The 144,179-nt window shown below is 38.0% G+C and overlaps 5 protein-coding genes and 1 long non-coding RNA gene across 11 annotated transcripts; 2 read left to right on the forward strand and 4 right to left on the reverse strand.

Moving 5' to 3' along the window:
- Window positions 1-10,452: 10,452 nt before the first annotated feature.
- On the reverse strand, window positions 10,453-44,293 carry CAPS2 (calcyphosine 2). 3 transcript variants are annotated; one of them, XM_081331037.1, is made up of 19 exons: window positions 44,202-44,293; window positions 42,584-42,673; window positions 40,206-40,252; window positions 38,867-38,912; window positions 36,743-36,820; window positions 35,592-35,624; window positions 35,122-35,310; window positions 33,519-33,641; window positions 32,311-32,378; window positions 30,453-30,572; window positions 22,932-23,006; window positions 22,129-22,224; window positions 21,939-22,032; window positions 18,175-18,293; window positions 15,420-15,496; window positions 14,847-15,001; window positions 13,942-14,061; window positions 13,284-13,380; window positions 10,453-11,149 (listed from the first exon to the last, which is right to left on the reverse strand). In XM_081331037.1, the coding sequence occupies exons 2-19, from the start codon at window positions 42,644-42,646 to the stop codon at window positions 10,974-10,976; spliced, it is 1,776 nt and encodes a 591-aa protein (XP_081187163.1). In that variant the 5' UTR covers window positions 42,647-42,673; window positions 44,202-44,293; the 3' UTR covers window positions 10,453-10,973. The 3 variants fall into 3 exon arrangements, with proteins under 3 accessions (XP_081187163.1, XP_081187161.1, XP_081187162.1); XM_081331035.1 differs by having other exon boundaries at window positions 36,695-36,820; XM_081331036.1 differs by lacking the exon at window positions 44,202-44,293 and adding an exon at window positions 43,276-43,468 and having other exon boundaries at window positions 36,695-36,820.
- A 2,690-nt stretch (window positions 44,294-46,983) lies between these two features.
- CCDC107 (coiled-coil domain containing 107) lies at window positions 46,984-54,001 on the reverse strand. 3 transcript variants are annotated; one of them, XM_081331039.1, is made up of 6 exons: window positions 53,751-54,001; window positions 52,649-52,848; window positions 51,773-51,839; window positions 49,199-49,289; window positions 48,131-48,240; window positions 46,984-47,380 (listed from the first exon to the last, which is right to left on the reverse strand). In XM_081331039.1, exons 1-6 carry the CDS (start codon window positions 53,902-53,904, stop codon window positions 47,106-47,108), a joined length of 897 nt encoding a protein of 298 aa, XP_081187165.1. In that variant the 5' UTR covers window positions 53,905-54,001; the 3' UTR covers window positions 46,984-47,105. The 3 variants fall into 3 exon arrangements, with proteins under 3 accessions (XP_081187165.1, XP_081187164.1, XP_081187166.1); XM_081331038.1 differs by having other exon boundaries at window positions 52,649-52,854; window positions 53,751-53,986; XM_081331040.1 differs by having other exon boundaries at window positions 52,649-52,854; window positions 53,881-53,981.
- A 6,787-nt stretch (window positions 54,002-60,788) lies between these two features.
- LOC308669473 (GLIPR1-like protein 1) lies at window positions 60,789-77,063 on the forward strand. Of its 2 annotated transcripts, XM_081330194.1 has the most exons (6): window positions 60,789-61,330; window positions 69,272-69,517; window positions 72,249-72,355; window positions 76,099-76,187; window positions 76,568-76,600; window positions 76,685-77,063. In XM_081330194.1, exons 1-6 carry the CDS (start codon window positions 61,145-61,147, stop codon window positions 76,837-76,839), a joined length of 816 nt encoding a protein of 271 aa, XP_081186320.1. In that variant the 5' UTR covers window positions 60,789-61,144; the 3' UTR covers window positions 76,840-77,063. The 2 variants fall into 2 exon arrangements, with proteins under 2 accessions (XP_081186320.1, XP_081186319.1); XM_081330193.1 differs by having other exon boundaries at window positions 76,568-77,063.
- On the reverse strand, window positions 70,501-73,145 carry LOC308669475. Its single transcript, XR_014026766.1, has 3 exons — window positions 72,830-73,145; window positions 72,220-72,292; window positions 70,501-70,511 (listed from the first exon to the last, which is right to left on the reverse strand). It is a non-coding gene; the product is annotated as an uncharacterized lncRNA (long non-coding RNA).
- Window positions 77,064-79,732: 2,669 nt separating the features above from the next.
- Window positions 79,733-90,624, forward strand: LOC308669474 (glioma pathogenesis-related protein 1-like; the record flags this gene model as incomplete). The annotated part of the gene is made up of 5 exons (XM_081330195.1): window positions 79,733-80,018; window positions 84,819-85,064; window positions 88,179-88,288; window positions 90,202-90,284; window positions 90,488-90,624. The coding sequence occupies exons 1-5, from the start codon at window positions 79,839-79,841 to the stop codon at window positions 90,622-90,624; spliced, it is 756 nt and encodes a 251-aa protein (XP_081186321.1). The 5' UTR covers window positions 79,733-79,838.
- KRR1 (KRR1 small subunit processome component homolog) lies at window positions 90,361-101,069 on the reverse strand. The gene is made up of 10 exons (XM_081330192.1): window positions 100,939-101,069; window positions 99,669-99,844; window positions 98,716-98,850; window positions 98,417-98,542; window positions 98,177-98,260; window positions 97,281-97,337; window positions 93,285-93,455; window positions 92,635-92,712; window positions 92,412-92,505; window positions 90,361-91,612 (listed from the first exon to the last, which is right to left on the reverse strand). Exons 1-10 carry the CDS (start codon window positions 101,015-101,017, stop codon window positions 91,467-91,469), a joined length of 1,146 nt encoding a protein of 381 aa, XP_081186318.1. The 5' UTR covers window positions 101,018-101,069; the 3' UTR covers window positions 90,361-91,466.
- Between the last annotated feature and the right edge of the window lie 43,110 nt (window positions 101,070-144,179).

Genomic DNA, 144,179 nt, shown 5'->3' on the forward strand with positions numbered 1-144,179 from the left:
GGCATATATCATCGGGCGTGCAGATCAAAGCTATGCAAAATTATTGAAAAACACGATGCCCACATGTTAGTGGTAAGTGAAGACCCCTTCCTCAAACCTTTAACATAGCCGTTCAGTCACCTTAGAGGGGAGATGGATGGCATATAAATTTAATAAATAAGATAAACATGGCCAAGTCCTTTCACACAGTTATTTTAAAGATTGTCACCAGCTGTCTATTTATTTATATAAGCACCATATTTCACTGATGTTTTAAGAAAAATGTTGGATCTGCATACAGGTTCATCTACAGATATCCAGGGAGAGTCTTTGAAGTAGAAATGCTTTCATGATGCTAAGATGCTCTGCGAAGCACTCCTGTATGTTTTGCACAGCCATAATGCAGATGTATTTACCAAAAATGGGGAAGTCTTTGTTATATTTCACTTAAGCATTTACAGCCCAAGGAATATGGTTCCTGCGTATGAACTGCTACTTATAATTCACTGGATTGTATCCCCTCCCCCACTACTGCATCTCTTCAGTTTTTTATTTCTTTATTTTTTGGTAGAAAAAGCTGCTTGTGTTTGAACTAAGCTGTCTACTGCCATGGAAACCGAACTATGCACAACAAAGGACCAGTGGTGAGATTGCTCTGCTTGTTTTCAAGGAGTACAGCATTTTCACAAAATTCTGAAAGGGAAGTTTAAGTGGTTTTCTGCCATACCCTATCAACTGGACATTTTGCTTTGCTACTGTATATAGAGAATAGTGGACTTCTGTTGTGTGAATTACAATTTATCATTTCTGGAAATATTACTTAGGAAAATCCAAAGAATTACATTTTCCATCCATGCTTTCTCTTTGCAGATACGACTACAAGATGAGGGAATAAGGGTTGCTGAGGCAGGGCCTCAACCTCATACTGGAATTTGTTTGCAACTAATGCAAAGCATAACCAGATGCATAGCTGTACCCACAATCTTTATATATTATTCAAAGTTCTCCAAAGGTTAAAATCACCTGTAAAAGAGGTACTTTTCTATTAATTAATAATTTATTTCTTAACTGGGCAATGTATGGCAATAGCAAACTACAGCATGTCTTCACACTTCACTATCAACATCACTTTGTCATTGACTACTCTTGCTCTCTCAGTTCCTGAACCTAATTTGCATCCTTCCATGTGTATGATCCTAATTACTACAGCATGGTATCTTCACGTGTTTCATTCTGGGACTATGAGGAACTGGTCAATTAACTAACTCTTACCTTATAGACTTCCCCATTCTACTTTGAGCAACAATATCTATCAAATTATTACCCAGTAATGTGAGTACGCATGGCTAGAATTTTGGAAACATGAAGTATTTGTTTAAGTTATTCAGGCTTTAAAATAAATATGCAAATCACAGCAATAAATTCAACCTCCGTTGATAGATTGTAACATTGTCTTGACACTGGCATTTGCATGCATAATTCAGATGTCTATGCTGAAAAGCTTTTTATATGTACATAGTCACTTGCATGTAAACATGAACTTGTACCTTGAACCTCACAAGTTGAAGACTTGTGAGAAAAGCAGGACATGTCCAGTTGTATACATAAATGCCTATTCTAGTAGAGAAATCTAGCAAATCTTCCTCAGTTATATTAATATGCATTTGTTCAAATCTGTAGTCAGCAAGCTGTAATCTACCTCAGTGGGAGAGCTAATGACAGTGCTGTTTGTACAGCTTTCATGGGGAGGAATTTAAAACCAGTGATTGGTGTATTGTTCTGCCTGTGTTTCTTCTCTCACCCTGTGCCACATCTGCTGGCAGGGAAAATAACCACTAATCACTGTCCTCAGTATTTGGTGGGATGAGCTTGAGGGACTCTGGAAAAGTGTCTGGGAGCAAGCTTTAACCATCATTCAAGTTCTCCAAGTGACAAGTTGGCATCATTGAACTTCTCTGCCCAATAACTTGTCACCTGAGCTATATCTGAACAGGACTTACAACGTTCTGGAAATCTGTTAGATCTGCCTAGTGAAAAAAAGTTTAAGGTTCCTTTAAAAAAACACTAAATGTGTGTTAAAAATACAGCTTAGTTGAAGATCTGAAATCCCCTTCAAAGAGAAACACTATTACAAAGTTAAACTTACCACCCATTGCTATGCAATCAGCTATGTTTCCTAATAGAATAGTTTGGCGGGTTTTCTAACCAAATGTTCTCACACACACCCATCTAACTGACAGAAATGACCTTGGTTCCCAAGAGACAGTGAAATGTTTAGACTAGCAAAAATCCTGTGGCAACCTAGAATGAGCAAGATGGCTGCAGCCAGATTCGTTGTGGAGTTGACATCTGCTTCTTCTACTGTTACAGTAGAAATAAAGCACAGGTATCAATTTAATGTTTCTTAATAGGCACCAAGAATTACATATACTATATTTTTATGTTATCACAGTAACTGTTCACTAAAAAGAGTTCTCTTGTTTTTAAATGTAATTGACTGGTGCTTTTTCCCATATCTTAGAAATAAACTAAATACTTAACTAATAATACATATTAAATCATTTAATGTTTAAGCAATAAATGATTGAATTTTAATTCATTTTTAAAAGTTAAACCATAGAACTATTTATAAGACAAGTTGTAAATTTTCTTAGAATATTTAGTTAAATGATCAGAATACAAACAGTGGAATTAGTAACACAATGTTTATTTATTTATTTATTGATGGGATTTATATCCCGCCCTATCTCCTGAAGGACTCAGGGAGGCTCACAATAAAACATATAATAAGTGCATAAATCAAGATAAATGAAATTGAGAACATCAGTGCAATAAAAAATTAGAGAATTTAAAAATGAATTAAAAATACTAAATATAAATTAATTAAGATGCCTGTCAGTCTAGGTCAGCTTGGTGGAACAGGTGTGTTTTGAGGCCGCGGCGAAAGGATTGGAGGTTTTGGGCTATCCGAAGCTCAGGGGGGAGCTGATTCCATAGGGTTGGTGCTCCCACAGAGAAGGCCCTCCCCCTGGGGGTCGCCAGCCGACATTGCCTAGCTGACGGTACCCTGAGGAGGCCTTCTCTGTGTGAGCGTACTGGACGATGGGAATTTGTTCCCGGCAGCAGATGGTCCTGCAAGTATCCCGGACCTAAGCCATGTAGGGCTTTAAAGGTAAGTACCAGCACCTTAAATCTCACCCGGAGGGCAACTGGTAGCCAATGCAGCTCCCGCAGGAGGGGTGTAATATGGGAGTATCGGGAAGCTCCCATCACAACCCGCGCAGCTGCATTCTGCACCAGCTGAAGCCTCCGGGTGGTCTTTAAGGGCAGCCCCATGTAGAGAGCATTACAGTAATCAATACGGGAGGTAACGAGTGCGTGGGTGACTGTACGTAGGGCATCTCGGTCCAAAAAGGGGCGTAATTGGTATATAAGACGAATCTGGGCAAATGCCCCCCTAGCCACGGTTCCAATGTGATCTTCAAAACTGAGTCGTGAATCTAGGAGGACGCCCAGATTGCGTGCTTTATCAATGGGAGGTAACATCTCTCCTCCTATAGTCAGAGATGGAACCTCTTGGACTAAACGAGATGACGGTATGTACAGCCACTCAGTCTTGGCCGGGTTGAGTCGAAGCCTGTTTTCTCCCATCCAAATCCGTACCGCTTCCAGACAACGGGACATCACATCGAGGGCATCACTGGGTTGGTTCGGGGTGGAGATGAATAGCTGGGTATCATCAGCATATTGATGATATTTCACCCCGAAGCTACGGATGATCTCTCCCAGCGGCTTCATATAGATGTTGAACAGGAGGGGCGAGAGCACCGAACCCTGAGGCACTCCACAATTAAGAGGCCTAGGGCTTGACCTCTGCCCTCCTGCCAACACCGTCTGCGAACGTTCCGAGAGGTAGGAGGAGAACCAACGCAGAACGGTGCCTCCCACTCCCAGCCCCTCAAGACGACGCAGTAAGATACCATGGTCGATGGTATCAAAAGCCGCTGATAGATCTAATAGGACCAGGACAGAAGAATAACCTCTATCTCGGGCCCGCCAGAGATCATTCACCAGCGCGACCAATGCCGTCTCCGTGCTGTGCCCCGGTCTGAAACCCGATTGGTACGGATCTAGATATTCAGCTTCCTCCAGGTTCAAAGGGAGCTGTCGTGCCACCACGCTCTCAACGACCTTCGCAAGGAAGCGAAGGTTGGAGACAGGACGGAAGTTGTTTAAAACAGCTGGGTCCAGTGCCGGTTTCTTGAGGAGGGGCCTTACCACCGCCTCTTTCAAGGCAGCAGGGAAGTACCCTTCACTCAGTGAGGCATTGATAACTGCTAGGAGCCAGCCTCGTGTAACCTCCCGAGAAGCATAGACTAGCCAGGAGGGACACGGGTCCAACAGACATGTGGCGGCACTTAGTTTCCCCATGATCTTGTCCACTTCATCCGGAGTCACAGGATCGAACTCTTCCCAAATGTACTTGGCCAACTTCATCGTTTTCCTCTCGTTAGATACTGCCCAGTCAGAGTCCAGACCAGCCCGAATCTGAGCAATTTTGTCCACCAGATATTTACTAAATTCCTCAGCCCGTCCATGTAGGGGGTCCTCTCCCGTCTCTTGACTTAAAAGGGAGCGGACCACTCTAAATAGGGCGGCCGGGCGATTATCTGCGGACGCAATGAGGGTGGTGAAGTAGGCGTGCTTTGCCACCCTCATTGCCACAAGATAGGATCTAGAAAAGGATCTTAACTGTGTTCGGTCAGACTCGGACCGACTGGCTCTCCAAATGCTCTCTAGGCCCCTTCTCTGGCGCTTCATCTCCCGCAGGTCCTTGGAGAACCAAGGAGCGAGTCGGGACTTGCGCCGGGTCAGAGGCCGCAAAGGGACAACGCGGTCGAGCGCCTCCGAAGCAGCCTGTTGCCAGGCATTAACTAAGGACTCGACCGGGTTGTGGGAGAGGGAGGTGGGAATCGGTCCAAGCGCCATCTGGAATTTATCTGGGTCCATCAGGCGCCTGGGGCGGAACCACCTGGTCGGTTCCGCTTCCTGACATCGGGGGGTGACGTGACGGAGGCCCAACCGCAGGAGGTAGTGGTCTGTCCATGAAAGGGGTTGTGATGTTGGAGTAACCCCACCCATCCCATTTAGCCACTGCCCAGAGACAAAAATTAGATCCGGCATGTTTCCTCCCTCGTGAGTTGGGTCCTGAGTAATTTGAGTAAGGTCCATGGCCGTCATGGAGGCCATGAACTCTCGGGCCACTTCTGATGCACTGCCCAGGGAAGGTAGATTAAAATCTCCCAGTACCATAAGCTTTGGAAATTCGACCGCCAATCCTGAGATGGCGTCAGGTAGCTTGGGTAGAACCGTTGCTGTGCAGCTTGGAGAGAGGTATACCAGAAGTAGGCCCAACTGACCACCAGGACCCCACCTTAAGAGGAGGGATTCACATCCGTCTATCTGAGGGGCAGTGGCCTCCCGCGGATGGAGGGTCTCTCTGATAACGATCGCCACGCCACCTCCCCTACCCTGAGCTCGAGGTTGATGTAGCACACGGAAACCTGGGGGGGATAAATCAGTCAGAGGGACCCCTCCCTCTGGGCCCAGCCAGGTTTCCGTGATGCATGCCAGGTCTGCGCCTTCCTCCTCGATCAAGTCATGGATGAGGGGAGCTTTATTCACAACAGACCTGGCATTAAAATAGATCAGCCTGAGCTCAGGAGTCAGACCTCCCTCTTCCCCAGGGCAGCAAGCGGGAGCCAGAGGGTCAGAGCGCGCCACAGCAAGAAGATAGCGTGGGCGTGATCTCAGAATACGATATGACCCTCTGCTCCTCCATCTGCTGCCATTCCCAATTACTGTGGGGATCGGTATCCCTGTCCCATCCCCCTGGTTTACAAGACTCTCCATGGCCCTCATATTGCCGCGACCATTGGCCAACTTAGGCTGAGACAGGTCCGGTGGGATCTTCCCCTCGATTTGCTGGGCCTGACCCTCCCCCCTCCCTAACCCTTCAAAAAATTTTAAAAGAAAACCCAAGAGCCTCTTCTTGGCGCCATGCCACCTCTCGGGGTCCCAGGACCCGTCATTAAGGAAACGGCGGCGTAGGTCTGATGGCCATCTCTGAGAGAGTGGGGAAGCTCTCAGGGCAAGTAGCTCACTTCTGGTGTAAGCCATCAGAGGTGGAAATAGGAGTAAAGGACGAGCTGGTAGGAACAACTGCATATCAAGACCACAGAGCTGAAGTAGTGGCTCCTGAGAACATGGTCACCCTCTCACAGTGATCAGGATCTCAGGGGGTCACCATCCAGCTCCGGGTAGGTCGCAGGAGGAGAGAGAGTCCGGTGAATGCTAGCATAGTCTGTTGGTGGATAACTTCGTAGCTCCGGTGATGAGCGGTGGTAGTTCATCTATCTCCATGCCTAAGATGTCATCGCGACCGAGGGGCTGTAGTCAGTCTCCGGTGAAAAAATGAAGGAGGGATTATCTGGACTTAAAGTTATGATCCCGAGAGGATAACTGCTATCTCGGGGGCCTTTCGGCACATCCCACCTCCAAATAAAGCTTCAGGTGGTCCCTGGTGAATTCTGCCCTCCAGACCAGATATAGGAGGGTTTTAAATGGCGCTCTAGCCTACAGACGGTGGCCATCATCCCACAGATCTCTGTCGTGGGGGGGGAGCGCGAAGATCTTATAGATGGGCAGATGGGGGGCAGTAGCCACCAATTCTGGAGCCTCGCCGTCCAGGCTACCTTTGTAGGCAGCCCCAGGTCGTTACAGCTCCTCCGCAGGTGGCTGCAGGGCCGGACCGTTTGTCTATCGAAGGGAGATCGATCAGGTCGTTGTATGTCCGTTGCAGGCTTCCGCATGCCGCGCATCCAAGCAGGCCGCTTAACAGCTGATTTGGAGGCCGCCGCAAGATCCCACCGGCAGCTGCCGGCTAGTATATGCTCTCTGCCGGTCTGAACGAGCCAGAAAAGGCTGGAAACTGCGCGTTGCAGCCCGCCCATCACCGGCCGCTTTACAGGCTGCCGCGGGGTGCCGCCGGTTACTCGCATCCAAGCTGGCCGCTTAACAGCTGATTTGGGGACCGCCGCAAGATCCCATCGGCAGCTGCCGGCTGGTATATGCTCTTTGCTGGTTTGAGCGAGCCAGAAAAGGCTGCAAACTGCACGTTGCAGCCCGACCATCCTCGGCCGCTTTACAGGTTGCCGTAGGGTGCCGCCGGTTGCTTTCGGCCGTTGTAATTCAACCGTCAGCCTGATCGAGCCGTTCCGCTTGGCCCCTTCGAGTCCGGGAGCCTTGCCTCCTTGCCGCTTCGCCATCCCTTTCCAATACCGCCCCGTTGTTACTACTGGCGCTCATTACGGGCTCCACCAAAGCCTCGGAGGGTCCTGTCGCCCATCCGGGCTAGGGAACAGCAGCCCCCTGCAGGGCTCCATGCCAAACTCGCATCCTTTGATCTCCGCGATCAGCTGCGAGCGGCCATCTTCCAGGAGGCGTGGCAAAAAAAAAAAAAAAAAAAAAAATGTCTCTCTTTTCAAGAATTATGGATTTTCCCCTTCAATTTTTCATCTGCCTTTGTATTCAAGAAAGAAAACTTAAGTAGTTTCTCTTAAAAGAAATATGTGTTCATTCTATATCTCATTAAAATAATTCCCAAAATAAAACTACAAATACCAAGAGTGCATTTTCATAATCAATCTTTAATATAGTCATTGCACAGTTGGACAGAAACACGATAAAAGAAGATAAAGTATTACACCGACATTAAAATAAAGTAAGTCAGCGTACAATATGCATGAAGTATTAAATACTGGGAAAATTTAAAAAGTAATTACTAGATCATTAAAACAAAATACTAGATTACGAACATGGTGAAATGCTGAAATACTACCCTACACATCCCTATCATCCTCATCCCCTTCTTCCTAGCTTTTCTTTTCTTCTGTTCCATTTCTGGATCATGGACCTGGTAGCAGATTACCACATAGAATTTTGTCTCTGGCCATGTAAGGTTGGAGTCGGGAGCCTGAAATAAATTTCGGATCATTGCAATTTCCAGAAAATGTAGTTTATACCTGTAAATTATGAAGCCAACATTGGAGCTTATCAGTCTAACAAGTCTGCCAACCTTATTTATTTTATTTATAAAATTTATAGGCCACCCATCTTACCTCAAGGTAACTCTTAAGCAGATTTCTGGTTTGGAAGCCCAGATATTAACATAAGAGCCAAGATGGAAGAAGGCCAAATCTTTCTGAGACCATTCTGTTCAAATTTCCTGCATATACCAGGTGGGTGAACTCCTCCCACTTTCCTATTGGGATAGGAGATCTCAAGTAAAAGAATATAGAAGGGCAAATACTATTTTACTATTTTTCAAATGGAAGAAGGATTGTTGAACTTCGCTGAAGTTAGTAAATGAATCAACTTAGTAAATGAATCAAGCCCTCCTCTATAGCTAGCTATGTTAGTTTGCAATCAGGTACTTGTACTATTAAGAAAAATAGAAATATCCAAGTTGATGTTTAGTTACAATTAGCACTGCATTATTCAGAGTTATTTTATATTTAACACCGTCCTTAATTATCTATGAACTGAAACCAGCTCACAAGGAATGCTCCAATTGAGGACTCTGAATCAATAGATGTTCCAAATTGTAAAATGTGCATCAAATTTAACATTTCTGTCATATTTGCATTAACTACCTTAAATGACAAGCAGTACCACATCTGCTTAAACTGCAGGATGAAAAACATATTTCTTGCCCTGTTTGATGGAGGCTTGAAGCTCATGACAGTAGTAAGCTTTCAATCAGCTTTCTACTATCTACAAATTAAAGTTGCAAATGACAGTCACATAACCCAGGGTAGTCATAGATGTACATGCTCCCCAAATAAATGCCCCTAGAAAATCTCCCTTAGTGACACTATTTAAAATAATCAGATCCAGTCTGCTGAAGACCTGCACTAAGTACAATTCAGCAGTTAGATAGTAGCATATTGAGAATGGCAAACAGCAAAGTGGAAAGATTCTGGAAGACATTGTGGAAATTCTTTGCATTACTCACCCACTTCTGACACTGAAATTACTGACATATCAATGATGATTAGTTTTAAGCAGATTCTCGGAGGAGGACGGATGATGCACAATAAGACTGCAGTGGCTGAATTTTATTAATGCTGCTATTGTAAAATTCAGTGGGACAAAACTGATTTCCAAAACTTAGAATCTAATAGAAATAAATATTATGAGCTCCTCACACTGTTGTATCTCCTGCCTTGACTCCCCTTTAGTATCAGAGAAGTCTAATAATATCCATTAAGATGAGTTCCTTCTTGCATCCAGGTCTTCTGAAAAATTATCACATTAAATTTGGCTAAATAAAAGGTAGATTCTGTTATTCTCATCCTCAGGCACTGAAAGCATACTGTACACTGAAGTAGGCTGCCAAGAGTACTACCAGGCACTATTTCTATAAGTATTGATTGCTTTGAAACCTCCCTCTACACGTCTTCTCCTCTGTTTTTCCTTATGTACCTTCTTGGTGGCTATCCCATCTGATCAATTAGAAAATTACATCTGAAGAATCCTCAATCCTGTCATACAGTAGTTTAGCCTCTTAACATAGGCCTATTTCCCTTCATCTTTTGTTAGTAGAAAGGCATCATTTTCCAATGGGATGGATGAGTCAATAAAGGTTGAAATAGTAATCCCTGGTCAGACTCCCAGGTTCTATTCAGATAATCCCTATATGCATCCTGATGAATGTATATACAGAAAGGCTCATTTTTTCCCCTTAGGTTGGAATATTAAATGTTCTGCAGACAAACAGAACATAGCTTTCAAACAACTCCAGCAACATTTGTCTGTTTTTGAGGTCTTCTGCTATGACTTGAATGAGCTTTTTTAATATCTTAGCCTACAGAGAATATATTTTGGCTCAATTAATGAAATGGTTTTAAAATAGCATGATTTTTTCCCCTCCCAACCACCCAAAGTGGTTGAAGGTGAAGACAAATACTACTGTTATGTGGCCTTGAGGATGTCTGAACAGCACAGATTATGTATGACTGATTCATGGTATTCTAAATGATAGATCTCCAAAAATCCATATCTGCATGTCCAGGATTTAGCAGAGGATAAAACTGCTCTTTGGTTCCGAAAAGCTTCTGGCAATATATTAGAGTTAAGATCAATTAAACTGTTAGTTAAATTGAATACTTTTGAGCAAAGATAACAAATTATGATCATCGTAGAACTACATACATACATACTGAAGTAATTCACTGTTTCTGAAATCAAAGTATTTTCAAAATGGTTTGTTTACAATATAAAATTAACATATACTAAATGTTAATATGTTAATTAACATATACTGAAATATTTATTTATTTTGATCAAAACAGAGAGGCTGCCTAATTCCTCTTCGTGGCTGGTAAAGGAATGAAGGCAACAACCAGGAAAGATGTCTTCCACCTTTTATACCTTTCCAGAACAAAAAGATCAGGTCTTTGTATCAGACATAAGATAGCACGAAGAAAGAATTCCAAGATGGTGACTCATACACAACAACCCAGGCTCCATTCGTAACTCCCCCTCCCCTTACTGAGCTCTTTTCATGTAAGCAATCTCCTGCATGTTTAATGTGAGACTTTTACTTTTCCAATATACATAAAGCATCTGCTCAGGCAATTATCTACAAAATAGTGATTACAAAATAACAAAACGATGATTACATAACACTACAGTTATCAATATAAAATGGTTACTATGTACAAAATAGCTGCTAGTATCAAACTTAAACATACTAAAATCATAAGCACAATGAAATCCCTTCAATACTTTCATGTTGCAGGAAGAAAAACAAGCCATGCTTAAAACATTACTATACCTTCAGATTATGAAGGCCAATTTATTAAAGCTATTTAGAAAGTTAACAAATGTTCAGTCTCTATTCCTAATTTTTACATTATATTTTTTTACTTCTAAATTCCCCAGGGATTCCTTAATACATTAATAAAATCGTCATCATCCAGAATGCCAATACTTAATCCTTCATAATAATCCTCAAATTCACCAAAGGAAACTTCACTGGGATTGCTGCAGGCATCCTCCAGTGTTTCAAGAAATGAAGATTTAATTTCTTCCTCAGTTGCATTACCTGTTAAAATATTACTTACTATTAAAATTGCTAGTGAGCAAATGAAAGCTTCAGTAAAACATTAAAAAATAAAAATTACACCTGTGTTCTACAGATGTTAAAAACATGCTATATATCTAACAAAAAAGATTTCCTAAGAAAAGCAAGTTAAAATAGAAAATTCAAAGGATATCTTAGTAAAAGTAACTTGTGTAGGAGTCCAGGAGGTAAAAGACAAAATGTCCATCACCATGTCACAATGCAAATCATTGTTACTTAAATATTTGCATGCAACATCAGAATGCAAATGCAAAACAGAGGAATTGGTTTGTTTTGTAATGCCACTGCACAGGTGCTCACAATAATTCAGTCTCCTACTTTAAGCCTACATTTATCCCAAACTTTGTAATGTCTTTCTCCAAATATAATGGACTACAATACACACCAAATGAAGGCCCTGGGTATGCTCAGGTTACAAAGATTTCCAAGGATGGTGAAAGAAACAGTATCATTCTGTTGGCAGCTAATTGAAAAATGAATCTGATCTTGTGTGTTCCTCTGATCAACATAGGAATGTTGTCTATTTTCTCAACATAACTGCATTCAGCAGACAAATATTTGAGACTGCATATGAATTAAATACCTCATACTGAAACATCTTGAGCTTTTTTAAAAAAAACATTCTTGTTTCTTTCCATTCTATTTTTATAATGTATTTTTATATTTTTTGAATAATCAAGCAACCTGAAAAAACAGAAGCTTGCAAATTCTTTAGTAACATTAAGCTGATCTAATGGAAACGTGTTATACATGTAAGGAATAGTCCTTATCTGCAGAAAAAAATAAGTAATGTCGGTCTGTCCGGAAAGCCATGCAGCTAAAGAAATGGCCATAAGGAATAGAGTTTCATGGTAAGGATCTTGAAGTCAAATAGTTTTAGAAGCTCAGAGGTAGAATATAAATTTGCTCCAAAAGACTGAAGATATATAAACGAAGACAGAGATTACCCAAGGCAGATATAATAAATTAAACTCTTTCTTAAACTGAATGACTATAATGACTATAATCTCCCTGCACCTAAGAAGTAGTAGCAATGCAAACCAATAATTAGTTTGTTATTAATTAGACAACTTGTGCCACATTGGGTCATCATTTCAGAGATATTTCCTTAGCAAAAGAGAAAAATAAAATGATCACGGGCAGGCAAAAAAACAGTGGGAGTGGCAGTGACTTCCAACTTCCTGCTGCCTTCCCTTGACTTTCCTTGTGGGAAACTGGTAGGGAGCATCAGAAATTGATCTTCCTTCCTTCCTTCCTTCCTCCCTTCTCCTTTCTTCACCCTTCCTATCATTCTATCATTTCCTTCCTTCCTCCCTCCCTCCTTTCCTAACTGTTCCCCCCTTTCCTCCCTCTCTTCCTGTCTTTTTACTTCCCTGCCTCCTTCTCTCCTTCCCTTCCCCCCTTCTTTCCTGCACACCCTATCATTCTGCTATTATCTTCCTTCCTCCCCCTGCCTTCCCTTGAACACTTGACAGCTTCCCATTTGCTTTGCTTGGGGGAAGCTTGCAGAGGAAAAGTCAGTGGGGAAGCCAGCAGAAGTTGCAAGATCAAGGGCAGTAATCTGGTAAGATGCTGCTGCCGGGAAGAGAGGATGCACAGGGGTGGGGGTCAGGATTGTACATGGGGTGTGTCAGAGATGCCACATAAGTTGGGAATGATATGTGGGTGTGTGTCATAGATGCCACATGGGTTGGGGAGGGTGCACAGGTGACTGTAGGTTGGAAAGGGTGGTCATGAGTGCACAAGAGGTGAGGGTGGGATGGATAGGGTCTGCGCAAAAGTGAAATAGGTCAAGAAATATGGAAGTAAGTGGCTGCTGCTGAGTGGGGGATAGAGCAAGGAATTGCAAAACTAGCTGGGAAAGTGTCATGGAACACTGACAATTAAGATCACATGACCACAGTAACAGCCAGTAGCACTGAAGCAACTACAACTTTCCCAAATTTTATTTCGTTGGGAGTTATGGGTCCCAGATTTTAGATCTGTAAATTAGCTGATTTGAGGTATCTAGATTCAAAAAATGTTGCCCTTCTAATGCACTGTTTCACCTAGTTAAAGGTCATGACAACAAAAGTTTTAGTAGTATATAGATTACCTGCTATAACTTGAGGATGTTTTCTAGCACAATAACATTTCTTGATATCTACCATAGGGACTCTGCCAATTTTATTGTAATCTAGCTTCATATAAGCCTAAAAATAATCAGAAAAAAAATGTGAGCATCAAATATATGGAAAAAATGTTTATATACATCTGGTATGTTTACATGAAAATGAAGTAATATTAGCAAAATTCAATCAACATGCTACATATAGAATTTATATTTGTGGAATACCTGACCTTACATAAATGTTTGGAAAAAGAGAGAAATTAAATAAGTAATTGGGTACACCTAACTGAAATTAACATCAGTGCAAGTAAGCTTTTAAAATTTCCTCAGGACAGTAGGTTTTATTCAGTCAGTATCTTATAACAATAAATATATTTTCTACTTAGAAATCTGAACGTATTTTTTTGTTAACAGTACCAATTTCTTAACACATTTTTCTCTGTTGCATAAACAGTAAAGAATTTTCTCACTGACTCATTTTCACACTGACAATTTTCTTCAAATGACACAGAAACAACTTTTCTCACAGTAAACCAAATCTTGACATTCTCCCACCAAAAAAACAACCAGTTAAGCATTAAACACATTAAGAGTATTCAACTTTTTAATACATGAATTATAGCCTTAAAATAAGATTACTTACTTTCCTAACAAATGCTTTTCTGTATTCATTCATTTCTCCAAGAATAGCACGAGTAAATTCAATGTAATCAATTTCACCATTATTGTCATCATGTAGAACTAACCATAAAGATTCAAATTCCTAAATTTAAAATACAAAGTCAAATTAAGTGCTGCATACCTAACTAACAAAATAAGTACCATGACATAAACATTAGCAAAACTCAAATTATGCAGGAATGGGGTTTTCAGAAACTGTAAGAACATTCTTTGAAGCTACTTCAAGAATGAAGGACACATAAAACCCAGAGTAGGCTCAGGTAGGCCAAAGGGGCCTGTCAACAGAAAGAAAATATGACCTAAAAGTAAGCAGAGAAAATAAGCAGTAAGCTGCTCCTGCCTATGGGGCAATTGTACTGTTCCCCAAGCTCAACAGTTAGTTTCCATAAACATCCAAGTAACTAAGATCCTATTAGTATTATATTTCTCATTTATGCATGCCCAAATTATAATTTTGTGTGTGATAGCATCAGATTGAAACACTTATGAAATAAGCAATAAACATAATGACTATAAAAGCACAACGCAAAATAGCCCCAAACCATGAAAGCCTTGTACTTTGGCCCTGGAGGGTATTATCAAGATCTTCTGCCTGGCTAGGTGGTCCACAGCCCATCCTGCAATATCATTGTTTTTGTTTCCTTATATGAAAACTCTAATTTGGAGTTTCTTAAGTTCCCAAACCTCTAAAAGCATACCTGTTCTTCATATACAATGCCATCTCATCCTCCCACTTTGTCTGGCCTATTCCTTTTCAGGAAATTGTATCTTTCAGTCTTTGCAAATTGCTCATGAATTACATACTACCATGTTGAAGTAATGCCTATTAAATTGTATCTACTCTCTTATATAAGGATTTTGACATACCTCTTCAGTCACTTCTAAATGAAATACTTTTAGAGCTTGTTTGTAGTCTGCTTTTGTAATATTTCCATTTTGCTTCTTGTCCAATTCACGAAAATGTTTTCCTAGTCCCGAAACAATACGAACTCCTCTTTTACTTAATTTTGGTCTCAAATTATCTAGTTAGGAATTTAAAATGGTTGGTTAAAATTATGCTTCTTTCTCTCAAGTACAGTAATTGTTTTCAAATATGTAAAAGTGTGACCTAATCTACCTCAATATTGCCTTTTAGTGATATAGTATGATAAACTGAAGAATTATTTTCTAATCCTGCTATACAAGGAAATTACTAGAGATGCTCAGAATTTATCCTAGGATATTCTACATATAAAGAATTATCCCATTCTGATAGAACATTGCTAATATCAAAGAAAATTCACACTATTTTCTCTGCATCAAAAAATTATATTACCTATAATCAAAAGCCTTTTCTGAAAGTGTACTGTAATACAATTACTATAAAGCACAATCTAGGTTCCATGAAAATATTTTATAGAACTCATAGACAAGAATTTCTAGCAAACAGAATATACAAACCTTGAATATTCCTCAAAGTTTTTTTCCAATCATCTTCTTCCTTGATAGGATGTTTCTCATTTTCCACATTATACATCCTATAATATATGCATTTGTTAAGCAGTCATAAATACAGGAGGTTACTTTCACAGATATATATTATATTTTACATATAAATTAGGAAAAACAGATTTTCTGAGTTGTAAAATATTTTATATGTATTTATAGTATCTAAAAACTTTGAAATAAACTTATTCAAAGGTTTGAAATGTTCCTCCCAAATCTAGCAAGACATGAAAGTATTTTATGCAGGAATACATCGTAGATGGCTTCATAGATGCAATGAAGAGACCTCTTTATTTACTCTTGAAAGGTGAGACAGCTTTTGAAATACAGACTCTTAGGGGTTATTTGCTTACCCAGTGCATGTGATTATTAAAACTCGCTCAGCTTGAACAAGGGATTGCCCAGATTGATGATTTATATGATGATGATGATGATGATGATAATAATAATAATAATAATAATAATAATAATAATAATAATAATAATAATAATAATAATAATAAGAAGAAGAAGAAGAAGAAGAAGAAGAAGAAGAAGAAGAAGAAGAAGAAGAAGAAGAAGAAGAAGAAGAAGAAGAATAAGTTGGAAGGGACCTTGGAGGTCATCTAGTCCAACCCCCTGCTCAGGCAGGAAACCCTATACCATTTCAGACAAGTGGCTGTCCAGTCTCTTCTTTAAAACTTCCAGTGTTGGAGCATTCACCACTTCTGGAGGCAGGTTGTTCCACTGGTTAATTGTTCTATATAATGGAGTACAGGCCCTTCTTTTGAACTTTGAAACTACGTTAACCAGATTAGTACACATGTAAAACAGTCCAGAAGATAAGTAATTTCACCTTATCAAAAGAGATAAATTCCAGTTTTTGAGTATACGTATTTTAAAAAACAAGTTCAGAAATATTCTGTTTCTTAAAGAATTAAAAGGAACAAAGTCTTAACTTGTTCAAGCTAAATCTTGAGAATTACGTCAAATCATCTCATTTGGGTATACTATGTTCTAGTCAGGGATAATAGAAGATATGAGACAGGAAGGGGATTTGAGTTATTACTGTGTGATAGCATCAAAGCTATATTATACTTTGCATTATATTAGGCTTTGTATCAAAGCCAGGTCCAGGTCCTTGATTTGTGTGTTTGGTTTTTCATTGTTTGTTTATTCTGGCATGCACTTTTGATTTCACCGGCCCCTCACTAGTACCAAGACAGCCTGGAACTGCTGTCAATCTTCTACACTGCATCACAGGGTTATTAATATGTGAATGCTGTAGGAAATTAAAGTGGCAGCTAAACATAGCCACATAGGACTCCAGACCAGAAAAAAATACATTAAATGGGGTTTCAGTCAGACATTACCTAAAAACATTTAATAAATCTATTAAATCTGCAAAGATTTTAAAAAAACCACTGTGCTTTTTAATCAGTAGTGCTAGAAATATCCCATTAGAAGGTACAGAATATATATGATCTTTCTCCATCTTACCACTTTTCACATTAGTAGCCACAATCTGTACAAACTATTTCTGAACTTTCTTTTAACAACAGACCCACAAAGAAATACTTGCAATCACTCATTCAAAATGTATCATGTCATGTCTAGCTGAGGCCACATCCATCTTCTTCTCTTTACTTCCTAGAAATCCATAATAGGCCAAGGATATTTCTCTGATAGACTGATTAATAGATTAGCAAGACTCCTAGCCAACACCCATTTTATATAAATCTTTAGTATTTTTGTTCCTACTTGCTGGCCCAATTCACAGACTGTCCAATTATGCATTATTGAATAAGCCACCATATGATAAGTACCTATGATATGCAAATATACTAAGCCAAAAATATGACTTACACCTTATAATTTACTACTCATAATCTCTAGATTCATAAAACGTATCAAGGCAAAGCCAAATAAACTACATTATATATCAAAATTATGTGTTATCTCAGTTACTATATCTTCTAATCTGCTATTTTTAAAGATTATAGCAAATAACTACCAAATAGTTACCCCAAATAACTACTGTTGATTTATTTCTAATCTCTTACATTTATTAGACTATCATTAAAGTTCTAGAAAGAGCTGCAAGAATCAGGGAAAGCATGAAATATCCATTACAATAATTTTTTCCCTCTATTTACAGGTTTTCCTTTATAAACAATAATGTAATTGCCAATTAATTCTCACTTTTGAAATGAAACTATTAAACTAGTCTTAAATAATCACGTTTTTCATGTGTTAAGAACTGATTTGGATTTCTTGGACATATAGTTTCAGTATTTCTGAAGGACCATGTAATTTCAATATTTCTGAGGGACCTACATTACATACAGTTCTGCAATTCTTTTTTGTTTTAATTATATAAAACTGCAATTTGAGCAGAAGATTAGCTTTTTTCATTAAAAGCAATGAAAAAAAAGTTACCATTTTTAATTGTATGGTATCTCTCTTCAAACAAATTCAAAATTGCACTTTTTAGAAACAGTAACTATAACATAAGTAATGTTAGATGTACTTACACATTTTTCTGTGTTCTGGAGGAGTTTCTGTCTTCTACAAACACCCAGTCATATAGTAACATTCTACTATGTGTACCTCTAATCAGGTATTAACATTTATGCTGGAGAAATACAAACAAATCCTCAAGCCAATAGATATAGAAAATATTTTTGATCAACAAAGAGGATTCATGAGCAGATACTCTAATTCCACTTACTTTAGAAAAGTTCTAGCCATTCCATCAATATTTGTGACACGGATTGTAAACACTGGTTTCTGTTTAACACTTTCAGGAAGGCCAGGATGCTGAAGGCTCAAAAAAGTTAGGTCTGCCCCCTGTGATCAATAATATAAGAATGATTTAAAACTCTATTCCATAAAATAACAGTACAATATTAAAGAGGTGAATTATTTCAAATATATCTGACTTTGAGAAACTAGAAAGCACGATGTCAAACCAGACCAAATCTGTTATCCATCCAGTTTTCTACAAGGACACTAATCTTAATGGACAGCATCTGTCTACTGTTCTGTCTTCAGTTATCTTTTCTGCTGCACACCTGCCCAATTATATATCAATATTTTGTTTATTCTCCCTCATTCTCCGAATGATCTTCTCTAAATAAGCCACTTTTCTCTCACAATGTTTTTGTTTACTAACAGATAACACCTAACTTCCATGATTTTGACTGTTGTACTTATTGCCTCTAGACTTAATATGGCACAGTTGAGAAGACTTGGAGTTCAGGATTATAAATTTCAAGACTAAAATATCCTTTTCAGATTCTGGGGAAGCAGAATTTATTCAGGATTAAGAGTTGAATTTCTTATCAGAATATATGAAAAGAACAATTTTGTTTCTCATATAACAGGGAAATATTTTAAGTCATTCAGTTCTTTTGTAGCTCATTTGATAAATTGAGTTGTTCCAGTTGTTTGCAGATGTGTTGCAACATCCTTTGTATAGAAAAAAAATATGTAATTCTGAGAAATCTATAATCTTCAGAGAATCAGGAACAAAATCCATATAGACATTTTCATATAGTAATTCCAGATGAATACCTCTTGCATTTTTTCTTTTAATTGGCTTATTTTTTTTCTCTTAATCAGCTGTATATATGAAGATGTTGACAAACATAAAATAAAATGCATAGTATGTGGACAGTATATTTTTCAGCCTATGAAAATCTACACAGATTCCCAACAAGTAAAAATAGTTGTCACGGGTTGCTAATCATGACTACAGATTCTTGCTATTATCACTTATAGCCACACCAGAGATTATATAACAGCATCCAATGTATGCATTTACTAAGGCATAAGTATTCTTCATTCTGATATTCATTGGATGATTGTATTAAGGATATAGAGCACTATGTTATCTGCTGTAGTTAACAGTTCTTCAGTTTAAAGTACAAATTCATACTCTCAAGATGCTATGCTGTAAATTCCAAATGTTCTAATATTGTTTTGTTATCCAAATTACTGTCAGGTTAATACAGTGACAAATAATTCTATGTACACATTCCGTTATAGAGGAATGTGCTGTTCCTCTAATGAACATCACTGCTATACTGTTATTAGTAATAATTTCTTGAATTCTAAAAAAGATATTTTGAAAAAAATTCCTTTGTTGGGCAAAGTTGAGCTTCAGGCTTTAGTCTCCATGGTCTATAAACTTAAATCCTAAAGCTCAATACTACCCAACAGAAACCAGCCATAGACGCCTATACCAGTAAATTTCTCAGTTTTTAGAAGTTCCAATACATACTTTTTGATTCTCAACACTCTGATAAAAATTTGGTTTATGTTTTACCAAATTAAATAAATAAGGATTAATCGCTTTAAGAAGCCATGCAATCCTATTCATTTAATCATAAAAGATAGTACACATTGTGCTCCGTAATCAACTGCCCGTCTGCCCTCTTGTGGCAAAGGGAAGATATGTAGCCTTAAAGCAATTTAAAAACAATTTTTTATTTAGCTTGCAACTAAAGAATTCGGGTGAGATCTTTCTGAATATTACTTTCGTTGTGGATCTGAGCAATGTTATCAGAATAAATGTCTGCCTGCATTCTCTGAATCCATTAAATCAGTTTGAAAAATCATATTAATAATCCATCTAACAATTAACACTGAAAATATTCAAGAAAGAAAAAGGAAAGCAACAATTGAAAATAAATTATCATTGCCTACCCATTATTGACAAACTCAAACCAGCCTGCAATGTTCTGGGAATCTTGTCTATGCCCTTTGAAACAAATTTAATTAGCAATTAGTAGAAGGAAGAAGCACAAGCTGGGTTTCAAAGTGGGAGAGAAACTAGAGATCAAATTGCCAACGTTTGCTGGATTATGGAGAAAGCAAGGAAGTTCCAGAAAAACAGCTACTTCTGCTTCATTGACTATGCTAAAGGCTTTGAGATGGGAATACCAGACCATCTTACCTGCCTCCCAAGAAGCCTGTATATGGGTCAAGAAGCAACAGTTAGAACTGGACATGAAACAACTGATTGCTTCAAAATAGGGAAAGGAGTATAACAAGTCTGCATATGCAGAGTACATTTTGCAAAAGGACAGGATGGATGAATCACAAGCCGGAATTAAGATTGCCGGGACAAAATCAACAACCTCAGATATGCAGACAGTACCATTCTTATGGCAGAAAGTGAAGAGGAACTAAAGAGCTTCCTGGCGGGGGTGAAACAGGAGACTGCAAAGGGTGGCTTGAAACTCAATATTAAAAGACTAAAATCATGACATCTGGTCCCATAACCTCCTGGGAAATAGAAGGGGAAGAAATGAAAGCAGTAACAGATTTTATTTTTATTTTATTTTTATTTTAATCCCATTTATATCCCGCCCTTCTCCGAAGACTCAGGGCGGCTTACAATTTAAGCACAAACCAATGTGCTTAACAATAGCCTTCATTCTATGTATATGCCTGCTTTTATTATTTTATTTTACTATTTTATTTTCTTGGACTCCAAGATCACTGCAGACTGTATCTGCAGCCATGAAATTAAAAGACACTTGCTCCTTGGGAGGAAAGCTATGGAAAACATAAGCAGCATATTAAAAAGCAGAGACATCACATTGCTGACAAAGGTTCATATAGTCAAAGCTATGATTCCCAATAGTGATGTAGGCTGTGAGAGTTGGACCATAAGAAAGGCTGAGCACCGAAGAATTGATGCTTTGAAATTATGGTGCTGGAGAAGATTCTTGAGTCCCTTGGACTGCAAGGAAATCAAATCAGTCAATCCTAAAGGAAATCAACCCTGACTGTACTTTGGAAGGACAGATACTGAAGCTGAAGCTCAAATATTTTGGCCAATTAATGAGAAGGGAGGACTTTTTGGAAAAGACCCTGATGTTGGGAAAGATTGAAGGCAAAGGGAGAAGGGGGACAATAGAAGATGAAATGGTTAGACAGTGCACTGATGCAATGAACATGAATTTGGGCAAATTCCAGCAGATAGTGGAGGACCGGGGAGCATGGTGTGCTATGGTCCACGGGGTAGTAAAGAGTTGGACACAACTTAGCAACTGAACAATAACAAGCGGGGAAAAGATACGTTCTAGCACAGGTAAAGTAGATTTTGGTCAGGATCACTGAAAATAAATAGCTCTTGACCTGTTCGTATTCAATTATTTCAAGCAGAAATAATTCTTAAGACCATCACATTTTCCTCCTGTTTACAGGGAAGGAACACCATCCTTCCTTAATCTGAGAAATGTTCTGTGCTTCTTCCAGCTCAAAAGGCCTCTAGAAACAAAACTGTACCAGTGATACGTAAGGCAATTCTAGCTTTTAAAAGTATTTTCTTCCCTTACTCCTGTAAAAACACTCTTATTTCTCTCCACCCTGTTTATTTGTTCATATACTTGCATGGCTCAAACCCATTACCCAGCAATCGTGCAGTTTCTGGACACAAAAAGTTGCTCATACTTTCCTCCTATTCAGATTTATAATACTTACAACAAAGAAATCATTAAGACTGTATTGTTTTCCTTTCTTCCGTCCACGCTGATGCATATAAATACCCTTCAGAATGAATGGTAGAGCATTTATTCTGTATGAAATTAAAACAAAAAAAACCCTTGAAGTGATTTTACTAAGTATTAATGGCTAAATAAAATTCTGAAGAGATTTTTACACACACACACACCTATTTTTACCAAACTTTCGATATTCATATATAGTTAAAGATTTGTCATAAGCAAAGTAAAATCCAATCAGTTCTCGACAAGCATCACGTCCATTCCTATAATAGAAAAAAAGTATTAGATTCTTAAAAATAAAGCAGAATGAATCCTTAACTGCCAATCAGACAGAAACAATATTACATTTTAAGCAAATCTCATGTCACTACAGTTTGTGTAATATAAATTTAACCAATGTGTTCTTCTGCTGAGAGTTCTCCACTAATCCTGATCAGAATGTGAGAATTGGGGGATGCATATTATTTCCAATTAGGCCCAGTATGTATAAATGCTCTACTTTCAGTGTCTCAAAGCTCCACCCAATTAACAGATCTAACGACCAAACATCACATATTTTAGTATTTAGTATTTAAGGTAAAAATAATTTTGATGAACAACTGCTGCAATAGATCATACTGCTGGACCATGACATAAGGGGAAAAGATTAATAGAGTAAATGATTATATTCACAAGATCCACAACAATTAGTTAAAGGACACCAATTCTATTTACTAGTTTATCCCTCCTGCATACATACACAGGGAAATCAGCATTTTATCATTAGTCTAGCACCTGATTATGCTTTCACAAAATGTGCATACAGCAGATCAACATGAAATATACATAACAATGGATAAAAGTCTAATATAAACTGTAATATTACTATGCTATTTTATTAGAAAGCAATTAGACTAAGATGTGGTTATGGAAGTAGCATACTCAGTAACTTCTGAATAGAAAACAAAATTTAAAAGTTTTGTAGGCATACCTTGATATTAATCTACCATCAAATCGTAATTTGTTAGAAAGCATATTTTCAGTCAATGCTGACCTAGTCTTAATTCTGTAAGAAAAATATATAATATTATATTCTATGCAAGTATGTCATTTTGCATGCCAGCTGCTTGTAGAATAGACATGTTTATGGATAGAGTTCAATAGAGTTATCGTGAAAAGATACAACAAAGACAAAACCTAAATGCTGATTACTGCCACTACAAGTAAGCTTAAAATATTATACAGGTTTATATATTTCACTGGAACTATAGAATTGTGTATATTTTCACTGCTTACGAGTGGTATCTTCAAGAATCTGAAGGCTTTTTAAGTTTTTCTAGCAGATATCAATACTAATCAAAATCTTACTAATGATTCAAACCGTGCACTTCAATACCATTAGCAGTAAAGTTGATTTTGCTTATTTCATAAAATATCTGTGCATATGTACCTGCATATAATAATTCATATTTCCAAGAAAATAAAAGTGATATTTTTACAAAATTAGTCACAGAAATCAATACATTCCTAGAACATTTTAGGGAAGCTTAGTTCTTGGTTGCCTGAACATACAGTTGAATGTACATAAGGGAGACATTACAAAACTAGTATATATTAAGAAGCAAACACCATTCAGTGTAGCCAGAAAAGAAACTGATGGAATATTTTATTCATTTATTTCAATTTATATCGTTGCCCATCTCAAACTCATGACTATAGGAAGCGACTAATAATTATTAAAATAGCAAAAAAGCACCCATAAAATCAACGAAAACAAAAATACAGATAGTCCTCGAGTTACGAGTGTAATTGAACCTGCACATTCCATTCGCAATTCTAAAACTTGTGGGAGTGAATCTAGTACCTTGAACAAGATCACTCCCTTGCTTGTTAAGACACACGCGGCTCATTAAGTGCACATGAGGTATCTCACAGTGGGGAAGGCCCTGGGGGGGGTAGTGATGGAACAGGCCCCCAAAGCCTCTTTGACCCACTGAGATACCTCATGCTTCCCCCTCCCTTCCTGCCGCGCCAGAGTCAATTTTTAAAAGCAGCTACTTTGATGTCATGTCAGGACCCACCTCAATCCACATCTTAGGAAATAAGAACTCTTGGATGCAAGTTTAGTCCAAAAGGAAAATATTTACTAGGATGGAATCGATTGTGGGAATACAAGACGGAATCTGACAAAAGTTACATTTCAATCCTATATAAACCATTCCCATTTCAGCCCCTCCCCTCATCCATTTGGTCAGGCTGTCGTCAGTTGCTAGGTGTCAGGTCCTTCCATGGGAAAGGGAACTCTCCTTGGTTTTATGGTTATTGCTTTTCTTTTCAGTTGTAAATGAAGATACAATCCAGACCTGTCTGTCCCCCTCCCTTCCCCCGTTAAAACATCCCCTGTTGTTTGAAAATCGCTTTAGTAACCATCCTCTCCCCCCCCCTCGGAGAGATGGCAGAATCCCCAGAAATAGCACGTTGTTCTACCTATACAATTATGAAATGTGATATAAATGGATTCTGACATTCGGCTCTCCTTTCAGAAAAAAGATGAGTCCATCTGTGGGGAAAGAAAACATATAAATGTTAGCCTGGTTTGTTTGGATATTCTGTATGAAACCTCTTAAGCAACTTTGGTGCTTTAACATGGAGTTTGTTAACCCACTCATTTTCTGAGGAGGGGAGGTGTTTCCATGCCACTAAATATTGTATCGTTCCAAGGTGTTTTCTGGAATCTAAGATTTCTTTCACTTCAAAATGTTGTTCTCCTTCCACCATGATGGGGGGTGGTGGTGGTGGGATTTTTTCTCGTAGTGGTGATTGTTGTTCTCTCTTTAATAGACTGCAGTGGAAGGTTGGGTGTATTCATCTAAGATTTTTGGGTAGTTCTAATTCAACTGTTACTGGGTTTATGATTCTTTTAATTGGAAAGGGTCCAATATATTTTGGTCCTAGTTTTTTACAGGGTTGGAGTGATTTCAGGTATTTTGTGGATAAATATACCATCTCTCCTACCCTAAATGGTGTGGGATCGGTTCTTTTTTTGTCTGCCTGTGTCTTGTATGCTTTTCTGGCATCTTCCAACGCTTTCCTAACGATTGGCCATGTATTTTGTAATTGAGCAATCCATTCCTTCAGATCAGGGATAACCGGTTCTTTTGGGGTTAGTTCTGGTATTGGGTTGAAACTCTGGCCTGTAGCTACTTGAAAAGGAGTGTAACCTGTGCTTGAGTGGACTGCAATATTATATGCTACTTCTGCAAAAGGCAGTAGGTCCGTCCAGTCGGACTGCTGAAAATTAATATAGCATCTCAGATATTGTTCAAGTATATTATTAAGTCTTTCAGAAGCTCCGTCTGTCTGAGGATGGTGACTAGATGACAGTGCTTGGGTGGTTCCTAAGAGGGATAAAAATTCTTTCCAAAATGCCGACGTAAATTGCACCCCTCTGTCAGATATGATGCGTTGTGGTACCCCGTGCAATCTGTAAATATGCTGTACAAAAAGTTTTGCTAATGCTTTTGCAGTCGGGATTTTTTGGCAAGGTATGAAATGTACTTGCTTAGAGAACAGATCTGTGACAGTCCAGACTACGGTGTTTCCATTACTTTCTGGCAGTTCTACGATAAAATCCATGGCTATTTCTTTCCATGGGGCTGAGGGGTTTGCCACCGGTTGTAACAGACCTGGCGGTTTCCCTTGCAGTCTTTTGGCCATCGCGCAAATTTGACAGCTACCCACATAGCTTTCTATGTCCTTTTTCATAGATGGCCACCAAAATTGCCTTTTAGTTAAGTGTAAGGTTTTTACAAAGCCAAAGTGTCCTGCTGATTTTGTATCATGGCACAGTTGCATGAAATTGATTCTCTGTGTGGCAGGTATATATAGCTTCTCCCCCACCCACGGCAGTCCATCTTTAATTGTGCACACATGTTTATTTTTCTGGAACCATTCATCACTTTCCAAAGATTTCCTGAATTCTATTCCAGTTTGGCTATCTACCTTCGGCTTCATTTTTCTTGTGCCCTGGTGGTGACTGGTGCTGCCAGTTGTTGTTCCGGTACAAGTGGTTTAAAGTCAGTAACTCTTGTGCTGTTATATTGGGGCATGCGGGATAATGCATCTGCCAGGAAGTTCTTTCCCCCCGGTAAGTGTTTGAGAGTGAAATTGAATCGGTGAAAATGTTGGGACCAGCGGGCTTGCTTAGGAGTGAGCTTTCTGGGCGTTTTTAGTGCTTCCAAATTTTTGTGGTCTGTCCAGACCTGGAAAGGTATTTTATTTCCTTCTAAAAATTGGCGCCATGTTAGTAATGCCCACCTCAACGAGAATGCCTCTTTTTCCCATATTGGCCAGCGTTGTTCTGTTTCTGTGAGTTTTCTGGATGTGTATGCGCATGGTTGCAATGTCCCCCCATCATTTTCTTGTAATAGTACGGCTCCTACCGCTACATCACTTGCATCTGCCTGTATTACAAAAGGTTTGTCGGGATCTGGGTGTTTTAGGACAGGTTCAGCAGAAAAAAGTCTCTTTAGCCTCTCAAATGCTGCTTGACATTCCATTGACCATTTCAGAGGCTGGCTGGGTTTCACGGGTGACCCCCCCCCCTTCGTTTTCAACAAATTTGTGAGGGGCATGGCTATTTGGCCAAATGCGGGGATGAATTGGCGGTAGAAGTTTGCAAACCCCAGGAAACTTTGCAATTGCTTCCGTGTGCGGGGGGGTGCCCACTCTAGTACTGCCCTGACCTTCTCAGGGTCCATTTCGATGCCCTCTGGAGATATGCGATATCCCAGGTAGTCGATTTTTTCCTGATGGAATTCACACTTCGATAATTTAGCATATAAGTGGGCAGCTCGCAACTTCTTCAGGACTGCTCTGACTAGTTTGATATGTTCCTCTTTGGTTTCTGTGAAGATAAGGATGTCATCGAGGTAAACCAGGACCCCCTTATATAGGTGCTCTCTCAGCACGTCATTAATTAATTGCATAAAGACTGCGGGGGCCCCTTGCAGTCCGAATGGCAATACTTTGAATTGATAGCACCCCATTGGGCAGTTGAATGCAGTCTTCCATTCGTCTCCTTCCTTAATCCTAATACGGTAGTATGCTTCCCTCAGGTCTAGTTTGGTAAAAATCTTTCCTTTCGATAGGTGGGATAACATATCCTTCATTAGGGGAAGGGGGTACAGATTACATTCACTAATTGTGTTCAAATTTCTATAGTCCACAACCAAATGAAAGGACCCATCCTTCTTCTCCTGAACAGAACCGGGGCGGCCACTTTGGGTTTGGCAGGCTCAATAAATCCTCTTTCTAAGTTTTTCTTTATGAATCTCTCCATTTCTGCCATTTCCCTTGGGCTCATGGCATACATCCTGGGTTTTGGGAGTTTTGCCCCAGGTTTGAATTCTATGGTGCAGTCTGTGGGGCGGTGGGGGGGAAGCTCATCTGCTCTTTCCTCACTGAAAACCTCAGCCAGGTCCCTGTATTCCTCCGGTATCTCTGGTAATCCCTTCTCTTTCCCCACTGCTGCTGTCTCCTCCCTCTGGGTTGGGGGGGTGCTTTTGGAGTCTAAGTTCTTCTGCCCCCCCTTTGGGAAATTGAGTTCTGCTGTCCTCCAGTTTATCCCGGGGTTCCATTTCTTCAGCCATTCCAGTCCTAGGATCATTGGGCATTCCATGCCTGGGGCCACTATAAACGTTATGTCCTCCTCATGGGGCCCCAGTGATAGGTGGATTGGTAAAGTGGCTAGGGTGGCTGGTCCTCCCCCTGCTATTGTCCCATCTAATTGACTAAAAGAGATTGGTTGTTTTAGCCTCCTCACTGGGATGCTCAATCTCTCCACCAGCGTTGGGCTGATAAGGCAGCGGATGCACCCAGAGTCTATCAGAGCTTTTATTTTGGCTGCTTCAGGCATAGGGGAAGCTAATATAGTCACTGTCTTAAGTATGGGTGGAAGGGGTCCACTTACCAATGGTTCTCCCTCTGAGCTGTCTTCCGAGTTGTCCACCGTCCCTGCGGTGCAGGCCGGAGTCCAGTCCCAGTTCCTGGCAGGAATTGTGGACTCTACAGCCTCTGTCCCCTTCATGGAAGATTCTTTTGTGTTGCCTTGGGGCTTCCCCGGCTTCTTGGAGGATGATGCCTCTGGTTTTCGTGGGGGGGCTTTTGAACGACATTCTGCAGCACGGTGGCCCTCTCTCCCGCAGTTGAAGCAACTTGTTGATTTTTTGGCTGTGGCTGGTGGTTTTTCCCCCTCGCGTGTTTGCTCGGGTGGCAGGCGGCCCCATGGTTTTCCTCTGCGGTGTCTCTTCAGTAGGTCTATTTCCACTTCCTCTGCCAGGATGTACCAGTCGTCGAGGTGGGGTGGGTCTCCTCGAGGCAGGCAAGCATCATACAGGTCGTAGTTCAGACCGTCTTTGAAGTGGCTAAGGAGGATGTCTTCTGGCCAGTTCAGCTTGCTGGAAATGGCTTGGAATTCTTGGGTATAATCAGCCACTGCTCGCCTGCCCTGCCTCACCGTTTTGATTCTCTCCCGGGCCTTACGGTCAGCCAAAGGATCCTCGAACTGTCGCCTCAAAGATGACATGAATCGGTTGAAGTCGTTGAGTTCTGGGGCGTTGGAGTCATGCAAGTTCACCACCCAGTCTGCAGCCGTCCCATCCAGGGCAGATTGCACAATTCGGATGCGTGTTTTGTCACTGGGGATGTCCCGTCCGTACTCTTCCATGTAGCTGAGGACTTGGGTTAGGAAAAATCCGTCGTGATGGCTCCCCCTTGAATTTGACTTCCAGGGGCGGGAGTCTTTGGCTGGAGCGTTGTCTGCGCCGTGGCCGGTATCGCTCCTCATCCTGGTCCCCATCTGTGGTTCTGGGGGGGGGGTGGGTACTGCTGAGGCAGCAATTCCTGTTCCATTGGATGGCCCCGGGGTTTCAGGTGTTGGATCCCCTCCGTTACCTTTCCAGTTGCGTCCCCAGGCGCTGCCTCGGTTGCGATTTTCAGCTCTCTCCTCCCTCAGTGAACTCAGGGTTGCTTTCATCAGATCAATGGCCTTTTCCAGGATCCGCTCCTCCTCGCTGGCGTGCAGGGAACTCTCCATCTCTTGCCTCCATTCCGGTTGGTGGTTACTACGCCTCAGGGTCGTTTCTCCCGAAGCCTTTTCCCACTCACTTTTCCTTCCAATGCCCATCGACCACCGGGGTTTTCGGTCGTACTGCTCCACCGCTTCTTCCCCGGGGGAATATGCTGCTTCAGCTTCCCATTGTCTCTGGGATTTCATTTGGGGCGAAGACTCCCCCTCCATGGGGCTTCCCTCCTCTCTTGCTTCGTCGCCAGACATTGTATTTGTTGCAAAGTCCCCCGGTAAGGTTTTCCCTTCCAGGTTGACTCTTAAAGCAGATTCCGTCTACTGTCAGGACCCACCTCAATCCACATCTTAGGAAATAAGAACTCTTGGATGCAAGTTTAGTCCAAAAGGAAAATGTTTACTAGGATGGAATCGATTGTGGGAATACAAGACGGAATCTGACAAAAGTTACATTTCAATCCTATATAAACCATTCCCATTTCAGCCCCTCCCCTCATCCATTTGGTCAGGCTGTCGTCAGTTGCTAGGTGTCAGGTCCTTCAATGGGAAAGGGAACTCTCCTTGGTTTTATGGTTATTGCTTTCCTTTTCAGTTGTAAATGAAGATACAATCCAGACCTGTCTGTCCCCCTCCCTTCCCCCGTTAAAACATCCCCTGTTGTTTGAAAATCGCTTTAGTAACCATCCTCTTCCCCCCCCCTCGGAGAGATGGCAGAATCCCCAGAAATAGCACGTTGTTCTACCTATACAATTATGAAATGTGACATAAATGGATTCTGACATGTCACATGACTAATAGCGATTTGACAGTCTTGTCATCTATGAATTTATTGTAAGTTGGAATCCATCATCTCATTATGTGGCAACTAATTTCACAGATGAACATCTGAAATATTCCTATTAAATACATCATTTTGACTATGCAGATCCCTCTTCATTCAGTGTGAGTGGATGACACCAGATTCTACTAGTAAATTGGGGGAAACCCACTACCTAGTTAATTTCATCATAGGTAAAGGTAAAGGTAAAGGTTCCCCCGCACATGTGTGCTAGTCGTTTCCAACTCTAGTGCTTTATAAACTTCTATCAGGTCTTCCTTTTCTATTTTTAATTAAAAAATGAATTGTATCCTAGTTGATTAAAATGCTCCAAAGTAACAGTAGATCTTTTACAAATGAATTGCATAAAGGCATGAGCCACAAATAATGAAACTAATATTAATCATAGGACTTCTTGGCTCATGGGAGCAATAATATACCAATTTACTTTAATTTATTTCAAAAAACAGATTTTATTTTAAAAAATATAGAGGTTCTCATTTATGGAGAATCAAAATATTTAGGTGCACAATCTAAAATTAATGAAAGCTTCATAATGAAATAATTTTGAGGACATTATCCATAAAGCAATATAGTGTAACATTTCTTACTTTGTTTCATGTAATGTTCTTTTTCTAAAGCGCAGAGGTGCTGTGCTTAACCCTGGAAGTACAGGATCCTTCTTATAAGTATCTGAATTTCCATTTTGCTCTGGATCACTTATCACAGCTCTAAAAAAATACGGAACTAATTTTATCAAATTAAGATATAAACCTATTTCATTTTTTCCCCAAGTTTTTTAAATTGTTAAATTTTACAAGTTAAATAAGTGTTGTACAATCAGAGAAATAACAATAAAATTACCAATACTTTTCATGTAACATAAAAGTGCTTAAATTGTACTATATACGTTGCAACTTTTCTAGATTGTACTGATAGAAGTATAAATACACTATACATTGTCAATACCCAAGTATTATGAATATTACATTTCATATAAATTATTGTCTATCTCATAAAATCTAACGTTGGAGTTCACAAAAACATTCAAGTGTCAGATACTACACAGATTTGCTTCTGATACAGTGAACACAGACATCCAGTACACTATGTGATGCTAATGTATAGGATTGCTCATGCACTGTGATTGTTCAAAATGTGAAGTCTAAATATTTTAATAAGATGCTTATAGCAGTCCCTTCACCTTTTTTCTTGACCTCATCCATCTGGGTCTCAGTTGAGCCAGCCCAGAGTAGTTGGCTGGTAGATCCCAGAGAGTAGTGAAAGCATGAGGAAGTGGTGGCACCCAATTGGTCTTTCCACTGCTGGATCCAAAGCATTTGCCAACTGCTGCTAAACTACAAATACCTTCTGGGCAAGGGAGGATGATAGTGGTGTGGATGTAGATGTTTTTGGATAACATCATTAGCTCAAACCCCTTCAATCTGAGTTCAGGCATAGTTTGGGGAAATAAGCAAGCAGCCATTCTGACAAATAACTCTCAGAAAAACAAAAAGACAAAAACATGTGATTCTTTTGATCCTGTGGCCATTGGGCCACAGAGAATGATACTGGGTGTTATATCTTAGTCTAAAGCTATGCTTGTTCTTCCCCCAAGATTGGGACAGAATGAGATTAGATGACCAGGAATGGTTCTTTCGGCTGTACTTGACAAGGATGATTGAGGCATAATTTTATTGGTTCTATTATTGTAATTTTGATTGTTGTTGTGAGCCACTTAGAGTTGTGTTTTAGGTCTTATAAATAAATAAACAAAATAAATAAACAAGTCACACAATTAACCAAACAGCATGTAGTAAGCAATACTGTAGCCTTTTAATTCCCCTTTATAACCAGATATTTGATCTTACAATTTAGTTCCACAAACCGGTCTCATATTCACTGATCCACTGAACTTTGATGTTCAGAGAACTATAAAGTAAATAAATCAGCATACAACAGATGACTTGTGGGAGGATGGGGAGAAATAGAACAAATCTTCCCAACATAGTTAACATCTTTTTTGCTCCTCCCCCTCCCATCCCCCAATCTGTTTGCCACTCAGCTACTGTGATATTTCTTGTGCATGGAAGCATGATTCTCTCTCTTCAAATACTGGGTTCACATATTGTATTAAATAACAATGACATTTGTTTAGGTTTGACTTTGTATATCAAGTAATTTCAAGTAACCCACTGTGGTTTGTAAATAATGGTTTATGGGTTAGCAGTGGTCATCTTATTTGCTTTATCTGCATAAACATCCAATATTTTTGCCAGCAAATTAACTATATATGTGAAGATGACCAGAAGCAACCACAATATTATGAGAAAAAAGGGGCTACTTTGATTCAACACAGTTTTGTATGTACTTTGTATGTACTAATTGTGAACGATCTTTTTCAAAGGAAATACATAGCCCTGCTATATATTAGTACTTTTTAGCTAATTAATTGGCATATTATCTTACCTACACAACTGATCTAACATCACTTGTTCTACCACAGCTTGTTTTTTTCTTTCTGCTGCTACTTCTTCCTGCAAAATAACCATTGAACAGAATAAAAGTACCTTTTAAATATTTTCAACAGTATTGTTAAAAGTGCAATAAACCAGAGGATTTAGCACTCTTAACAAGAAGCAGTGAGGACTGTTATTTTAAAAATACAACAGATATAAAATGCTACCTTGTTATAGATTTTACAAATAATTAACCCAGAAACTTAATCTATGAAAAAACATCCATTTTTATTGAACTGGATTTAATTTAAATAGCTACAATATGGGCAAACTTCATCAGAAAGAAATTCTAAAAATAGTATCACTTTTGTTTCAGATTGGGGTCAGACATAATTGCTTATCCTAAACTGTGACTATAGTAAAATTTACTCATTGTGTAGTTGTTAAAGAGTTGCACCAGGAGACTCAGGTTCTATTCTACCCACATACACAGAAACCCTCTGACTGACTTTGAGAGTTACTTTCTCTGAAAACCACCTGACAAAGCTGTTTGAAGAGAAATAAGACATTGCATTATGGACACTGCCTTGCTTTTCTGAATGAAAGGAGGGCTATAAATCTAATAAATAAACATTTTAATATCTATTCAGCCATCAACCTATGCATGAACCTGAATATGCTCACTGACATGAAACTGATTCTATGCCACCTTGATACATGTTAAACTCAGAGCTTCAAATTATTGAAGTAATGTTTTGTTTAAATTCTTAATGTAAAATAAAAATAATAAGGAACTGAAAATAGTTTCAATAGCAGTACCATTTTATTGATTGATTGATTGATTTTATTTGCATCCCACATTTATTATTTTTAAAATAACTCAAGAAGACAAATATCTAATACATCTTCCACCTCCTAATTTCCCCACAATAACAATCCTTTGAGGTGGGTTGGGCTGAGAGAGAGTGACTGGCCCAAAGTCACCCACCTGGCTTTCATGGTTAAAACGGGACTAGAACTCACAATATTACACTTTCTAACCTGGTGCCTTAACCACTATACCAATCTGGCTCCATTTCATTTGTGCACAATAAAAAATTATTATCTGTGTACTTAAACTAGAAGGGCACTATATCAAGTGATATTGAGTTAAATTTACTTATTGCTTAACAATATATGCTAATTTTCTAGCACTTTAATTTATCCTATTAAACTTACAACATCCAATTTTCTTATGCTATGCTGCATAGTGTATGGTTTGTTTGTATAACCTTGCTGTAAAAGGGCTTTCTCATCAAGAACTGTGAATTCATCCATTCTTGGATTTTCTGGTTGTGAATCCTATATGGGAACAAAACATAGTATTTGGATGAAATTCGTGATTCCAGTGAGTGTTACTACTATTATTTATTTCATTTTAATTCATTGCTGCTAAAATGTGTACAGGAAGTAACCTATATATATTTCCTATATCTAACCTCCCCTCTTCAAAAGAATATAAATACTGAGACATTCATAAGTCTTGTATACAGCAGTTGTTTCTACTAAAATAAATAAAAACTCATTATGCAAAACATTTTAATGTTATCTCTGACCTTACAGGAATTGCTAAATATTCACATAACTAAGAAATTACTACAACCATATGGAATCAGAATAGCACACAAGCCAACTAAAGCCTTTCAAAACATCCCAAGCAAACCAAAAGACCCAGAAGAAATAACAGGAGTCATCTACAACATACAATGTAATGACTGCAACAAACACTATGTAGGACAAACAGGCAGAAGACTGGCAGAACGCATCCACGAACACCAACTAGCAGTCAGAAGACATGCTGAAAGCTTTTTAATTTCACAAGACATGGACAGACTTAACCATAGTTTCAACTGGGAAACTGTGACCATCTTAGACCAAGCCAAGTCCAAAAACGCTAGGGATTGTCTAGAAGCCTGGCACCCTGACAAATTAGCCATCAATAGACACATAGACATAAACAATATAGACTATGCAAAAGAGACAATCAACAAGCTAAAAAGGGAACAAAAAGACCTAAGCACTTCACCAGCAATCAGCACCTAGATGAGCATAGATTATTTTCAAGATTATACTGCCAAACAAGCCAACAGTAACAGCCCAACCAAAGAACCTCTAAGACCACCCTACTAACACTGACAGGGCAAGGCACTGGAACATAAACTGAGAGCAAACCCAACTCCTTACTAGCATTGATGGTGTTACCTAGTTTGAGTAATAAAACATCTGCAAGAAAACAACCAAACCCAGAGAGCAACCCTCAGATCAAGGAATCAACCTGAAAGACTAAATAAGCAGCAGTAAGGTAAGATTCACAAAGCACCAAAGACAAAAATGAGAACAGCAAATTAGCCAGGGAACTATATCCAAATTAAAATGCAAAGAAATGGAACATGGAACTATAAAACAAAGAGGAAAATACGAGCTTCAAAGGGGAAAAATGTAGTTGAATAGGCAGATGTCGGAAAAAGCAAAATTTGAGGGGGCGGGGCTTAACTCCTACATTAGTCCTTAACAAAAATCTATCCTCTAGATCAGCGGTTCCCAACCTTTTCTTTACCCCGCACCCCTAGAACGCTTCTGATAAATTCTTGCACCCTTTACAAAAGTTTGAAATAACGGCAACAAATTTGCACCACCTGGAATATCGTCTCGCACCCCCAGGGGAACCCCTGCTCTAGATTGTCCATATTATGCCTTATGCACTACACTTGCTTTAGTGAAGCTAATCTCCCTACAATATTTTAGGTAGAGTGGCTATATATGGGTAATGTATGAATGTTACCTTTTTTTCAGCTATCTTGCCTGGAAGTTCATGAAACAGGTTATTATTTATTTTCTCTTTCACAGCTCTCTGAGAATACTGTTTATATCCCTCTTTCATTTCTGCTTCATATTGCAGATATTTCTGCTTGTATGGGTCTGTTGGGAGTGGTAGATTTTCCGGTATTGTTTTTTGCTCCTTTGAAGAAAGCTGAAAATAAATAATCAGAACAATAATAATGATATGGTATCTGAATAAATTAAACATAACATTTAAATATTTATCAATTGTCCAATTCAAGGCTGTTCAGCTTTGCAGAGATGCAAGATGTAGCTGCAAATGTGAAACAAAAAAATTTAAAATGTAGTTACATTTTTTACTAATAGGATTTGTTTCAGGGAAATAGAAGAAATATACAAGTATCGCAATCATCAATACAAAAAAGCTCATATTTGTTATTTAAAAATGTGATTCATTTACTTCTTATTTACCTCAATTTTCTTCAGCTCAGGTCTCCTTGCTGCCTATACAATAAAAAGGAAATAAAGTAGATATTTACACTACTCTCCCCTTTAAAAATTCATTATTTAAACTAATCAACAAAGTGTGATATGTTTTAATAATGAAGAACAAAATCAGAATATCTTAATATTAACAATATTAATTACAAATCCTATGTTTGCATTTAAAAGTAAACCTTATTATACAGGAAAAATTATTTTTAGGTAAGAATAACAGAACTATAGAACAAAATACAATTCTAACATACTGTGATTCAGAAATAACCAGGTAGCAAGATTTCTGTTTTTAAAGTCTGGTATCAAAATCTAGTAATCCAGGAGAAGGTAATTGTGGACCATTTTCATTGTGCCTGTTCACCCAGATATTTTATCATAATAAATGGTTCTTTCAAATAATGGCCTCTATTAACCATACTTATAAGAGGCTTAATACTTTTTATGGCAGACAGAGTTTCAAAATAGGATTCTGAAAGTGAATATAGTACATCAATAGCATAAATAAAACTCCATACTGGATCAAGATCTGGATTGGAACATATGTAGAACAACAACTAAGATCACACTATCCAAAATATTATTTTAAAATCAAGGATTTTTTTTAAAAAAATCAGCACATTTCAGTTATTTTCACTAATAAAAATACCAAAGAATGGTAACTGGTATTTCAAAATAAACAAATTAGGTACTCCAATACACAAAGTGCTTATACAACTCTCATTATGACTCAGGAATTTGAAGCACAAGAGCACCAAATTGAGCACCAAATAGAACACAAATTGAATCTATCCTATTTATCTTAAGACCATGACAGATCCCACAGCTGCAATGGAATCAATCTCTTTTTTTCTTCACAATATTTTCTCATTTTTACCATCTCATCTACTTAGGAATTCTGAAGGAATGAAAACCTATGCATTAGTCTGTTGTCATGTAACTGTTGACTATTATCTTTCTTTAAAAAATGCTAATAATTTTAAATACACTGATTCAGTTGAGTTACATACATTTAGATGTGATTTGTTTCTGGAAGAGTTATCATGCTTGAAAATATTTCCTTCAATAAGCCAACTTACCTGTTCTATATTATGATACAGTGTGTGGGTACTTTGTAATTGAGTGACCTCCCTAAAAGATGAAGATAGACGTGGAGGGCCAGTGTAAGGTCGTCCAGCATTGTAAAGTGAGCCATTATCTCCATCCTAAAACATAAGAAAGCATTTATTTAACTATAATCAAATAAACTGGACTTTCTTAGTTTTTTCTTGAAAATGTTTTCCTTCTCATCTGAGAAGCTTCAGTTCTGAAGGTTCTTGGATGAGAAGCAAAACATTTTTAAGAAAAAACTAAGGAAGTTCAGCTGCCTTTTGAAAAGCACCTTTGGGACAATCATGACCTGGATGACTGAGAATCTCCACAGACAAGTAATCAAATAAACTCATCTAAAAAATTCAGAAAGTTCAGATTATTCAGATGATGAAAACACATCCTAGTAACCCAGCACCAGTACAGATAGGCAAATTACTTAAGAAGTTTTCTTGTTCAGATTTGCTACTAGTATTATTTTGATGTGTAAAGAATTTAATCACAAATCAGACATATATAATGGACACCAGGTAATTGTATCTAAACTCTGAAATTAAAGCATTATTTGGTTTTTGTTTTTAATTTCCTTTACTTTGAGTTAAAACCAAGACAAAACCTGGGAAGCAGTGGTGGGATTCAGCCAGTTTGCACCAGTTCGGCAGAACCGGTAGCTAATTTTTTGTTGCCCAGGCCCCGAATGGACTCCCGGAAGTGGCATCCACACAGAGAACTGGTTGTTCACATGTATGAATCCCACCACTGCTGGGAGGTATATTATGGGCTTGTGTGCCAGGTTGAATATGCACACAGATAACTACAAAACTACATACAGGTAGTCCTTGACTTACAACAGTTCATTTAGTGACCATTCAAAATTACAGTGGCACTGAAAAAGTGACATGGCCTTTTTTCACACTTATGACCATTGCAGCATCTTCATGGTCATGTGATCAAAATTCAGGCACTTGGCAACTGACTCATACTTATGATGGTTGCAGTGTCCTGATATCACATGATCACTTTCTGTAACCTTCAATATCAATGGAGAAGCCAGATTCATTTAAGAAATGTCTCACTTAAGCAACAGAAGTGTTGAGCTCAATTGTGGTCAGAAGTCAAGGAATATCTGTATAAAGAATATCTTAGCAATAATCGGAAAATATTAAATAATTAATAATAATTTATTAAATTTATATGCTGCCTATTGAGGTCCACTTAAGTTGGACTTTGTAATACTTAAACTATGGGTTTTTTGTAGTATTGTTGCACTGCCAAATTAACATGGGTTTACCTTCTTTAATTTAGTTTACATTTTGAGCGTATCTTTGTAAAACTGGAATGCTGAAGTTTTCTCTTGGCAACCAACTTGCTGTAACTAACTGCAAGATAAGAACTTTCTTAGGCTAAATGACAAAAGGCTTTCTTTTTCAACTGAGCATGTTAAGAAGTTTCAACTTAACTGAAATTCTCTTTTTTCACAATCAACTCTATGGAACTCACGATGTGTTTTCCCATGCTAACATTTTACTTTTACCGGTATATACTTTAATACAATGCTATTCTCTATGGCTATGCTCACATATTATTGGATGTGTTAATTCCTATGATGTAATTGGACAGATGATTATTTCTAAACCAATCGACTTTTCCTTAGAAGTTCTTTGTTGTGCTATCAAATGTAAATATAAATCATTTTTCTAGGTCCTCCCTTTCATAGGGAGACCCCTCTTTATCAGAGTACTCTAAAACTTTTAAATGATCACCTGACTTGGTTATTAGAGAAAGTAAGCCAAGGTACAACGTACAGCCAGATTTGGCCATTACTATGAAATTAGGGTGAAAACAAGCAATCATGGTAGTACAATTGCTAATTTGGCCTAAATTAGGCATTATTATACTTAGCAGTTCTTTTTTCCATACTCTGGATAAATCTAATCTTAATATACAAATTGCATTAACAGCTACTTTTGTTCTCAGAATGCATAGTACTTAGTACACACTTAAGTTAATGTAAGTTAACAATAAAATGATAAAAACAAATAAAAACTATGACAGACCATGAGAATTGTTTTCACTTCTGTTCCAGTATTTGCATTCTAACAATTGTCATATTTAGTATTTGCATATTTTTAATAATTTCCAAAAGAACAAATAGCTATTACCTCATCTTCTGAATCTCCCAACTTTCCCAAGTCAAGACATGGCACCCTGTAGAGAATTAGAAATTTAAAATTATAATACTTCCCTGATTTTTAGATGTCGCACAACTTTTTCCTTCAAAGTAAGGTTGCTGATTTTTAAAAATGGATTAAAAAAAAAAGCAGACCTTTTTTTCAGGAAGCAAAGTAGACATGCTCTCTCCCAGTTTCAGTTGGGCCTTATATAGCTTTCTTGTCAGCATTATTTTGCTGCTCGCAGTCTCTCTCATGTACCCACTGCACACAGCTTCCCAGCACTCTTTAGCAGACTGGAGACCCCTCGTGTATCACCTGGCTATCCTCCAGACTCAGGATTATGCTGGCCAATGCTTTCTCATTCTTTCTCCACTTGATTCACAGCAAGTGGGGTTAGAGCATATAATGTAAGGTATGAACCGCATGATTATCAAGAAATGTTATCATTAACTAAAGTAGAAAAGGATAAATGGAAGGACACAATAATGAACTGCAGTATAAGGCAGAAATGTATACAGAGAAAAATTATTCAATTGTTCAAGCTGACATGTTGACTAAGCTTTAAAAGCAGGAAAATGTAAATATAAAAGCATTTGATTTAACAGCTGTTTGGCTTTAAATGGGAGGAGTGTCAGGATAATGATTTAAAGACCAAACAGCTTATGTAATGATGTAATGTAACATAAGGTGAATGATGCAATAATAGGAATGACTCAGCAGGGTCTGCATCTGTGCCTTTAAGAATCTGAGTATAAAAGAGAAGGCTTTGCTGGAATCTTTCTCTCTCGTCCATTTCCTGCTGTAACTGCTGTGTGTTGGAATTTGCTGTATTACCACGTGTATGTATTTTGTTCCTAGTGTATATTGCAGATAGTGTAATATAAACCACCATTTAATACAAACTACTGTTTACTGTATTTATTCCTGGGTTACCTCAGCACAATAAGACTGTGCATGTTCTGACATAATATCAGCAAATGAACAATGTGACATTAGAGTTAAAAATACTGCTTGAATATTTTAAAATACAGAACTTTCAACCAATGAAACCTTTAATAAGGCTATACAATTTCTGAATCCGACACTACCACTTACCATACAGCAAGTTTAATTTCATCAGTAAAACATTTGACAAGATTTATAAAGCATAAATATGATTTGATGTCAGAACACAGGACACTTCCCAGCTCTCTGCCAAACAAAATGTGACATCCCTAGTTTAGAAATATTTTAAAGGAAAAATGTGTCTTTTGAACTGTTTGATTTGTTTCATATTAATATTATATTATTATATTTGCATTGATTTTTTTAAAAGGAAAATACTTACTCTGCTGGTCGAGGACCATGGCTTAATCTTGTGTTTGGCCTCAAACCCTGAAAAAAGAATACAAAGCTTTGGTTTATTTATTTGTTTTCATGTTTCTCCATACTTAATGAAGCTCGGAACATACGTAAATAAGAATCATTTTTTAAAAGAAACAACGAAATACCATAAAAATATTAAATTTACTATAGTCTAATTAAGGGGTAATCCAAGGGAATGGAAGCTAGGATTTTAAAAGAGTTTGGGTCAGTTCTGTTGTACTTTATGGAGTAACAAGTTTGTCTATAGAAAGTGAATTTATTTATTTCAAATATTTACATAACCACCCACCTTGTACCAAACTCTGATGGATTCCTTTTTAATACAGCTAAATACAAATTAAGATTATTTAATTTGGTTCTGAAGTATGGCATCCAGAGCCCTGGGAGGTAACGTAAGTATCTCATGGGGTAGGATAACCTTCCTCCTCCTTTACGCCTCTATCATATTTTCTTATATTTTGGAGATAATTATAAATATTACAATATATATGTTTCTTTCAAATTATTTGGGGAAAAACATATCAACATATCAACCTAACAATGACATACAAAGCCCTACATGGCATGGGTCCGGACTACCTACGGGAGCACCTTCTGCCAATGTCAGCACCCCACCGTCCTGTGCGCTCCCACAGAGAGGGCCTCCTCAGGGTGCCACCGCTCAAGGAATGTCGGCTGGTGGCCCCCAGGGGGAGGGCATTCTCAGTGGGTGCGCCAGCCCTCTGGAACAGCTTGCCAACCGAAATCCGGATGGCCCCTGACCTCCGCACCTTCCGGCGCGAATTAAAAACTTACCTGTTCCAGCAGTCCGGCCTGGCCTGATAGCTCTAATTGGGGTCCCAGTTTGTATTTTGCTATTGTTTGTTTTTCACTATTGTTCATTCTGTATGCCTACCCTATTCTGTACACCGCCCCGAGTCCCTCGGGAGAAGGGCGGTTTATAAAAACAAATAAATAAATAAATAAATAAATAAACCACGTAACACCTCTGCTCCGCGAGCTGCATTGGCTTCCGGTTGCCCTCCGGGTGAGATTCAAGATGTTGGTGATGACCTATAAAGCCCTAAATGGCTTGGGTCCGGGATATCTGAGGGAACACCTGCTGCTGGCATCAAGCTCCCTTCGTCCTGTGCGCTCCCACAGGGAGGGTCTTCTCAGGGTACCGCCGGTAAAAGATTGCCGGCAGACAATACCCAGGGGGAGGGCCTTCTCTGTGGGTGCACCGGCCCTTTGGAACCAGCTGCCTGTAGAGCTTAGGACTGCCCCTGACCTTCGCTCATTCCGCCGGGACCTGAAGACCTGGCTCTTTGAGATTTCTGGCCTGGACTGAGAGTATTAACTGGGGTTTCAACTGTATTTTAATTGGGGTTTTTATTTCAAGGTTAATGTAATCATTTTAATTGTTTTTAATTTTTTTGTAATTTGCTGTATTGTTTTTAAAAAACCTTGTGAACCGCCCTGAGTCCTACAGGAGAAGGGCGGTATATAAGTCTAATAAAATAAATAAATAAAATAAATAAACTTGCCCTTTCAAGCAGATAGTTGAACAAGTACATCAGCTTGCTATTTGAAAGAGTAAGTTCTGGGGCTCAAATAATACACTCCTCCACACATTAACACTCAACTTTACTGGGCTTCACCCTCACTCTACCCCAATGCTTGAGCTTTTCAAGGTCCTGTAAAGGGCTGGGAGAGTTGTTCTTGCAAGATCTCAGTGGGAAGGTATTCTGTAGAGTAGGGTCTGCTAGAAAGAAGGTGTGTTTCCTAGATTTCACTAAATGGCAACATTTAAGGGAAGGAACCTAGAGTGTCCCCACTCTACCTAACCTGGGGAAATGAGCAGATAACATCAGTCAAAGTTTAGGCAGGGTTGCTGCTAAACTACAGTTGGGAAGATAAGCAAGAAGCAGTTCAAATTGATTCCTTGGCCCAATCTCACAAAGTCTCATATCTGGCTATGTCTGAAGCAGAACTCCTAAAGGCTAGCAGAGGCATTTGGATAACAATAGTCACTCCCCCAGCCCTACCTCAGTGCCATGCTCCAAACCACGAGACGACACTTTATTAGAGAGGGAATTCTCACTCATATGTACACAACAAAACCAGTTTTCAGTGATGCACACCTTGCTTCTCTGTAGTTAATAGATCCATACATGTTTCTGATCACAAAGTACAGTGGTTTTGAAGTTTGCATTCCTTAATTCATAGCTTTATATACATATAACTAATATACACCATTTTTTAAACTTTGGCTTAGTTTTATTTTAATTATGGACATTTATTAATGTTTTAAAAATGAACATTCATTTTTCAATTTTGTAAACTTAATTTTAAATTTACCTGAGAGGACAGTAGAACTTGCCTTTTTGGAGGTGCTGCAATTCCTTTAATCTCCAAGTCCATCTGAACTGTTTATAACTTAAAATGAAACTGAAAAGTAAAATTATAAAGGTGACTGGTGAGGGAAGATCAGATCCTATAAGAAGAGTTTCAACAAAATAAAAGAAGTATTTCTTTCACTTTAAATATATTTTCTATTGAATTCAAATTCTGTTCAAAAGCATTGAGCAGAATTTATTACAAGGAACAGTTTCAATGAATGTCATTTTCCAATCCCATCAGAAGCTTGCTACAGTAATTTAAACCAGTCCTGCATACTGGTGGCCCTAAAGACATATATTTCTTAACACATAAATCAAAGACTAAGTAATTGAGAAATAAAATATTACAAGGTTTTGCTCTTAAAGTCATACAATAAAATACTTATAGGTACAATATCTACAGAAGACTGACAATACAGTCAGAGATAGATGATCAGCTAGAATTCATACCAATATTATTTCAATTTTAGAAAAGACTACAGCCACCATATGGTACTAAAGAAAGTATCTGCAGCCACCATATGGCGCTAGAGAAAGATGTGGCTGTTTTAAAGAAAGCCAGGCAGATGCTGTGTTCAAACCTAGGTATGTTGAAAAACTCCTCTCTAAAGATTATAGACCTATAATAAGCAATAATATTCATATTTTTACCTAAGCAGATATGTGTGTGTGTGGATGGAAGGAAAAATAGTAGAGAGAACAATACAAAGATACTGTAGAGTTTTCCTTAGATTCATTTTGCAGAGTGCCTGTTTCAAAAGAGGAACAGGCAGAACTGATCAGGAGGCATAGGAGAGTCAGTTTGGCGCAGTGGTTAAGGTGCTGGCCTATAAGCCAGGAGACTGGGTGACTTTGATCAAGTCACTCTCTCTCCGTCCAACTCACCTCACAGAGTTGTTGTGGGGAAGATAGGAGGGAGGAAGGAATATTATGTTCCCTGCCTTGAGTTATTTAAAAATAATTACTATCCGACTTGCATCAAAACTTCAAATCAGAAGCTGGGTCAGCAAAAAGACAGCACTAAGTTCTACCCCTTAGAAATCCTGCTGGAAGTATCCATATTTTCTCAAGTCAAAATAGAACAGAACAGAGACCTGTTGTCTCGAGAACTGTCTTGTCAACTGACTTCCTAGCGAACTAAGCAAAACTGAGGCTTTCGCGGAGAGGAACCAGCTCAATATTTATCAGACAAAAAAAAATCCCTTGCACGCCGAAAACACGCACTGTGTTCAGAGGCAGACACTTCCCTTGCATGAGTTGACCCTGCTTGTTTCTGTAAAATATCTTTTAACAGCCGTACAAAGTCAGGAGAGCGAAGGGCGAAATAGGCAGCTCCAACTGTTTTCGCCTTACAGCTAGAATTAGGAGTCGCAGCCTTGTTTGTTTTGTTTTTTAATGGCAGTATATTCGGCCTGCGTCTCATGGCTGAGGGACGCGCGCGCACCGCCATGGTTGCCAAGGTTCCCAGTAAACAGGCCGAAACGCTTTCTTTTCTCCCGCGCCACACTTCGAAAATTAAAAAGTGACCTCGAAACGGGGAAAGAACGCGTGACCGACCCTTCTCTTTTCCCACCTACCTTTTTCTCGCTCGGTCCCAGTCGTCCAGCGCTCGCTCCCGCCGTCCTTTTTTCGTGTCTCCCCGGAGAGTTTGATGCGCGTTCTCTAACCAGGTTTTCCTTTTCCTGATTTCCGTCTGGGTTTTGTTTAGGAAGAACCGGTTTCCTCCGACGTACGTTTCCCCCAGGTTCTGCTTTATTCTGCTTAACAGGGCTCCGTGTTAATTTCGAAAATCATTAAAAGGGCAGCAGATTGTGAGAATTATACTACACCGGTGTTTGTTAATCCGTAAAGATTCTGTTTCATGGGTTGGTTTGGATACTTTTTACAATTCGTTCACCTTTTAACAATTGGCCGTTGTCTGGCAAATGAATAATGTGTGGACAGTGTGGCAAATGAATGATTCTGGACAGACTCGGCTTCCTCGTCCTTTCTCTATTTTTGTATGAATAACTTTATTAAAAGAAGAGTGTACAAAGATTTTAAAAACTATAGAAACATAGTAGAAATAGAAAAATATAAAAAAAATAAAATTAAAGAACAAAAAACAAGAAAACATAAAAGCAGCAAATTCTGATCTTTGCAGCAGTTAAACATAGCAACCATCTTCACCGTCATATTGCATATCAGTTACCTCCTTCCCATAAACAAACTTCTTAAACAAATCCCAAAATCAGTTCATTTTTATCCATTTTCAGCAAAGTTTATAAAAGATATCAGGTGTTTTATAAAAATAGTTGTACTTCCTTTCCTTATCCTTTCCCGAGTTTCTCTAGAGTAGTAAGGTCGCAATAAATGCCAAATACGCTGCAGCAAACCCAGATCATCCTGTTTTTCATTGCATATTGTGTTACATGGACTATTGCCAGTAGTTGAAAGCAATCCTCTAAAAGCTGGAGTTCTTGTATGTATATGGCTTTCAGCTCCCAGAATTCTCAGCAAAGCCTAGTTACAAATTGGTGTGAACTCTTTTAACTATATAGAATTTCTCCATGACAGTTCTCCAATTTGCACCTAACCCATTCCTTTAGGACCTAAAGTTTAGGTCTTCAAATCTTTACTCATTGCCACCGTAACTGAGTCCATCCACTTGACTGCTGGTAATCCTTTTCTCTTTCCACCTTTTTCAGCATTAAAACTTTATTCAGAGAGCTAGGTTTTGGTATGTGCCCAAAGTAGGATAATCTGAGTCTGGCTATTTGTTCCTGTTGCCTAAAAATCCTGGCAGCTAAAGACTATACATTGGGAAACCATTCATGCTGACAAAAGCAGCTCTAAACTGACTATATTTTTAGTTCTTAAATTTAGAAAGGGGCGTAGAAGAGAAATAATCCATTCCTAATTCATACAAAACTCTTCTGACTGATGTACAATACTCTTGACTTATCTACCTCATGCAACCCATACTTTGATTTATGCAGTTAAATTGTCTACTGATGAACAGCTTATACACCACAGAATGTGGCTTGGCTATATTATCATTTTCAAGAGCAGCTGAAAAGATACATATTTTAAAGAATAGTACTGGCCTACCAATTTACTAGATATTACTAACAAATTCCATGTCAGATTTTATACTAGAAATTGAGTTTATTGGAGGGGAGGATGTTTTAGAAGTTGTATAGGCAGGCCTTGGATCAGGCCAATCCACTCTCATCTGGGTTTAAATGAAAAATATGTTGCCAGTGTTAACTTTCAATAAAGGACAATATACCTCAATTATTACCTAAAATTAAATTTTCTATTATGAGACATACCCCTCTAACATTCTGTTAGCTACTGAATTTCCAGGCAATAGGGCATTGTTGACAAATGGCTGTTATGGATATTTTCCAGAGGCATTGCTGACCTTATTTTATAAGCACACCACAATAAAGTTTAAGGAAAAGATTCTGGACAAACTCAATGTCACAGAATTTCTACAAGATGGGAAATTGTCCTGGTACCTCGATCAATTTATGAATATTGAAAAGTTTTATAGGGATTCAATTTGCCACCTTACCATCAGCATTAAATTATGAAACCAGCTTTGAAAAAAGAATCTACCCTTATAGTCTATGGTGATGTCCTGCTATATGACTTCTACAGAAAATGCCATAATACTTATAGCAACTATTCTCACAATATTCCCTGAGAAAACAGATGGGACATAAGTATATCACTACCCAGAGCCCCTCTTTGAGGGAAATGGGCAGTTTAGATAAATGAATAAATAAATAATCAATCATCTATAAGGATTTTGGAATTATATAACATGGTCAAACTTGCATCAATAGCCTGCAAAAATCACCAGATTAAATGAGAGCAATTACTAAATGACATGCATTACTAAATTAAGCACAACAGTAGCATCAGGGTAATGTGGTTGGCAATTCATCATATAATTAGCTATCATAATGTATGCATTGTATTTAACTGCTCCATTATATATTTTCAATACTACTCAGTTACCAATAAAATCTAAGACTTATTGATATTTAATGTAAAGAAATTTAAGTAGTTTGTCTCAAAGAAATAAACCTATTCCCACTGTTTCAAAAAAAAAGAGAATATCAGAATTTAATTTAATTTTAATTCCATTTATATCCCGCCCTTCTCCGAAGACTCAGGGCGGCTTACAAGCTTCAGAACAATACTAAAGTTTCACTGAAACGCAAAGTAACTAAAGCATCTAATAGATTTCATATTTGTTGCAGATAATTTCTGCAGAGCCATATGACATAAACTTACAATATCATTCGTAGCCCTGCCCACACTTTTAACAACTTTAAAAATGAATCTGTGTGATTATGATACTGGGTAGAATTTTCAGTGCAGTATATGCAGAGATTATTTTATTCAGAATAAATAAAAAATGTTCATAAATATATCATTTTAAAACATACAGCAGTAATGGTGAATGTCCAATATTCATTACAATTCATTCATTCGTTCCTAAGACGTCTTCTTAACCCAATATTTAATTCTGTTACATCTTGATTGGTTATTTCCGTCTTTTTTGGTTCTTCCATGGTACTAAGTAAGTATTCATGATCAAAATGCTGATACTTTTTTATACCATAAGACTCTTCCATATCTTCAAATGTAGTATCATGCTCACATTTTTTATACATATCCTCATCTATTTTGGCTTCCGGATGTTTGCTGAATGACTGTATTAGATCTTCAAGTTTCTCTTGGCATGTATGGTGGCTAATATCTTAATACACACAAGAGGAAATTAGAACACAACATTACAATTAGGTTGTTTTTGCAATTAAACCAATTTACTACCAGAAAATTAGAAACTTTTGTTTTCCTTACAATAGAGCAGACATGTCAAACACAAGGCCCGGGGGCCAGATCCAGCCCGCAAAGTGGTTTCATGCGGCCCACGAAGCCATCCTGGAAACAGTGAGGGAACGGCCCCCACTGCCTTGGCCCTGGCCCAGAGACCCTTTTTCTGCCAGAGACTCTCAGATCTGTCCCACTCCTGCCCAGGCCCCCATAGGCCCCCTTGATGCGAACGATGTAGAGCTGGCCATGCCCACCCAGTAGGCCATACCCACCCTGGCCATACCCACTCGGCCCCTTGAGGGCAACCACAATGCTGATGCTGCCCTCAATGAAATTGAGTTTGACACCCCTGCAATAGAGAGTGCATTGCATTAGTTTGATAGATCACCAATTATGTTATCTATTAAATCATAAAGCAAGTTGTTGCAGTTGCTCAAAAAGCAAGTTAATAGGCAGTTAATAGGTCATATATAATATGGTAGTTAGTTAGCAAGAAACAATAAAAGCTCTAGCCTTGCCTGGAACTTTAAAAATAGATAAAATGGAACAAGCCAATTCATATGCACAAAAGAATATGCAGATTATTGCAACACTTGAGGAAAACCTGCTTAAAAATAATGATCAAGATATCTAGTGGTGATTTATTAGACTGCGTAAAATCCTCCAAAAGTACCTTGTGGTTTCATGGCCGATTTGTCTAATCCACTTTCTTTCATCAGCTTTCTAATGGACTCAAGTTGTTCCATAATTTCATCTTTCTGCTCAGAAGCCAAAGTATTAATACTGAAAAGCCAAAAAGCTGTATCAGATTTAATCATGACAGAAAATAATTACAAATTCATTAAAATAATATTGAATTATTTTGCATTATTGCTAAATTTAGATCAACCACATTAACTATATTTTACTTAAATGAAACTAAAATTCAAATTAAGATTACATTGCTCATTTCTAATCAGCCCCACACGATATTAGGTGAAAACCAGACTAATATAAAATTCATTAAATTTCTATTCATGTCTTAAAGCTATTCCAGGATCTTTTACATACAGTACTAAAACACAGATTAATACTCTATCCAAACCAGCTTATAATCTTAAAATCTAATTACTTTTTAAATGGTATTGTTGAATAATATCAGTATACTCTTTTAAAAGTACTGGAAATTCCTTCAATTTGTCAGCCACTACATGATTTTAATTATATTAGAAAGCCATTGCTGCAAAAGTTCTAAAATTATTTTGATAATGCAGAAACAGAATCCAACTAGATTTACTTTAAAGTAGGCATAAGCAACTATAGGTATATTTACATTCTTGTACTTCAAGACACATGTATAGCAAAAGAAATAAAGTACACTTGATGTAGAAGTAACTTTATTATTTCATTTATTTAATAGCATAATTAATGCTATAAATTGTAAATTATCTCAGTAATATGATAGTAGTATAAATTTTTCAAAAATAAATACAAATTATGTGCTCAAAAGAAATGGTTAAAAAGCAGTGATGACACCTTTAAATTCTAATTATCGTTCCTTTTTACCTCTAAAAGGGGTAAAACTGTCTCAGTGAAATATCAGTTGTAATAAGCATTGCAAAAAAATAGGAGAAAATATGCCATCCATGATATATTGACATTCTGTTCTTATTTTAGGTTCACAAACATGCTCCCAGATCGCGTTCCCATATCTGAAGATAAACGTAACATTTAAATGAAATGCTGATTTAATCTGACTCACCAGCTTGAAAGTGGATCTAACTGAGTCAATAATGAATTTAACATTTCTTCTGTTTGTGCAAGATGTTTCTCCAATTCCAAAAGTTGATGCTCTAAAGTGAGAATATACACTTTTTAAAAGCTAACATAAATCAAATTTAAGATTAAACAAAAAAAAGTAAAGCAATAGGCAGAGGTGGAAGTATAATAGCTACAGTTCGATTCAGATTATAGGATCTGAAAAAAATATTTTTCTAATAAATAGGACACAAAGGAATTCCTACTGGGTTCTAAAACAGACTGTTTTATACCCTAGATGTTTTTCAAAAATGATTTTAAAAAGATCTGAACACGAACTGAAAATGAAGTACCTGTCATGGTTCCGACAGATGCAATTCTTCAAAGAACCTCGAGGCATTGTTTACCTTAAAGAGTCTTTAATCAAAAGAGCATAGCTTCCGCAGGTACATGGTCAAGCCGAAATCTGGATTCCCCTCCCCTAAGTGCACAGTATCAAAGCGCAGTTCCTCCCTCTAATTAATCGTCATAAATCACATTCTCCAATTAGTTTGAATTGTAAGCTTTCCTTCCTGTTAAACAACCAGCCAAATTCTTATCTTCTCTTATTTCAAAACAACCCTGACATTCTTTCTACTCCCCCCAGTATCAACTAATTTTAACTATAAAAGTAACACACAAGTTTTAAAGAAGCAAAGCTGCCTCTCCACATGTTGTCAAAGCAAGAACATCTGATGTTAGCAGCATTGACAGTACCATTTCTAACAAACAAAATTATCAATGAAGGAGAATATTTGTAGCTCAGGGTTGAAATGAGGGGTCCTTGGGTGTTCCTTGAGCTTGCTTGTTTTCTTGCAGACGTTTCATTACCCTAACTAGGTAACATTATCACTGCTAGTAAGGAATGCTGTTTGTTTCTCAGCACTAGCTAACATCATCAGTGCTAGTAAGGAGTGCTGTTTGTGCTCCTTACTGGCACAGATGATGTTACTTAATTAGAGTAATGAAACATCTGCAAGAAAACAAGCAAGCTCAGAGACCACCAAGGAATCCCTCAAACAAAATTACTACAAAACCACAATGCATTGAAGAGGAATTTAAACTGATTTTGTCCCAGTAAAATCAACCCAATGAATACCCCATTTAGATACAGTTTAATGTTGTATTTCTCTGAAGTTATATTTATTTATTTATTTATTTATTTTTATTACATTTATATCCCGCCCTTCTCCGAAGACTCAGGGCGGCTTACAAGCTTAGCAGTAGCCTTCATTCTATGTATATGCCTGCTTGTTAGGGCTTTCACACACACACCCCCAAGCGGCATTATTACAAAGTCAGCTTATTGCCCCCAACAATCTGGGTCCTCATTTTACCTACCTCGGAAGGATGGAAGGCTGAGTCAACCTTGAGCCTGGTGGGATGCGAACCTGCACTAATTGCAGGCAGCTGGTGTTACTTAAGGAGGCATTAGCCCACTGCTCCACCAAGGCTCATTTACATTGTCATGGTATATACAATGTGGCCTAATTAGCAGTCTGTTTATTGAATTTAAGATTATTTATATATCAATTCCAAACTTATTCTCTAATAGTACTTCTATATAAACAATGTACTTTTTTCAGTTGGAATAGAATGCTGATTAAACCATTTTGTATGCAGTTATGCAGTATACTGTTTCTCCAGTTAAAACAAAATATTGCTTAATAATTAAAATGAAATGTCATTGTTTAGCTGCCAAAAGAACTTTGCTAAATAGCTTATGTGTTTATGAAGTCAGATATGATTCCATATTGCCAAGGAAAAAATTTACTGCAATAGAACTTCCATTCCAGCAAGGAACTGAAATAGGAACCTCACAATAAGCATACCTGGGACGAAAAGAACTCAAGTATATATTTTTCTATAAATATTGGTGATCTTTCTCAGCCCAATAAGGAATATATAAAGAGTGCAAGTTACTTCTGCATAGTAAATGGATCATTTCATCTTGAATGTCTTTATTCACTTTGAACATTATGTCAGGGTCTAGGACATATTATTTATTAGGATTCTCCAGGTAGGTGAATCTCTTTTTCATATGAATTACTCATTAAAGCTTTAACTATGCCATTTTCTGAACTGAAAAATAAAGTCTCTTCTGTGTCTCCAAAAAGCTGTTGCACTCATCTGCTGCAATTAGGAACAACATGAGCTCCACCTTTTAAAACGAATGTCAATCATGAAAAAGAAAGTTAAAGAAATGCTATTCCACATAACTTTTTTTTTCTTTGACAGAATGTGAATGTATCAGCAAAGTACATTAAACTTTTGGCTGTTTTTCAATTTCAAGACATTATTCTCTTTGGATAAGAAGTTGTTCTCTGGATGAACAGAGAATTTTTACCACAGAATTGTACTTTCAAGACAAAGTTTTCCACTTGCCAATTAAACAATGAAGCAATAATAAAAACTGAAATGGGAAGCTGTGGTTAATGAACTCGTGTATAAATCTCAATTCTAAGTTAACATTTGATAATTTATACTAGGTCAATAAGGATTTAAAAACTATAAGCAAACATTGTAACCCAATTCTTACCTGTTTCTTTTGTTTTTTCTTCTGCATTTTTTTCTTTTTTTGATAAATTTTCTTCCTGTGATTTCATCTATAAAATCAGAAAACAATTTCTATAATAGCCTCAAATATGTAAGACTAATAAAAAGTAACAGTACTATATAAACAAAATATTTACATATTCCAAAATATTCCTACATTAACATGTTTTCTGTTTCGTTTCAGTACTTTAATAAAGTCAATAGCAGTCCAGAATATTCAGATAAGTAAATTATAATAAAATTATAATTTTATTATAAACTTTATAATACAATTATAAAGTAAATTATAAAAAATGCCACCTTTTTCAGGTCAAGACTTTACATGCTTTCAGTTGCATAATGCAAATTCCAGAAAGTTAGCAACACAAGGACAAAATGCAATTTAATTTAAAATATAGCAAATTTAATTACTTCTCATATTTTATTTTATTTATTTTAATCCCATTTATATCCCGCCCTTCTCCAAAGACTCAGGGCGGCTTACAATTTAAGCACAAACCAATGTGCTTAGCAATAGCCTTCATTCTATGTATATGCTTGCTTATTATTGCTCATTATTTTCCAATTTTGTCTCAAAAAGTATTTTGAAAGGTCTTAGGAGGGAGCTGTCACAAAAATCATGCAGAAAATACAAGCAGACCTGGAGATGCAAGTTGTGCACTCCCCCTGTATACTGGTACTTTTCATTAGATTATATGTGCCATGATATTTTAACTTTTACCTCAACATTTACTAAGATAAAAATGCTTGAATTTCTATGTGATACCATATATTGGGCAAAATAAGATATATTTATATAGGTGCTTATTACAAAATATTTCCACCTGGCAGTCCAGATTTGATTTTTTTTTATATTTACCTTTAAGAATTTGTATAAAGCAAACACACCCACACTAATAGCATATAGCGGCATTAGGGTTAATGCAAAGTCTTTGTGATTGTCTCTAGTCCGTTCAGTCTTCAACTCCTTCTCCATTGCATTTCTCATTTGCTGGATGCTTTGATATGTTTTACTTTTAGGAGTTTCAAAATTTGTTGGTGTATGCAGACTTTTCTCAGCTGCGCCTACAAAATAAACATTTTAATAATCCAGAACCAGTTAAATCCAAAGCCAGTTAATAAAAACTAATGCTGTAATCTGATATTTATGTGATGAAGTACACTATATGTATAGATAGTTCCTGTCAACAAACACATTAATAAGAATCCCTGTACTATTTTAGCTTTATTAATAGTTTGTGAGAAAAGGGATAGAAATGATTATAGAGAGAACATGGATGTTTTTCCTTGAGACAGTGAAAGTCACCAAAAGCCAATTGTTTTCCTTTCTAAGAAATAATCCAAAGCAACCTGATCAATATTGGTGTGTTCCAAATATGTTGAAGTACTAACCCCATTTTCCTTAGCTCATACTGGCCAAGCTGTCTAGAAACGGCATAATAACCCAACAAATAGGGACATTAGCCAAGAAAGGCTAATTCGACCTATAGTTGAACATGGTGTAAATGTTAAGGAACTTCTCTGTAAGGCACTTCAGGACTAGTTTCTTTTTAACATGTCCCCTTATTGCAGACGGAACCCTGACATCAAACCAAACAATTATGGAAAGAAGAGAGCTTTTTATTAGCAGAAGTGTTGTGACAATTTCATCAAGTTACAGTTTAAGATGAGGCTTTTTCATTTGCTTTGCTCTGTGGCGTCAATAACCAGTTCCCCTTTCGTTAACAAAATCTAATTCATTGGAAGAATAAGCCGTTATCTATCTATCTATCTATCTATCTATCTATCTATCTATCTATCTATCTATCTATCTATCTATCTCTTTCGAACGATCTAAAGCAAAGCTAACAGCTATTCAAGGAAAGCCCGTTAAGAAAAATTAGAGCCGCCTCCCTAGCATCTTTGCCGGCCACGAAGGGACAGAATGTGGAACAGGGAAGAAATGGGCGCCGGTACGATACCGTGTCGGGGCTGGTGAGGAGCTGGCCGGCCAGAGGAAGTTTTGGCACTCCGCGGAAACTTCCCTCCCCCAGTGAATATCCTGGGCATCACTACGAATAGGCAAAGCACCAGCACGACGGAGACGAACACCTGTTGCATCGAAGAAAACGTCATGGCGTCACGCAGGGACAAGACTGCCCGCCGAGAAGGGGCTGTCGACTTTACTATCGGTCACCTCAAATAAACAAATACTAGCTGGAAGGAAGCTGGAAAAGGGGAGCGGAAGAAAAACAAACCATAGATTTGCGAAGAAAGACCTTCATCTTCGGTTTATTTTTTGTAGCGCCCCCTAATGGGCTCCAGGCACTGCTGGCGTGGCGATAAGTGGAAGGAAATCCCTGGAAGCCACGCATTTCTAGCACAAAATCTTACTTTTGTTCACAAAAGAGCGAAAACCATTGCTTACAATTGTTTTAGGATATTATAAATATGTAGTTCTGCAACAAAGTTGACGAGAAAAAGGTAAACTGTTTTGGAATCAATTCAATTTCAGCACATTATCAATGCTGTAAATGCAGAAAGAGGCTAATAGTGGGGCACATAAATTCTAATATCATACATAGTGCATATGGATAGATAGATAGATTAGATAGATGATAGATAGATAGATAGATAGATAGATAGATAGATAGATAGATAGATAATAGATAGATAGATAATAGATAGATAGATAGATGATAGATAGATAGATAGATAGATAGATAGATAGATAGATAGATAGATAGATAGATAGATAGATAGATAGATAGATAGATAGATAGATAGATAGATGATACTGAAAAATGCGGCTGATATAAAAAAAATTGAGTGTATGTCGATATTTAAAATATAACTTTGGCCAAAATGAGACACACATCTATGGAATAATACTACATACTGTGCAGATTTTGGGCAAATTTACATAGCCTTCACCCTGTGGGCTGTAAAGTGATAAAATACCCTTGTTTCTGGAGAGTATGGCCATGTGCCAGTGCACCTACAACTATCTTGCTTACCACGCAGGACAGGAGGGGGGGAGCTGCCCCACGCACCCCGCAACCGCTTAGCGTGCCAAAAGGCCCCCGCAGCCAGGCCTACCACGCCCTAACATCTGTCGCGCCTCGCCTGTTCGGTAGTGACTTCTCCCAGTTTCTCCTTCTTCCTTTGAACAGCCCTTCGCTCCCATTGCTGTTTTTTCAGTCCCGGAGTTTTGTCCGAAGCCTGTGCAGAGAGAGGGTCTTTGAAAACGAAGCACCGCAGCGATCGAGTAGGGTGGGGTGGGAACTCTTCCCTTCTCTTTTGGACCGGCTCCCAAATGGGCTGGAAGGAGCGGCCCAAGGACTCCAATCTGGCTTTACAGCAAGCAAGGGGATTGGAGGCATGTGAACGCACGCTAGTCTGGCGTCTCAAAAATGTTTTTTCCCCCTGCTGAATTTTCGCTGCCATAGTGTTTAACTTTCTTTAAAGTTTATTTGATGCAGAATGGGAAGAAAAGAAAGTTAAACAGTATAAGCAGCGAAAATCCAGGGAGGGGGCGGGAAATCCAGTTTTTTGAGACGCAAGACTAGCGTACAAAGCCAGATGGGAGTCCTCGGGCCGCTCCTTCCATTCCATTATAGAGCCGGTCCAAAAGCGAAGGGAATGGTTCCCACCCCACCTGATAGCTGAGGGACTTCGTTTCTAAAGACCCTCTGTACAGGCTCCGGACAAACTGAGATCCGGGACTGAAAAAACAGCAATGGGAGCGAATGGCTGTTCAAAGAAGGAGAAAGTGGGAGAAGCCCAAGGGAGATCTACCTCCGACAGCCTGCAAGCGGAGGCGGGGAGGGGGAAGGCAGGCGATCCGGACGAGCTGCATGGCAGCAGCAGGCGGGGGTGGGGGTGGAAGCCTTCCCCTGCCTGCCTCTGCTTGCTGCCGCCGTGCAGCACGTCTGGATCGCCTGCCTTCCCCGCCCCGCCTCCGCTTGCAGGGTGGCGGAGGTGGTCTCGGGCATGAAAAATGCTTTGGAGACCCTCCTCCATCACCCTGAAGAGCGTGAGAGCGGCAAGACCCAAAGGGCTAAAGAGAGGAATCGAGAGAGAAAACCTCAGTATCGGATTGAATTAAAACTTGGAAAAACCGGAGACGGGAAGGCCAGGAGTGGAGACTCAGATTTATCATAACCGGTTCGCCGAACTGAACAAAAAATAAGGTATCGGTTCGGTTGAACTGGTGCGAACCAGCTAAATCCCACCACTGCTTACCACTTACAGCCATTCACTTGAAGAGTTACCCCTCTGCTCCTTTTTTATTTTATCAAACTTTACTTTTAAAAATCTCTCCCCTCTCTCTTTCACATGTACACTCCTCAGTTGCCTGACTGCAGGAAAAATTGATGCAATAACCATTTCCCTTGCCCTGAGTCAATGCACAGCCTCTAAAAATTGGGGGAAAGCAAGCATGCATATTAATAGGGTTAGTTAGTGGACCATCAATCTATGGAACAAATTGGTATTTTGCATTGCATCCCCACTAGAACCAGTTTACTTTCTGTGTTGCCCTGTCTACTGGGCTTACCAGTCTTCATCTGTCTCTGTTGTCAGCCCTTCAAAGTAAAACAGGTCAGGAAACATACCAGAAGAAATACTAAAACATTTTTTTTCCTGCTAATGGATTGTGGCAGAAACGAACAGTTGACTAGGATGGACTACAACTTGGGACTTTTATCTTCAGAGTGTGGTCAAAAAAATCAAATTGATAGACACAATGGTGTGGTCAAAGCTCCAACTAATTTTAAGTGTGTTCCCTAAAAAAATGGACAGATCATACCATCACAGCTGCCATCTTGATATTTTTATTATACCCTGCTTGTGCCCCTGTAATTGAAAGAACCTTCAGTTATTCTCAAATACATTAGTTTTAAAGTAGTATTTCCCTCCTTAAGTTGATGTTACAGTGTACTACTATAGCTTCAAAATGTACAAACTTGATAAAGTTTCTCAGTTTATCTTCAAAATAATTCATGATGTGTTATGGAAGTGATTGGAGATGTTTTTTGGGGATGTTGGGAGACAAAGATGCCCTTTCTCCTTTGGTCTCTAATAAGCCTCCACCCTAACTATCTCTCTTTCATTGTGATGTCAACACAAACTTTTGGCATCACTGTACCCACTTGTGGCTACCTCTGTTTCATACTGATCATCTCCCCTCCCCTTATCCTTTTGACAGCTACGGTATTTGTCTCTAGAGCAAGAAGCCTTTACTATATTTCATTAAGGGAAAAGAGGAACATTCTTACAGTAGAATAGGCCAATGTATTCCCCTTTTTTCTCTAATTCTAAGTAGAAACATGCTATAGAGCAGGGCTTTTCAACCAGTGGTACATTGGCACCTGGCAGGTGGTACATGACCATCCTAGAAAAGTAGCGGGGGAGGGGAATGGCAGCACCGCACAAGCCTGAGTGAGAGACGGCTGGAGCTGCAGGGCTGTCAGGGCTCAGGGGAAGCGCCAGGATCAGCGCCAGGGTCCAGCTGGAGCTCGGCGCTGATCCTGGTGCTTTTGAGCCCAGAAGAAGCGCTGATCAGCTGGAATGTCTTGTGATTTAGATTCAGATGCTTGGCAACTGAATCATCTTTATGATGGTCACAGTGTCCCAGGGTCATGTGAAGTGACCAAAACCTGCTGCAACCACCCAGCAGACAGGGAATAAAAACCAAACACCCCACCCCACCCCTGCTGCCAATCCTCAACAGAAATGCTCACAATGAAAACCTTGGACAGGAGGAAGAGTGTCGCCAGGCTGGCAGGTGTCTCGCTCGGCTGTGGCTTGGGGGCACTTTTTCAGTGCCATTGTAACTTCAAACAGTCACCAAGCAAACTGTTGTTACTTCATCACTTTTTTTCTTTTTATTTCTTTCTCTCTTTTTTTGGTCATCAAGTTTTTGACACCTTGCTAGGCGACTGGTGGTACTTGAATGTTGCCATATCCTAAAAGTGGTACAATGGGTGAAAAGGTTGAAAAGCCCTGCTATAGAGCAGCATTTATTGATAAATCCCCTTTGAAAACTTATTTGAAAGGTTATTAAGATATAGTAATACTTCACAGATTTATAAAAAGCTTCAGTTAAGAAAGCTTCAGTTAAGAAAATTTATTTTGCTTTTCTCACTTTTATGTTAAATGCTAAAAACAGTTTAGACATGAAAAACTATGATACTATAATATTTCAGAAGATCATAAAATTAAATTGTAGATATGGTTGTCTGTTTAAGGAATTGATTTCTCAGTGCTTTTTTAATTACTTCCAAAAATATTAGAACATTCAGAATTTGGCGAGGAAAACATCTCACTTTACAGTTCTACAAGGCTGAAAATTTAATAGTGCAGTTAAGAGAGACAGATGACAAAATGTAATTAAAGCTGGGTCTTGCATGCTTTGCAGATATATAAAATATCCTTAGAAGTATACTGAATCCTGAAACTACATTATCTGGAAAAATGTGTGGATAGAATATGCCTCCAGACAAGCATTTTACAGTGATGGTACCATTGATAAACGTTATGAGGAAATAAAATTCTAAATTTAAGATTATTCAGGAGTTTACAAATGTATGTGGACATACTATTTAGATTATTTTATCATTTTTATCAAAGAATGAATAAATATAACCCAAACATAAATATGTGGTTTAAGACAGTATAGTTATGATAGCTATTACAATAATTCAGCAAAAATAGCTCTATATACAGTATTTTGAAATTAATCTTCTAGCACAAGAAAATCTGTATACATAACAGTTTAGAATAAATGAAATTATTGTAAAGGCACTCCATACATAGAATAAATCCAGGCTTAGCTGTTAATAGTTGTAATTTAATTTGGTTCAGCTTTCAAAAAATGTTTGGTGTGATTAATCAGAAGGTCTCCACTATTTTATTCTGGATTTATCTGTGCAAGTCTGGAGTGATGTCAGTGGAACATCTTTAGATGGAGTGGGCCTTGCTTTTCCTTGTTGCAGTGACTTAAAAATACTGAGGAGTATAAAACTAGGCTTTTATGGATATTTTGTCAGTTTCAATTTCTTCCTCCTGGGAAATAACAGAACTAGTATCAAGTCAATTTTAGTTCTCCAGCTGTACAAAATCTTAATTTCTTGCACAATGATGTGCAACTGTTGTTTCCTTCCTGCTTAGAACTACTCTGTCACTGTGACTTTCTATTTGTGTCTATTACCCTTTCAAAATTAGAATATATTTGGCACTGTTTAATTGAACACTTGTGTAGAAACATTTTTATGATTGGGGGCAATCTCATATGTTTCTTTATTTCACATTTTTCTGAAATTGTCAGATGCCCAGATGGGATGTGGGAGGAAGGCTAGACAAACCAGCCTACTGAAGTTGAGGCAGAATCTGCAAATAGCATAATTGCACAATGTTGTCAAAACCGTTCATTTATACTACAATGCTACAGTTAATGGGTGTTTTCCTACTATTTGGTAACCTGCTAAGGGAGATAGTAGCAAAGCTAGGGGAGAAAACCCATTTAGAATACTGTGGCTGGTGGCCCAAAGATCAAAACTACACAATTCTGCATAGAGTTGCAACAGAAGCAGGGAAAAGGGACTGATGTGGGCAATCCATTTTATGCTGACATTTTGTACTGACAGATTTTGCTTTGTCAATAATAGGGGAAAATATAGTAAGACAGAAAGAACTTTATTTCAATCATTGACCAATAAAAGTACAGTCAATAAAATGAACAACACAAAATGTTCATTTTAGGAGTAACACTGTAGTTATGTTTTCCCCAGCTCAAAATGGAAATATTTTGTTCCTTCAATTTCAACAACTGCAGACAGAATTCAAAAGGTCACAAAAGTTGTTCAGAGGCAATGGACTGGTAGTAGGATTGTGGATTGCTCACCCTTATTGAAACACCCTATAAAATAGAACAAAAGTATACTTGAGATATCTCCATTAACAACTGAAATAAAGTAGATGTAGAGATTTAAAACACCAGAAAGGTGCAAGGTAATTTATCTTTCAGTATCTTACAAAGTATTAATGCTTGCTTATTGAGGTTTCCATTTCTCTCAGGGCAAATAGATACCCATCAAAATATCACTGGATAAAACTGAGGAAAAGAAAATCCAAATCAGATATTGTTTCAGTCAGATTCTTCTGTACAGATTTATAGAGATACTTCGCTTATAGTGAAATTTTAGTTTTTTACAGAGTAGATGCTATTAGGTGTTATTTTCAGTCTTTAACTGGATGGAAAGAAGGCCTTTACTGCATTATGTGATTGAGGTTTTGTTTGAATTACAGTAATACATTTTGGAGAAGTAGCATTACTTTCACATGCCATTTTTATAATAATGTCAATATGCAGCTTCCTGTTTATCATTAGTTGAATTGCTGTTATTACTTCTACATTGTTGATTTTCACATTATATTATTTAACTAAAAAGCGATCAGAATACTCAACTGATGCTATCCAGCCTATTGTGTGCATCCTGAGTCTTAGAGTGACTTTTCTTGAGACTATCATATACATCCGTTGAAGGAAAAATCTCCACCAGGGTCCAATCCAAGCCAGGAATAATCAAAATGGAGACTGCTTTAGAAAGGAGGTTGCAGTTTATTGAAGAGGAGAGCCAGACAGAAAGATATTTGATAATGATGATAACTTTATTGTCACTTTGAATGTACACCAATCGGCATACATCAAAATGAAATTTCGTTGCATACAGCTCTCAAACAGCATCTTGATTTGTTTCAATACGACATGCATATTCATACATATATGGAGATCTAAACCCAGCACATTTTACAGGCCTAACCCAAAATAATGCCTCCCACAGAGCAGATGAGTAGAATGGGAGGCAGATAATTTGTTGACATTCAGTGGATCTTCATCTGACAAATCCTGAATTTTTTTCAAAATAGAAAAGTATATTTAGAAAAATGCAATAGGCTGTCCAATTTTCCAGACATAACTTCTGCTAACAAAAAAATGTATATTTATTCAGCCGAGAGAAAAAAAAAACACGCCCCTGGGTTCTTTCCAGGAGACTGCTGGCTAAGCCTATCTAGGATTAAAAATTGAAGAGGAATCCAGGGTACGACTTCTGAAAAACAAACTTCACGGACTAGGATAGAATTTACTCCCCCAAAAAGCCTGATGCGATTCAGAAGAGGGCTAGCAATCCTAACGAAGGAGGAGGAGGAGGGCGCTGGAGACTGAAGCAATCGTTTCCCACAAGTTTTGCAAGCCCGGCAGGCCATCCTTCAGGAAGATCCTGGGCGCCGGGCTACCAAGTTCGGCGCCGGCGGCTGCAGGAAGACCATTAGTGCGCGCGCAGTTTCTCGCCAGTTCGCCGTTGCTGCGACCATGAAGAGCCTCTGGTGGTGGGGCGCGGCGGAGCTGGTGACTCTCCTCCTCCTCCTCGGAGAAGCGAAAAGTAACTTTCCGCCTTTGCCCGACATCACCAACCGTACCTTTATCAACCAATACGTCGACATCCATAACAAGTTCCGCAGCGAAGTCAAGCCCTCTGCCTCCAACATGCTTTACATGGTGAGCGGTTCGAAGGCTTGCCGGCGAGCGGGGGGCAGAAAGCTCGGGGCATTAGAGGGAGGAAGGCAGCCAGGGGTCTGAGGAAAAGAGAAGCCTCTGCCTGTTAGCGTGCCGTCCCTTAGACGGGGGGGGGGGAGACCCAGTTAAGACATTCAAGTTCGCCCGCGGAGGGTGCTGCTCCCAGGGCCCGAAAGTCATTCGGATTGGTGCCTGTGATAGTGGCGAAAGTTTGTGGGACCGTCGAGCTGGAGAGAACGGATATCTCAAGAAAAAAAAACAGTTTTGTTTTTTCCCCAGGAGCTTCAATTTAATCATTCCTCCAAAGTTAATTCCATATCCCACAACCAGGACTGAAAGGTTGGGACAAGGGCAAAGTCACCCAGCAAGTTTCCAAGCTTCAACCAGCAAATCTGAACGCCTTTATCTCCATGTAGTTTTGCGGTCCTGAGCTGTTTTCCATAGGGATTTTCCTGCCTACTTTCACCTTGTGCCTATTATCAGTTTACTTTTTCCCAAATAAGGGGATAGACCATCCTTTTCACAAGAATATTTTTTATTGTTTGGTTTAGTTATACACACACACACACACACACACACACACACACACACACACATATATATATTTTGTTGTTGTTAGTTGCGAAGTCGTGTCCGACCCATCGCGACCCTATGGACAATGTTCCTCCAGGCCTTCCTGTCATCTACCATCTTCTGGAGTCCATCTAAGCTCACTCCTACTGCTTCAATGACTCCATCCAGCCACCTCATTCTCTGTCGTCCCCTTCTTCTATTGCCCTCAATCTTTCCCAGCATTAGGCTCTTCTCCAGTGAGTCCTTCCTTCTCATTAGGTGGCCAAAGTATTTGAGTTTTAGCTTCAGGATCTGGCCTTCTAAAGAGCAGTCAGGGTTGATCTCCTCTAGGACTGACCGGTTTGATCGCCTTGCAGTCCAAGGAACTCGCAGGAGTCTTCTCCAGCACCATAGTTCAAAGGCTTCAATTCTTTGGCGCTCAGCCTTTCTTATGGTCCAGCTTTCGCTGCCATACATTGCAACTGGCAAGACCGTAGCCTTGACTATACACACTTTTGTTGACAGGGTGATGTCTCTGCTTTTTAGTGTGCTGTCTAGATTTGTCATGGCTTTCCTCCCCAGGAGCAAGCGTCTTTTAATTTCTTGGCTACAGTCCCCATCTGCAGTGATCTTGGAGCCCAGGAAAATAAAATCTGTCACTACCTCCATTTCTTCCCCATCTATTTGCCAGGAATTGAGAGGGCCAGATGCCATGATCTTGGTTTTCTTAATGTTTAGTTTCAACCCAAGTTTTGCACTCTCCTTCTTCACCCGCAACAAGAGGCTCTTTAGTTCTTCTTCACTTTCTGCCATTAGAGTGGTATCATCTGCATATCTTAGGTTGTTGATGTTTCTTCCGGCAATCTTAATTCCAACTTTTGATTCATCTAGCCCTGCCTTTCTCATGATGTGCTCTGCATATAAGTTAAATAGGCAAGGCGACAGTATACAGCCTTGCCGGACTCCTTTCCCAATTTTGAACCAATCAGTGGTTCCGTGTCCAGTTCTCACTGTTGCTTCTTGTCCCGCATATAGATTTCTCAAGAGACAAATAAGATGGTCTGGTATGCCCATCTCTTTAAGGACTTGCCAGAGTTTGTTATGATCCACACAATCAAAGGCTTTAGCATAGTCAATGAAGCAGAAGTAGATGTTTTTCTGGAATTCTCTAGCTTTCTCCATGATCCAGCGTATGTTAGCAATTTGATCTCTAGTTCCTCTGCCTCTTCGAAATCCTGCCTGTACTTCTGGTAGTTCTCGATCCACATACTGCTGGAGTCTAGCTTGTAGAATTTTAAGCATAACTTTACTAGCATGAGAAATGAGTGCAATGGTGCGATAGTTTGAACATTCTTTGGCACTGCCTTTCTTTGGAATTGGAATGTAAACTGATCTTTTCCAATCCTGTGGCCACTGTTGAGTTTTCCAAATTTGCTGGCAAATTGAGTGTAGCACTTTTACTGCATCGTCTTTTAAGATTTTGAATAGCTCAGCTGGAATACTGTCACCTCCACTAGCTTTGTTGTTGCTCAGCTTTTCTAAGGCCCACTTCACTTCACATTCTAGGATGTCTGGCTCAAGGTCAGTGACCACCTCATTGTGATTATCAGGGACGTTAAGCTCATTCTTGTATAGTTCTTCTGTGTAATTTTGCCACCTCTTCTTAATCTCTTCTGCCTCTGTTAGGTCCCTGCCATTTTGGTCCTTTATCATGCCCATTTTTGCATGAAACGTTCCTTTCATCTCTCCAATTTTCTTGAAAAGATCTCTGGTCCTCCCTATTCTATTGTTTTCTTCTATTTCTTTGCATTGTTCATTTAAGAAGGCATTCTTATCTCTTCTAGCTATTCTTTGGAATTCTGCATTTAATTGGGCATATCTTTCTTTTTCTCCCTTGCCTTTTGCTTCCCTCCTTTCCTCAGCTATTTGCAAAGCTTCCTCAGACAGCCATTTTGCTTTCTTGCATTTCTTTTTCTTTGGGATGGTTTTGGTTGCTACCTGTTGTACAATGTTGCGAACCTCTGTCCATAGTTCTTCAGGCACTCTGTCTATCAGATCTAATTCCTTAAATCTATTTGTCACCTCTACTGTATATTCAACAGGGATATGATTTAATTCATACCTGACTGGCCTAGCGCTTTTCCCTACTTTCTTTAATTTAAGCCTAAACTTTGCAACAAGAAGCTCATGGTCTGAGCCACAGTCAGCTCCTGGTCTTGTTTTTACTGACTGTATAGAGCTTCTCCATCTTTGGCTGCAGAGCATATAGTCAATCTGATTTCTGTGTTGACCGTCTGGTGATGTCCATGTGTAAAGCCGTCTCTTGGGTTGTTGGAAAAGAGTGTTTGCTATGACCATTGTATTCTCTTGACAAAATTCTATCAGCCTGTGCCCAGCTTCATTTTGTACTCCAAGGCCAAACTTGCCTGTTATTCCAGTTATCTTTTGGCTTCCTACTTTAGCATTCCAATCCCCCATGATGATAAGGACATCATTTCTGGGTGTTAGTTCTATAAGGTGCTGTAGGGCTTCATAGAACCGGTCAATTTCATCCTCTTCAGCACCTGTGGTTGGGGCATAGACTTGGACTACTGTGATATTGAATGGTTTGCCTTGGATTCGAACTGAGATCATTCTGTCATTTTGAGGATTGTATCCCAGTATTGCTTTTCCTATTTTTTTATTGACTATGAAGGCTACTCCATTTCTTCTGAGGGATTCTTGCCCGCAGTAGTATACCTGATGGTCATCTGAATTAAATTCACCCATTCCTGTCCATTTTAGTTCGCTGATACCTAAGATGTCAATGTTTAGTCTTGTCATCTCTTGTTTGACCATGTCCAGCTTTCCTTGATTCATGGATCTTACATTCCAGGTTCCTATGGAGAAAAAATCTTTACAGCATCGGACTTTCCTTTCACCACCAGACATATCCACAGCTGAGCGTCCTTTCAGCTTTGGCCCAGTTGCTTCATTCTTTCTGGCGCTACTAGTACTAGCCCTCTGCTCTTCCCCAGTAGCATATTGGACGCCTTCCGACCTGAGGGGCTCATCTTCCAGCGTCATATCGTTTTGCCTTTTGGTACTGTCCATAGGGTTTTCATGGCAAAGATACTGGAGTGGGTTGCCATTTCCTTCTCCAGTGGATCACGTTTTGTCAGAACTCTCTGCTATGACCTGTCCGTCTTGGGTGGCCCTGCACGGCATAGCTCATAGCTTCATTGAATTACGCAAGCCCCTTCGCCACGACAAGGCAGTAATCCATGAAAGGGAGATATATATATATATATATATATATATATATATATATATATATATATATAATGTTAAGAATTTGTTAAGGCTTTTTGAATGCACCTTGCTAATTAACTCTTTCTTTCCTGCTTTGGCCTGACTCAAGGCTTATCCACAGGATATAGTCAACTTATGACAGATCATTATTTGTGTAAATTATTCAAATTGCTAATAAAGAATTTGGGAGGCTGAGATGATCATTTCGAACTTATTATGTTCTCATCAGTCAGTCATACCCTTTATCTGAGATTCGAACCTGGGCTGATTATATATTAGGCAGTTGTTTTAACTTCTTGAGCCACAGGTTCTTTCTCTCTTTTATTAGCTAGAAGGCAAGGGAAATATGTGTTAAGAATTTGTCAAGGCTTTTTGAATATATATATATATATATATGTGTGTGTGTGTGTGTGTGTGTGTGTGTGTGTGTGTGTGTGTGTGTCACATGTTAACTATTTAGATTACCTTGCTAGGCCCCAAACATGGGGCAAATCTTTATTTCCTGTTTTCAGCCTATCTTGAAGGCCATCGAACGGGCAGTAGTCACACCGGACAGCTCATATATTTGTGTAAATTACTAACAAAGAATTAAGGGAGACTGAAATGCATTTCTAACTTATTAGTTTTCATCAGTCAGCCATACCCTTCTGAGATTCGAACCTGGGCTGATTGCACCTTACTGCACCCTACTGCCTAAGGTACAATCAGCCCAGGTTCGAATCTCAGAAGGGTATGGCTGACTGATGAAAACTAATAAGTTAGAAATGCATTTCAGTCTCCCTTAATTCTTTGTTAGTAATTTACACAAATATATGAGCTGTCCGGTGTGACTACTGCCTGTTCGATGGCCTTCAAGATAGGCTGAAAACAGGAAATAAAGATTTGCCCCATGTTTGGGGCCTAGCAAGGTAATTAAATAGTTAACATGTGACACATATCTCCCCTTGCAGAAGCTAACAAAAGCGAGAGAGATCCTGTGGCTCAAGAGGTAAAAACAACTGCCTAAGGTGCAATCAGCCCAGGTTCGAATCTCAGAAGGGTATGGCTGACTGATGAAAACTAATAAGTTAGAAATGTATTTCAGTCTCCCTTAATTCTTTGTTAGTAATTTACACAAATATATATATACATTAGTATTTTTGTATATTTTTGTATATATGTGTTGAATTACTTCTAAGCTGCAATCGTACTCAAGAAATTTATATAGTAAAAGAGTATATAAATTCAATGAATAAATACGAGGGCAATTCGGAAATAAACCTCCGTTTGGTTATCAATGACAGACACTTGCAGTTACAGAACTTTTATTATATACATTGGAAAAATACATTACTTTTTGACATAATCGCCATTCAAATTGAGGCGCTTGTCATAATGTCTTGCAAGGTTTGAAATTCCTTAGTAGCTGCTCAGCGTCAAATCTAGGCTATGGGGGGGCGCGAGGTGATCAAAAACATTCCAACGAGCTGCTTCAAAAGTTCTTGGGTGCATCTAGCGGTGTGCGGGTGAGCATTATCGTGAACCAACACCGCACCGGAAGTCAGCATGCCCCGACGCTTGTTATGAATGCCTTGTCTGAGTTTTTGTAACGTTTCACTGTAGACCTCTGAATTGATGGTCAAACCACGTTCCATGAACTTCACTAGCCTTCGGCATCTTCACATTTGGTGGGATTTTCTATGGCGCCATTTCTGGTGTGTTGGTTCACGATAATGCTTGCCTGCACTCCAGTAGACGCACCCAAGAACTTTTGAAGCAGTTCATTGGAATGTTTTTAATCATAGACACCCCCCCCATAGTCCATATTTGGCACCGAGCGACTACTACTAAGGAATTTCAAACCTTGTAAGATGTTATGACAAGTGCCTCAATTTGAATGGCGATTATGCCGAAGAGTAATATAATCTTGTAGTTTTCTAATGTGCATAATAAAAGTTCTATACCTGCAAGTGTTTGTTATTGATAACCAAACAGAGGTTTATTTCCGAATTGCCCTCGTACAAGAAAATGAATGCATGTGTTTAAGAAAACAAAATGCAAACCATTGCAACCAAGGTATCCATTCGGTAATGATAAGCATCTGATTATGAATCCTACCAGTGATCCCTAAGCCACATCCAGAGGTTAAAAGTTAAGTCATTAGAAGCACGTAAAAAGCATTTAACTTTTAAAAGTGAAGTCATTAAAAACATATCTAAGTATCAAAGCAAACAAGTTGCTGGAAGTTGAAACATTCTCCAATTCTCTCAGAATGTTAAGTTTCAAGTGAGCATTGAGTCTGGCTGCTGGACTCCATCAGCAGTCTCAGCATGAAAAGATTGGTTACTCATCTTGTGAGATGGCCTCACGAGACCGATGGTTCGTTAAGGTGCTTCCAAGTAAAAGAGCAGCACGCAGGGATGCAATCAGATAAAGCTTTATTAACGATAGAGTAAAGAGAAAGAGTTCCCTGGCATGGAGGCATCCATGCCTGGATTGAGCTCATGGATCAGCAAGCAAGCAAGTAGGAGAGAGAACAAAGAGAGCAGACGAGAGCAGCCCCTGAGCAGAGGTTTTTATGGGGGTTCTCAGCCCCTCCCTTACCAATTAACTCTCTCCAATGGGGCTGCAGGGGCCGGGGACCCCTGACCCACCAGTGGGAGCAAAGATGCCTCTTTGCTCCCATCTGATGACCTTTTTGGGGAACTGCCATGGCTGGCACAAAAACATCTAACACATCTAATAAATCAGAAGATGAGAAAGGAAATAGTTTTTAAGTTCTGCAGTGGGGGGATTATTCTCTACTATGCTGCAGCAACATTTACTTTGCTGATACTAGTTATTTATAGCTCCCTTTTTTCATTTTAGGACAAGTTATTTCTGCCCGTTGCAGGGACCTTTTAAAGTTGAAAGATAACCTCTAATAAGAAATCTCTCAGTGCACAGATGGATACCAAAACTAGCTATAATGAACAGAATAAGGCTAGTATTTATTTGTATGTAACCCACATTAAAGTTTGTCACTACTGCCATAGAGGAAGGAAGTTAAAAGCAAATGTGGAATACTCTGTTCCCTAATCTGTATAATTACTACTGTTCTTTCTGCTAATCCACATTTCTACTGGTAACATTTAAATACATTTTTAAAAAACAATGTCTGGAATATGCAACCTGTGACAGAAGGAAAGGGTGTGATCTAAGAAAAAGCAAAAGTAATTTCTTACCTAGTAATAATTTCTTAGAGGAATTACGATGATCTTGTCCTGGTTCTAATAGCTTTTTTCTCTATTCCTTTAAAAATGGGAGTTGCCAACATGTGCCACATACAGTAACTCTGGCTTTATATACAGTACTAGGTGGTGATAGTTCACAATATTTTTTTCTTCACATCTGGTAAGCAGAAAGATATTTTACCTGAACATCTCATGGTGGTTCTTATTCAGATTATGATCCATCATGATAATTGATAATTTATTTTGAAACCATATTGCTTTGATGTACACTTGCATGTTTTTAATGTACTTACATTAATCTCTAGATGTATAAAGTGAAGCTTGGAGGAAGCAAAAGTGCAGAAGATCTACACATATTAAGTAAACTTAATTCTGATTTACCGAGAGGTAGGGTAAGAATAGAAAGTTGAGAAGAATATCTTGGAAAAAGATATAGCTGATCAGTTATAAAATCAATCTACATTGCAACAGTTTGTTGCACAACCATCCTATTAAATTTTCACTGGAGACTATTCTGCTTCAATATGTAATCAGTATCTACACATGTGATTCAAAGCATAGGTATAATGTTTTTCTTGTATATATATATTAAAATTATAAATTTTATTTTTATAATTATAGTTTTAAAAATGCAAAACCAACTTTTTATACAGACATTACAGGTAAGTAAGAATCATCTCTGAAAATGTTTTAGGTGTTATATCTTCTTGAAAATTCCAGATTTTAATAAAAAATAATTTGCTTTATATGAACTACGTGCATAGAAATTCCTATCAGTATTCTGATGGGTCTCAATTTGATATTTGTGCATTTACTAGAGGGAGATAAATATGATTAAAAGCTTAACTGATAATTTTATCTTTTGCAGACATTTGATTTAGCTTTAGCTAGAATTGCTAGAGCATGGGGAAATAAATGTGTTTGGAAACATAATCCTAATCAAAGGTACCATCCTGATCGTAAATTTAAGCCAACTGGAGAAAATATGTGGTTGGGAGGTGCAAGCCAAAATTTCTTTAATGTTAAGAATCCAATCACAGCATTTCACAATGAGGTAAAATACTACACTTTCTCTACCCATCACTGCACCAAAGTATGTGGACATTATACCCAGGTAAGATGTGTACTTTTGTGTTCACATAGTCCATTGTGATAGTAAATTATGAAGTACTGATTACAACTGCTTAGTAGGTGAAGTTATTGTGTAAGATTGCATATTTACAAACATAATGGTAAAAGGCAACTGGGAAATTCAAAAAGGAAAAAATTAATTCCGTCTGTAAACATTTGTTTATGCCACCTAACTCCAAATGACTCTGTGCTGAATATAATTCCTCCAAAATAAAAACAATACTAAGAGAGAACAAACAGTAGAACCAGACCTTAACGAAGAAGAAAGATGAGCAAAATGGTAAACAAAGATGGGATCAACCACCTAATCAAGACCTAAGAGAATAGTCAGGTCTGTATGCTTTTTTGGAACACCAACAAGGAGGGAATCATCCAAATCTCAGTGGGTATCTCATTGCATAATGCAATTGCTGCCACAGAGAAGGGTGTTTCCTGGCATCAGATAGATGACATTGTTTAATTGAAGGACCCCAGAGTGCATCAACACTATTAGTTTTAATTGGCCAGACAGATACCACAGGAGATAGGCAGTCCCTCAAATAACCGTGTCCTGTACCATGTAGCAGTTCATAGGTGATAAGCAGTACCTTGAAGCAAATTGGTATCCGGTGCAAGTTATGGAGCAGAGACGTTACATAGTCGTGGCATGTCCATAACTGCTCACACTGTTGTAGATGTGGACCTGCTGCTTTTGAGGCAGCGTTGCATAGAGTGTGGTGCAATAGTCAAGACATGAGTGGCTGTCTGAAGGGCCTTCCAATTGAGGAAAGGCTAAAACTGCTGCACCAGATGAAGCTGAACAAAGACTTTTCTAAAGATCTCTAGATTTCATAACAGCCTTGAATGAAGGAAGTGCAATCCCATCCAAGTTCAGAGATAAAATAACTCAGAACCAGTTGGTCCTGGAAACCACAACCACTTCTTCTTGGTAGGATTCAATCAGAGACAGTTTTCCGCATTCTACATGCCTTTATATCCTGAAACAAAATATCAAAAAGTCTCAGCCAGCAGTTATAATTGCTTATCGTCAAGTAAACCAGACCGAGAATCAACTCCACAGGAAGGCTACAACTATTGAGTGGCTATAATAACAGAATCTTGGAAGCCTGGTTGTGCTATGTCTGTTTTGGCCATTTGTTCATACATTAGATTGTTTTGGATTTAAGCCATGTGTCTCCTCATGGCTTTGGCTAATGGATCTGGCCTTTGTCAAAAGTTGTTGTCTTTATTCTCTCTAGTTATCATCAGCATATTGATTATACTAAACCCAAGAGTGATGTAGGATATCACAGAGTGGGTTCATGTTGATGTTGAATAGAAAGAGAGAAAAAGTTGAATCTTGTGGCACCCTAATTGAAGAGGGGCCTAGAAAATGACCTTTCTCCCCAAACAACATCAACAGAATTGTCTCTAAAGAAAACAAGGGAATAACTGCAAAATGGTGCCACTCCTTTGCAATATCTGGAGCCAGTCCAGAAGGATACTATGGTCGAGAAATCAAGGAGCAGAAGAATGGATGCACCACTCCCATTGCAGATTTGCCAGTGGTCTCCTACAAACACAATCAAGGCGGTCTCTTATCAAATCCTAGCCTGAAACCCAACTCAAACGAGTCTAGATAATCCCCTTCCTCCAGAGTTCTGGAGTTCCTGGACTGCAGCTACAGTCTGACCAAAAGGGAAAGTTGGAAACAAATTGGTTTTGATTCTGGCAGGCATACTGCGTACCATCTCTCCCACAAACAGTGAGGCATCATAGCATGGACCCAGTTACAGATCATCTCCTTGGCTGCTTTGACAATGTGGAAGGGGCCCAAATGCAGCACATGGGTGGCTAAATTAACAGCACAAAGAATCCTGAGCCAAGGTCTCAGCTGAGCTGCCCAGTATACATCCTTGAAAACCCTCAAACATTTGGAACTCTATAGGATTCATCGCTTTGAACATTCTGATTGTCTCCCTATAGTAAATGAGGCACCAATAAGACAAAGTAAACAAAGTGGTCTGTCAATGGCAATGGATTGGTGTTAATGTCCTTTGCTACCACATCAGTTACAAGTTTCTCAAGACATTTTTTAAAAAAAAACATCTGACATGCAACCCCTGGTATGTGTTGGGCCATCAGAAACAAATTCATGACACTATTCCAGACTCTACACGACTAGGTGGCATATTAAAATCTCATATACTCTTATCACCAGCCCAGGAGTGGACTGTTCAAAGTTACGATGACACTGAAAAAAGTGACTTATGACCATTTTTCAAACGTGTGACTGTTGCAGCATCCCCCAAAGTTACATGATCAAAATTTGGGTACATGGCAACTGACTCATATTTATGACAGTTGCAGTGTCCCAGGGTCATGTGATCAGCTTTTGCATCCTTCCGACAAGCAAAGTCAATGGGGAAGCCATATTCACTTAATAACCGTGTTACTAGCTTAACAATTGCAATGGTTAACAATTGTGGCAAGAAAGATTGTAAAATGGGGCAAAACTCACCTAATAAACATAAATTTTGTGCTCAATTGTGGTTGTAAATTGAAAACTACCTGTATTTTGTTTGAGGCAAATTTTAATGTAATTAACTCCCTCTTTGAGGGAGATGGGTGGTTTAGAAATGTGAAAAATAAATATTTATTGGCCAAATGCAGATCAAAACAGAAAGAGATTGGAGAGAAACTGACATTCAAAACAGGCGTTCTTCCTTTTTCAGGTAGTTTGGGCTACTTCACACAAAGTTGGTTGTGCTGTTGTTTACTGCCGTTACATGGATGGAAAGGAAAAAAATAATAACATTTTAGTGTGCAATTATGCTCCAGCGTAAGTTAACACATATTAAAGAAATCTGAAATTGTGTTATGCATTTACATATATTATTTTAAACAATTTATTTTCAATTAGTTTGCTGTCTGTAATACTTTAAATGTTATAATTTGACATATATTTTTATTAACTTTATTTTAAAAAATCAGCTGGTGAGTTATAAGGAAACTGCATAGAAAATTTTCAAACGGTGCCAGAACATGACTAGAAATTTATGACAACCCATGAAAGAATGGGGAGGAGGGCAAAAATGGTTGGAGCAATTTCCTGCCTCTTTTCTTCCTTTCTTCCCCCTTCCCTTCCTCCCTCCCTTTCACCATTCCTTTTCCCATCCCTCAAGAGATGGTACATGTGTCAAGGAAGCCACATGGAGGGCAGTGCTGGTCGAGCAAGGCACATAAAGTGGCAGCACAGACAGGAATGCACTGGGTGTGGCATTGGCACTGTGTGGAACTACCTTCCTTTTCTTACCTTTTCAATGGCTGATGCTGGGTGGTGAAGGGAGGAAAGGATTGCAAGACTGGCTGGGAAATTCACAGAATGTTGAAAATGAAGGTCATGTGACTGAAGTAGCAGTCCACCTGCACAACAGCCTTCCTTTGGGAAGAAGTAATACATCCATATTTTGGATGTATTCTGTAAGTTAGCCCATTTGAGGTACCTTCCTCTATGATACACTGTTTCATCCAGTTAATGGTCATGACAATTAGACTTTTAGTAGTATATAGATTTCAAAGTTACATCTTAACTTTATATAAATGTGTAAGTAAATGTAATCTCTTTGTTAGAGGCCACATATCAATGGTAGAATACATACTGTATTTTATATAGAAGAACCCAATTGCTAGCACAGGTAGTCCCTAGGACCATTTGTTCAAAGCTACTGAGGTGCCATTTGAGGTACCTTCCTCTATGATACACTGTTTCATCCAGTTAATGGTCATGACAATTAGACTTTTAGTAGTATATAGATTTCAAAGTTACATCTTAACTTTATATAAATGTGTAAGTAAATGTAATCTCTTTGTTAGAGGCCACATATCAATGGTAGAATACATACTGTATTTTATATAGAAGAACCCAATTGCTAGCACAGGTAGTCCCTAGGACCATTTGTTCAAAGCTACTGAGGTGCTGAAAAAACTGACTTATGAACCATCATTGTACTCAACAAACATTGCACCATCCCCAAGTCCATGTGATTGTAATTTGGGCACTTGGCAATCAGTTTGCATTTATGATGGTTGCAGTGTCACACGATTGTGATTTGTGACCTTCCCAACCTGATTTTCTGACAAAATCAGTAGGGAAAGCTGGATTCACTTAATAATGTGATTCACTTAATGAAAAATGGGTATAAAATCAGGTCCAGTCACATGATAACTCATTTAACCATTGAGAAATTCTGGTTCCAATTCTAGGTATAAGTCAAGGACTACTTGTATGTAAAAATTATTAAAAGTAAATCTAGTTCTATGAATTAATTGAAAAGACTTTCTTCATTTACTCTGAATATACTGTTAGGCAGCTTCATGCATCTCATAAATAAATGTATGTTCTGGAAAAAAGGTGGCAAGATAAATGTCATTAGTATTTTTTTTAACTCCAAAATTTACTTGAATTGTTTTGCAATTTTATCCTGTAAACCTTTTCGTACTATTCAAAAAGAAAAGTTCCTATTTTATAAATTATAAAACTAGTTTTGATCCTGTCAGATTTTCTATCAATCACATTTTTGCCTAGCTGGTGCTATTTTCAATTGTGCAAGGGGGAGGAAAATAGGCAGTTTTGATGGTGGAAGAAGATATGCAAATAATCTTATACAATTTGCCCACCATGTATTTGTTGGAGTGAACAAGTACAGTTAAATATATTTACATCTCCATCACAATTTACATCTCTCTCCATTGAAAAGACAGGGGTCCCCCAACCTGTGGGCCGCGGCCCACAATCAGGCTGTTGGCCACTGGGCCGGGTGAGTGGCTGGCCAGTGCATGCATCTGTGCACACTTGCACGCCCCACTCGCTGCAGTGTTGCGGCATCACATGGGTGCTAGCATCGGCACAAGCGCACCTCCCACTCATGCTAGTGTTACAGCATTGAGCCAGGCGCTAGCGTCGCTGCAAGTGCACATTCCTCCCACTCACGCTAGCATCGCAGCATCACTTGGGTGCTAGCATCGCTTGGGTGTTTGTGGCCCTATTTGTTTCATGCAATCGCAGGCTGTTAGTGCGCGTAAAGGTGCCTCAACACCACCCTCCCCCGCCCCGGGCTGCCAACCCAGAAAGGTTGCGGACCCCTGTTTTAAGCTATGGAAAGAATCGGCTGGGAATAGAATGGATGAGGTCTTGGTTTATGAAATAAAGAGATTAAACTTTCCAACCTTCCCCCTGGACATTGTGCAACACAAATGAGAGCATCAGGGAGCCTGTTGTGAAGAAAATGATGAGCTATAAGATTGCAAAGGTAGGAAGATTATGGAAATTGAAGAGCAGAAGAACAAAGTGAATGCTACCCCAATTCTTACATTCAGTGCTCAGGTCATTTATTATGCCTTTCAATCTTAATCAAAGAGGCAGAGCAAGTAGGCTGTATCTTAATAGGAAATTTGAAAAACTAGATATTGTTGGCTTTCAACTTCTATTACTAATGGGCACTTCTGCAGAATAGGGGAGGTCATGGGAGGAGAACTACAAACAGCGGAGTTTGGAACATTGTCATATTTCTGGTGGAGGCAGGGAGTATATTTCAGAACATGTTGGATTGACTCCTGTTTAGTACAAGAATCCAAATGAAATAATTCCCAACCATGGCTTTCTTTTGCTTAAAGACAGAGTGGTGAGTCCTCTGTCACATAAATTGTCCCATATGACAATGTGGTACTAACACAACTAAAATAGATTTAATCCCAATATAGATCCTTTTAAAAGAAGTTATAACCTTTGTGAAGAATAAAAACATCTAGAATTCATTCTGATTAATTTTCACATGAAACTATTAACTCATATACACACACATACATGAACTTTAATTTGTATTTCTGATTTATTGTTATATTTTCTTCCATTACACAAAATTATGAGATATAAATATTTGCGAAATTGGACATACTTTATTTGCATTGCTGACAGAATAGTACAATGGAATGCATCTATTATTTAGGTTTACTACTCTTGAGGTCTGTCTCTTTCTGTCTGTCTGTCTATCTATCTATCTATCTATCTATCTATCTATCTATCTATCTATCTATCTATATATATATATATATATATATATATATATATATATATATATATATATATATATATATATATATAATTTATTGGGTACCCATCTTATCATAGAGTAACTGGGCAGCTTACAGTTACATCTAAGTAAAACAAAGTTAAAATCAAATTAAAAATTAAAAACACATGGGGAGGGTGAGGGCAGAGTGGTGCATCTGTTATTCCGAAAAACATTAAACATGAGTCACTTAATTGTTATTGTTTTAATTAAAAAATCAGATTATTTTCAAGGATTATGAGATTTTAGCACTGTACCACAAAGGATAATTGACATTCTCTAAGAAATACCATGAGACCCAAAACTTGTTCAAGATTTTGCACAACATTTTAACATTTTGACTTGGTATCTTCAGATAAGGTCATTGACATTTTCAGCTAAATTTTCAGTTTAGCTTTGTCTACTTAACAATATTTGGTATGATTTAAGAATATATTCATCCACTGTTTTTTAGAGGCAATTACCGTGGAGTACGCCCTTATAAAGAGGGAAAACCATGCAGTAACTGTCCAGAAGGAAACACTTGTAAAGACAATCTCTGTAGTGAGTACAAATCTGAATAAAATAGTAGTTCCAGGAGAAAACAAGAGAATCATGTTACAGTTCATTAAAATCATTTTGATTTTCAGTCTTTTCAGTTTTTATTTTGGTAGAGCAGTGGTATTTTTTTCTCCTTTTGGGGGGAAAAAAGGTACATGGGGTTTCTTTCCATTGGCCAAATGAGTATCTTATAAAAATAGGAGTAAACATTCCATTATAATCAGTTTGATAGTTCTGCTTGTATTTTAAAGACTGGTTAATGTGGCATCACTGCTACGGCTAATTAATGTATTCATTGTGTAAGAAATGAAAATGTTTATCAAGAGAAAATATTCTAAAAGCTTTAACTGGCTTGTCTGAACCTTGTTTGTTTTTAAAAACAGGAAATCCTGAACGTGAGAAAGAAAACAGCATTCGTATGTATTACAATTGCCTTTTATATTTTAAATTTACTTTTAAAAGAGGATCATTACATTCCCTCTCTTGTTTTTTTAACCTAGGTTATTCACGATGGTATCCACCATTTGAAAGTCGGATTATATGTGATCCATCTTGCATTGCTGTTGCAGTTTTAAGGCCATTGTTAATGTTTTTAGCATTTGGTGTTGTTTATTACTTACAAACCTGTTATCCAGGTTTAAGTTTTTCTAAATAATCTTCAGTATTCTGTATGCATAAAACTTTGACTACTTTTGTTAATTATAAGAATTTATTTACATGAATTGTTACATTATTTTCCTGTTCTATCTTTTAAAAGTAGATTTGGTTCAATTCATTGTTTTTATGGAATTTTGTGAAACAAATTCTTAATGTTTTTTAATTTTGATTACTGTACTAATACAGTACTGTATTACTGTACTAATAAAGTTCCTTTTTTGTTCAGATGATACTAATATAAACCAAAATATATTTAATATGTTCCATGTTTTGTAAACATGTATATTAAAATAAGAGTTGTGATTAATAAATATTAATATGATAAATTGCACATACCTTCTGTATATATTGAACTCCGTTTAACTCAACGATGTATGATTGCACCAGCAGTCATGTTCAGAAAGCACCTATATATAATTATTGAATAGGACACAATTGTGTGGCTCATGGTTGCTCCAGCACTGCATTTAGATCTAGCAAAGGTGCAAGGTCAGGATCCAGTAATTTAACAATAGCAATAGCACTTAGCCTTATATACTGCTTCATAGTGCTTTACAGCACAGGTCCCCAACCTTTTGGGCACTAGGGACTGGTTCCATGGAGAAAAGTTTTTCTGCAGACTGGAGAGTGTATGGTTTTGTGTGCTGCCTGCATCCCACGGATGGGGCTTTGCTTCTTTGTGCAGACTGGTTGCTAGCGTGCCACAGACTGGTATTGGTTCACAGACCGGGGGTTGGGGACCCCTGCTTTACAGCACACTCTAATCGTTTTACAGAGTCAGCAATTGCCCCTAACAATCTGGGTTCTCATTTTACTGACCTCGAAGGGATGGAAGGCTAAATGAACCTTGAGCCAGTGAGGATCGAACTCCTGGCAGTCAGCAGAACTAGCCTGTAATACTACATGCTAACCAATTTGCCACCATGGCTCTAGATTACTGTACTAATGCAGTACTGTATTACTGTACTGTACTAATAAGGTTCCTCATCATATTGACAAAAAGTTTGATAAAAACAATATTAGCATTCTGAATTATACTCTGCATACCATACACACATACATTTGTTGCTCCTATTCATACCACAACCAGAATGTGGTTCCCTATCCTCTCATTACATGTAATCTATACTAACTGAAATTCTTGTAAATGGTACAGTTGGCATGTAAGGTCTATAATGTCTAAAGATGAAATTTGGCTGATTTCTTGGTTTGTTAGATACAGTCTAAATTATGGTCTGTTTCTATAATTCAGTCCAAAGTATTTGATAGAAAACATAGGCTTGCTTTTTTTGTATAATGATTTTACCATGTTTTCCCTATATGTATACAGCCTCTATTCTGGCTGACCACAGTGAATTAAAAGGGAAAAATAATAACATCCTAACAGCCAAAATTCTCTGGGTCATTTACAGTAAAATTATCCATCTTCAGTAAAACAGTTCTACCTTGATTACCAGTAAACAAAAACATCTATGGCTATTTTTTAAAAGGAGCTGAAACATCAAACAAAAACTGTAGAAAGCTAGGATAAAGCGTGAAAAATTAACATTTGATCTGAGAACACACAGATGCCTTGAGCTATGGAGGACAGATAGCCCTTGTTTAGCGACCACAATTAGGATCAGCAACTTAGTTACTAAATGATACAATAATTAAGTAAAAGATCATGTGACCATGACTGTGCTTATGATTTTACTTCAGCTTTTCTTTTCCCTACTCCATCACTTTTTGGAATGTTCATCCCTAGCTGTGATAATTAGCAAGAAATTAATACTTATTTTACACTCATTGGAGAAGAATGCTGTTCAAGGTCATTTAATAGTCTCTTCATTATCAGTTTGATCTGGAAGCAATCAGTGAACATGGAAACAGTAATATGATAATTGAACCAGCAACCAAGATATTGACTGGGACTTTACATCTGAATAAAGAACATTGGTGAGGGATGGACATTGTCACCTAAATATAGTGCTGTGTGATTTTTGTAGTACATCTGATAGAAACTTACTTATCCCAAAACATGGGATAGCAGAGAAGTAAACCTAACTTCACTGGACAGCTTTTTTGACAGGCATCCTGAGCAAGCCAAGAAAAAAACAAATGTGGAAAAATTCTGAGGAAAAAAATATTTTTTTTGCAGGATAAATTGAAAAATAGAAATTCAGTAATTTTTTTTATTCTGATAATATTTTGTTTATTTACTTGGAGGAAAAATATGTTTACAACTCAGTAGATATTTTGTTATGAGCAGATACCATTCTAAATTAGAATTTGGTTATAGGCTAGAGTTCATCAGGATTTGGTTAAATAGCAAACAACAATTCATTGGTCAAACAACTCTGTGTGTTTCTGTGTGTGTGTGTGTGTGTGTGTGTGTGTGTGTGTGTTTCATTATCTTTTCTATTTACTTATTTTCTGACTGTTGATGCAATTCTTTACAGCTACTATATAACTTTTAAACCTACCTTGGCAAATGTAGAAAATCTCCATGGTCCTAGTATGGCAAGAACTGATTCATTACAATTGATAGAAATAAAGGGCAATTATTGTATTTATGTATGTAATGCTATTTACTCATTTTGTTTTGTTCTGTTCTACTGATAAAATCTGGCTTCTTAAATCATTGAAGTTCCTGATATTTAATTTTAAATTTGGATTTCAACATTTAATGCAAACCATAAAAAACAGCAATGAATATTTTAAAATTAGTCCGCTTGCCAATATAAATCAAAGGACACTTTTATGTTCCTTCATTACTTAAGATTTGCATACAAGAGAGTGTAAAACGAGCAATTCAGTGGGTGAAAGTGACTCATCACTAGGCTCTGCCTTGAAGGTATTTGCTCAATTCATTTCCGGGTGCCTGTAATCTTTAACAGCGGAACCAAAGATGAAATAAAAGCCAAGTAGAAGTTGCCAAACAGAATAGCCTAAGAGACTTTGTTTACAACTTGGCTTATGTTTAAAATATTTTGGCTCATTGTGTAGCAGTCCAGAATGACAGAAAAAAACCTGATCTTTGGTGTTTTATTGTTCCTGAAACTACAAGTGTGCTGTTGTTATACCCAACATACCTTACCGGATATTGAAAATGCACAATTTATTGAAGAATGTGTCGGAGTGCATAATAGATTCCGATCCAGTGTGGACCCACCAGCTAGCAACATGAAACGGATGGTAAGGGAATCATCATAATCTGTAGCAATGATAAATGTACAGTTCATACTTCCTGTAGGTTTAGAATTGACTTAGATATTTCTAGTTCTTTTAAGAAGATTTTGCTATGCTGAAACTAATTCACTGACAAGGTTTGCTACTGATTCTGATTCTTTTGAAGCTTTGGAAATTTTGAGCAGGTATAGCAAACATCAACTCCAAATGGAAGCTATGAGGACTCCTACTTTTGGCAAAATAGTTGCTATGGGAGACACAACTAGTCAAAATACCATTTACACTTTAACCCTTTAGGTTCTTTTTTGTCATCCTAACATTTGTTGATGTCTTTTCTGAGCAGTTAGGCATATTTTCAAACAAAGCACTATTTCCCCCCCTTAAATATGTCTCTAGCACCCAAGACTACCTGCTTCGTGGTATGCCAACTTCAAAAATAATTAAATTATATAATTAAAAAATTAGATGGGATAGAAATCCCAAAGAATACCAGTGTATCATGTTATTGTTCCTTAGTACTTCTGGCAAATGTAATGAGTTGGTATAAAAAAACCTGACCTTTCTGGGAGGAAAAAATCTGGCATATCAAAGCCATGTTTTGATAATTGTTTCACTAAACTTACCAACTATTTGTGCAGCAATCACACCATTGGGTCAAACGTAGTTACAGGTAGTCCTCGACTTACAACATTTCACTTAGTGATTGTTCAAAGGTACTGAAAAAAGTGACGACCATTTTTCACTTAGCATCCCCATGGTCATGGGATTTACATTCAGATGCTTGACAACTGACTCAATGGCTGCAGTGTCTTGGGGTCATGTGATCACTTTTTGCGACCTTCTGACAATGTCAATGGGGAAACCAGATTTTCTTAACAACCATATTATTAATTTAACAACTGCAGTGATTCAGGACTTCCAGTTTTGCACAGTAGTGACCGGTCATGAGTTTGTGGATTCTCCGCACCCCTGCGGCTAATTTTGCCCTGCCTGGGGACCCTAAATGGGTCTAAATCTCCCCGGAGAGAGGACAAAGAAAGAAGGGTGCTCCAGCGACTCTGGAACAGCGGTTCCGTTCAATCTGGGGAAAGCCTTCTAACACAACAGAAGAAAGGCTGGCCGTATTGCATCGACCAGCCCAAGCTACTAGCAACCGAAAGCACTAACCAGCACAACTGTGAACAGCGTTAGCAATTTGATCTTCTCTTTTCTATTCTACATTTAATTTCCTGGAAAAGATCCCCAAGAAGCAAAATACCTCCGAAAGGGAAGGAGGGGGATTTTTGCCCCACCCTTATACTAACGGGAGCGGCGAATTGATCTTTTTATGGAGGGTCAAAATATATGGAAGTGAAATAATTATAAAACCTGAAATTTAAAGCCTAAATCTGGATAAATCTAAAATTGTTTAAATGGTTAAGACTCTAATTTTATAGATTATTGTTTATTTTGAAAATTGAAAAACAAATAGTTGCTAACACCTAGTAGTGGATGAAGACTATGACCGCTATGACTTTAATATAAAACTTGGCAAAACTGGGAAAAACAAATCTGTGTGACCTTCAAAGTTTTAACAACAAACAACAGCTGTGACAAAATACAATAATCTTATAAATTTTAGAAAAAAAATCTTTTCTGAATTATTTCGATTATAAATATCTGTTTAATTGGGACTCTAAAGCTATTTGAAGAGAAAAGAAAGGAAGAGAAAAACTCAAATTCATGGCCATCATGGATCAGAGACATGTAGAAAGAACATCAAGAAAACATAAATATTTTACAGGAGGAGATATATAGCATACTGCAATTAATTCAAACAACAATGACTTTAAACCACAAAGAAATCCAAAATAATTTTGAAAATATAAATCAATCTATTTCTAAGTTTACAACAAAAAAATTCCCAGAAATCAACAGACAAGAAGCAAATAAAACAGATAAATGGATTATAGAATTGAGAATAGAGACTTAAAGATGGAACTTAACAAAACAAGGAAACATGATTTAATCCTAGTGGGGAAAAAATTCACAAGAATTGGAAAAACAACCTATCCCTTAAGACTACAAAATAAATCTGAGGACAGGAAAACAGATTGGATAAAATGGATTGTAGAGATGTCAGGAACATCAGAGAGAAAGGAAATGATGAGAGAAGCAGAGAAAAAGAAAAAGAGATTTTCAACAAACATGGAAAGGCAGAAGCCCTGTACAAAGACACTTCACCTGATTTTTTTTATATCTACAGCAACATTTACGAACATACAGAAAAACTTTTTGATTCAGCAAAATACATTGATTAAGAAGATACTGGGCAAAGGAAAAAGGCTAAAGTGGAAACCAAGAAAATAGATGATGGGACTTACCAGAGACAATACTTAAAAAGAAACATTTGTTTCAATATGGTTAAAGAAATAGAAAAGTTTTGGAATATATGTGTCATTTTAAGAGGGATGAATTCACTAAATAGTATCATTTTCCCCTTTTTTGTTCCCTTTCTTGATATGAGTAATATAAAAAAGTTGAAATGACTTAGATAAAAGAAATGTTTTAGATACTTAAATGTGATTGAATTTAAGGTAATTATAATGGATAAAAATGTTTTGAATAAGAGTTAAAGAACTAGATGACTAGATGTATTAAATGGAATGTTTAAAGATTAAACATTTTTCATTATGGTTAAAAAATAAGAAATTTAGGAAATAAATATTAGTTTAGGAGCGATATATATATTTTAAGTAGTATGTTATTTTTTATGTTTCTTTACTCTTGGTCTCCTTTCTTTTTTTCATTGTTTTATCTATTCCTTAAGAAATGTAAAAGTGTGAGATGGTTCATATGGAAAAATAGAGTTAAATTTTTAAATGTAATTAATTTTTGAGAAAATCTTAACCAGTAAGAATACCTAGATTTGGTGGGAGAAACAAACTAAAATAAGGACTGTAACAGGATCTATAATAAAGCAACCAGAATGACTGGATAGAAAAGAAATATTATATTGATGTGATTATTATTTTAGGAATATTAGGAAAAATTATATATTTAATTATTATCTATCTAAACAATAAGAATCGTATTAACTCAAGGTTTGCAAAAGAGGATATTTTGGGAAAAGAGGAAATCAACTAAAACCATTCTGTGGATTATGGATTATAGAAATCAATTGTTAATGATTGTTTTACAAATGTAACCCAGACAACACACTCTTCACCAATTATTAATTGATTTATGTTCTTTAAAAAACTCAATAAAATAATTACAAAAAACCCCCAAGTGCAGTGATTCATTTAACAAATCTGGCAAGAAAAGTCGTAAAACGGAGCAAAACTCACTTAACAAATTTCTCACTTAACATAAATTTTGGGCTCAATTGTGGTCGTACGTTGAGGACTACCTGCATTTAGGGAATACCAAGTTTCACCCACTTTCTCCAAGAAATGCTACTAGCATCCCATGAACCTTGGCTTCAGGAACATGTTGGCAATGCTTCATAGTATCACAAGCCACCCAATGTTTGGGGTGTACGTTCCATTCTGGGCCTTGGCATAAAGTAAAGGTAAAGGTTCCCCCGCACATGTGTGCTAGTCGTTTCTAACTCTAGGGGCCGGTGCTTATCTCCGTTTCAAAGCCGAAGAGCCAGCGTTTGTCCGAGGATGTCTCCATGGTCATGTGGCTGGCATGGCTAGACACCAAAGGCGCACAGAACACTGTTACCTTCCCACCGCAGTGGTCCCTATTTTTCTACTTGCATTTTTTACGTGCTTTCAAACTGCTAGGTTGGCAGAAGCTAGGACGAGTAACAGGTGCTCACTCTGTTATGCGGCACTCGGGATTTGACCCACCAAACTGCCGACCTTCTGATTGACAAGCTCAGCGTCCTAACCAAACTGAGCCACCACGTCCCTTGGGCCTTGGCATACAGCTCTGTAATGAATACATGGGCTGTTTCTCCTAGCCCTTTCTTGGTGGCCTACATAGGTAAAAGGGGAGAACTGCCTTAGCTTTAGTTGTTCTAGTTCTACCAGGTAACTGGCTAGTCAGTTTAATCATATGCAAGTCTGAATATCCGGTGGGCTAAATTTAAGCCATAAGGGATTTATTGATCCAGCTAAGCATTTTATGAGAACAGGGACTACACAAGCTTAATCTTAGCCAAAAGGCTGAGAACCAGTGGAAATGGACTAAATGTGTATCCCATTTAATGTGACCAGCTATTGAGGCAAATTTTAAATAGTAGCTGTGAGAAGAAAATCACAACCAGTGTGTTGCAAAATGAACAAGGTGTCATAGCCCAACAGGATCCCCTTTCCCCTAACAGGCTGTTACTTTTAAAAGAAGAATAGTGTATAAAATAATGTTAATGCCTTTTCTGACTTTACTTCAAAGATAGTATGCTAGTTTGATTCATGGATTACATAATGATTTGATTTTGGCTTAATGTAGTTGTAGTTTATTCCACAACATATGGTACAATGCAATCATAATAATGTAAAATTTTCACATTTTTGCTATCTATTTATATAGTTACAGTCATATCCATACTGATGAGTCATGAACAAGCAGGCAGCTAGGTGTTTTTGTAAAAACTACAAAGCAGAATACAAAGCCAGGGCAGGAGGCTTTGAGCATTCTGGTTTATGTATTCCCCTATCTGCAGAAGTGAGTTAGTAGTGAGGGATAAAAATTATATACAAATCTATGTGGCAGGGTGGGATGGGGAATTACTTTGTAAAAGACAATTGCATTATTTTGAAAAATAACCCAGGAATATCAAATAACGTGATCATAATATATATTATGCTTTTATAGAGTTGGGACCATGATCTTGCAAAGACTGCTCTTGGCTGGGCAAAGATGTGCAAATTTTATCATAATCCTGATCTCCAATCAGCAGGGAAGGCCCACCCAAACTTCACAGTAATTGGAGAAAATATTTGGACTGGAACCATTTGGTATTTTAATGTGACTTTAGCCCTCACTGCTTGGTACAATGAAGTCCAACATTACAATTATGCTACTCAAAGTTGTAAAGATGTATGTGGGCATTATACTCAGGTAAGTCATTAATTATATCTTGCATTATGACTTCTAAAAATAGCAGTTGGCAGTTATTTAAAAAACCTGGATTAATGCAATTATATCTTCCAAATTGCTTGATTCCACTTGGCAAGCCTGCAATTGTACTTTAAAAATTGCTTATGCCAAAAAAGTGACCAATCTGTAAAGGCACATGTTGAGCCACCAGAAATCCCACCCCACCAATCCTAACTTTTAAAAAATAATCGCCATTTTCCATGGCCCAATGGCTTTGTGCCTTGGTTATCCCTGTTGGCATTTGCTGTGGACTGCCATTGAACCCAATCTCAAACTTAACAGCAACCGCCCTGAGTCCTTCGGGAGAAGGGCGGTATAAAAATCCAATAAATAATAATAATAATAATAATAATAATAATAATAATAATAATAATAATAATAATAATAATAATAATAATAACAACAACAACAACAACAACAACTCATTAGCTATTCTTGCATCCATTTTATTTAATAACCTGAAGGAAAAAGAAATATGTATTGTTTTGTCCAGTGACAGAAAATGTTCCTTCTCTGATACTTTGGGCCTAACCAATAAATCATCCATTTCTACTGATCCTTAATGGAATGATAAAAGTCACAGACAAATTTTTATCAGGTGTTTTTATTATATAAATATGTTTACACATGATCATTTGGAACAAACAACAGTTGAATCTCATTTATTCAGATCTCTGACCATGGGAACAACTTTCCATATGTTTAAGGAAAGACTCTTAGGTCCTATAAATCTACAGATTCATCACACAAAAATTCATTTTCCTATCCCCATCCCAATCTATATGTGAAAAAGCTGACACTATTCTGAAAGGTTTTATTAGTATTTACAGTAGATATGAAAAAATAAGAGAGTGGTGTTTTCAAAATAATTTCATAATCTAAGTCTATGCATCTCATCTGAAAAAAACAGCAGCAGTCAGTTTGGTTAGGCAAAGCAGCAAGGGTACTTCACATAAGTTTGTTAAGTTTATTTCGGTATATTACCTGTCAGTGATTGATTTAGTATGCCTGTAAATTAATTCTTTGTTAATATTTTGAACATTAACATCATATGTCACCATTATCGTTAAAGAAAATGCTACATAGCAGGTGTCCTATTTTTAGCACAACTGCGGGCTAGTAGTATACACTAAACCCTTGCAGGGACGTGCCGAGGAATTTAGTCAACATCTGTCGGACAAAATCGCTCGGATTCGGACCGGTTTGGACTCCGACTGGGCAGTGTCGGACGATCAGGACACGAGCGGTCTTGTCAATGTCACCTGGGAGGAGTTCGATCCTGTAACTCCGGAGGAAGTGGACAGGATCATGGGGAAGCTGAGCTCCACCACATGTTTATTGGACCCGTGCCCTTCCTGGCTGGTTTATGCAGCCCGGGAGGGGACACGAGGCTGGTTCCAGGCGGTTATATCTGCCTCTCTGAGTGAGGGTAGTTTTCCCGCCGCCTTGAAAGAGGCGGTGGTAAGACCTCTCCTCAAGAAGCCTGCCTTGGACCCGGCTGTTTTGAATAACTTTCGTCCGGTCTCCAACCTTCTCTTTCTTGCGAAGGTTGTTGAGAGTGTGGTGGCGCATCAGCTCCCTCTGGTCCTGGATGAAGCGGATTATCTAGACCCGTACCAATCGGGCTTCAGGCCTGGGTACAGCACGGAGACGGCATTGGTCGTGCTGGTGAATGATCTCTGGAGGGCTCGGGACAGGGGATATTCCTCTGTCCTAGTCCTATTAGACCTCTCAGCGGCTTTCGATACCATCGACCATGGTATCTTGCTGCGGCGTCTCAGGGGATTGGGAGTGGGAGGCACGGTTCTTCAGTGGTTCTCCTCCTATCTCCTGGGACGCTCGCAGTCGGTGTTGGCAGGGGGGCAGAGGTCGACCGCGAGGCCTCTCGTTTGTGGAGCTCCTCAGGGGTCGGTCCTCTCGCCTCTCCTGTTCAACATCTACATGAAACCGCTGGGTGAGATCATTCGTGGTTTTGGAGTTGGGTATCATCAGTATGCCGATGATACCCAACTTTTCATTTCGACCCCAAACCACCCCAGTGATGCCCTCGACGTGATGTCCCGGTGCCTGGAGGCGGTCCGGGTCTAGATGGGGAGGAACAGGCTTCGACTCAACCCTGACAAGACTGAGTGGCTGTGCGTACCAGCATCTCGGGATATTCAGGATATCCCACCCCTCACTATGGGGGGTGAGTCATTACCTCCTGTAGATAGGGCTCGCAACTTGGGAGTCCTCCTAGATTCACAACTCTCCTTAGAAGACCATATTGTAGCTGTGACAAGGGGGGCCTTCGCCCAGGTTCGCCTGGTGCGCCAGTTGCGGCCCTATCTAGACCGGGATGCCTTACGTACGGTCACTCATGCGCTCGTGACCTCTCGTCTTGATTACTGCAACGCTCTCTACATGGGGCTACCCTTGAAGACCACTCGGAGGCTCCAACTGGTACAGAATGCAGCCGCGAGAGTTGTACTGGGAGTTTCCCGATACTCCCATGTCACACCTTTGCTCCGCGAGCTGCATTGGCTACCAGTTGTCTTCCGGGTGAGGTTCAAGGTGTTGGTAATGACCTACAAAGCCCTTCATGGCATGGGTCCGGAATACCTTGGGGAGCACCTGCAGCCGGCGTCAACTTCCCTCCGCCCAGTACGCTCCCACAGAGAGGGCCTCCTCAGGGTGCCACCGGTCAAAGAATGCCGACTGGTGGCCCCCAGGGGGAGGGCGTTCTCTGTGGGTGCACCGGATTTATGGAACCATCTTCCGGTTGAGCTCCGGATGGTGCCCGATCTCCGCTCCTTCCGGCGCGATCTTAAAACCCATCTCTTTAAACAAGCTGGCCTGGCCTGATAGGACGGGGTGGGATTTTTAATTAATGAATTTTAATCTTAAATTTGTATTAATTTTATGGGCATTGTTTAATTATGTTTTAATAATCTTAATTTTTGTATCTAGTTTTTTATGTATTGCCCTGTTCACCGCCCTGAGTCCCTAGGGAGAAGGGCGGTATATAAATTAAATAAATAAATAAATAAATAAATAAATAATAAATTACCACAGAATATACCAATTTATTTTCAGATGGTCTGGGCAGAAACCTACAAAGTTGGCTGTGCTGTTCACTTTTGTCCTATAGTAGAAGGCTTTCATGGACCTAATGCTGCACACTTCATTTGTGACTATGGACCTAGGTAAGATTTTTCAATTGCAATTTGTGTCAGAAATTATCTTAGGAAGATCTCTAACTCCTTTAGGAATTGAGAAACTATGTCTATTCAGGCCCATTTACTTCTTTGATTATAGCTCAAGATTAAAACGCACAGTAAAAACAAATGCTGAGTTCTATCTCCAGAATGCAAATTTAGCTTTGGTTGGTCATGTACCAGACCTATCCATACCAGATTAGTCTAACTTTAATTACATGGAATGGGTTGAATTATGAGGAAATCAATCCTATTAACATTCCGGATCCTTTTAAAGCACTGGGGCAAGATTTAAAATCCTAAATAATTTAGGCTAACCTTTCCCACCCTTCAGATATGTAAACTACAATTTAAAGAGTTCCAAACCAGTATGTTTAATATTTTCTAACTGGTTGGGGAATTCTGGGAGAATATCCATACATCTTAAAAGTTGCCAAAGAGAAACACTGTACTAAAGGAAGGCCTGACAGTAGGCTATTCCTTTAAGATTGTTAATGCCAAGGACAAAAGCATTGCAAGCAGCAACTGTGTAATTCTACTGGAAGATGAATCCAGGGACTCTCACTCTCTCTCTCTCTGTGCCCATAATCCTTGACTATGAAGATCTTTTTGATTATAAGCTTTTCAAATAATTAAGTAAGTTCTCAGCTGAGTTTCATAATTTTATTTTGGTGGATTTAATTGTTACTGCTAAGACTGTTTTGTTTTGTTTTTGTTATTATTACAAGTGAGAAACTAAGACTGGGAATTTTTTTAAAAGCAGAGTAGAAATATAGTTGAAACAGAGAAAAAACAGGTCCTAAACCTCTTCTCCTAAAGTCTTCTGATTTTACTCATCTTGATCCTGCCTTAGTGTCTTATTAGTTACAGTGCCATGACATACTTTTTTAGAGAAGACCTTTACTTGGTATTCAACCTTTTAATCCCATGAGAGAGAGATCCCACACAGCCTGTGACCTTACTTGCTAGTGAAAAAAAGTGGAAATAAAATAAATGCTATGTCACCTTCTGTTCCTAGTAATTTTAAGTATGTGGCTAAGAAAGGAAGTAGCTTCCTTCCTTCCCTCTTTGGAGAGATCAGTAGCACAAATTACAATGTATAAACTCCTTTGTAACTATATGTAGAAACAAAAAAGAAAAAATAAAGTGTTGGACAAAACATATAGTAGTTTAAAACCAACAGCAAAAATTCCAAGAAAGCTTTTTTTAAAAAAGTATTAATCTTTGTTCATGTGTTATCTTGAAGTTCAGGTCATAGTTCAGCTGAGTGTGTTAATTTCTCAACGATTCATTCAAAGGATAGTATTTTGGTAATTACAGATTTCACTGATGTGGTTAGTGATTTTTTTTAAACATTCGTTCATTTATTGGTGTTGAGCACAGAAAAACTGGAGAATACGGTACTTAAATACTATTCCTTTTTTAGTGAGTTGAAAGATTTAAAGCAAAGTTGGTATTCAATCTCCCTTTTATGTAAGATGGGAATAGCAGAACATAAAGGCAAAGGCTGACAAAGAAGAAAGGAATTCATTGCACTTTAAACACTATTACTGAATATTTAATAACCATTTTTTGCTTTTAATATAAATTTGATAGTCCAAACAATCAAATTCAAAGTACTTTCATAAATCAAACTGAAATGATTTGGAAATAGTAAAGAATACTAGCAAATAAATGTCCAGCTTCAGTTTCAGGGGTCCATCTCATTGATTTAAACTTAGGAAACCTCTTGTTATATTTGGCTGTGTTACTAGTAACACCATTCTGTGGTTTTAATGACCAGTACTTACCAGAAATTATTCTAGATTCAGTTAAAGCACTGACCTGAAAGAAGAAGAGTGGTTGAACTTTTTCTCCTGTCTTTGTATCAAGTGAGCTGACAAAATTGTTGTTTTGCACAGTGGGAATTATCCAACATGGCCATATAAATCAGGAGTACCATGCAGTGAATGTCATGGAGAACCTTGCTTACACAGACTTTGTGGTAAGTAAAAGGACTAGCATGCATTTCTTCATCTGTCACAATTAGGGTCTTTAAAAAAAACCTTTCAAAACAGAACTTCCATGAATAAAATACCAATCTTTAATTATCTAGGAAGTCTCAAATTTACACAAGTTTCTTCTATTTATATTAATTTGTTATTAGTCTAGATGCAACTGTAAATAACTTTTGAAATTTATTTGTAGGTGAAGTATGGGTGGCGCCATATTGTGATACCTACTGCATCATCGTTCTAGTCCTGAGAACATCTTCATTTTTAATAACTTTTGTAACTGTCTTTTTTCTGAAGCAACATTATCCTAGAATGTATACGTATAAATAAGCTGGAACAAAAAGTAAGCACTTTTGTAACAATGACTTGATAAAAATAGTAAGACATCCATGATTTTTAGATACATTTTCAAAATATTTTTTAGGATTTAAAAAAAGTACAAGTAGCAGAAAAAGGTCTTCCACAGATAAACATGAACTGAACATAAAAGTTATCACTGACAACAACATTCACCAAGTACCATTCTACTCTGCTTATCACGCTCTTGGCTCTTTGTGGATCTGAGTGAAAAAAAATAATTCAACATTCAATTGCAGCCAGCATTTGGAAAGCAAAATTCTCCAGTAATATAAAGAAAACTTAAAGCAGTCCCCTTCCATAAAGATGGAGGAAATATGTAAATATGCAAGCCTAGTAAACAAAATCAATTAATAAAGCAATATACATTTTTGTTTAGAAAATGTTTCAGCTGCCCTCAGAAAACCTGTTATTTCTTGCAATGTTCTAAACAACTATCAGAGTCCCATGCAATAAAACAAATAAAACCAAGTTTGTTGGTATTTGTACACTGTACAAAATATTCTCAATGATAATCCTGCATATACTATCATTTTTACACCAATAACTTACACCAAGTCAACTGTTGACTTACACCAAGTCAACTGTTTATTCTAATGGGATATCACACGTATGGAAATATTTCCCACATTGTTTAAAATACAACAAAGCAACCTGTCAATTTTAGATTAAAAACGTGGAAAGGTAATTTTCCCTTTCTTCCCTCAAGGAATGCAACTTTTCATCTTCTATGATGTTAACTGACAATAAGGCAAATAAACAAAAACAAATATAAAACTGAGTTCATAGCTTTCTTCCTTGCAAAAAGTGAAGTGCTATAACTTTAAAGATGATTTCTTTTTCTTTTCACCTGCTGCAATTTTTAATTTAATCTCTTCTTCTGGTGGTGCTCCAAGCTTCTTCTTCGCTTTTTTAACCTTTTCTTTAATTGCTTCAATATCAATCTTAGTTTCACTTGTTGCTACACAGTAAGAGAGTAATTTTTTCTCATTAGTATGTCTAATCCAAGAGATACGCAAAACATTTTCAAGCATAACAAGTAAATCCATTTTTCAATGAAAGCATAAAACACAATCAAGAGTTACATGCCAAGCTAACAAATCCAGTTATATAAAAGTGGCATACAGAGATGTTGCTAAAGAGTTTACAAGTTGTAAGCTTCTAATTCAGCCATAAGATGTAGATTTTTGGATCCAAAAATATAAATTAAATTTGAATAACTTCCAAAGCATATTAATAGTATTTCAGATTAATCTAGTTATTAATACTTTGATTAGTAAGCATGGTCTTCAAGCTAATTCTTAATCAGCCAGCATAGGAACTTTGGGAAAATAGCAGTTATCTGAAACTACCTTTACAAAGGAATTTTTAAACTGTTTTTGTCTACAAAAGGTAGATAGTGTCCATGCTACAAGAGTTCTTTAGTATCAGTGATTTACCCCATCTTGCTTAAAATTACTATTATTGGGCTGGATCAATTCTTGGTCTTGCAAATCACAGCCTCTTAATTTTATAAATTAGCTTTTTTAGATTTAAAGAATATAAATGTCAAGAGGGAGGTATTCTTGTTACCTTGTGTATTTAAAAAAAACAATGTATTTCCTTGAATTAGAATATAATTATCATTTTTAGCCTCAGTATTCTCAACAGAGAGCCCTGGCAGTAGTAATTTATTCTTTAAGTAACTGATCAAAATGCTTCCTCTCAATAGGGAGACTGTCGTTTGCAAAATGTTAAGTATAATAAGAAACTAATCTTACTTTTCTTTGGTTTCACAGCAGGCTTTTCTTTAGGTGGAATAAAAGCTTTATTTCTTTCCTGTTGTCGCTTGCTAATTGCTTCTGCTTGCTTTGCCTAAACATAAAAAAAAAACATGTAGCATAGCACATACCAAATTAAATACATATTAGGTTAACAAATCAATCTTCATTCTGGTCACAACCAGCAACTATGTTAATTAACAAAGAATTCAAGAGACTGTACCTTTATCTCTTCTACTCTCTTACGCTTCTTCTGACTTTCTTTCAAGAAATATTCACCACTTGCTAATTCTTTATCAACCTGTAAAAGTAGCATGAGCATACATACAGTAAAAATTGTTGCCTTGGTTCCATATTTAAAAAAAAACCAGTTGTTGTGATTCCTTATTTAAAAAATCAGAAGTTAATGGTTTTCATAATTCTGACATCACTGCCAAGTATATTGAGAAAATATACTGTTAAACATAAAACTCTTTTCATTTATACACAATCAACTTATACTATTAATTTAACCTACTAAGTTCATTTTGGGTAGCAAATCATTACACACACATATTGCAATGAAAGACTATTATTTCCAAAAAGCTGCAATTGGTTATTGTTATCTTTAGTCTATATTTATAGGGAAACGTTGGTTAAATTTCACAATACATTAAAATAAGGAATGGGGAATCTATGCCATCCAGATGATATTAGAGTTATCGTTGACTTTATTTATCACATTTTGGAACAGCCCATCTCCCACACTATATTTGAGGGCTACCTTTTCTCTTAAAACAACTGGTACATCATAGTTGGCTATCCATGTACTACAGACATCAGCTGTCAGAAAACTCTTTTATGTTGTTCAGTAACATTTCAGATTAAACAGACCTGACTTTCTGGTTGTGGAGGTGGGAAGGGAGTGTATTCTTTCTTGGCATTTTTCTTCTTTGGTTCCTTCCGTTTGTTCAAATTCTTGTGTTTGAACTTGGGCAAAAAACGTTCCCAGCTTTGCTGTCTTAATTCAGGATCTTTTAACAATTCTCTTTTAATCATTAGTGTCTGCAAACATATTAAAATATCAAGCAGTAAGTTAGAAGAAAAATTATATCGATTTATCTAACCTAAGGAAAAATCATGAGGCTTCATATCATATCCCGGATATAAAATAAACTCATTTAAAATTGTATATATAAACACAGGAGAGTGTTTCAATTATAAGTAACAATTAGCTCAATTTAATGATTCTTCTGTTTCAGATGATTTTTAATACAAGTAGTCCTTGACTTACGACTATTCCTTCATCAACCATTCAAAATTACGACACTGCTGAACAAACCTTTGACTTTTCGGTGGGTGTGGCTAAGCCCAATAGTTTTAAGAGGTTTTAGTTTCACTTTTGTGGGTTAAAAAAATATTCCAGAGACTTCTGGTTTTGCACCTGTAGCACATGGCCGCACAAGAGCAGACTTCTGCTCCCCACGGCTAGTTTCGTCCTGCTCGGGGGAGCCTAGATGGGTCCAGAGTCACCCTGAAGAGATGACTGTGAAGGAGGGGCGCCCCGTTGATCACGAAGCGATGGCAATCGCTCCCTTTGATCCGGAGAAAGCCCTCTGAACCTGACAGGAGAAAGGTTAGCATGAGATCTGCAGGTAGCCCAAGCTACTTGCAGCCAAAGTCCCAGAGCACGAACCTGAACATCGGTGAACAGCATCCTTGGAATTGGTGAGAGTACTGACCTTCTTTCTTCTATCTACTAACTAAATCCTTGAAAAGATCCCAAAGCAAGAAAACTTGCAGAAGTTAAGGGAGGGGACTATATCCCCATTCTCTTATACATGGAAGCGGTGAATTAATATTAAAGAAGGAAAGAGGTATACTAAAATTTGATTTAAAATACTACAGTCTGGACAAATCTAGGAACTAAAAACCTGTCAAGCTTACACCCTAAAATTTATTGATGGAATTTTAAAAATATATAACAAAAATAACTTTTTGAATGGGGAAAAAACTAAAAAAAAGAAATAACTGCTGACATCTAGTGGAGAATCAGAGAACAGAAAACTAACAATAAGGACTCAGAAATTGGCAGAATGCCTAGAAACAAAGAAAAAGTCGTTCCTTTGAATTGCAAATAGCCTTGAAGATAGCTGAGAACAAAGGAAGAGCCAGCTATAAGATTAAAAAGTGTCTGAAACAAAAACAAAAAACTCACCTGGACTGTTGCTTAAATCTAAGAACTGTTTATGGAAAAGAAAAACCTTGGCTTTTTGGCTAATCTTTTAGAGGAGAATCTACAGGAAGGATTTAAAGTGGCTTAACACACTGAACTGTAATTTTGACTGACTGATAAACTCACTTTTGAATTAAAACTTTGATGAAAGAATATTTCAAGGGGGGAGACAAAATTGATATCACATACGTATCAGAAAATGACAGGACGCCACATTCAGTATTTTCTCCTGAAGGACTTAGCTTGGAAAATCAAGTGCCTCCAGAAGCAATACTTCAAGGCAAGATAAATACTTTCCAGGAGGAAATATATGTAATGTTAGGACAAATACAAATGACAATAGACTCAAACCACGAGGAAATTCGAAACAACTTTGATGATTTAAATAAGCATATTTCCAATCTAAATCTACAATTAAAAAACACCCAGGAAATAACAACAAATGAACAAATAAATCAGTCAGCAGACTACAAATTAGAAGAGTGTGATCAAATTGATGAAATAACAAAGGAAAAGAATTACAATTTGACACAGGAAAAAATCTACAAGGTTCTGATACAACAAGAAAAATGGAATGGACTATAGAATTATCAAGAGAACCATCAAAGTTTGGGAGACAGAAAGTATTCATCTTACTTACTTCATCTTCTGTATCCCAACAACATTTGTTAAAATACAGGAACTGCTGGGTAAGCGGATTACATCAACTTACTCAGCAAAAGAAGACGACCAGAGACAGATACAAGAGATTTGACTCGTCCTACCAGCTGGACTATTATGTCAATAAACATTTGTTTGAATATGGCTAAAAGAACAGAGAATTTTGAACATCAAGGGGCCTTATAACAAGAAGGATAAGAGATTTAATTAATATACTATGTTCTATAATATATGAAATGTTAAAATAGCAGGCTGATGTAACTTTTATACATGAAATATAAACTGATTAAAAAGAATGTTATATCTAGATACTATAAGATAGATAAAAAGTATAGTATTTTTATAATGCATGACATAAAATATTGGGATGATGTACCTAAACGGGAAAATTTGGACAGTTAGATGACTAACATATGAAGAAATTATGACTGATAAGAATTGGATTGAATATAAGAGAAATTAAGCGAATAAAAATTATAAAAATAGGATGCATGCTGAACTAATGAGAGGATGGTAATGAGAATAATATAAGCTGAAACTATATATATATATATATATATATATATATATATATATATATATATATATATATATATATATATATATATTATAATTATTATTTATATAAATATAAAAAATGCCTATATCTAATCATCTATATATTGAAAATATTAAGAATTATATTTTGGCTAAGGTTGAAGAAGGAGAATACAAATGGGAGAAGGGAAGATCAAAGAGATATATCATTAATTAATGTATTATTTATGGAATTATCAAATTTAATTATTATTGATTGTTAATTATTATTCTCCTTTTTTACTTGTTAAAATATAAACCAAGACAACACACCGTACACCAGGCACTGGAGATTGTTATAGTTAAAAACCAATAAAATATTTATAAAAGAAAAAAGAAAAAATACTGGTGTACAGTACTGAATAGATTTATATTGAAGAAGTTGATGTTAAATATGTAAACCCAGACATGTTGGCTTACTAAGCTCTAAAGATTGTAATTTTTAAAAATCAATAAAACTTATTAAAAAAAGAATGCAGAGATAGGATAAAATTTTGTCCAGGGTTTTAAAGCATCCCCACAGCTCAAGAAATTTCAAAATTCCTGAATGAGAATGAGCTCTGCAGATCAAAGGTTTAGTTTGACCCAATATGCCACTGTAATAAATGTAATAACTACCTTTTAAAAAAAACAAATGTTCCTAGAGATGTCTTCAATAGAAGGAGCCATTTAAATGGAAGCAGCCACACTGTAGCATCCCATAACCTGCACACAACCTGCAGTAGGTCTCCTAAGAACTCCCTCACCACCTAAGGCACCCCATGTTCCATTTAATAATCTGCATGGTCACTTAAAGAAAGCCATGATATGGTCCTAAATTGAGCCAGGTCATGTGGTGACCCGCTCAACAACCCCAATCATTTATGACCAAAAGTCTGGACTCTATTGTGGTTGTAAGTCAAGGATTACCTGTAGAACCAATAAACTGCAGACATGCAAAAAATAAGAAGCAAATTGCACATTTATTTGAATTTTGTGTTCACATGAATTTGCAATCTTAAATATTTAAAGGAGCAAATATATACTCTATAGATTTATACTCTGCTGAATTAGGGGTTGCTAGGTATAGAAAACTTCCATGATCTTTTCAAGGATGCTCCCTTGGGTAGTTGGAGGAATTTGTCATTTTCAACAGCAAAGAAGCTGAAAACAGCTAAAAATCAATGCAGTATGCAAAGTTACTGCATTCCCTTGTTCTCTGACCATGCCTTAGAATAAGTTAGAATTACAACCTGTATTTTGTAGAACTGACATCTTTATTTTAATTTGATGGGTTAATTATCATTCTCTGACGTCTATTGAATATGCGGTTTGGGATTCAATTCAATTCAATTTCACTGCAGAATTCTGGGAAAACATACAATTCCTCTGCCCAAAACACAGCCAAAATTATTTTAGATCAAATATTTTTATTTTACCTTGATATTATAAATGGGATGAATATTCTTCATGGTATCCAAGACAACTTTCCTAACCTAATTTTAAAAAAAGACAAGATTGCACACTGATGTAATTTAAACCAAAGGTGAGCAAACATTTTTAATCAGATACCTACATACTGTACTCTTGTTTCTGCCCTGCCCAAGTCCTGCAGGTGTAGGACTAAAATTTTGGTTCCATTTCTCCTTCTGAATATTTTTTGTGGAGCAGTAAGAGTGTAGGGGCTGTTAAGAGGCAAAACTGGTATCTTATACCCTGAAATGGGAGAAAATTCTGGAATTGCTAGTGGATGCTAAAGGCTGCATGCAACCTGTAGGATACAGATTTAATTAAAATATCTAGTTCCTAGATGATTACATTTCTAATACTGGAAGATCATTTTAAAACCAATGTTATTTTCTATAAGTATGATTATGTGTCCTTTAGTAATTTCAAAAAATTAATGAAGACATAAGTGGAACAGCAGATTGGCAATTAAATTATACATATTGCACAAAGGCTTACTAGTGTGTAAGAATTTGGATCAGGTCAAATTTGTATTTTATTCTTAAGTTGCACACTGTCATTTTTTTCGGCAGTGATCAGATTTCTGCTAGCAAGACATTCTGCTTCATCTATATCGTGTTTTGTCTTCCACAGTATGACCATAGAGTTTAGCTTGTTAGAAAAAATTATGTTAACACAACTTCAATATAACAACTGATTTCTTAGGTAATTTTCTAATTTATTACTATTATGGACCAGTATATAGGTTCTTTTTTAATGTATATTCATTTTATATTACGGTAATATATAACATTAACAAATGAAAATGAAAACTACTATTACAGCTTGAACTGAATGTGCAAAATGTTCTATCCCAAGATGATCTTACCTCTTTTAAACCACTGAAAGGTCCAAGAGCTGAAACAGTGTTCCCCTGAACCATGATATAGCAGCTGGTTAATATTTCTAGCGCCTATGTCAAAATAAGATAACAGTATACATTTCAGGATGCAATACTCATAGGTACGTATTTTACTGAATATGAAAACAAGCATTCAGATCATATTTACAGAGGACCTAATTTTGGAATAAGCATGCCTTGGAATGAGTTACAAGAACAAAGACATACCTTTAGAGTAGATCCATTTGGACCAATAAGCCTCTGTCTTCTTTTTATAAATCTTTCTCGGTTTCTGACCAAGGACCCTATTTTAATGATGTCACATGCTATATCATCTTCAAGGATACGTACAGACTAAATGGAAATCAGAGATAGTTTCAAGTTAAATATATACAGATATAATCAAGTATCTAGTTATAAAATATTCATTTTCTTCTAATAAATTATTTTGAATCAGGATTCTTAATCAGACTGAGTTTGTTATCAGAGCTCTTGAAATTAAAGTTTAGAAAGATAGAAAAACAAACCTGCTCAAATGGAACACTTCTCGCTAAAAGTTTTATTAAATCTCGGGCTCTGATGATGATATATGGATCAAAGGTCTTCTTTGTTGTGCTGACAGTCATGCTTCCTTCAATTAGGTCTAAAACTGCATTTATATGCTGTAGCGTAAGAGAACAAACTATTCTCAGAAGAACGGAACAAATTCTTAATGATCTCAGAAATGTATGTAATCAATAAAATTTACAAACAAAAAAAATCTATTGGTATCTAGGAGCAAAGAGGAATTAAACAGTGTCATAATGCTAAGAAACCTTAAGTAGATGCCTTTTAAAATTAAAAGGACTTATATGAAGGAAGTTTGGATTTGTGTTGCCAATCAGGGACTCAGGCCCATGCTCCAATGAGGCTTCCACTGCAACCTTTGAAATCTCCAGGTCCTATTTCCTACTCTTTTTCTTTTGTTATCTCTTCTCTGCCATCTCCCAATAGCCTGGATATTTTACCTGGGAAGTCAATGTGGAGCCAGAAGAAACAAGCAAATGGTAGAACAGAGGGGGTGAGCACAAGGGCATATGTTAAGGAACATAACTCATTAATTACATCCTGGTCAGGGCACCCCCAAATCTTGGAATCAGTATTATCCCTTTTGCTTTCAAACATATTTGAGACAGAAGCCTATTAATAAAACATCTGAGATACATGTATTTCTAAATAACTGATTATGATACATACTGTACCTAAGTATTATAGGAACTCTTGTGCAGTCAAAATAGAAATCTCTTGCTTAAGGAACATATTACTATAGTCTTCTTTATCTGCATATATGGAATTCACAAAGTAGACAGTGAATGAGAGTCATCTATAGTTAACACCTGTTATTCATCAATATAGCTAAGACATGGTTTTCCTCAAAATACATGCTTTTTAAGTGGTTTGGTAACATTACCTCTGTGAAAGTATAAGTAAAGATTCTTACATGTTCCTTCAAAGCTTTCTGCACTAATGGCCAGCATTCCTTCAAATAAGCTTCTCTGTATTTAGGGAAAAGAGTAGCAAAGCTGCTTTCTTCAAGAAGCCCCTTGGGGTTATCTTCTTTTGTAAAAGGTGGTTCTTTCCATCCATCAGGCACAGTGAGAAGTCCTGATTCATCTTCTGTTGGCAAAAATATTTATGTTAGAATGTCTTTCAAACATAAAAATATTTGGATTAAAGATTATTAACTGGAGAAACAGAATGTTCAGCAACAAGTTCTATTCTACTTCTTCAAAGAAAGAATAAGCAGACAAGTTTGCATCTAGCAATGAGGTTCCCTAGTTGGTCAAAAGGAAGCAGTGCTATGACAGTGCCAATCTGGAGGCAGAAAAAGAACACCTGGCAAGGAGATGCATTTCATTTGCCCCTTTGTTGGTGCAAAATCTACCATAGTCCAGCAGTGGTTGGTTATAAATGCAGCCATAAGACTTTTGTAAAAAGGATAATTAAATAACTCAACTTTTTTAATAACTGGGGACTTCTATGTATTTTGTTGCAATCCACTTCAGTACGTTTACACTGCAGCTTTGGAGAGAGAAAAATCTAAAAGCAGAGCATTTCCTAAAACCTGCTGTTGGAAAAAAAACCAAAAATCCTCCCAAAACAGTTAACAGTGAAGCAGTGTCTCTTTTCTTTCAGACACCAGTGTGATTTGACAATTCCTCCTCATTCTAGACATACAAAAGTACTTTGTATATATATGATAATAGAAAAGCTGGTGGGCCGACACTATTGTATGCCTTTATACATCTTCTCTTGAAAGAAAAGCACAGCTACTCAGAATTTAGCTATTTTGCACTTTAGCCCAAAACCATTCACAGCAATTAATAATACACTGAAAAAACAGACCTGAACACACTAAAAATTCAGCTATAAATGTCCGACACATAATTCTAAGATGAATTTAATAATAAATGACATCCACTACATAGTTATTATCCACGGAGAGAATAACAATACCCTATCTGATTTGCAAAAATACGGACGGCCAAAAGTTGTTTTGTATTTCTTAGTGATATGGATTTTGAAGCCCAGATATGGTAATTAGCACCGAGCAGCAAACAGCCAGCGACCTCAACACAATATGTTCACAACCAACTTCAACACAAATTAGCTTATGCGCCCAAGTGCTCCCTTTAAAAAAACAGCATAAGCCAACACAGCGCGACACGTCCAACTAGCAGTCACGCTTCGACAAGGGAGGATGGTATCACCTGGGGTCGTGTTGTCGGTCTTGGGTAGTCGGGTCGCAGCTCCGCGTTTTCGGCGTCCAGCCTTCCCAGACGCCGCCATCTTGCTTCCACTTCGCGGCTGCGCAGTCTCCGCCTCTCAGCGGCCACGTGAGAAGACAGAAGCGGAAATACGGAGATCCTGGGAGGATGGAGGAGGTCGGCTGAGTACTCCGTAGAGATACAAAAATAGGATATTAGATAACTTAAAATTGCGGTAAATTTCTCTGGCGAATCTTTTTCCCAACGCAACCTCGTATTTGTCTATCATTTGCGTTGGCAATAAAATGAACCTGGAATCAGTTTTAAGACAGAATTGTTAATAGAGAATCAATCAAGGGGAGTTGACTTGGCGATTCTTTCCAATTTTAGAAACCTACAGCCCTCCGAATCGTAATTTCAGAGGATGCTTTGCTATAGTGCACTCTGAAGAAGCCTTCATTATTATGATTTCTGAATTAAGTACCGACCTACTGTATTGAAAGCTGGTCTTCTAATAAGAATTCTTGTTTTGAAGTTCTAAGACAACATTTTTCTGAATAACTGTTTTATTTGGGTTTAGCTCTTATCAAATTAAAAAGTGCCAGTTCCAATTCCTTTTACAAAACTGATCCAAAAATTCTCATAATTCCTAAAGTTTAGTTGCAATAATTAAGAAGATAACACTAATCTTTGAAAGCGTATTTTATTAATTAGCGGCTACCAATTCTACAAACACTTTTTCCATGCTAAAGTTGAGGTTGATTCAAAACAAAACCCTACAGTATTTGGCATTCTTTGTAATGCCATACTTCATGGCTACCCAAATGCTATAAAAATCTCCAAGATAGCAATGACGGCTAACTGAGCCTTTGGTAGATAATATCTTTAGCAATATCTCAGTTTTTTACTCTGAGTAGTTTTTTTAATACTCAATATTTAAAATATCGCTTCTGGAGCTGAGGAATCAATTACACATTCTCATTAATGGACAGGAAATGGGTTTTCTTGAAAAGTGGCAAAATAATAACTATAGCACTAGGTTGAAATTTCTGCAGTATCAAGTGGTGTGTTTTCATCAGATCAAACATGACTTCTATAATGTGACATGTAAGTCATTTACTAGTTCCTTTTTCTGTGGGTCTTAACAAATTACTAGAGAATTCTGTGATTCATTGGATCATTATTTGAGAGAAAGATAGTAAATCTGATGGGTCTAGAACAGAGGTAGGCAACCTCGGCTCTTTTATGACTCATGGACTTCAACTCCTAGCTGGCTCAGGAATTCTGGGAGTTGAAGTCCATGAGTCATAAAAGAGCCGAGGTTGCCTACCCCTGGTCTAGAAAGAAGATTAAATTTTGGGGTGACAATGCAGGGGATAAAAAAGAATATAAGAAGAATATAGTTAAGAAAATAATATAAATAGAAAAATAATTTTAGTGGCAAATGAACTTCAATAAAAAGTTCATGTTTACTTACCTAAATAGATAAACAGAATGACCATGAGAAGGCAAAAAATAAAAATAAAACAGCGGTACTAGGAGTGATATCCAACTTCCTGCACTCCCCATTGAATTGGTTTGTTGGAGACTGAATTGGTTTGTTGGAGACCTATCATTGGAGACTGATAGGGGAGCATCAGAAATTGTTATCATGTGACTGAGGATGCTGGCCATGATTTTGTGAATAAAATTAGTCTGAACATCATGGAAATTTCAAATCCATAGGAGTCATGGGTCTTATTTTTTCATGTATTCTTTAAGTTAGCAGATTTTAGGTACCTTGGTTCAAAAATTGTTATGGTATAAATGCATCATTTGGGCTATCTTGAGGGTACAAACAGATCAATACAACGAGAATTTTATTAGTATATCGAGAGATTATAATTGTTTCCCAGTCTGTTTTACAACTCTGTGATTTCTAGATAATATCTAATAGAAGTAGTAACCAAGTCCAAGCTAATTTGCTTATCACTTTTAAAATCAGCCGAGACTGGATAGATATACTGCCATCCACTTATGCTAAATTAAAGATTTATATGGTTTATTATTTCAGTGGTTTATGTGAGAGGGCATGCTGCCTGAAAAGTGGCTAGCATCTGGGCTGATAGTGCCCTGCCCCTTTGACCTAACTCTAACAAAACATAACATAACCCTAACCCTCCCTCAGCCAGCCATGCTGCCCAGCAATGAACAGCTGTAAAAGCCAAGCAAAGAGACAGCTGAGTGGGGTGGACGATGTTAGTATTGTTTGGAATGTGAGAGGGCAGATGGTTTCTATTGCTTTAAGGCAGAAATGTCAAACTCGCGACGTCATGTGATGTCACACGACGTATCAGAGCTTTTTCCCCATTGCCGGCAATGGGGTGGGCAAGGTTTCCTCATGTTGTGTCCGGTCCACGGGCCAGCAGTTTGACACCTCTGCTTTATGGAAACAGAGCCACTGGGAGCAAACTAGTGCTAATAGACCAGAGATAGGCCATGGAGGAGGAGCTCCCTGTCAATCATGGAATGACGGTGTGATCCAGGAGAAGGCCTCCAACCCAGCAGGAGAAAGGCTAGCTGCACTCTGGTGAGTAGCCCAAGCTACTGGCATCTGAAGTCCAAAAGCACCAACTAAGAACAACTGTGAACAGCAAGTTGGAGCTGGGTGAGAATGTTGATCTTCTCTTCTCTATTTTGAAACTGATTTCCTGGAAAACATCCCCAAGAAGCAAAAAAATTCTCCAAAAGTGAGAAGGGGATTACAATGCCACCCTTTCATAGATGGAAGCGACGATTTAATTTTTAGGGGGGGGCAGAAATGCATTGAAATGGACAAATGTAAAGCTATAATCTGGATAAAACTGAAAGCTATGGAAATTGTTAAGATTTTCTATTTAAAAGAATATTGATGAAATTATAAGAAAATGATCTTTTTGTTTTAAAAGTTAGAAAATAAACAGCTACTGACATCTAGTGGTGGAACAGAGTATAGAACTACAGCTGCCCTGCCTCAGAAATTGGCAAGACACTCAGAAACAGAGCACAATTCATCCCTTTGATCCTCAGTGACTTAGCTAAACAGAGAACAGCTAACAGAGGAAAGAAAATACACTGGGCTGTCTATTGAAGAATGCGAAATACAATTGCTATGAAAACTGCTGACCTTCGTAGATTATTAACACTTACTGAGCTCAGATTTTTAAGTTTAAGAATTGTTTGCAGAGAAAGAAAAATTTGACTTTTTGGCTATTCTAGGGGGGAAGTTACCAGATTGTTTTTAAATGGTTGAACATTTTGGACTGTTTATAAAGATAAGAAACATATAAAACTATAGTGTTTGGAATTTAAGACTAGTTGGTTTTATGAAAATGGAGGTTGCAAATACAACTAAAAGGGGTAAGAAACCACATGCAATATTCTCGTTTAAGGTCCCCAGTCTGGAACATCAGAGAACTGCAGGAGTAGTATTTCAAGACAAGACAAATATCTTCCACGAGGAAATGTATGCTATGTTACAACTAATGCAAATGATAATTGCTTCAAATCAAGATGAGATTAAAAATATTTTTTATGATACAAATGAGCACATCCTTGACCTAAGCTCACAATTAAAAAATTCTCAGAAAATGGTGACAAAGAATGAACAAATAAATCAGATAGTAGAATAAAAACCAGAGGAAAGTGACCCAAAGATGAAAGCCATAAATAAAGAAAATTACAGCTTAACACAGACAAAAATCCGCACAATTTTGCTATAATATTGGAAATGGAAAAGACATCTTATCTTTCAAGACTTCAAAACAAAGCAGAAGATAAGAAAGAAGATTTGATAAAATAGACAGTAGAGCTGTCAGGAGAACCACTAGAGTTTGGGAGAAAAATGCTTTTTTTTAGTAGTAGGGATCACAAATTATAGTGGTTCTAGTAGTAGGAATTCCTGGGGAAGTGTGTGAGAAGGAACTGCAAATATTACCTATTGTGTCCTTGTGTGTGGGTTGCCTAAAGCAGGGCCTTTTAACCGGTGTCTGTGGTACATTGGCACGTGGCAGGTGGTACCCAGCCCAGCCCAAGTGTAGAGATAGAGGTCATATAAAGGTTACGTAGAGGCCGTGCGTAGCAAACTGCCATGCCTCAGTACCTGTTTACCTCAAATGTCTATGAGCTCACCTAATTAGCACCACCAGGAACCATCAAGATATGTGAGACTCTACCCTGGCTGGGATGTTCTTAAAGATTGACAAGGAGAATACACCAATAACGATGCTGTTGCCATATACTCTTTGCTGCTTGTTAAAACTGGAGAGAAAGCAATAAACTCTGCGAAGGCAGACAGACATTTTGGATACCCTGCTATGACTGGTTTCTGAATCCATCACCCAAGGTAGCGGGGGAGGGAACGAGCCAAAGCGGCGGAGCGCAGGACTTGCCTTGAGAGAGTCCTCGGGGGCTGCTGGGGTGAGGCAAATGCCCCAGGATCAGCACTTCTGGCACACCCAGAAGATAAAGGAGGAGGAGGGAGGGTGGCGACAGGAGAGGCTATAAAAGGCAGTTTGGGTGGGAGGGGGAGAGATGCAGCCTTGGAAGGAGGAGGAAGAGTCAGCTGGAGCTGCACTGAAGGTAAAAGAAGGAGGAGGGGCGAGAGAGGAGAGGACAAAAAACAGACCAGGTGTGCACACAGGTGGCAGTGACAAACAGGTAAGAAATGCAGCTGGGGAAGGGTTGCAGCATGAGAGTTCTTCCCTCCCTCCCTCCCTCCCTCTCATTCTTCCTTCCTTCCTTCCTTCCTTCCTTCCTTCCTTCCTTCCTTCCTTCCTTCCTTCCTTCCTTCCTTCCTTCCTTCCTTCCTTCCCTCCTTTTTCTGTACCTTGCTGCCGGTGGCCATGGCTTGAAAGTCCACTGTAAATTGCTGGACAAGAGCTGCAAGGCTGAAGCGCATTCTCCTCACTGTGTGGAGTGGCGAGGCGAACCGGCAACATGCTGAACCTGCCTGGGCGTGTGCAGAGGCTGAGGCACATGCGCTCTCCTCTGCCTCTGCATGCACACAGGCAGGTTCGGCGCGGTAAGGAAAATGCACCACTGCCTGCCAAAACCAGGGTGGGGTGTGGGCGGCGTAGTGCAGGTAATGTGGACTCTCATAGTGCTCGCAGCGTCCCTTCTCCTGGAGTCCACGGGTGTGTGAAGAGGGCGGGGGCCATTTGCTGGTCTACTTCAGGGGATGCCTGTTTTTCTCCCTCTCTCATTACAAATATCTTCCCGCCACTCTGCTCTTAAAGCTGTGAGGCTCTTGTCCAGCAATTTATAGTGGCCTTTCAAGCCATGGCCACTGGCAGCAGAGCCACCAGCCGTGCTGGCAGCCTGTCCCCCTCCCGTTGTCCCTTCCTGGGCACGGAGGGTGGGAGGGAAGGAAGGAAGGGACAATGGGAGGGATAGAGGGAGGGAAGGAAGGCACCCATGCCTGTCCCACCCCCCTCCACCAGGGATGCACGGATCCCCCCACATCCCCGCCCGCACCCCTCACTGGCACCCCACAATCTGAGTGATGACCTGGCCACGCCCCCCCCGGCTATTGACTGCATGTCAAAAAGTTGCGAAAGGTGATCAAATGACCCTGGGACGCTGTGACCATCCAGTTTCTCCATCCAGTTTCTCAGCTAACTCTAAAATTAGTTTATGTGTAATCAGAAAATCCTTGGCTTTTTCTATAGAGTTCAATCTGAATCTTTGCTCCTGATAAGTAAATATATTAACTTTTCATAATTTTTATTCTAACTTGTATAAAAAACAAGGGTTAGCTAGATGTAAAATAGATGAATATCTTAGCAAAATTATTATAATCCCAGAGGCAAGTTGTGAATGACAATAACACTCTTTGAAATATCAGAAGCTATTAAAAAATGAAACCAGGTAAAGCTCCAGGACCAAATGGCCTTACAAGTCAATACTATAAGTGCCTCAAGGAAGAACATCTACAGCCACTAAAGGGCATAATGAATTATATACTTCAGGAGGGAAGAATACCCCAAAAGTGGAAGGAAGTGAATATTGCGTTATTACTGAAGGAGAGCCAAGATCCTACAAAGACAAAGAATTACAGACCAATTTCACTATTGAACAATGACTACAAATTCTTTGCTGCAATTCTGGCAGATAGACTAAAGAAGATTTTACAGGTATTGGTATTCATGAAGACCAATCTGGCTTTCTGCCAAAAAGACAGTTAAGGGATAATGTGAGGACTGTTCTGAATATCATTGAACATTTACAATACCACAGTGAGAAACAGGCAGCTTTAATATTCCTAGATGCAGAGAAGGCCTTTGACGATTTAAATTGGACTTCTAAGTTTAAAGTCCTGGAAGAAATGGACTTTGGAGAGAGCTTTATTCAAGGAGTTAAAGCTATTTACACGTCACACAAGCAGTTAATTAATTAAAATGAATGTTTTATCAAAGATGTTCTTTCTGTTCCAGACAATACCAATACTTGCAATGGATATTCCATTTAAAGTGGCAGAGAGATATTTCTAAATTTATATGGCAAGGAAAGAAACCAAGATTGAAGTTCAAGTTATTGCAAGATGCCAAGGAAAGAGGGTTCTGGGTTTACCAGATTTGAAATTGTATTTTGATGCATGCTGTTTGGTTTGGTTAAAAGAGTGGATGAACCTCCAAAATAAGAGGCTGCTTGATTTGGAAGGCCATGAATTAAGGTTTGGATGGCATGGCTATTTATGGTATAAAGTTAAAGTAAATGTTGATTTTAATAACCATTTTATTAGATGCATGTCTTAAGAGTTTGGAATAAATATAAAACAAGGTTTTTATGAAATTGCCCCTATGTGTCTCCTCAAGAAGCTTTTTTTTAGAAAAGAAATGGTGGTGAAGCCGGACTGGTGGATGTATGATAAAATAATATCTTTCAACTCTGGAGACCCCATCCTCAAGTCTAGGGAAGAATTAGAATTAGAGGTTATGCTTGTCACTGGTTTACATATCAACAAATGAAGAAAAGATTTAAACTAGACACGAAAAACCATAGTTTTGAGTTTGTTAAAACTGAATTGGAAGTCCTACTATGTGGTAGTGATGATCATATAATTGCCAAGGTCTATAAAACATTATTAAAATTAAATTTGGAAAATGAGCATGTAAAACATTGTATGATCCAGTGGGCAAGGAATTTTGGGTCTAAAAAGGGAGTTTCCAAGCTGAGCCATGTTGGCTCAGGGATTCTGGGAATTGAAGTCCATGAGTCATAAAAGAGCCGAAGTTGCCTACCCCTGGTACAATGTGATGCTTGAACAATGGGAGAATATGTGGATAAAAGGCATTAAATTATAACTTAAAAGAAATTTTTTACAAATTGATGTATCTCTGGTATTTAACACCAGATAAGTTATCTAGAAAGTATAAAGGTATTTCAAATGAATGTTGGAAATGTAAATGTAAATGTGATAAGGCAAAAAAATATTGGAGTAGGATTCATATATTAATGCAGAACATTCTTAAAGTGAACATAAAGATTAAACCAGAAACTTTCCTTCTGGGTCTAATGGAAAGTGAACTGGAAAAAAAAATGGAACTCTGATTTTATATATGGTGACCATAGCAAGATTGCTCTACGCACAAAAGTGGAAGGATGCCTCAATTCCTACCACAGACAAATGGTTACAAAAGCTGATGGAATTAGCAGAGGGCCAAATTGACTGTGCCGATAAAAGAAAAGAACATAAGTACCTTTGTTTCTGCTTGGAAACCGCTTCTGGACTTTGTGCTTGAGGTGGAAAAAAAGGATATTATGATTTTGGTTTTTATTGATTAGACTGATTTGCCAATACAAAAATGGCTAGTGCATACTACTATAGAAAATGTAAAAAGTTGAGATTTGATTTTAGTGTTTCTTTTTACTGCAACAGAGAGCGTCAGAAGTAAATGCCTTTTGTTTCTACTCCTCCCTTTCTTCACACTTTTTTTCTTTTTCTCTACTGTTGTCCCCTACTATTTGCTTTTGTATTTTCACATTTTATGTTATAAATCAGACATGTCAAATTTGCGACGTCACATAACGTCGCGCAACATATCGGGACTGTTTTGCCATTGCCAGCAGTGGGGTGGGCACGGCTTCCACGAGATGTGTCCAGCCCGCGGGCCGGCAGTTTGACACCCCTGTTATAAATGAATAAAACTAAATTAAAAAATAAACATAAATAGTACATTTGAATGTAGTTTTTGTGAGTAGTGGTACAGTATTTTATACAGATTATTAATTATTCATAGAAAATTTAGATTTCTCTGCTGGGTGAAAACATGATTTTTTTTCATAGACGTTTGTTGGAAATTGGATATGTAATGTATCTGATGATACAGTTCATGACAATTCAATTATGAGAAGCCTCTGAAGAGGTCTTTCCATTTAAGATTGCAAATGTGGTATGCAGATAATCTTCACCAATGCAATTTCATTGTGCCCAATGAATCAAGGAGATACTTTCACATCTTCGTAATTGATAAAATGTTATAACCCCACTGTATTATTATGAACTCTAATCCAGAGGGCTTTTTAACAGCACACATAAATATTCAGTTGGGTTTCTGAAGAGCAAAAAATGCTGATCTTGCTCAATCATCTTGCGGCAATTTCTTGTACGCATATTAAGCAGCTATTCAGTTTCCTTTTAACTGTATATCAAAAAAGGGAAAATCATTGAACAAGTTCCATGTTTACTGGAAAAACAAATCAATGATATTCAGCTCTTTATATTGTTAGCTTGCATGACAAAATACCTTACAAACAATTCTTCAGTAATAACTTGGAGAAAAGGCTTGAAATATTTCATTGTTACATTATTATATGTAAATATATTTTGAATGTAAATAACAATAAAATGAGACATATTGCCCTTAAATTAAAAGATGTGAAAACTGGGCTTCAGGTCTCCTGACAAGTGCTGAGGGAAGAGGAAAAGACTAAGGAAAGGCCAGTATTTTTACTACTACTACTAACTATGGTACAATACTATTACGTAAATGATATTGCTTCATTGTGAGAGTGACATTTCCAAGAGTAAAACGATGATACATTAATCTGTATAAATTTACACATTAATGCTGTTCTACAACCTCAAATACTCAAGACAGTGCGGTTGGAGCTGCATCTCTGAGCTGTGAAATTCACACTGATAAGGCAGCAATTTTTACCACAAAGTATGCAGCTGGAAGCAATTCTGTATGAAATATTCAAAGAATAAGGGTGAGTTGGTGGTGAAAATATAAGAGCCTACAGAGGTTCACTAAATGATTTTGGGCCAGTCACTCACCCTCAGCCTGACCTATTCTAAAGGATGGCTATAGCGGTGAAAAGGAGGACTGTTGGAACTCCAGAATGAATGTTGGGATAGAATCAAATAAATGCTGTATGACTATCACATAAAAAATAATAATCCAAAAATCATTATATGACAGCGAAGAGGAATAAAAAAAATGCCATACAGTGGTCATCTGTATTTATGCTACTTGATTTGATAGCTATAGATAATTGATATGGAATTGCTTCTAATTATAGATTTCTCAATGAACACTGCTGCCATCTACAGATACGATATCCCAAGTTCTGTTGTGTTGTTGTTGTTTAAAAAATCCCTGTTTGTATTCTGACATATTCTACACTATGCCACGCACCATTCTGGCTCTCAGTTCTTTGTATTCAATGCTAGGTTTTTGGAGTCTAGTTACCGTATGGTAGCCATACAAGCAATGAATGCAAATGTTGTTTTCCTTTCTGTCATTAGTGTGAGGCTGCAGCCACCCTTAAAACTGAATCCTACTGTTACTTAGGCTGCAGCTACTGCTATTCCGCCAGCAGGGCTCCTGGAAACTGGGACATTTTTGGTGCAAATACTTTCCTCAGAACTTGAGGGACATGGTAACCCTTAGTTCAATGATAAATGATCACAGCTTTTGACATCAACAAATTGGGTTAGAAAAAACTTGTGAAATTGGAAGGTTAGTTAGAGCCAAAAATTGTGCACTAGATAGATCAGTGATCTGTCTCAATTTTTAATTGCTTCCTGTATTCCTGTAAAAAGATGTACTGCAGCTCTTAAGCTCCTATTGATTGATGAATGATTTCAAATTGTTTTCAACTCCTAACAACCACATAGTTTTTTTCCCAATGATTTATCCCTAACCTGTTCTTTCAAGTCTCCCAGTGGTGCACTCATTGCACATCTACTTTGATGCTGGTTGTTCTTTTCTTCTCTTTCCTTCTACCTTTCTAGAATTAGATCCTTTTCCAGGGGGCTGGGTATTCACAACATGTGTCTAAAATCAAATCAACCTTTATTGTCAAAGTACAACATGTGTACAATGAGATTGTCTGAGCCTCCCTTCGTGCACTCCCCCAACACGTTTCACTGTGAGGACAAAAGAAAAGAAAATCCCTAACCCATTGAATTCTACTAACAAACACACAATTTTATTGCACCATGTGAGATTATTGCACAATGCACCAGCCCCACAAGTCTATCATACTGTGTTGACATAGAATAATATAAAGCATTAACAAAGGAAATATAACAGAGGAAACTGGTAGAGATTGGATTTAGCTGCAAAAAGTGTGTAAACATTGTGAAAATATTGCATTGTCTTTAAATGGATACTTACAGTAGAGGAAAGTTGGTATCTCTGTTAAATTTGGGTTTAAAAACAATCAGTTTGAATTGACCAAATTGACTTGGTCTTAGGGAATTAGTAGCTCATCACATCTAGAGACTGGAAGAGACGCTGCAAGAATTGAAAAGCATATACAGAGCTGATCTGATAACAATATTCCTTTTCCCAATCCCTTCCAAAGATTCAGACTGGAAGGAGGAAAATAAAATGCAGGGAGAGATCTTGGAAAGGAAATATTTTAGGCTTACTGTGTAACTGTCAATAGAAGGTGACTTTTTTCCCTCCTCTACCACTAGGTGGGAGTCATTGTTCAATGCATTTTCTTTGAGACTTGTTTTTTATTTGCCCTTCGGTAATGTACATTTAGAGAAGCATTTTATAGGAAGAAAGGTCTACTGCTGTGTAAGCTTCCTACTAATCTAAATCAGAGTTAAAGAAAATCTTCCACTAGACTGTAGTGCTGAAGCTTTCTAACAACTGTTCAACCTTTGGGGTATAATTAAATCATACTGCAATCCCATCAAAAATTGGCAGTTTTCAACTGGTGAATCGTAATTACTTTAATAGGGGTTTTGATAGTAATTATAGCTGAATAGACTTCCAATAAAAATCTGTTTGAAAAGGTTTTTGTAGTTTATTCATTGGTAGTAACTGAATTTTCCAATTGCTGGAGAATCTAAGCTATATCTATACACACACTCAATTGAAATATCAGTCATTGGCTAAGCATCAAACTGATATGTAAGAGTGTTGGTTTAAAAAATTCAGATGGGAATTGTAATAAATTGTAATTTCTTCTGAGTCAAATGTGAATTCTTGTTCCTTAAGATTTGTTTTTGTTTTTGAGCATTTGAATCACTTGAGCTAGAGAAAGCATTTATTATCTTAATAAAAATAAGACACCAGTAAAACAAAGGAGCTAGGATAGCATCCCATAAAATGCACTAAACATCAAATGAAGGGCAACTGTTGCATTTTTTCACTTTGTCTCATTTATTCATAGGTCTTTTGCCTATTCACCTCCCTTGCCAACTAGAGGAAATAACAAAATAATAATAATAATAACAACAACAACAACAATAATAATAATAATCCTGCTTTCATAACAAAGATAAGTAAGTGAATGAAATAGCCTGTGAGGGACCCGGTGAAAAATAGACTACAGCAGTGATGGCAAACCGTTTAGAGACCGAGTGCCCAAACTGCAACCCAAAACCCACTTATGTATTGTCAGGTGCCGGGTGGGTGTGGCCCATTGGGTGGGTGTGGCCAATTGGGTGGGTATGGCTCATTGGGTGGGCATGGCTGCGGTGGTAACGGCAGACTGGGTGGGACTAAAAAGTTCAATCAATTCCAACTTTGCGAGATCTTTTCCTGCGAGAAGTTGAAACTGATTGATTGATTGAACCTTTTTTTCCCTTTTTTTGCACACGGAGGAGGCCTAAAGCGAAAAGGTTTTATAAAACCCAGCTGAAAGCCTAGGACTGGGGCGACGGTACACGTGCCCACAGAGAGGGCTCTGCATGCCACCAGTGGCACACATGCCATAGGTTCGCCACCACGGGACTAGAGTCACAGATTGCAGAGAGCCATGGTTTATTCAGTTTTAGATGAGACTCCCTGGGTGTTAGCTCCTGGCCAAACTTGTCTAGCCTAAATAGTAGTAAGCTTCAAGTAGTCCTCAATTTATGACCACAATTGGTCATAAATTTCCATTGCTGAGCAAGGCAATGGTTAAGTGAGTCATGCCCAATTTTATAATCTTTTTTCTATAGTTGTTAAATAAATCACTGCAGTTGTTACATGTATCACATGGAAGTTAAAAAAACAGGGCTTCCCCCATTGATTTTGCTTGCCAGAAACCAGCTGGGAAGATCATAAATGTTGATCACATGACCCTGGGATGCTGCAACCATTATAAATACATACTGGTGCCAAGCACCTAAATTTTGATCATGTAACTGTGAGTATGTTGCAATGGTCATAAGTGTGAAGACTGGTCATATGTCACTCTTTTCAATGCTTTTGTAACTTTGATAGTCACTAAACAAATTGTTGTAAGTCAAGGACCACCTAGAGTTAGTATGCAGATGGGAAACTACTGGAGACTGAGGGCTACAGGCTAAACTTTGAAAACATATCTGGGAAGAAGTCAGTGGGCAATCATTTCTGGCCATTGCCAAGAAAATGACACAAACTTGCCCATAAAATTACTACAGTTGAGCTCGACTTGAAGGAGAATTTACATGAATCCAGAATTACTATTACTGCTTCAATAATCTGATAATGTTGCTCATGACTAGAATGAATAGAAGAACTTGGCTAGACACCCAGACATAACTTATAGACTAAACCAGGGGTAGGCAACCTTGGCTCTTTTATGACTCGTGGACTTCAGCTCCCAGAATTCCTGAGCCAGCATGGCTCAGGAATTCTGGGAGTTGAAGTCCATGAGTCATAAAAGAGCCAAGGTTGCCTACCCCTGGACTAAACCCTTTGATGTCCTTGGAATTTATAGTCCTGGAGATAGTGGTTGGAAAAGAAGAATCTCTTTGGGTTGCTTTTCTCTACGGAATGGATTATAATTAAAAACATAAATTGTTTTGAAGTCATCGGACTTCCTTGGATTACAAATACAGCTTGACCCAGAATTTTATAAGCTGTTTTGAGACAGAGTGAAGGGCAAGAAATTAGTGTTAGCAAAATACTTTGGATTGTAATTTTGAAAGATTGACAACACAGAACCTTGGGATAAATGTTATATTTTTTTCTTTTTTTTCTCTTTCTTTTTCCCTTTTTCTTTTCTTTTTTTTAACCTACTCCTATCTGTTAAAAGCTCATTGGATTATAAATTTTGAACTACCCGGTGGATTACAAAGTATGATTAAAAGATTAAGATGAGTGTCCCAAATTTATCCAAAGCTTGTAAAAAAAGTACCCTCTGCCCCTTCCTCTACCTCTGCAAGTCCCATCTATCAGAGATCAATTGACACAATGTTCCAATAAGAAAAGGCTAATAACTTCTAGAAAGAAACACAAGCGATCCTGCAAGCAATTCAAGAGGCAATTGCCACTCATATGGCAGCTAAAACGAAAAATCATGAAGAGATGAAAGATGATCTTGATAAAATGAACCAAAAAAATAATAATATGGATTTTCAATTTGAAAATTTTAAACAGATGATCACAAAAAATGAACGGATTCAAAAAATAGAAGATAAATCAGCAGAGGTGGACCAGAAATTAGAAGACTTAAAAGATGAAAACCAGAAATTGATGCAAATAAATGGAGAACTAGAGGATTCAATAGCACTTATGGAAATGGAAAATGCTTCTTACTTTTTAAGATTTCAAAACACAATGGAAGATAAGGAAGAGGACCTTGTAGACCTGATAACGGAATTACTAGCTAACGCATTAGAAATTGGAAAATAGGAAATGGAAGGAGAATTAGATCAAATCTATTAAGTCAATTCAAACTACACAAGAAGAAACAAAGTTCCTAAATAAGTACACGTAAGAGACAAGATTTTGAGAAGAGAGATGACCCTTTGAAATATAAAGAAAAAGATATTGTAGTTCTCAAACAAATTCCTAGGAGAATAAGAGAATATCAAAGAGAATATCAATTTCTCACTAGAAAATTGATTGAAAAAGGAGTGAACTTTAGATGGCTGATCCCAGAAGGGATTTTAATTTATTGGGATATGTTAAGCTTATGGAGAAAATAGAAGAATTTGGAGAATTGGCAGGGTTGAAAATAAACAGAGAAAAGACTAAAGTGCTTACTAAAAACTTAACAGAAAAACAAAAACTTAACATGTTTCGCCTTTTATTTTTAGTCCTTTAATTTCTGTATCTTGTCTAATATTTGTATTTAGAACTTCCAAGGTCAAAGTAAATAACAACGGAGATAATGGACACCCTTGCCTTGTACCTTTTCTTATCTCAAAGTTCTCAGTATAATCTCCATTCACAATCACTTTTGCTGTTTGTTTATTGTATATTGTTTTAATCATATTTATAAAGTTCTGTCCAAAGTCCATTATTTTTAATTGCTGAATCATAAATTGCCAGGAAACATTATCAAATGCCTTTTGGGCATCTAGAATTATTAGTGCCAGTTGTTTCCCTGGATGTAATTCATAATATTCCAATACATCCATTATCACTCTTAAATTATTTTTAATTTGTCTCTTTGGTTAAAAACCATTTTGGTCTGAATGTATAAATTCAGTTAAGAATCTTTTCAGTCTCTCTGCCATTATTGAAGTAAAAATTTTATAACCCACATTTAGTAACAATATCAGTCTGTAATTTTTTCATCTGTGTCGAATCTGAATCTTCTTTTGGTATTAAGGTAATATTTGCTTCTGTCCGTATATTTGGGAGTTTTGCCTCCAACAAAAGTTCATTGCAAACATCTTTCAACGGTTCACTTAATATATCTTGTAAAGCTTTATATAACTCTGCCGGTAGTGCACCTGGCCTGGTGTTTTCTTGTTGTTGTTTTTTGTCTTTCCATCATTGTTATTTTTTCCTCTAACTTAGTCTTACAGATTTCTGAAATTTTGGGAAGATTTGGAAGATTATTTTCTCTCTTGGAATTTCTTCTATGTCATACAGTTTCTTATAATATTCTTTAATTATCTTTTTTATTTCTCCATTTTTAAATTGTAGGCAATTTAATTAATTTAATTTCTTAGCCTGATTTCGTTTGGCCCGTCAACCCCAAGGGGTCAGAAAGTTGCCCTGGAGTAGCAACGAAGAAGGAAGGATGCTTCAGACGGCAGCCAGTCCGGACAGACGGAAGAAACCATCCAAAAGGATGGAAGAAAGGCTGCCTGGTAAGCCCAGACAGCTCAAGTCATTGCCAGCCAGAAGTGAGGAGCCGCAGCTGATAGTCAACAACGTGCTGAAACTGGGTGAGCCTGTTCTTTTATTCCTTTTCCTTATTTATTTATTTATTTTATTATATTTATATACCGCCCTTTCCCGAAGGACTCAGGGCGGTTTACAGAGTGATTAAAACAAAAAATACAAAAGTTAAAAACAGATTAAAAAAAATTATATCCGTTCCTGAACAAATAAAACCCCAGTTAAAATTAAAATTAAGATTAAAATTCTCAGCCTGGGCCAGAGAGCTCGAAGTTACACCCCGTGCTGGGGTTGCTCCCGCCACTGCCCGGGGCACTGGCATTGGACAGTCAGCTACACGGTGCCCCGGCTGGTCACACCGGAAACAGTGGAAAGCGGCCCGGGGTGGTGGTCCTGTGGGTTTCTGCATCGGAGACGCCAGTTTTTGCCCCTCTCCTTGCGACTTCTGCGGAGCCTGTTTGGGGGTCTGCTGGAGGTTTTGCACGCCGCTGGCAGCCCTGTAGGCCAACGTCCAGCTCAACCACGACCCGGAACCATTCCTGGAGCCTGGGAGGGATGCCGTGGACGATACAGGCCCTCTGGAGGTAGTCGTCCAGCCCAGCCCGGAAATGATGGATCAACATCCGCTCTGGCCACAAGCTAAGTTTGCCTGCCACCTCCCTGAACTCCCGAACAAACTCTGTTGCTGGCCGGCTATTTTGTCGGAGCCCAACTATCTCGGCTTCAGCCCGCTGTACCCGGGTAACGTCTTCAAAGCGGACTCACAATGCCTCGAGGAACAACCCGACATCCCCCTGCTCTCTAGCATGGTCGCTGTACAGGTTAGCGACCCACGCCGCAGCCTCCCCCTGCAGCGCTGTTGTGACCGCCATTACCATTGCCCACTGAGAGGCATACACGGGGCCGTACTTATCCAGATGATGGATCACGTGACCAAGGAAGAGGGCCAGGCAGTCGGGGTGGCCATCGAAAGTCATGGGCAACGGTGGTGGGCCCCACGCTGCTGGTGCTCCCCAGAGCCCTGCCGGAGCACCCAGTCCTTGCGCTATGGGCCCTGGTTGTGGCCAACCCAGCACTCCTGCCGGTGGCCCTTGGTGTAGCGCAGCACCACCACCCCCTGTAGCACCCGCCCGTACGGGCCCTTGACCTGGTGCGGCCGCGGGGCCCGGCAACAAAGGTGCAGTCCCCTGAGGGGTGCTGGAATCCTGCGGAGCCCGAAAACGGGAGCTAGCCAGGCGGAAACGGGCCTGGCTCTGCTGCACAGGGCCAGCCCTGTCCTGAGACCAACGGTCAGCATCCGGTTCGGGTTCGCTGGGGGTCCATGGCCGAGGCTCCCCGAACCTGTCCCTCAGGACGTCCATAGTATAACTCCCTGGAGCCGTGGAGTAGCTCCACTCCTCCCCTTCTTCGTCGGTAACGCGACGCTCCCTCCACTCCAACAATGGCCCCCTCTGCCTGGGTGGCCGCTCCTGCCCAGTCTCCAGCTGTCCCAGTACAGAACTGAGCCACCATTCCCCAGTCTTTGCTTGAGCAGTCGTCCCCTGGGTCCCAATGCCTTCAGCCGCTGGGCAAGGGTCCCAGACCTTGGGCCGAACTACCGGTGGGGCCTCTGCCAACTCCCCCATGTCCAGAGGCGCTGTAGCCCCAGCCGGCTCCTCTCCCTCCACAGTAAGCACAGCCCCCTGGGTTCCCTCGGCCATGTCAGTTGCCTCGAAGTCCAGAGCAGAACACAGCAACGAGGAAATGCTGTAAGCAACGCTGACTTACTATCTGCTAGGCTTTTCTGAAGTAAAGAAAACCCCAGCGTCACCCGTACCACGTTGAAAGAACAACGACAACGTGGTACGGGTGACGACGAGGTTTTCTTTACTTCAGAAAAGCCTAGCAGATACAAAGTCAGCGTTGGGAGCTAGCCGTCCCAACGCGTCTTTTATACATTGGGGGTGATTAGCCCCACCCCTCCCCATGCAAACCAGCATCCGGCTGAGTTTGCTCAAAACCCGCCCCCTTCCCAGCTCTCCGCACGTCACCCTGCCCTTTGTGCCTGAGCTCCAACACAGCCTCCAGGTGAGTGTATGCCCCTAACCCCCCTTTCGTGCTCCCCCACCCCTCCTCCGTGCTCCCCTCCACCGTCCAGCGTGTCAGTGTTACAGCCCCCTTAACAGCTCCCCACAACGCCCCGCTGTCCAGACTTTGTTCTGAGCTGCCCGACACCCCCTCTGAGCCACCCAACGCCCCCGCCGAGGAACAGGCGGCTGGATAATCCCAGGACGAGCTGCGGCTGCCGGTCTGACTGCCTGTGGGTCCCTTCAGCAGCTCCGTCGACGCAGATACGCCAGAAAGCCCCAGAACAGCTGCCCGTCGGTGGCATGGCCGTGGGACTTGTGCAGCTGCCCATGGTAGCTGGCGGCCGTTTGACTGCTGAATGTGCTGTTCCCGGGTGGCTGCAGCAGGAAGGTTCGGGCGGGCGGTTTGCGTGACGTTTCCCCTGCTCCCCTCGTGATGTCGAGCCCACGGGGCTTGACAAATACTTTAATATTTTATATTTTAACATTCCATCTTTAAGACATCAAACACCTTATATATTTTTCCAGCTTTAATTTTGCATTAATACTAAAATTAAACGTTTGAAAGTTTCTCAACTTTATATTTCTAGGTGACCTCCCTTCCCTTTACACAATTTCTAATACCTGGTGATATAGATACACTTCTTATTTATTTCATTTCCATATCAACAAGATAAAGCAATATGATATTCTTGTTTTCATTATAATTTCCACATATTAAAAATTAGCCAAAAATTTCTCCCATTTCAACATTTAATACATCCTTTCATCTTTCATATTACCACATCCACGTATTGATTACATTATATTACTCTTAACATATATACATCTTAATCAATTTCATTTAAACCGCTCAGTATTTCAATTTAACAGTTAATATTCATACATCTGAGTTTGTTTTTATTTTTTTGTTTTTTGTTTTTTGTTTTTTTAATTAGCTAGTAAAGTAGCTCCTTTAAAACCAGTCCCATCTCCTTCTGCCAGAGATCTTCAGATTTGTCCCACTCCTGCCCAGGCCCCATAGGCACCATTGATGCGAACAATGTAGAGCTGGCCATGCCCACCCAGTAGGTCACACACACTCCAGCCACACCCACCCAGTAGGCCACGCCCACCCCCCACCCACCCGTCCCCTCAAGGGTAACCGCAATGCTGATGCGTCCCTCAATGAAATTGAGTTTGACACCCCTGGCTTAGAGAGGTTTTTTTCTGTTTCTTTTAGGGAGGTATCTGTAAATCTCTTTCAATTATTTCTTCTATTTTAGAAGAACAGAGCCAAATTTTCAAATACGAGTAGGAGGTAAGAAGTAGATAGTCAAAAGATTTTAGTCCACAAGTTATAAAGTTCTAATTGAGATCAATTTGTTTTTTTCAACTTTTTTAAAAAAACACCCTGGAGGCTAGATCGCTGCTCTCTTGAAGGGAGGGTTGAAACTCCCCCCTCCCTCTCCACAGAGGGAAAAGTACTTAGCAGCTTATTTAGGTGAAAGGAAGAAGATTGGAATATCAGAGGGGAATCTTACCAGTCTCTTCCACGCTACTTTAATGTTGCCTGGTGGTAAGTATGACTTTGTCTGTCTGCAGCCTAGTAACTGGCCATGTTGCTATAGCCAGTCTTTTGTCTGCCAGTTCGAAGGGAATGCAGGCACTAATGGGGAGGGGTTTGCAGCTCCCCCACATTTCTGCAAAAGCCCCTTCTTGCTGGTCACCCCTGGACGTGGAAGATGAGAGCCATCCTCCAGACGTCCATGTTGGGTGCATAGGCAAACCGGAAGCCCCAGAGTAAATTATTGGCTAATTATTATTATCAGCATTATTCTGAAGGGTTAAACTACTCCCTTTTCTAATGACTGTAAATCTAGAGGGTTTTTTAATGTATCAGTATCATAATCTTGTCTTCCTGGTATTATCTTTTAATTCACACACCTGAAAAAGATGGCAAACTTATATTTTTATGTTTATTGCTATTTATAAAAGGATGGCATTAAAGAGAGAAAGAAAAAACTGGAAATAATGCAGTTTCACCCTAAGTCCTACTAAAACACTGATTTTGGTGGCCATCAGTACAGGGGTGATCTGGATCTCAAGGGGAACATTGCTTCAGAGAAGAGGGGCAGCAATTAAAAAGGGCCATTCCTGGGTCCAAATGATGGCAATTCCTGAGTGAAGGGACCTGAGAAGGGCTTACTCTACTGTCAAATAGGCAAACATAATTGGGAGATCGTCCTGAAGATATAAAGTCCTAAGCTATGAATGGCTTTTAAACTGACAACCTACACCTTGAATTGCACCCGGAAGCCAATATGACTCTCAAAGTAGTAGCATCAGATGGGTAAATCATCATTACTTGAGCTTCTGTATCCTGGACTAACAGTGGACTTCAAGATTACTTTCATATGGGAAAAAAGTGAAATAATCCAAACAAAAGGTGATTAAGATGAATGACTAAAAAAGGGTCTTCTATTCTAGGAAAAATCATAAATGTTGCACCAAATGGAATAATACAAATATAGCCCCTTTACAACAGCTGCCATCTACTCTTTAAGCAGGAGCTAAGAGTCAAGATTGGGTTAGAAAAAACTCGTGTGAAACTGGAAGACTAAAAGCTGAAAATTTTCACTACATGGATCAATGATTTGTCTCAATTTTTAATTGCTTCCTTGTTCATTCACTTGGGCCCTCCTTGCTTCTCTTTCCCTCCCTCATTTTTTTGTCCTTTTCTCCCTCACTTTATTTTTCCTCACTACAGCATCTGCTGTTAGCTAATGAATCAAACTGAATGAATTGACCATGCCAGCACCCTCCCTTAGCAGTGAACTTTCTTCCCTGCTGGTCAATTTATTTGGGGCAGAATTGGCTGAGTCAATGGGACAATTCACTGCATCCTTGAAGGTGCAACACTAGCAGGGGAATCAAGATTGTGTAAAGTCAGGCAACCAGCAAGTGCCAAAGCCACAGAGAGGAACTATAGGAGACAACAACAGAAGAGCAATAATTGAGAATAATCAGAAATGAGAGACCTCAGTCTGAAATAGCCAATTACATATTCGATGATTCTGTCTGCTCTGGGCCATCTAACTATGCTATCAAGAGAATGGTCAGCAAAACATACAAAATTTTACCCATTTTGCAAATACTGCTGAAAGCTCTTGTACTTAATGTTGGCAAGTCAAGGATGATTTCATTCTGTCTTTGTGATGGATTGGGGTTGAGATGAAGGCAAAGTCAAGGACATGTGGCAGGAAAAAATATATTGCTGGAGTATATTTGTAATGTGCTTATAAGGCACTGAGGAACTCAATGCAAAAATGAAATGATAACTTTTTTTATTTAAGTAGCAGGATTTTTTTTATGGCTGGGATGGTAGTACCTAGCTGAAGTTAAAAAAACTGAACAGAATTTGACTTAATTAGTTTACATGTATGTAAATGTATTTAAAACATAAGCCACCCTCATACAGCTTGCTACTCGGGGCAGTAAAAAAGATTTCAAAGAAAATCAAGTCCTGAATAAGGACAACAAAAATATGTACCATACAAAAACCAACATAATAAAAGAAAAACAAACAAAAAGCTTAAAATATCTAAGCAACTTCTAAGTGAGGCTGCCAATACACTTTCATTGCATAAAATAGGTTCAAGAATCATTCTGGCCCAATGTCTTGGGCCCTTCTCAAGAAATCCAAAACCTAGGCTAGATTGGTAAGTTATACAGCAAACTGAGTCACTCAGTTTAAAGGAGTCTTTATCAATCCTTATCTATGGCTGTAGTGTAACTACCTCACTATTTCAAGAGGCAAACAGGGCTCTTTTTTCTAGAAGTTTGATATTTGTGAACTTTCTTGCAGAGATGTTGGAGAAGGCAATGTTATGCTGGAGTTGACTGTTCTATATTTTTAATCTGTTTGCAGTATATGTTCTTGCTTACCCATCTCTGTTCCTGAAAGGATCAGATGGTTGAGCACAGCTGCACATTCCAACTCTCTCCATAGGGGTAATTCACATTAATAGTTTAGGAAGTACCTCATGTATTTTTGGAGGAGATATAAATAAATATAATACTTCCTGTTTAGCAGCTTATCGGAATAGTTGATCTCTGAGGTGGGGCTACTATGCTAATTCAATGCTTCCTTTTCACAATCATTTTCAATACTTAATTGTAAACTCATCATTTCAGCTGGATGCTTTGCAGAATTGTCTAGGGTGTCTCCATAAACTCTTTCTCTCTCTTTTTTTTTTTAAAAAAAGTCTTTTAAAGTTAAAAAATTGAAAACTTTGAGGCAGAATATTGCTTAGAATTATGAAAATTTATTCATTTATGTGCCTCAGAAACACAGATTTCAAAAAGTTACACATGATTATTTGGAATGTAGTGCCCAGAACCAGTGAAACTGTTCACTCTTAATCAGCTCAGAAGAGCTAGAAGTATGTGGACCAAGAGGAGTTTTGCCAGGGTGGGAGTTTCCTTAAATTTCCTTTCAAATCCTTCAGTCCTAAAATGTAATGGCTAGATTTGGAAGAGAAATCTGTTTCTGACAACAACAAAAAAATAAATCTTGCCTTCTGTTGAGTATAGTTTAAAATTTTTGTAAATAAAAGTCAACAGTAAAGGAACAGTCAAGAAATATACTCAAGACTATTACTTGATACAGCAGTCACGAAGGCCTTAAAAATATTTAAATGCCATGATGTATCTATATCTACAAAGATCAGAATTGTGCAAGTAATGATATTCCCTGTGACATTTAATGGAAGCAAAGTTGGGTTTTGAAAAAGCAGGCCAGAAAGAGTATTGACAATTTGGATGTTGGAGAAGACTCCTAAGAATGTCGTGGGTAGGCAAGAAAACAAACAACTGGATCATTGAACAAATCAACCCAGAGTCCTCACTGGAGGCACAAATGATCAGGCTCAAATTATCTTATGATGAATATGTTATGTATTGCGTTGGTTCGAAGCATGAGGCGAGACGAGCAGGTGAAAACAGGAACATGCTTTATTGAGCTGCTAGAACAGAAGAGAGGTGCTTGTGCATCTGCACTGCTATTTATCAGAATGGCCACTAGGTGGCAGCCAATAGGTTTAAAGTACTACAGTTCCCACATAAATCAGCCAATGGCTGAGCAGGAGACTCTAAGTCTGGCTAAAACACCCAAGCTGTTACACAGGCAACCGTTAGCAGCAATTACAACACATGAACTTTGCACACAAGAAAAAACCCAATACATTACAGGATACATTATGCAAATACCTCACTCTAAAGAAGGCTCTAATGCTATGAAAAGAAAAGGAAAAAGAACAACCAGCAGCAAAGTGGATGGATTTAATTAGAGTGGTGATAGGTGCACCACTGGAAGATCTGAAGGATCAAGTTAGGGACAGAATGGAGGTCTGTTATCATGGAGTAAAATTATGTGTTCAGTAAGAGACAATATTAACTTGATGGTGCATAATCAAACATAATCAATTTAATCAAAGCATTTGTCACTGTTTTTCAAGATATTAGAGATATTTTTCTATTTGTTCATATGTTTACAATATAACAACACTATTTGTATTTCTGCAGATATACTGTAGATGTGAAATTTCCTTTAAAGGAAATATTTTTTAAAAAACAGAAACAGAGGAGATATAAAGGAATAACCTACATGTGAGTTGGGTGGCTATATAAATTTGTTGAATGAAAAATAAACAAAGTTTCTTCCATGAGATCAGGATAGCATTCTTCAGCCTACAGACTATGTTTCATCCCAGCCTCATTTTTCAAATTCCACGAGTCCTCAAAGTTGTGTGGTCAAAATCACTAATTATTTGCCTTTTTTGTTTATAAAATAAGATTTCATGCAATCTGAATTGGATCATCCCTAACTTGCATAAGATTGAGTTGCCTCCACCCACACTGGTTTCTTTGGTAGGAGAACTAAAGAGGTTGGCTGCTGTCTTTGTCTGGAATGACTTTTGACTTCTCAGTGTAGCTAAGAACATCCCTGGCAAGTATTAAACAGGCCTAAAAGTGCTTAGCTTCTAAACTCATACAAGGTTAACCCTAGTCTCAAAACCAGAAAAATGACCAAATTTCTTCAGTTATGTAACCATACCCACTACCATCCATATGGCTTTTAGAAACCCAAAAAGGTTTTGGCTTTTTTTTAGATGATCCCTGGCCATCAAAAATGACCAGACCATGCAGTGAAATGATTACTCTGGAATTCAGTTAAGATGTCTATTACTTTAACACACATCCCCTTATAACAGTGTGTGTGTGTGTGTGTGTGTGTGTGTGTGTGTGTGTGGTTAATTTTCAATAGGGAAAATGTGAGGAAATCCTGGGTATAACCTTCCAGTTATTCCACTGGGCTATTACATATTACATAAAACATATGTCTGTGAATAAAACAAAGCCCATTAAAATCATTTAGGGAGAGGAATTGCTTCTGGAGATACTTTTTCTGTAAACACGTATTTAACAAAATTAACTTGCTCTCAGGGAGATTTTTTTTTAATACTTTTGTGTTATTTTCAAAACTTTCACATAGCCTTAGATTATTTTTAATTGTGTTATTTTCTAATAATACACACTAAGTAATGAATGTACTTACTGTGCTTATTTCAGATATTCAGCTTATCGGACATAAAAGTTCTGTTTTCAGTCTTCCTACAAAGGCACAGTACAATGTTCTGGCATTTTTAGGTTATAGAGCAAGATCATAGGATGGTGGTGGTAGGTATGGTTGAACAAACTTCCTGCAGGTTTGATCTGACAAGCAGCCCAATTCACTCAGGACACAGATCTGTAAATAAGGATCTTTCTTCTCCTCCAGAGCATCACCTCCTGAGCGATGCCAGCTGCTTTGGCTGTGGGTGTGGGTTTGTTGAAGACAACAAACACTGTCCCTGTGAATGCATTTGGCCATCCCAAGGGTGGCTGTCGTTTCACATTCCTTGCTTTCCTAGGTCAGACCAGACCTGGGCTGTCAAAGCCATTCCACACAGGGTGAGAGAGGCAGCAATCCTCTCACTTCAGCCACAATTTTACCTATGTACAGCAAAGGAACTGTACTAGGAGGAAACCATAGCATCTTCCTTTATACTGCATCGATGAAAATGGTAACCACTCCAAAGGTGATGATATTTCTTTCTATCCTAACAAGCCCAAACGAACTAGGGAAGCTATTTTTAGGTTTGTAATTTATCTAGCCTGAGTGTGTAGCTTCTAGGCTTTCTAGCTGGGATTCTTATTCTTTAACAGCCACACTTGATATATCCAAAATGCTTTGTGGATATCTGTTTGAATGGCATCATGCCAGCACATCAGCATTTTCTCCCATCTTTCATTAACTACACTGAAATATATTTAGATGGACAACATACTAGATAACACAAAGACCATACCGTCTTCAGGAAGGGAAAAATACCAGTTGCAATGACTGGATACTTCATACCAATTTATACTTAACATCTTTAAATTCTAGATTAGCCACAGCTTGTGAAGGATTGCTTGTATAATGTAATGCTTTACAAAATTGCAACATAATGTATCTATGCATTACAAAGAAAATCCCAAGCACAGCAGAAAAAAAATATTAAAAATGTTGCGCTGAGCGACCGATCAGGGTTCTGGCCTCAACTCTTAGAGCCCCGTAACAGGGGTGAGAATTTAGAGGGACCCTCGCAAGGGTGAACACCTTGAATATGGAAGGATTTTGCCCTTTGCCACCGACCCAGTGTGCCGGACGTTCCAACGGTCACACTTGGGAACTGCGATAGCGCAGGAACAGAGTCCTAGGACAAACTGAGGCACCAACACAAGTTTGTTCAAGGTGAGAGAGCACAGAGTGCCCGGGGTGGATGATGTTCCCCCCCGAACAGCTTTGCACAGCACTCTTTTTATTGAGCAGTTTCATCAGGGAGGGGGAAGTACACATGAGGAATTAACATATGTGAGGTTATAGGAGAACATAACTCAATGCATACAACTGCTAATGAAGAGGGCAAAGGTCATCACAGGAAACAATAAAGCATAGCTTATCGTATACAAATGCTAACAGAGAAGATACAGTTTTATCACAGGAAGGCATATCTTAAAAGGCATAACTTGAAAGGCATGACTTGAAAGGCATAACTTGAAACATAACTTGAAACATAACTTGAAACATAACTTGAAGCAAGGACAATTATAAAAGACAAGTCTTGTTATATACAATTATAAATGAAGCAGGAGACAAAGGTTTATCACAGGAATGCAAAACTTCATAATTGTAAATGGGGGAAGGCAGAAGTTTTATCACTAGAGGCAGGAAGGCAATAACTTTCAATATAGGTGTTGTGATTCAGGGTCAGCCTGTGGGTTCGGCAGCTGGGTCGGATGACTCGGATGACTCAGACGAGGGGGAGGAGGGGGGTGTTGAAGAAGAACTTGCTGATGATGGCTTGGAGGCTCCGCAGAGCCCTCAGCCAGGCCCCTCTTACTTGGTGGAGACCCAGCTGTGCGAGCCCGACAGTGTGGATGAAGATGACCCACAGCTGGCCCTGTTCAAGGACGCCCGACGCAGGAGGCAGTCAAGTAGGAGCAAGCAGAGAAAGGCTGTGGGACTTCTCGGAAGGAGGCAAAGAGAGGCCACGCCCTGAACTCTTATAAAGGGAGTGTTTGGGGGAGGGCTGGTTTGCTGAAAGCAACCGCTCCGATAGAGGATCAAAGCTCCGGTATCTTGTTTCATGTTTTGTGGTTTGTTTGTGTAATAAATTTGGCAGACGTTTTCCAGCCTCTGCCGTTTGTACAGGGGTTGCCTTTCTGCAAGGCCGGTAGCAGGCTGGTACAGAACAATAGGAATCTTTGGGAGTCTAGAATAACTACATAAAAATCCAAAGCAATTTTGACAGTTTCTGGTGACGTCGCTGCAAGATGGGCACTGGGGAATGAAGCTCCATTCCCCAAGCCCAATTTCTACCAGCTGGGGAGTCCAATAGGACCAAAAGTCGCCCCGTAGAGAGTGAAACTTTGCTGATCCAAACTTTGCTGATCCAAAGAGCACTTGGGACCAGCAGGAAGAAAGGCTAACCTCACCCATGTGGTCAGCCAGAAGCAGCTGATTGTCAGAAACATCGAATTCTAAAAGCGGAAAGCAAAACAGCTGATCCAGGTGAGACTACTTTCCTTATCTCTCTACAAGCGGAATGCTTTTCTGGGAAAAAGCATTCAAAAGCAAGAAATCCCCAAGTTCCAGGAAGGGGGGGTTCCTTACCCCTCCCTCCTGAACTATAAGCAGCATTTTAAGCTTTGGGGAAATAAAAACTAACTTATAACAATTTTGTGAAGATAACTGAGGCATAAAAGAAGGATAATTTGGAAAACTTTTGGATTTATAAATCTTTTTTGTTTATTCCTTGTTTAACTTCTTAAGCTTTTTTTAAAGTATGGTGGGAACAGACATCTAATGACATCTACTGGCAAAACTGAGAACTACATTTAATCTTGCTTTTTTCCTCTTTTCTTTATCTTACTGAGTTATTTTGATTGGAGTTTTAAAACTTGGCTGTATGCCCAGACACAGCTTATAGTTTAAACATTTTGATGTCCTTGGAATTTATAGTCCTGAAGATTGTGGCTGAAAAAGAAAAGACTCTTTTTGGATGGCCCTTTTCTACAGGATGGATTACAATTATAAATAAAAATTGTTTTTTTAAAGTCATCTGACTTCCCTGGATTACAAATACAGCTTGGCCTGGAATTTTTACAAACTGTTTTGAAAGAGCGAATAACAAGAAATTTCTTTGAACAGAACACTTTGGATTACAAATTTTGGTATATAATTTTTTTTCTTTTTTCTCTGCTACTTTTTCCTTTTTTTCTTTTTTCCCTTTTGCTCTTTTTTACCACTCACTATTTTTATTATTTACCTCTCATATTTGTTAGGAGCCTGTTGGATTATAAATTTTGATTTACTTGGTGGATTATAAAGTATGATTAAAAGATAAAGATGAGTATCTCTAATCTATCTAGAGTTGGAAAAAAGGAACCTCTGCTTCCTCTTCTGTTTCTGCAAGTCCAGTTTATCAGAGATCAATTGATACAATGCTCCAACAAGAAAAGGCTAATAACTTCCAAAAGGAAACTCAAGCGACTCTACAAGCAATTCAAGAGGCAATCGCTACTCACATGGTGGTTACAATGAGAAATCATGAGGAAATGAGAAGTAATTTTGATACAATGGATAAAAAAATTAACAACATGGACTCTCAATTTGAAAATTTTAAACAGATGATTACAGATAATCAACAAAGAATCCAAAAAGTAGAAGATAAATCAACCAGGGTTGATCAGAAATTAGAAGTCTTAAAAGATGAAAATCAGAAATTGATGCAAATAAATTGAGAACTAGAAGACTCGATAGCTGGGATGGAGATGGAAAGAGTCTCATACTTTTTAAGATTTCAAAATATAATGGAAGATCTCCTAAACTTGATAACGGAATTATTGGCAGATGCATTTGGAATTGGGAAAGAGAAAATGGAAGGAAAATTAGATCAGATCTATCAAGTCAGCTCAAACTATGCTAGAAGAAATAAAGTCCCCAGGGAAGTACATGTTAAATTTCTCAAAAGATCTATAAGAGACGAGATTCTGAGAAGAGTAAGAGATGAAACTTTGAAATACAAAGAAAAAGAAATTGTAGCCCTCAAACAAATTCCTAGGAGAATAAGAGAATCCCAAAGAGAATACCAGTTTCTAACTAGGAAATTAATTGAAAAAGGAGTGAATTTCAGATGGCTGATTCCAGAAGGGATTTTAATCTATTGGGTGATATCTTCATTCTTAAAATGATGTTGATATTGAATTGGGTTCCTTCCAGCTTTCCTTATCTTCTTCTAGAGTGGATGTATACAAGTGCAATATTCAACTCTTCATATTCTTCAGTAAGGCTTATCCGTTGTGCAGGAATCTTATTTTGCTTTGTGGGAAGTTTTAATGTCCACAGTGTATTCAGCTACACTGCACATGCTTTAAAATAGTCTCAAACAGACTACTACAATGCTCTTTGCATGGGGCTGCCTTTGAGGACCACTCGGAGGCTCCAGCTGGTGCAGAATGCGGCCGCGCGAGTTGTGATGGGGGTCTCACGATACTCCCATGTAACACCTCTACTCCGCGAGCTGCATTGGCTCCCAGTTGCCCTCCGGGTGAGATTCAAGGTGCTGCTGATGACCTACAAAGCCCTAAATAACATGGGTCCGGATTATTTATGGGAGCACCTTCTGCTGGCATTAACTTCCCATTGTCCTGTGCGCTCCCACAGAGAGGGCCTCCTTAGGGTGCCGTCGGTCAGGGAGTGCTGGCTGGCGGCCCCCAGGGGGAGAGCATTCTATGTGGGCACGCCTGCCCTCTGGAATCAGCTCCCTGTTGAGCTCCGGATGGCTCCTGACCTTCGCTCTTTTCGCCGTGACCTGAAAATCTGGTTATTTGAGCTTGCCGGCCTGGACTGAGGGATTGGGATTTTAAATTTTAGAATTTGATTTACTTGGTTTGGGGCTAAATTTAATTTAATTTATTTTTAACTTTGTATGCCATGTTTTAATTGCCCTGTACACCGCCCTGAGTCCTTTGGGAGAAGGGCGGTATATAAATCTAAATAAATAAATAAATAAATAAATAAATAAATAAATAAATAAATAAATAAATAAATAAATAAATAAATAAAATAACGCAAAAGAGGTACTTCAGCCTATACACAAGAGTGAGCACAGCATCTCTCTGCTATTGGTTAAAGAGCTGAGACTTTTGCAGGCTCCTTTATAAGCCTTAGGTAGTGAATGTGTCAGATATGTCCTTTTTGTTAAACAATTATTAAATAATGCAGACAAAAACAATATATGGAAACTAATCAAGGAGAGAAGCAATCTAGAACTAAGGAGAAATTTCCTGACAGAATAATTAATCAGTGGAACAACATGCCTTCAAAAGTTGTGCTCCATCACTGGAGGCTTTTAAAAAGAGACTGGATGGCCATTTGTTTGGAATGGTATCAAGTCTCTTGCCTGAGCAGGGGGTTGGACTAGAAGACCTCCAAGGTCCCTTCCAACTCTGTTATTCTGTATTCCCTTCATCAGCTATCTGAATGAAGCCCTGCTTTGAAACCTTTCAGCAAAATGAAGAATCACTCTAATTCTGTTCAGTGGAACAGCACCATCAGAGCACAGGCAACAGCATTTTCTGCATATTTGCAGTACATGCACTGAAGATGTTATTCACAAAGGAAATATATGATTGAGGTAGACTGACCCCCATCTCTGCTTTTTGCTGAAGCAGACAATTTCATTTGCAAAGTGAAATACTGCATTGATGCAGACTGCCTACAACCTGCTTGCTCATACTATTTATAACAAGTCATATCAGCTCTATTGTTGCTTATCTTCCAAAGTTATGAACATTATGTGTTCTTAGATTAAAATCCCAGCCAGACTTATTTACTGATCCTACCTCTGACCAATAACTCTGATAGTACAGGAACAAAGGAGCTTGTTCTGATCATGTTTAAGTATTATTGAAATTTAGTTGATAATTTCCATTACTTATTATGATTGGTTGCACAGTCAGCCAAATGTTTATACAAGATTTGGCATTTTTATCTACCTATTCTCAAGGACCTGTAATAGGCAAATGTTGTTTGATTTTGTTAAAGGCTTCATCGCAGGATGTAAACTGCCTTTTGCAATTGACCAAGGGTGGCTTTTATAAATGCCAATGGTGTTGTTCTAGTTGTTTGGAGATTGCACCCAAGGTACCTATTAGTTTTGGTACTATATTTGCTTTCTTTTGCTTCAGTCATTCTACTCCTATTTGCAGGTCTCTGTATTTTGTTATTTTTGTCCTAGCTAGCTTTGTAGGATGAACCAGTGAGATATATTTAGTTCCTCATATCTGAAATAAAATTCTGAAATTACGTTTGAGTGTTTCAAATACATCTGAATTCTAAATTTTCTTTTGTCCTATGAAGTACAATGAAAGCTGCATTTAGAAAACGTTAAGAATGGGGCTGAGAGAGAAAATGAAATGGCCATTCATTTGGACTTGAAGCATAGCTAATGAAATACTGCAGAGGAGAGTCTTAAGGAGGCCCTCAGTTCGATATGCTTCATTGGTAAGGATCCTGCTATGCTATATTTTAAATTTCGGTAACACAGGGATAAACACACTTGATAAATGTCAATGATATTAAAATATACTATTGTAAAAGAAATGTTTTCCATTAACTTTCTGTCAGTGAATTCACACATGTTCTGTACAACATTCTCTGAAATTTGTTTCCCATTTTTGTATCAACATCTACCCAGTTTAGAACAATAACTCTTACATCTCTTCTGGTAGATAGTAATAGAATTCATTGTGCAGCAGAAACTCAAGCAAATTGCAACTGTCCTAGCATGCATAATTTATGGTTTCATAATTTTCATCTAATTTATGGTCTTGGGTTTTTTAATATAGCTAATATTCTTTGAATAATAATGGTCAAAGTTTCAGTCATTAATTGCAAAATATAATTAGAGATGATAAGAACATTTGAAAATGTCTTCTCTGGAACAATCAAATAGTTTGTGTAATTATATTTTAATCATTCTAAAGATTATCCTCACTTGTCAGAAATTCAGATGAACCCCAAGCAGCTGTGCCCTCCAGTTGTGCTAGTTGGGATTTCTGGGAATCTAAGTCCCAACACATCTGTTGGGACTTAGATTCCACATCCAGGTGGAAAAATTCTATAAACATGGTTATGTTGTAAGCACATTCCTTTTCCCTTTTTTCATCTTAGAAATTTTAAACAAAACTCATACATGTCTAGCATCAACAATTAAGGTTTATGAGAGAAGGAGTGCACAATTCAAAGCTTCAGGCCACCTATAGACACCAAAACCTTGTATACTGTCCTGAAGGATCTCCACACACTGTTTCTAAGTTGTAATATCTAATGTGATATTACTTATTCACAACAAAATATAATACTAAGAATAATTAATTATTTTTTTTTAAATGTAATCATGTTAACTTGTTTCTTAGACCTGTCTACTTTTTTATTCAAAAGCCTCAGGGGAAAAAATACCGTGGTCTTCTATGCCCACATTGTCACTGGCTCGAAGCAATACAATTGAAAAATGCACGCAATGCTTGCTATAATGTCATATTCTTCTATTTGACCTTGGGCCAGCCATTTGATTTGTATGACTGCCAGTTCCTTTTGATTCTGTGGACATAATATTTCTTTTATTTGTCTTACTTTGCTTAAATATCTACGTCTTTGTAATGAAAAGGTTTCTTAATGTGTGTACATGCCTAGTGCCTAGCACAATGTGATCTTGATCTTACTGGAGCCTTTAGGCACCAGAGCATGACTGACAGGTTATCTTTGCAGGCAGCCCAGTATGAAAAATTATAGATAGCTCAGACAAAAACAAAGCAATACTTGTCAAAACAATTCTGAGATGCAGTTAAAAGCAATCGCTGTGTCACATATTTTTAAATTTTGTTTTCCATGCAGGTAGAGAAGATTTCTTCTATGCAGTTCCATACTGAACTTCCACTATTTTGGCTGATCCAGGCTTCTCAGACAGGGAGACATGAGATGAAAGCAATGTCTTAAGCATACTTCATATAAATGCAATTACCAGGACATGCTTGTATCATTGTTAAATGGAGGAAAAATTACCACATTTCATTATCAATATTGATATGTGTCCATTATTTATATGTGTTTTACATATTTGCTAAATATTATCTCCTGGTACACAAATATATATATACACTAATGGATGACTCCATATTAAATTTATGCCACATAGACATACAAAATAGAGTAATTCTGACTCTATTTTTAATAATTGCTGGCTCTCAGAACTACATTTTCAAAATAAGCCATCCTGAATAGGATGCAACAGATCACTGTACTGTTAATCTAAGAAAACCTATGGAGGTGGTATTTGCCAAGCAGACAAAGAAGAAATATAGTATTGGCAGGTTGGAAATACTATCTATAAATATGAGATTTATGCATACCAATTTGGAAGTAAGTCTTATATCAATCAGTGGAATTACCTTTGAGCAGCAAGAATTGAATTACACAATTCCATACTGTAGCTAAATGAAGTCCCTTGGGGCAAGAGAAAAGGGATATTAGCCATTCATTGCCACCAGCTGCAGGCATTTCCGGCTGCTGCTTACTGCCAAAAACTCTGGAGTTTTCTAAAGAAAGGCAGAAGAGATAAATCCTTGTTTCCTTCTTCTTTGTAATGTACAAAAGCCTTCGGTGCCAGATTGGTTCATAGATTTTGAAAGTGGATGTTGATCTATAATTAAGTTAGTATTAATGACCCCTTCCTTCATTGGCCCTTGCAGCAGCACTAAACTACAGGTTATTGGTTAGCAAGAGGGGATGCTTGGTTAGGGATCCATATCTTTTACCACTTTTGTATTCCTGAGAATTTATATCTGGTTCTGAATATTAAGAAGCTCATTAATCATTTTGCTCGTAGACTGGTTCGTTTGCTGCTTAACGTTTGTCACAACTGAGCTAAGATAAGTAGCTTTAGATTTGACATAAAGAAACTTAGGATGATATTTCTTGGGAAATATCTATGTTCAGAGCAAGCCTATCTTGTCACGAGCACTTAAGGATACTGTAGAGGGCATAACATGAGATTATCCTTGCAACTTAATCAGTTCAAACTAAATATTTCAGTTAATTCTATTTTGGATATTCTCACCATGACAGGACAACCGTGGTCTGGATGTGGGAGGAAAATCATGGCACAGGAATATCATTTTGCAATGAATTTAATATTATCATGGTTTATTTCCTCAGCAGGAGTGCTGGAATGAAATAATATAGAAGTAAAGTTATCATATGACTAACTTTTATGACCTATGCTGAAAAGGCCCTCCTGAGTACAGAGAAAGTAAACGTACAGATCTTGTTTGTTAGCTTTATCAGCAGATTCAGAGTAGCCAGGATAACTTCAAGTAACCTTCTATATATATCATGAGTGATGTTCAGTAGTGTAATTTCTTTAGTAGAATAGGAAAAGTCCACAACTAATATTGACTGGTGGACAATTCAATTTCTATTATATTAAATATTACTTTGACTATGAATTAGTTAATAAGCTCAAAGTACTTTTCCAGGCTGAGAAGAAATCTTTTATGTAGGAGGTATTCACAGAAGGGCCATTGAAACAAAATTCCTCCTTAAATATTAATTGCCAAAACCTTGACCTAACAATGCAAAAAATGGGGAATGCATTGTTTGTCTTTTCCTGAGTTAAGCATATGCACTTAATACTTGCCGAAACTAAAGCAATTTCTATAACAACTGCCAAATGTCAAAGTAAAAGTGACATGGTTAAAAACTTTAAGTGTACCCAGTTAATAACAAAATGATGCACCAGAAAGAGTGGTCTCTTAATAGGTGAGAATAAGATAAGGACAACAAATGGTAGCATTGCAAGCCCTCAGATTAAAACCACTCACTCATTCAGCAATCTTTCAAACTTGTGATGGCACTGAATAAGGGAGACTTATGACACATCCTCAGTGTTGTGGTGATCACATTGTCTCCATTGTCACATGATGTTGGAATTGGCTAGTAGGATAGCGCAAAGTACCAATAAAGGAGAATATTTATAACTCAGGATTGAAATGAGGGTCCTTAATGCTCTCTGAGACTGGTTGTTTTCTTGCAGATGTTTTATTGCCCAAACTAGCTAGCACTGCTGATGTTACCTAGTGTGTGTAATGAAAAAACCACGCTCAGAGAGCATCAAGGACGCCTCATAGGACAAAGTGCTGGAGAGAAACCATTGCCTCAAAAGAGTTTAATATAGTTGGAATTGGAAAATAGTTTTAAAACACAGATAGGCAATATCTTTGAAAAGGTTTGTGAGTGTGAAATAGACAACAGATAAGGAGCCAGTTTGATCTAATAATGGATAAGGCTACAAAGAAAGATCTTGAATTCAAATCCTGCCCTAGCCATGAAAGCCACTTACTCTCTCTCAGCTCAACTCACCCCACAGGGTTGTTGTTATGGGGAACATAGTAGGAGAAAGGTGTATTAGAAAGCAAAAGAAAGAAAGAAAGAAAGAAAGAAAGAAAGAAAGAAAGAAAGAAAGAAAGAAAGAAAGAAAGAAAGAAAATGAAAATGAAACCAATTTAATGGCTCCTCACCAATCCCTCTCCATCAAGCAAATTAGAACATCTCTTTTGTTTTTTATTTCTTCCATGCAGGTGGTTTATCTTCATGCTTTATCTTCAAACATTTAGCTGGAAAAAATAAACACATGGGCCGTTTTTTTTGTCATATGTTTAATGCGGGGAATGGGTTTGTTCTCATTGGCATTACCTCAAGGCATATTGTAAAAAGGACAATTCCCCATTGTTCTTAAAGGGCATTTACCTCCACGGTGGTTGTAATTAAATGATTAATCAGCCTTGCAAAGTTACATGTATAAACAGTAAAAGATTTCATCTACAGTATTCAACAATGGAAAAGTTCTTTGAGAATCAGAACACTTTGCAGTCAACTTAAATCAATTATCCAGTATACGTGCAAAGAGATAAAAAGTAGGATTGCATTCTTCAGGACACATAGTTGGGCATTTGCTATATATAGAATTATTTGGGCAAATAATTATAGATCTTTGAGATGTTATTTGAGCAACTCTACTAGATATAGGTGCTGAGGGTCATTTCATTTTAAAGAAATGAAATTCTGTTCTAATAGCACAATAAGCTAGAATGCTTTGCTTTTCAGCTATATTTTCAGCCACGAAACATCAGATAATATGATTCCTAAGGAAAAGCATCATGATATTCCACAGCGGTATTGCTCAGCCTTACAATCTGAATCATGTTGGGATTTCATCTGGCTTTGTCCTTGATGCTAAGAGTTCTGTTCCATCTGAAAGGCATTTGCTTAACAAGTCAGGCATAATTACTTGGCTACTGCTGCAAATTGGACACCTGATTTCCACATCCTCACATATACGATGTGTGTGACCCCACCACAAATCCTCATTCTCTACATAGTGAATAACAGTATGTTAGATTTGTAGCGCTATTTACAGTTATAGTTCTGTTCAATTCCAATGTAACCAAGACAGATCTTGGTTCTTTATTTAATTTTTATGTCTGCACATTCTGTTAAAGCATTTTTGCTACAACTCCTGGTAAGACAACCTAAAATGGCAACATTAAGTTTAAAGTTTTGTAATAGAAAAAACTGCTACTTAAAATTCAGTGGAAACAAGTCAACAGCTGCCTTCATATCTCTGTTTATTGTCTCCAGCCCAAACTGTCCCTACAGGCTGCCAGGATGTCTATACCTGAGAAAGAACTGAGCATTTTTAATTTAAACCTTAGGTTTTGCTATTTATTCATTCCCTAAAAGGGGTGGAGATTCTGAGACTTAAAGAAATTGAGAGAACAGCAGGTGCATTCATATCAAGAGCTCTGTCCATGCAGCTGCAGCTTTCATGATTAACGCTGGCATGGCTTATAAATCAAAGTTGCATTGATCTTGGATGCCCCAGTACATCTATTTCCTGTTACTCAAATGGGCTTCCTGCTAGGATGGAGTTGGCCCAATTGGATACCGTACTGTATATAAAAGTACAAGAAAGCATTTCTTGAATACCCGTTCTAGTCTCTTCACCTGTTTCACTGCAGGTGGGTTTTTTGTCTGGAGCGATGAAAAGAAAAGCATATAATTAAACTATGTGCCATCATCCTCTGGCTAATGCAAAGTATTCCTCCTATTTTGTCTGAAAAAAAAATCATTTTATCAAAAGGCTTTAATGGCATATTCTCCCAGTAATACTGGAAATGCAGCAGTAAATTGGATCGCTTAATTTTAAAAGCAAGTAGTTTAGTTTGCACAATGTGAATTGTGTTGTATTGTAAGAATAATAATCCCTATGAGTTTTATATTTATTGCACTTTACAGAAAATATTTCCAATTATGATGTCTTCCCATAGCAGTTGCAGGCCATGAAGGCTCGTCTGAGGCTAGAAAAGGATCTGATAAATATTGATGGTTCTTCCTTTCAACTGCACTAGAATGCCACCTTTATGGCTGTGAGGTGATACAAAATTAGGTTGGCATACTAGATGCAGTCATCAATGCTGAGTCTTATTCTGCCTAAGTTCTAAAAAAGCCAATGAGCAATGTTACTGTTTCACTTTTAATTGGAAAGATGTGAGGGAAAGCAAGTGATAGTATCTCCTGCCTGTGGGAAAAAGCCCTCCACAATTGACATTCCCTGTGGGTTAGAGCAACAATTTCTCAGCATGAGCATTAATACTTTCCAAAAATTTCCACTGCTAACTAGTAGCAATTTAATATGACGTGTTGATTCTAATGTGTGATGTCTTACCAGCAACTGTGAAAACAAGCTAACTTCATTTGTTTGGGGTAATTCTTTGGCCCAAGGTGTGTGTAGCAGGAAAGGAGGGTGAGGTGTTTGTGTGTGAAACTTTTTCCTTCAATTAAAAATGTTGAAATGAAATTTGAATTCAGTCCCTTAAATTTTAAAGGAAAGAGATATTTTGAAATGTATGATAAACCGCCACTCAACACATGGCAATGTCCAGACTTTCAGTTTTGTGGTGTAGCGCACAGCCATGGGATTGCAGAGTTCCACACGCCACGGCTAATTTCCCCCTGCCGGGGGACCCTAAATGCGTCTAAAGTTGCCCCCGAGAGGCGATGAAGAAAGAAGGGTGCTCCATGATTGCAGAATGATGGTGGTTGTTCCACTTGATCTGGGGGAAGCCCTCCAACCCAACAGGAGAAAGGCTGGCCACATCTTGCTGACCAGCCCAAGCTACTAGCAGCCAAAGTCCAAAGGCACTAACCAGTACAACGGTGAACAGCGTGCTTGAAACTGAGTGAGGAATTTGATCTTCTCTTTCCTATTTTATATCTGATTTCCTGGAAAAGGCCCCCAACAAGCAACAAAACAATCCTCCCAAAGTGAAAAGAGAGGGGACTACACCCCCACCCTCCTATAGACAGAAGTAGTGAATTAAACTCTTACGAGGAACAAAAATATATTAAAATGAGATTAAAAATACTACAGTCTGAATAAATTTGAAAACTAAGAAAACTGCTAAAACTTCATACCTGAAAGATAATAATAATAACTCTTTGCTTTAAAAGTTGGAAAATGAACAGTGACATCTAGTGGAGGATTAGAGAAAACTATTGCTGCATTGACTCAGAATTTGGCAGGATGCCCAGAAATATCAAAAAACATCTGGGAATAAAGCACTGAGCTATCTACTACAGAGTGAAACTATATATGTTTAGAAACTGCTGACCTTCTGTGATTATAAATACATTAAGCTTGGCTTTTGGCTAATCTTTTAAAAGGGAATTCTGGAGAGCTTTCTGGTAGTTAAACATTTTGCATTGAAATTTTGGCTGGTTGATAATTATAAGAACCCTGAAAAGAAGAAGTGTTACAAAATACTGTTTTCAGTGGTGCCTTGATAAATTGGAAATGTGTTGGATTATAAAAACCATATATAAAGATAAGAACTACATGAGACTTGGCTGTTTGGATTTTAAGACAGGTTGGTTTGATAAAGCTAATTAAAGAGACTATGGTACCGGTGAAAAACTACTTAGAGGGGGGAGATAAAATGGATGTTGTATATTTATCTAAAAGTGAAAACCACACCTAACACCTCCTCCTGAAGACCCCACCTTGAAACAGAGAAGGAAAAATGCAGGAAAAATGACTCAAGACAAAGCAAGCACATTCCAGGAAAAAATATATGCAATGCTGTGACAGAGTCAAATGACAATTGTCTTAAATTATGATGAGATTAAAAACAACTTTGATAACATAAATGAATATATCTCTAACTTAAACTTACAATTAAATAACACTCAAAAAATGATGATAAAGAATGAACAAACAAATCAGACAATAGAATACAAACCAGAGGAAAGTGACTCAAATATGCAAGCTAAAAATGAAGAGAACTACAACTTAATATAAACAAAAGAAAATCTGCAAAATTTTGCTACAACAAAGGAAATAAAAAAGATGTTTTATCTTCCAGGACCTCAAAACAAACTGGTGGACAAAAAAAGAAGATTTAATAAAATGGATTAAAAGAGCTGTCAGGAGAACCATCAAAGTGTGGGAGACAAAAAATGATTATTCTACTCAACTTGTCTTTTTTTATCCCCAACAACATCTACAAAAATACAACCTGGCAAGCTAAACCTACTGATCTGGAAAACAACCTGGCAAAAGAAGAAGATTAGAGTTAGAATTAAGAGATGTGATTCAATTTACCAGATGAAATACTATATGACTAAACACTTGTTTGAATATGATTAAAATATGGTTAAAAAAGTTTGGATATAAAGAGGCCCTATAGTAAGATTACTAGATGGTGTACTATATGATTAAATACTTGTTTGAACATGGCCAAAAGAACAGACAAAGCTTGGACATAAAGGGGCCCTACAGTAAGAGGGATAAGATATATAAGTAGTATAATACTTATATAATATATCAAATGTAAAAATATTGAGACAGTGTATTTGAATGAAAAGTTTGGATATTCAAAGGTAATGAACTTTGAGAAAATCATGACTGATAAGAGTGGTTTGTATACTGAGGGGAAATTAAGCTTAAATAAGAATCTTGAAAACAGAACATATAACAACTTAATAAGTTGACTTCTATAAATACAATTGAAACATAAGCTGATTAGAAAAGTTGTTATATGTTGATGTTATTGTTATATGTACAAATACTAGAAAAATGTTAATACTCAACTTTGTATGTATTGAAAGTATTAAGAATTATATTTGTTTAATGTAGACAAAAGGAGAATATTACCGTAAGAAAAGAGGATCAAGGAAATATATTGTTAACCAATATATTGATCAGTTATAGAAATTAATTACTATTGATTGTTTTTAAATATATGAACCCAGACAACACACTGTTCACTAAGTACTAAGGATTATTATTTTAAAAAATTAATAAAATATATTTTAAAAAACACATGGCAATGTCCAGAAAGACCTGGGCATCAGTTCATCTTGTAATTGAGACCACCTGTCTCTGATCATCATAAAACTGGCATATAAAAGCATGCAGAGATATTCTAATAATTAATTGCCCTATATTATTGAAGGTCCTCTGCTTGGGACTTGCCACAATCGAAGTGGCTTTACATGCTTTTTTATCAAGAAATAGGAAATAGAAATAGGAAAAGAAAATGGTTGGTTCTTCAGGACAACACAATGGAGTGAAAAAGATTTTTCATACTAGTGTGGATATCACTGGTTCATTTTCTATACATACCTATACATTCAGTTTTAATCCATATTTGACCTAAAACAAATGTTTATAAAAATACCCCATTGGAAAAAAAAATTTTGCACTTGTAGTCAGATTTTGAATGTGTAATAGGTCATTCAGATTATGCCCCTCTCCACTTAAATTTTCTGCTAATATTTTGACCAGTAGTTTGAAAATAAAATGCCACATTTACTGAAAAAAATGATGGTGAATTTAATGCAAACCTGTCTAAAAGCAAGACAAGATAGTTTAAGTCAAATTCTCAATTATTCTAAGTGAATAATTGGAAAGGTAAGTTGGGAGAAAATTAGTCTACCTTTGTAATAAATATACTTCAGGTATAGCTTTCTGGACTCAGATAAAAAAAAATTGAACCAGACTGTGAATATATGTGAGACACACAGAGACACAGAGAGACTTGCTTTACATATTTGCTTTTAAAGACCTTTATTATATGTGGGTTTTGAGTACAGAATCCTCTTGTGTAAGCAAATGTATTCGAAACACGTAACATGCTTATATTTCTAAAACAGGCTCATAAATAGCAGATTGGTCTTGCAAAGCATTTGCGGAGAGAGCTATTCAGGAGGGAAAAGTAGAATTCTAATAACCACAACGCTCCCACATCTCATCAACTGCAAGTTTCTCTAAACGCATTAAATTGCTTACTGCTGAGGTGGTAGAATAGTCAGGGGCTTTCCCCCCCCCCCCGTCTTTTCAGAAGGGACAACCAGTAGTTGCAGCTACTTACTAAGTGTGCTCATGATAAGAAACCAGCAGAAAAAAAGAGAAAGGAATCTTATTACAGTCATATTCCCACCAAAGGGGAAAGCATCAAGACCGGAACTGGGGCAGGGGCCATATTCCAATAGAAAGCTAGAGTGATGGGCTTGGCTGTCAGAACCCCATCTGAGAGGGATATCACTAAAGCACAAAAGGCTATCCTCCCCCACCCCCCACTTTTCCAGGAACAGTCTACCTATCTGTAGTTCATGCAGTGCCTAATCCATCAAGAGATGGCGTTGGACCCTAAAAGTTGACAAACAGAATCCTGTAGCAGAAGTGTCATATTGAATAACCTGCCCCTCAGTCCTTTGCTACGTGGGTGACTAGGAGAAGTTTGTTCAGCATGAACTTTGGCTGTTGATGGGGCATGGGGATAGGGTGTAAGCCGATGCAAAGGCTTCCAGATAAGGATACTGTCTATTTGCCCCTGCCTACCCAAATCACCTGCAGTGCCTGATTAACAAGAATGGGGTCAATGAGGATGCTCATCACTCCAAGATCCCTTGCATAACTTGCTATTCTTGCTGGCATCTATACTGGCTGCATTGGTTGAAGGAATCCTAGTTCAGCCACACTCACTGTACACAACCTGCTGACAAAGCTGTTGATGTTCCTTGCAGATTTGGGACTGGAGGGCAAATATAATTTCAAGGTTCTATTATTTGTCATTGCATGAACCACCTCTCAGCCTCTACCTTCTGTAGGCCACTGGGAGGGAAGGGGTTTGCCTGCATCGACTGAAAGTGGCCAATAGGAATTGAGCAGATACCGCCCACTGTCAAGTTATCTGCTTCATGGTGGCCAAAGCACCCTCTTCCACCCTCTCTCCCTCCCTCCCTCTCTCAGGGTGTATGTGTGTTTGTGTATGTGTGTCTGTATGAACATGTATGCATGTATTAGAGCCCACAATTCCACAGACCCAATATGCATTCACCAACTAGTTAAGAGCCCATACGTACAGTATATTAATTATTGCAATATAAAAAACAAAGGAAAATTTCTAGGATTACTTCATAACATACATTTAAAATAGTCAAAAGTCAGAATTTTTCTAGCATCTGGCCAGGGGAGTAGATGCAAATATCTGTAATTCTTGTATACTTTTCATATGTTCTTTTAGAAAAGCATGTGAATATTTTGTTGGATACAAGTTTATTTAGTGGAGAAAGAACCATATGCCATAAAATTATATTAACAATTTATATGTGTTTATATCTTGATTTCAGCAATAATTCTCATGTGCTCTCCATTAACCTGTACAATATGTACATTTCATTGCTTTCTTTTAATGTAATATACAGTAGAGAACCCTGGTGAAAATTCATATGCATTCAATTGCATTTTATAAAATATTTTTTAATGATCCTGTCTTTTTTCTTTTATCTGAAGGTCACTGATTGAATATGCAGTTTAATTACTGCATGACTAAGCAAACAATCCACATTCACTTCCTAACAACTTCCCCTATGTTATTCAATTTTATAGGTTAGTATTCCTGTAGTGTAAAGTAGATAAGTGGATTCATCAAATATTCATTCACATGGTTTTGGAATGACATAAAGCCATGATTGTCCTGCTTTGGACCTTATGCAGAAAAAAACTTCAGCAGGTGTGACTCCTGGTTTCATCTTCAGAAAATCTAGTTGTGGATTAGGATTGTCAATTGTATCTGCCATTTTGCTATAGCTTTGTAAGAGAATACCTGCTGGTAGAAACAGGATACATTCAAACACCAAGTACAAATAATAAGTTTTGTAATGCTTGGTTTATTTGTCAATACAGGTAGTCCTTGATTTATGACCACAATTGAAACCAAACTTTCTGTTGTTAAGTGAGACATTTCTTAAGTGAGGTTTGCCCCATTTTATGACCTTTCTTGCCACAGATGTCAAATGAATCACTGCAGTTGATAAGTTACTAACCCGGTTGTTAAGTGAATCTGGCTTCCTCGTTGACTTGCTTGTCAAAAGGTTGCAAAAGGTGATCACATGACCTTGGGACACAGCAATGCTCATAAGTATGAACCAGTTGCCACGCATTTGAATTTTGATCAGATGATCAAGGGGACAGTTACAAAGGTTGTAACTGTGAAAAATGGTCATAAGACATTTTTTTTCAATTCTGTTGTAACTTTGAAAGGTCACTAAATGAACTGTTGTAAGTGAAAGACTACCTGTACACAATCATCCTCCAAAATGAACAAACTATCACTGTGGCCATGACCACAGATCCCAGAGTTGGGATGGGAACTTTTTGTCTGGAAATGATTTCCTACTGATAAATTTCACCAGGACGCACTAAAATGTCACTAATCACATCATAAATGGGCAGTAACTGGATTAAATTTGTGTCATAGCTATAAAAGCTTTTGTTCTCTCCACCTGACCAATCCGTGCATCCAGAAATAATACTGAGGTTTTGTTATTTTGAAGAGGCCAGTGGGGTAGGAAGGATTAGATTTAGGCAGGTATCTCTGAACTGTTTCATTAAAT

The sequence above is a fragment of the Vipera berus genome (assembly GCF_964194415.1).
Source record: "Vipera berus genome assembly, chromosome: 6".
Classification (NCBI taxonomy): domain Eukaryota; kingdom Metazoa; phylum Chordata; class Lepidosauria; order Squamata; family Viperidae; genus Vipera; species Vipera berus.

Bases quoted from the DNA above. Each gene is read 5' to 3' on its own strand.
- CAPS2 (XM_081331035.1), bottom strand. From the start codon at position 42,646: ATGGACTTGGAGATTAAAGGAATTGCAGCACCTCCAAAAAGGCAAGTT. The intron at 38,913-40,205 runs GTAAGTATTTTC...AATTCTCTACAG, and splicing joins CATGGTCCTCGACCAGCAGA to GGTGCCATGTCTTGACTTGG. The intron at 11,150-13,283 runs GTAATCTATATA...ATATTTTAACAG, and splicing joins ACATCCTCAAGTTATAGCAG to GTAATGCAACTGAGGAAGAA.
- CCDC107 (XM_081331038.1), bottom strand. From the start codon at position 53,904: ATGACGTTTTCTTCGATGCAACAGGTGTTCGTCTCCGTCGTGCTGGTG. The intron at 52,855-53,750 runs GTATCGTACCGG...TTTATTTTGTAG, and splicing joins TCCTCACCAGCCCCGACACG to GCGCAGCTGAGAAAAGTCTG. The intron at 48,241-49,198 runs GTGAGTCAGATT...TTGGCTTTTCAG, and splicing joins TTAGATCCACTTTCAAGCTG to TATTAATACTTTGGCTTCTG.
- LOC308669473 (XM_081330193.1), top strand. From the start codon at position 61,145: ATGAAGAGCCTCTGGTGGTGGGGCGCGGCGGAGCTGGTGACTCTCCTC. The intron at 69,518-72,248 runs GTAAGATGTGTA...TTCCTTTTTCAG, and splicing joins TATGTGGACATTATACCCAG to GTAGTTTGGGCTACTTCACA. The intron at 76,188-76,567 runs GTGAGTACAAAT...TTTTAAAAACAG, and splicing joins TTGTAAAGACAATCTCTGTA to GAAATCCTGAACGTGAGAAA.
- KRR1 (XM_081330192.1), bottom strand. From the start codon at position 101,017: ATGGCGGCGTCTGGGAAGGCTGGACGCCGAAAACGCGGAGCTGCGACC. The intron at 97,338-98,176 runs GTAAGATCATCT...TTTTAAAATTAG, and splicing joins CTTTCAGTGGTTTAAAAGAG to GTTAGGAAAGTTGTCTTGGA. The intron at 93,456-97,280 runs GTAAAATAAAAA...ATATGTTTGCAG, and splicing joins ATCCCATTTATAATATCAAG to ACACTAATGATTAAAAGAGA.